Source organism: Lagopus leucura, unplaced genomic scaffold (assembly GCF_019238085.1).
Source record: "Lagopus leucura isolate 7727_CA_CO unplaced genomic scaffold, USGS_WTPT01 Super-Scaffold_100001, whole genome shotgun sequence".
In the NCBI taxonomy this organism is placed as follows: domain Eukaryota; kingdom Metazoa; phylum Chordata; class Aves; order Galliformes; family Phasianidae; genus Lagopus; species Lagopus leucura.
The window spans coordinates 93,476,788-93,618,552 of NW_024962262.1; the positions used below are offsets into that span (position 1 = coordinate 93,476,788).

Sequence of the window (141,765 nt, forward strand, 5' to 3'; positions counted from 1 at the left end):
TAGGAGAACTTGCTTTGAATGCTCTAAGAGATTTGATCAATTTTTGTCAGATATTTAATTGCAAGAACCTGTTCTCGAGCTTCCGTTTTCAGGGCACTTGAATCACCCTACAGAGGAGAGCATTTATGTTTTTTAAAGAGAGGCGACCAGATAAGCAAACAGTCAGGCGAGAAGAACAAGCACTTCATCTTGTATCTTTGAAGTCTCTTCCACCACACCCAACCTCTCTAAGAATGCACTTCCTGGACACGTTTTCTTTTTCTGATAAAAGTATAAAATGAGCAATGAATGTGGGAAATGTACTTTTTCCATCCCCAGAAGCAGAACGCATTTCTTGTAAATCATGAATTGCCACCTTCCACAGTTCCAGCCTGATGAATAGTCCACAGAAATCAAAAAGCAGCTCTTTCCTGAGGTTTGGCTTACTTAGACAAACAAATCAGAAACATCCTGGGAACAAAGCTCTCTACATCTTAAGATCCCTACTCAGACCAAAGCCAGTTTCTTTTGCCTCTATTGTAACTATAGAAATGAATGGCACGCCTGCATCCAAGTCAATAAAAGCGATTCTGTACTTTTCCAGCACCACAGGTTTTCAGGTAAACACTACTGGCCTGCTAAATATTTAACATCACTTACCTTTCAGTAAAAGAAAAAAGAAAAAAAAAAGGATCATTTCGAATAACTATTCATGTCACATCAGATACGTCAGAACTTAGCAATACTATAGGACAGATAAATGAGTCAGTTATACTTGAGGTGAGGAAGTTTTCTTATGAAATTACCTACTGACCTCAAGACAATGAATTAGACTGCGTGCAGATTAAATTTGTCCAAACACTTTTGTCCCACCTCAGGATTTTTTTCAGTTTTTTATATATTTATATATATATATGTATATATTTTTTTTAATGTGGAGTGCCTTCAAGAATACTTACAAATCAACAGCACAAATATCACTGAAAGAACAGCCCCTGCTTGTTAAAAGCCTCTCACCAACAGCACCTATTTTATACATAAGCACAGAGTACACACTCATGCTCTGTTACCTTCAGAAGCCCAAGGTGCTTCTATCCCTTTGTTAGATGACTCAGTTAACAACACCCAAAAAGGAGTGCCAGGCGGGCAGATTGGGCTGATGTGAAGGACCAAATCTCATCAGCACTTTTTCCCTTTGTAATCACCTTTTATAAAGAAGATGAAAATGCAGAAAGCTTTGCAGTTTGGCTCCTCATATTAAAAAAAAAAAAAGACAACTACACTAGCCGTAATAGATGCATTCAGATGGCATCATATCCAGTATAGTCTCAGCCTAATTAGTTGCTCACCTAAACAGATACCATTTCAACTTCCCATTGCCTAATAGAAATCCAATCCTATTTCCACTCTCCATCATCATTTCATACTCTTTATTACTACACAACACACAGCCTCCTCTTTCTGCCATTTCTCAGCACAATAAGCTATTTTGAGGCCTCCAGGGACCACTTTCTGCACAGAGCAGGAGCAGAGCAAACGATCTGCTGGCCCTCCCTTGAAGCGCTCTGTTAACCACAGGATGAATTTCCCAGATTTTCCTCCCACAAAGGTGCAACTGGAACCAACAGAGACAGACTGAAGCTGGGAACCAACCACTAAGACCCTATCTGCAATGACTTGGAGAGAGGATATAATCACCTACTCCAGCATCATACGTGCAAGAGTGACCATTAGAAAAATCGCAAGAGAGATTTAAGAGCAGGGCAAGCTTGCACGATACTACAGAACATTATCAACTACTCTCTCAGCGCCCTTCAACACAGGCAGGACTGACACGGTTCATCTGCTTACTAATCCTCCACAGAGGTTTGCCTTTGAAATATGTATACAGCCCCTCCCCACATCGTTGTATGTCCTGCTTCCATATTTCATCTGAAATAATCACATCCTTTTGTCTGTTGTGCTTGATTCCTTCATTACTAGCGTTTGGCTTTTGTACAGTGGAACACATGCTGAGCAGCTAATCCCAGCCCAGCTTCTCTGGCTGGACAACAGCACAGGTCTGTGCTATCTGCTGTCGGTCACCACTCCTGCAGTGGAAGAGTGTTCATGTACTCTGCTCTTCCCTGTAGGGAAGCTCTTCCACAGACCCACACCTCCTTCAATCCCAACACACTCTTACCTGAGCAGACACCCAAACTGCATGCAACAGTGAGGTGGGGGCACGCAGTGGGTTTATCCAAGCAGCACAGAAATGATCTAATTCCCCTCAGTTCCTCTCCTACTGAAAGGGACTACAGGGTTCATCTGCTTTCTGACTGCTGCTGCCTACAAGCTCAGTGCTCAGCCAGGACAGTCTGTCGTAACAGTTCTCTTCCTGAAAGATCAGTTGCAGTCAGCTCAGAGCTCATCTTTTCAATTGTGAAATGAGAACAGTCTTTCCCCAAGCGTGTAACTTGTATGGACTTTCATCAGTGCTTAAATTGACTATACCTGAGCTGCCAGAACAGAAGGCAGGCAAGAAAAATAACAGAAAACATGAGATTTTTTGGAGAATTGAAATTCTTTCATATAGGGACAACAGAAGAATAAAAGATCCTCTGTGTGAGAAATTGTTCAGGTAACGATATGGTCGCTAAGTCGTGCAAATTCTAACTCCTATTTGAGGCACAGCCACCAAATACAGGCAACCACATGGTGCATGACTCAAAACACGTTAGGATCACCCACAAAAAAAAAAAAACAGCATGGAAAGTGAGCATGAGCAGTGAAACAGAAGGGAGCCTCCATCTCATACCTCACAGAAGGACCTTCACCAGTCTCACGGTATTGCTGTGCTAAATCAGTTTTATCTCAAGCTTGGTTTTGCCATCAGTATTTGTACCACAGACAGTAACCACCAAAACGTGTAATTAACATGTTTATTCAAACAAGATACATTAAACCCTTCAAGAAACACATCACAGCTCGGCCTCAGCATATTAGATTTTCCCACTTAGCTTCCCTACAAGACACATTTTGTCACAACAGCACAATCAGACTAATGGCTATGGCAGAGAATCGTGTGTGATGCGAGAACAGGCTAAGAGCAAAGACCATTAGGAGAACATATTGCTGGGATTACAGCCCAGCATGGATTGTTATGAAATTGATGAGAGAAGGAAGCTTTCTCCAACAGAACACAAGTATACAGTATAATTAGTACACATTTTGCATTAATATTTATAATTATTAAAAATAGAAAAACATTAGTTTCAATTGGCTCTCTACAATACCTATAAGGTAAAGCCATAAATGGACTAACTCTGCTTAGGTGAAAAATGCTAGATCTCTAGAATCGACTAGAGCCCAATTCAGCAGACAACTTAGGCATGTGCTCAAGCTCTACTGACACTAGCGGGGCTTACAAACAGTTAAGTATCACAATCAACAAAGAGAGATTTCAACACACATCAAGAGCTAAGTACATGCTAATTATCTCCAGTGAATCAGGATCATAATCCTTAAAATACGACAAAGTTATATACACTATGTAAATCACAATATTTCTCCCTCAATCTACTGTCCAGACAAAAGAAAACCCCTCTGCTGGGTACAAAACCACCCAATACTGTCCCCTGAATAAGCATGGTTCTCAGGTTTTATTAACAGCTCCAAAAGTATGAACACATCAGTGCTAGGGACAATTCCTCTTAACTGTTCTTTTTTGCCCCAGTGTAGAATTAAAATTTCATATGTGATTTAGGAGTTCAAGCCAACTCATTTCTTCTTCAGTTCATTCCCAATCTACTCATAGATGCTCGGAACTATACAAGTGTACAACAATGCCAATGATTATATACAATCATGCACAGGATACTGGAAGGAAGCCACAAAGGTATATAAATAAAATTCCCATTTGAAAAAAAAATATATTTCTCTTACACTTAATATTGAAGTGTTATCACAGACAAAAAACTCTGCAGTGTTGTCACATATCAGCCATCTCCAAACAAGACTGACTGTAGAATCATCTTTGTCCAGAAGTTAGCTTGTCATAGCTATAAAATCCAGGTATCCAGGCAAAGGTTCCACATACTTGGGAATGAAACATTCCCATCTGCTCAGAGGAATTTAATTGTTGGTTTGTTAGATTGTTATGGCTTTTTTTTTTTGTTTGTTTTTGTTTTTTTTTTTCCCTAAACTTACATAACCCACTATATGATAGTGAACAAAATACTTTTGTTTCATAGAAACAACTAACATTTGCCAACACCAGGCAAATGGTCTATTTACAGATACATTAGGACTGCCTGACTGACAGTGAGTGTACGGTAACTCCAAGTAACATGGAGCTCAAAACAGCGACGCTCTCTGTTGAACTGTCTTCCCTTTTAGGATACGTCTTATCTAGACAAAAGAAAAAGACAAAACCATTAGCACACATCATCCTAAAGTAAACTAATCTAAAACAAACAAACAAAAAAAACAACGCTAGAAGTCCAGTTCAACTCTCTACTAGGATAGATAATGGCATGACAAAGGAAATGGCTTTTAAAAGTTGAAGGAAGGGAAGATTTAGGTTGGATGTCAGGGGGTAATTCTTTACTACGAGAGTGGTGAGGTGCTGGAACAGGCTGCCCAGAGAGGTTGTGGATGCCCCGTCCCTGAAGGTGTTCAAGGCCAGGTTGGATGGGGCCCTGGGCAGCCTGATCTAGTATTAAATGGGGAGGTTGGTGGCCCTGCCTTTGGGGAGAAGGGAAGAAGGTTGGAGCTTCATGATTCTTGAGGTCCCTTCCAACCCAGGCCATTCTGTGATTCTGTGAACTCTGTATTCCTCATTTATCTGAGTCTAGCTTCCAAGTTCAGCTATTTCAGAATGGATCCAATTTTACAAGATTTGAACCAACAGAATTACTCAGATTATTAGCTTCTTAGCTCAAGAGCCATCTTTTTTGGTCACATATTTGTACAACTGCTATTTCTTCATCTGTTTTTCAAGCCTAAGAACTGCCATTTTTACTGCTTGTTGTAATTACTAACATGACCTTACATCATACTGAGATCAATACAAGAAAGGAGATGACCTCCCATATGCTGCACATTTATGGAAAAAATACTTCTAAATATTATTTTCATGGGAAAAAAGCTTCTGAGATGGGGAAGAAGATACAAATTAAATTTGTAGTTTCAGGTCTCTGCATATTCTTCCTGATCCTAACATTAAAAGATACCTCAAGAAAACACCATCTGCAGGAACTTTTCCCTAGAAGTTACAAGAGCTCAAAACTTGGAAAATTTTGAGAAATACAGCTTCTGTGTTGGTGCAGGAGGACAGGGGCTAAAAGTTTGGGGATTTTTTGGGTGGGCTGTTGTGTTTATTTATTTTACCTGTTCTCCTACAAGGCCATCAGGAACCAAGTGAACTGGCTGTTCATTTTCCAAATTTCTGGCACTTGGATCAGCTCCCTTTCGCATTAGCAGGCGAACTGCATCCAGCTGACTCACCCGATACTGCAGGCTGGCAGCCACATGGAGTGCTGTGTTGCCATTGTAAGCCTGGAAAAGACAAAGTAAGACCATGAAAAAAAAAACCAGCAAGGGGCATGAGTTGCAGTTCAGTCACAGTGACAGGTGTACACATCCTGGATTATATCTACCTACCTTTGCATTAACGAAAGAGAGGCAGTTTGGCAGCTCCAAGAAGAGACGAATGAGCTCCAGATTCGCTTCCTCTGCTGCCAAATGTAAAGCGGAGCGGCCACTTTTGCGATCCTACCAAAAAAAACAAAACAACGTTGAGCAATAGCACTTATTTCACTGAAAGTCTGTCTGGACAGGAAGCAGTACTTGACAACAATTTACAGTTCAAAAGCAGTGTATCATCAGCACCCTATTACTGCAACGCTCCAAACGTATTCTTAAATTTAATGCACAACCAATTCCAACCGGCATAGTATCATTCTTAGTCCAGAAATTAGACTGTCACCTCCCTTTTCCCATGGTTCATTTGCATTGATAATGCCTTGTTTTTTTAATAAATGCAACATTCGTATTCCACTTAGGTAAATTAAGCTGTAGGCTGCTTAGGAAGCTTTCAAATGAATCTACTTCCTTCCTGTTAAGTGGGCTGAGATGTGGCATGGGAGAAAGGGGCACAATCCACTTCCATGCCTCCTTCGGATCTGGCATTTTACACAAAAATTGTTCTACTTACTTTTGCTTCAACAGAAGCTCCCATTTGTATCAGAGTCTTGATGGTTTCGACCAGGCTCTTGTTTCTCAGCAGAAGTTCCTGAACCTCAGGGGAGTGAGGTGGTTGACAGTTTTGTAGTTCATGCAGCACAGCATTATGGGCCAGAACAGCACAGTGCAGGGCTGTCAAACCTTAACATGAAAAATTCAACATTAATGAATGTAATACAAAATTCTTGACTGGCTGTTTGCTTCCACATTTCTAAGTAAGAATGACTACTACTCCTGAATGGCTCAGGATTTGAGCTGTTAGTCACTCTAAGTGACAAGCCACATAAGGATCTCTGTTAAAATACTTCTTTAGAGAATGTTCTTCAGGAAGATCTATCGCATGGAAAATAGGTTCAATTAAAACAACTCTCTGGTGCTAGAGATACTGCATTCTGTATCCAGCAATATACCACTGCCACTTACATTTTAAACAACAGCCTATTATCATCTATCCTTCCCATGCCAAACACATCAATCACATGCAAGAGAGAACAGGGAAAGATCTCAACAGGCACAGGTTAGCTGTGCTTTTATCTGACAGATGTGCCAACTGTAATGCAATTTCAATTCTAATTGTGAATTTGAACCTGGCAAAGATACAATCCATTTTATTGCTCTTTTCCCAGGATAACATTCACATCAGCAGCTATAAAACCCCGTACCACCCAGCAAACTGTAAGTTATAAATCCCAAACTACTCACCGTCATAGTTCGTTGCCTCAAGGTCCACATATTGATTGCTACCCATGGCCCCCTTTTGGATCGCCTACAAAAGTGGGAACAGATATGCATTTAGGTCTACCTAAACCACATACTGCTTCCTCAAGCTTGTATACAGTCTTCCTGCAACAAAGTTGCAGTCAAGAATGGTATTAAACATTTAAGACTTATTTATTGTTTTCATATACTACACTACCTAATTCCTCACTGGTGGGAATCTTAGAGCAAGAGCCATCCTCACTTTAAACCGTTAATGTAGAGTCTAAGACATATCGAAAAGGCTTACACAGGAAAATGATAAGCAGAGGTGCAGTTTTTTTGTAGCCCTCCAAAACTGCTAATACTGAGTTAGCACTACGGATACAGCAGAGCTGTATCTGCCTCATTCTCACCTGAAGGACCTGGGCATGCCCCTTCTCAGCACAAACATGCAATGGCGTTCTACCCCAGCAGTCTGTGGTGTTGACTTGAGCCCCCAGGCTAACCAAATCCTGCACAATGAGATGCTGGTTGGCAGCCACAGCAACCTGGAAAGCACTCTGCAAACATTGAGAAGAAAATTTCAACTATTAGTCATCTGATCTCTAACAGGAAAGAGCAACTAGAACAAATAAAAAGCCTAGCTACCCAGTATTATTTAAGCAGTGATTATGAATACCAGGAAGCCAGGACAAAAAGTCGAGTGTATAGTTTTACCAGCTCAAGGTGATCCCAAGAAGTATTAATAGCTCAAGGTTAATATTAGTATGCAGACTAAATCTCGGGGTTAATATTAAATAAGCATTTCACCACATTTTCCTCAGGGTCCAGACATCAGAGCACTCGGGTGCACAAAGCGGGTGGGAAGAGTTCAAGAACCTCACCTGGCCATTGTGCTCTTTAATATCCAACATATGCAGAGCAGCCATTTTCCTCGCAAGAACGTAGGAGAGAGCTCGTCGGCCCTGGGCAACAGCAATGTGAAGGAAGCTGCATAAAGAGGGAAAACAGTTAGACAGCCACACAGACTGGGGCTCAAGTCACTATGCAATTCCAAATGTACGTTGTGGGAATGGCTTCATAATGTCGGCTTCAAACTTCATTTGAGTGACTAAGATGGAAAATCAGGCACCTTCCTCCCAAGGCAATTTAAAGCATCTGAATTACAATCTTTTTTCTCTCAATTTACCAGATAAAAATCTAATAAGTACCTGACGTGAGATAATACAACTATCTTATCTACTACATATGCTGCAACTGCATGCATCACAGCCCATCAGCAAGACCACAGCTGGTGAAACTACTGCACTCATGGCACAAGCACCACTAAGAAACAACTTTCATTACAACTTAGTGGTCTGCCAAAACCTGAACAGAAGTGTTCTCCAACCTTCTACTTCAGAAACAGTGAGATAAGGGCTACTCACGTGTCTCCATCTGAGTCTTTTGCTAGGAACTGGTCTTGAGAGATGTTTGCCAATTTGTTTTCCTCCTGCTCCACTTGCCACTGGAAAAACGACTTGCCCAACTGCGTTGTGTTTCTGGCAACACTTTGGGGTGGTAGAGAGACATTTAAAGTGGCCAAAGAGACACTGCGTTCAAGACTACTGCAGACATTATTGGGAGCCAGGCTGAAGTTCTGGGCGTGGGGGCTGACAGTAGCCTGCGGGTGGGCACTGGTCAAGGACTGGAGGGGAGCAGAGATGTTCTCCGAGCCTTCAGAATCGTTCAGGAGGGAGGAGAAACTTTGCGACGGGCAATACTGCAGTTCATGGCCCTCGAAGGCGTGCTGGTGGTAGCCTGGAGACTGATCATTGGCAGAAAATGGCCTGTACTCCAGAGATGCATCCGAAGTGTAGTTCTGTGACAAATCCTGGTTCTGCGATGAAGGAAACTGGTAATGCTGCGGAGGATCAAGCATATTCTGGGAGGCGTGATCTTGGAATGGTTGGTACTTCTGGGGTGGGGAGAAAGCCTGTGCTCCCGGACTGTCGTGGTATTGTTCGCCAGGTGAGTTGTGGCTGGAGACACCGTGCAACCAGCTAACCTGCACGGTATTCAGGGAAACAGGGCTGGACTCGTTCTTAATGTTTATGATGTTCTGAAGCAGATCAGAACTGCTGTCATGCTTTGGTTCGTTTTTATGCGTCTCTTCCATGTTATCCATTGAAGTAGGGGTCTGGGGTGGTGTCTGTCAGAAAAAGCAGCAAAACAAGCCCCGCAAAGTCAGAGGTATTGTTTTAGGAGATACTTTCTGATTACAGAGAAACAGGCACAGAGAAAATACTACTTCAAGCTTACCAGGAGATGTGGGTGAACATTAACTTGGCGTTTGAAAGGAGGTCCATCAGAAAGGAGCTCAGGAGCCTTTCTTTTGCCACCCTGACCTAGAACGCTCTTCAACTCTGCTAAAATAAACAAATGTATCAATAAATAAACAATTATTCTTACAATCTATTTTTTTTTAAATATTATTGCAGGGTATTTAGAAATGTTCAGGTGTTTGTTTTCTCTTACCTGTATACGGTTCGTAATTCACCAATCCTCCTTGTGCCTTTTGAGGGGAAAAAAAAAACAACAAAAACAGATTATTCAATCATTATAACGCTATTCCAAACAAAACAAAACAAACAGAAGCAGAAGTCTGCTTCTATAAGCATAGAATATGTCTTCAGAATAATCCTAGCACAGGACAGTCAAGCCTTAATTTAATTGTTTCCAATTGAGGTTAGAAAACATCAAGAGTTTTATGCAACTTAAATGAAAACTGCCTTTTTTCTTAAGGCTTTTTTAATAAGCTATTTGTTGCAATACCACAGAACTCAAGAAAACGCAGAGGAAGACAATGTTCCCCAGTGAGGTCACAAGATTTTTCTTTTTTTTTCTTTTTTTCTTTTTTTTTTTTTTTTTTTTTCAAATGTGAATTAGCCTGCTCATCTTCTCTCTCTAATACCGTGAACTTTTCTATGCAAAAAGTTTCCAGTGGCAACACCAGTGTAGGAAACTCCAACACGCTGTCAAAAGGCAGACTGTGAGGAAAAACTCTCTCTAAGCCTCTCAGCGTTTCTCCCATCCTCCTATTTTCCAGACTGCGGTCTGTCTGCCCTTACACAGGAGAAATGCAATATGCTGCTATGTAATTCTCCTCAGAGAAGCCTCTCCGCTCCTGAAACGAATGACCTCATGTGGGCTAACAGGGGTTGTCTAAGCACAGAACACAAACCCATCTTTATCTGAACTCTCCTCAAAAAACAAGGCTCAGAGAGACGGTCAGGTGCCCCACACAGAAGCTGTCTTGCCCATCTCCTCCCAGCTCACTTCTTCCACAGAGCGTGTTGAAAAGGAAGAATTATGACTCCATCCCCATCAGATAACACCAGAAACTTTATCGCATGCCTTCCCTCACCAACCTCAATCACGGTTAAACCCCATTATGTCAGCCCTGAAAAACGCTCATTACCTTGCCTTCATCCGCAGCGGGGCCCGAGGACATCTGCTTGCTGCTCCTGAAGTGCAGCAGGAGCTCCTTCACCGAGTTCTTCACGCGGACCCCCTGGAACGGCCCTCTGTGCTGCTTTCCTCCCCCCATGTGCTGCTCCGCTGTAGAGAGAGCATACGGAAGACGGCGCTTAAGCCGCGGGGTCGGCATTCGCAGAAGCGGACGAGCCCGTGGAAGGCACCCAAAGTCGCTGCCGAGAGCCTCATCAGGCCCGTCCCGCTGCCCAAAGGGCCGGAAAGAACCCGAGCGCGGACCCGCGGCCGCCGCCACGTCCGCTCCCCACAGCCCCGGTCCCGCCGTACCTTGCAGCGCGGGGCGGGCGCCTCCCCGGCCGTCCCTCCGGCCGCCGCCGCCGCGGCTGCTCACCGAGAGGTCCGAGTCCGAGCCCGGCGAGCCCGGGGCGGAATGCGCCGGCGAGCAGCTGCCCTCGCTGGAGTGGGGCGAGGCGCCGTAGAAATAGGCGAGGTTAATGGGGCTGCTGAGAGCCCCGCCGTCGCCGTCGGGCGCTGCGTCCCGGCTGCTGTCCACGATCATGGCGGTGCCGCGGGGCGGCGGACGGCGGAGAACGGCGGGCTGCGGCGCGGCGACGGGCACGTCCAGGGCTGAGCGGGCGGCGCGGCGGGGACTGGCAGGCGGCGGCAACCGCGCCGCGCTTATAGCGGCTCCGCCCCGCCGGCAGAGGCGGGCCCGGGCACGGGCGGGGCCGCGCTTCCCGTAAGGGCGGCGGGGGAAGGCGGGACGCAGCCGCGCCCGGAACGGGGCTGGGGCACGCAGCCAGACCGAGTCACCCCGCAGCGGCTGCCCAGCGCGGAGCAGGCACCGAAGGTGGCTTGTTTTCGTGCTGCGGTGGAGGCGGAGCGGAGCAGAGCGGGGAGGCGAAGCTGTGCGGAGCCTGCATTAAGCACAATCTTTTGCTGGCTTTTGACATCAACCGCGCCGGTCGGTTAACTGTATTCACAGGGCGTACCTCTCCCTTTTCTACCTTTCGGAAAGATGTTTCTGCTGGCTCAGCTGCCACCGTACTCACCGTCACACGAGCCCGTGTTTGGCCGCAGCAGGTTGTGATTAGGATGTTGTTAGCGCTGCGGCTGCCCCAAAAATATGCAGTAAAACACCACTGTATTTCTGAAGGATATTATGCAAATTGGAGGTCTATAATTTAGGTTGTTATACATGTTCTAATTGTGCTAAAAAAACATGGGACAGGTGCAACGTGAAATTATATTAATCAGCTGTGAGGAGGCAGGAGGGAATTACTTTGTAGTATTCAAACATTTTGTCCCCTGTCGAGTGAGGAAAGGGTTTCACTTAGCAGTATCCTCAATTTCCTACTCCAAAAACATTGCTTTTAAGCCACAGATCAGATTTATGCAGTGACAGTAAAATTGGCAAATGCAGCATAGAAAATGAAGTCAAACACTACCAATGCCAGAAATAGCATAGTCTAATAAAGCAAGAAATTCATTTGCTCCCTTATCAGCAGCAGGTTTCAATGAACTGCATTATGCAAGCAAGGACTTCTGAAATCAGGCTATATGTTTTAAACATGTGAGTTTGCCCTCTTGTTCTCCAAACCTCAAGATCTCAGTCATGATACCTTAGCTTCAGGTAGGCACTTTGACTATTTGCTTGTTAAAATGCACTTGCTGAGATCCCTTACCTCTAGGACACGCTTTGCACATTGATGGGTGGATCCATAACATGGCTTTCTGGAAACAAATCTGACTGATCTGATTTTTGCATTGCTGCACTGTAGATTGGAAGCAAATGGTTTTAGTCTGGTCAGAAGGGTCTCCAACTGCTACAGTGAACGGATGTTATCTTTTAACAAACAATAACATGAATTGAAGAACTATGTAGATGAAAAAAAAAAATAGATTTAGTGTCATAGTGATCTGTAATTCCCTTAGAAAAGCCAAGGGTAAAAGTGGATGTCAAACCAGAAGTGGATTTCACTCCTCTTCATTCTACTAGGTCATGCAAGGTCCATAAAAACACATACAGGCAGAGGGAGCAACAGCTTTACCACTGCTATTCCGTAATCATTTTGGATCTGATTTAATTGAAGATTAGCCTCTACGTGTAAACAAAAACTATCCTACGAAACAATATAATGAGGTTTTTACCTTACTGCAAAGAGGTTGTGGAATTTCTATTCTATTTCAAAGTTGCAAGCCTACTGGAGGCTGAACTGTTGATCTGCTGTCATTGTACCACACAAAATCCACTTCAGGCAACACTCTGATACCTCATGATACCTCAGCTCTCAGGTGTTTCATCAGCAACGTCTCATTTATCAGGTCTCCTGACATAAATCTGCTCCCCATCAAAGCAGATTAAGACAGGTCTAATTCCACCAAACTCTGTAACAAAAGACTCTTTCAAAAATACACACACCCAACATTGCACAAGATGAGCCGGCTCCCAGCAACCTCTCAAAGCACTGCATGCAAGTTACTGGCAAATTATTGCTACATTTACAAATTGTAATTATTAATACTGCAGACCTTGAACGTTTCTCTTAGCCCAACCACCACGTAACATTTGTGGTGACCAAAGCTCCAGCAGATGTCTTCAGCCTAAGGAAATTCCTGCCAGGCAGGGTAGCAACCAGAAGGGCTCATCACCTCTTCTCCTGCCAGGAAAGCTGGCAGAGCCTGTATGGACAGCCACGAGCTGGGAGGAGGAGGTCAGTAGGGTAGGTATCTATGAAGGCACTCACCAGGCAGCTTCAGCCAGCTTTGACTGAACCCAGCAAAACCCATGGAGCTGTAGAGCCAAGAAGCCTGTATAGGGGTGGACACCTCAGCTCCCTTAAGCAATGGCCTCCAGGCTCTCATCACCCCTCCTCTTGTTCACTGCGATGTATCAATAATGCCAACTAGTGGCCAACATTAGCAACATTTGCCCTGAATCCTATCTTGAATACAGCAGCAAATAGTGAGATGTGCTTATATTCCTATCTCAGATTGCTGCTAAAATGAGACGCACTGCATCGGTTTTCAAATCAAAACCTCAGCTTCTTTCCTCGCTACCAATTAAACACGCAGATTAATCACTGCTGCCTGTCTCCGTATTGCTGTCTTATTCAGAGTCAGCACCGAGCAAAGACACACTGGAAATGCTATATTGGGCTTTCCCATGGACAAGGCCTGAAATAACTGTGTTCTGGACATGAGAAAATGGCTGACCTACTGCCCAAAATTGAAAGCAGATCAAGAAGCCTTGAAAGCTTCAGAGCTTTAGGGGGTTTCTGTTAAAACACATTTTCATTATTTTCATCACATTTTCTAATCGTAACCACGAGGTTTTCCCTCACTTCTGGGTCCTGGTGCTGAGAGTAGCACTTTAATCATGACAACATAACCTCAGACCAAGAGAGATTTTTTCCTGTCCAGCTTTCAACCATCTCTGGTTTATTCTTTCTCACAAAATGCCTATAGCCTGAGCTGGAAGGGGACTTCCAGACCATATTGCAGCATAATGTTAAAGAAACCAGAAGGAAATTTTTTGTGAAACTGCCTCAGTATTGGATGGGGACAACTGGTGCAATGAGTTCTGCCAGGCCCACAGCACAGGTAATGGAGGGGATCGAGCACTCCCAGCTCTGAAAAACCTGGGCTGCACAGCTCAGGTAGAGGTTTGCAAATGCTTGCAAATTACTTCCTCCTAACACCCTATATCATCCTCTTTAGCTTCATAGGTAAGTGATCACCAATCCAACCCCTACTTTTATATGGTCAAATGACGCAGCCCCACAGCGTACCCTCATATCCTGTTCCCAGGATTGGTAACAGGGAATGTCCATGAGCTCAGTTCTGGCATCACCAACTCCTGAGGATGAAACCTCAGCATGGTTTGCTCTAGGACTGCTCCCTGCAAGCAATTGTACAGGCAAGGCTGTGCCAGTTTACCTCCCGCTATTTTGAATGACTCTCCAAAAGGCATCCTTCCTCATCTTCCCCCTCTGAAAAATCCCCTAGAAGCTGTAGCTCCACGTCACATATGCAGCAACAACTTGCTTCAAAAGTAGCACTGTGTTGGCAGTGATGTGTTATTTCAGGCACTCAGTGTTGAAGAGGGGAAAAAAAAAAAAAACACACACACACAAAAAAAACCCCAAACCAACAACAAACCAAGCATGGAAAATATGTCCTGAGGAGGCCACACAGGGCTCAGAAGAGATCACAGCAAAGGATTATGCTTTATGAATACGGCCAGTCTGCTGTACGGAAATGGACAGCCTGTACAGCATCTGTGCCTGCACTGCCCGGTCCCTGGGGCACACACTGGGGTGAATGCAATAAGGGATATCGACTTCAAATAAATCAACCCCAGAAAGCAGAGCTTTGCTTTCACTTTACAGCAGTACACAGTTGTCTCTGCCAGATATACGGCCACTCCTAATGCACTGGGGAGTGCAAGGAGAGTGCCAGCCCCCAGAGCAGCTCACAGTTTGGTGGGAATGGGAGTGGTCTAAAGCCTCCTCAGGCTAAGTGGCAGCACAGAACAACACAGGACAGCCATTAGGTAAATTGGCAGGGACAAACTAATAGTAACAAGAATTTGGTTTTGCAACACATTTCTGGAATTGTATGACCTCTGTGGTATTTCTTATACTGAAAATAAAAATGGTAGTTTACTGTCCAGTTGCTTAATGCAAGTGAATATTTGCTGTGTGGATGTCAAATGTTGCTTATTCTGAAATAGGTATAATTAGACTCCTGCTACAGGCTTTGAGTCAAGGTGCGTGAATACAGCTGCCACACCTCTGTGTGCCAGAAGCATTTCTATGCAGCGTACAAATTCCAAACAGTCCAACATAACACTGAGTTGGCTTTCAGAACAGCACCAAGAAAACTGGAGATGAAAGCTTAGTAACAACTTCACCCCAGAGACTTGTTCTCCAGGATCAATAAGCATGTTTGCCCTAACAACTTAAGAGACCACGTGTTGGCAGGTTGGAAACAGGCCATGATGCTTTTTTTTTTTTTTCCTCCTCTAAAAGCTAGTACACAGGAGACTGTGTTCCTTCCCTCTGCTCTACTTGTATTGCTACATTTTTCCTAGACATTGGTCTCCATGACTGCCATTCTAGGATTAGCCTGAACTTCAAAAGGGAGCGTGTATAGTTCTTCATATTAGAGAAAAACCTCAGACTGTTTACCGTGTATCTTTTAGGGCTTACTCCTTTGATCAGAAGAATGCTCTCAATTCTGCTTTTCTGTTTGTTTGTTTGATATTTAAGAAAAAAAAAGTTGCTTGCTCCCAAGTAGATTCTTTCACACTGCGTATGTAAAGCAGCTGAAATCAGTACAGGGAAAAAGAAACTCTGAACCTGTAAGTGTTCAAAGCTGCCTAAGCTGATTTCTTTACAAGTAAACAGTCTCCTTTGTACATCTTGTATTTGTGGACATTCCTTTTGGCATACTCACTGCCCTGATTAGTCATGTTTTCTCATAAGCTGCTCTATCTCATTAGTACCTTGCAGTAGGAACTCATCACTAAGACACACATGCACCGCTGATGTCACAGCATGTAAATACAGAGCAAAATGTCGTTTCCCCATAGCAAAGGGCAACATCACATGTCAACTGGAAAACGTACTGCAGTATGCATACATGAAGTAAATAGTACATGTTCCTGTCTCAAAACACCATGCTTACAATATTCTGGTTTAGAAAGGGAGTTAATCAAGTTTCTCAGTGCTGTTGAGACCACTGTAGATTTAAAGATGTAAGCATGAGCTTTCCTTATGATTCATACCAAAGGCCTTTTTCCTCCTAACTCAGGTGGCCAACCTAGGACAAAAACCCATCAATCATTCTAAGCCCACATTCATTTTTGTTTTCTGTTGTCAGACATGGGAGCAGTGCTACAACCAAGGCAATGGGTTAGGCTCCAGCAGGCCTGGATTTCAGTCTCCTTACTTTCCACAAACAAGGACAACTTTAACTGCCAGGAAAACAGAATCACGTTCTCATAGGGGATAGAAAGTTGTCAGACAGAATGCAGTAGCATCATTCAGCTCTTCAATGCAGAAATACGAAGAAAAACTGCTTTATCTCAGAAAAGCTTTAAACCAGAAAAATAAATAGAGTTTTCAAACTGTACTTTGCCTAGGACCAAACAGTCTCTCAATTTACAGAGTACTGGATAGTACTGGATAGACTAACACTGAGATTACCGTACATTTAGGCTTCTCAAACATGTTTTTCTACTCAAAAACGTTGCCCAGACAGATTTTGAAAAATTACCCACTTCTTGGACTCAATAACTCAGTCACATCTACTTCACAGTAGTTCTCACTGGGCTGACACCTGGCCAGAAATCCCAGGCACAGTGGTAGCACACAAGTAGATCAACTACGCTGTAGCTGTGCAGCGAGATCAACACCTGCAGGGAGCTTCAGCACTGATTTCCACCGTCCTACACTGCTGATATGCAAGGATCTGCTCAGTCTGAGAGTGCACATCAGCATGCAGGAAGTCCCAGGCAGAAACAAGACAGTGCTGAGTGTCTCACACCATTGAGACTCGCACCACTTTAACAACTCAAAGCTTACTGCAGCAAAGCACTTGCTGTTCTGGCACGTCTTATGTCTTGACCTTATTTCACTATGATTTTCATACCATAGATTTTAAATACCTTTAGTTCAGACTTCCAGTTACTAAAGAAATCCCAGCTTTCAAATCACATGGCTATTTGACCCCAGGAAAGTCCCAAAACTCAGCTGTGGAACTGTCCTCCATTAGTCAGACAAAAATTCAATAAACAGGAAATATTCTCACTTTTCTAAAAAGCACCTAAACCAAGGCAGCCAAGTAAGATTTCGCTACTGTAGGGAAAATGTTGGTTTCATCCAAGCAGCAATATAAAAATTTTCCTGATGCTTGGGATGAATTTCAAATTCCAGGGCAGGATTTATCCACAGTTAAATGTGTTCAATCATCCTCAAGGAGGACAACATCACTATCAGAATTTGTTGGCACATATGTCTCAGCAGTGTAATTCCTTCACCTGCATGAAGGGTACTAATATCATGAAAAAGATACTAGCGTCATGTCTTCTTTTGACTCTGTAAGATTAACAGCCAGTTTCTACACACTTAGAAAGCAATCCATGACAATGGATAGTAACAACACATTACATTAATATGCACGTTGTGCAGCAGTTAGCAAAAAATAGCAAGAAACTTGAAAAGAAACCCTTCGGAATTAGTGGGGCATCATGGAAAACTCTGTTCTCACACCTTGGCTCTTTCCTTTAGTTCTCAGCTGGAAGGATGTATTGTCTAAAGCCAGACACATCCTGTCTCACAGGACACTGCTTTCCATGGAAGCTAGACCATGGATTTTTAAAGTCTCCTTTTCAGTTCTTGCCAATTTCTTGTAAAGAAAGCAAGGCTTAAGGCAGCGCTAGACTAGTCTTACACGTTTTGTCTCCTGGAGCTGGTAACTGGGGATGCAAAAACTGCACTCAGGTTTTCTGGCAGCATCGTCAGAACTGTGTTTTGCTGGGTTTGCACAAAACCCTGGGCTACAGCAGAAGGGTGGGCTGGGGCCACCCCTGGCATTCTACTGTTCTGGGAGGCTGGGGGTAGGAAGGACATGCCCAGGAAAACTGCATGCAGTCCCAGAGCTTTGCCAGCAACTAGCCATTGGCACTTGAAGGCAGAAGGTGTTTGGTCCCCACACACACACCCTCCTCCCATCAACCTCCATTAAATGCAAAGGGAAATATGGCTTTGTGTATTAAAAAAAAAAAAAAAAAAAAAAAAAAAAAAACAATAAAAATTGTCAGTAGCCAAAAATAAATTGATTGCTTCAGGAACAAAGGTGATACAAGAGTTTAATTTGGAGCAGAAATATGGCTTTGTTCCCAGTGTCCCTAGGTGACATTTTTCCCTCACTAGCTGGTCACACAGACCTGCTAACAAAGCATCCAGGGTTTGGGCCTTTCTCTAGGGGGTCCCTAGGGGCCTTGAGGGAAGCCAGGATGTCCCAACTGAAAATACCCAGCTTCTATCTCAAATAGTTGCATGCTCCCCATCCTCAGCCATACATCTGTCTCAGGTAGCGTGGCTACAATTGCATTTTGTTCTCTCCAAGAAGCTCAGTACTGAACTGCCTCCCAACCTGCAGATACAAGCACAGGTAGCAAATCAGGATGCTGCATAATCAACCTCATGTGGTAAGCCAGAGAAACCCTCACCAGGTGGTGAAAAGGAGTTTATGGCCTGGTTCATTAAACTTATAGCGTACTGGATTTTAAAGTGAAGTTTGGGTTCATTAAATGTACTTCTTTATATTCCCACAGGCTTTTGCTAAATCTCAAAAGCAAGCATAAATCCCTGCTCTTATACTTTTTGCTATGCTGTCAGCAGTCTAAATGCACCGTGACAAGTTTACTCCTGTCCTATTGAAACTGGCAAACTTGTATGCTGATTTTTTTGCTGATTACTCACTAGATTAAGCAAACAAACAACATGCTGTAATCAAGATACCCAAGACATTTGCACCCATTACCAATCTCTCTTCCTGATTGCCCTGATTCTAGCTGCTCACCTGTCCTAACTCTGGAAAGTGATTACACCCTCTCCTGAAAAAAAGATTATATTCATAGAGAATTGCCCAAAGCATCAAAGCTGTTTGGGGTGAAAAACTGCAGTTATTTCCATTTGTGTTTTGTCCCTAGACCCACTGCGAGCTTTCAAAATCCCAGTTTCTTGTGGTTTCTTCCTTCTTGATTATCACCCATTACCCATCCAAAACCCAACCCGTCTTCTACACCCAACCCCAATGCAGATGTGTGCATGTGCATATATGTAATATGTAAGTTCCAATCAATTACAGCTTTTAAAGAATAAAGCAAACAGAAATAGAGTACCTTCATGTCAGAAGAGCGAAGTTAGAGCTGTGTGGAATACAAGACATCTCCTTGTCCCCCACTGGCAAGCGATCGTCCCTTACGGCCACATCTGTGAGAATGACTGAAAAGTTCCTCTGAGGCTTAACAATACGAAACAGAAGCGACAGCAGGGAAACTACCACCAAACATCTCACTTACTCTGGCTTTTTAGTCACGTGAAGAAAAAAAAAAGTTTGTTTGTTTGTTTTTTTTTTTAAAAAAAAAAAGACTCCCTAAACACCTTCTCCCTAAGTTTTAGAGCTCCAGGCTGAGTGCCCACAGGGCTGTTTTTATTGCAGTGCCCAGGCACCATTTATCTTTTAGCTCTGGTTAATCGGGGAGGGCCAGAGGGGAATGTTATGACATGTGAGAGGAAGTGGGAGGGTGGAGGACGGCAGAGTGAGAGTGGCTCCCTGGACTTTTTCTGTATGGTGGAATTTCCCAGGCAGGGTGAGCCCCATCAGGGACATTCCCCTGCCAGGGAGGCTGGCAGGAAACCCCAAGCTGGTGTAATGCTGCCAAATATGGTCTAGAACATACTGACGTATGTTTTACAGCAAGAGCAACGAAAGAGGTCTGTTACAACAACGCAAGGGAACAGAAACCTGCAGCGTGCAACTGGGCAGGATTTCTTTCCTCATGCAGTTTGGTTCCACCTTCTATTTTCAGCACTGTGCCTGCAGCCCCAAGAAACTCAGAAGCATTTTGTAACCCTCTTCTGTCACTGTGCTACAGTGTAATCTGTACAAGCAGGTGCCTGCACAGCAGCCACAAAGAAAGCAAGCATCCCATGGATTTATAACAAAACAAAACAAAAAAACAAACAAGCAAAAACCGAACAGCTTGAGCCTTCACGATAAAGAGCAGGCAACAATACCTCTCTCCTTAGCGAGTGTCTGGATTTCAGGGCGGTTTTGCCTTCAGAAAGGCTGAAATGAATTTCACAGAAGCTACTATCACTTACATCGTGCAAACTCTACACAATCAGAAGCTTGATTTAAGAAAAAAAAAAAACAAAAAACAAAAAACAAACAAACAAAAAACCTTCCCCTTAGTCATAGATGCAATGGATGTAAAGCAGTCATCTCTTCAGTAGATAAACTAATATTCAAATCTTTGTCACGGGAGAAGTTCAAGATTTTCCTAAAAGGAGAAAGGCTCCTTACAAATCATTTTGCTTTTCTTCCCCTTTCACCAGGGCCACATGCCAGAACCCTCCTTGCTCAAAGAATGTAGCCAACAAGGAGAGGACACTCAGATCTTCTCAGAAGAAACATTTCCTGGCTTTGATGCATTTCATTAGACTTTCTTAAGCACAGTTAACACAGGTCTACTAACGAGGTAAGAACATTTAACGCCTAATCCCCTTGTATCCCTTGTGCTTCCCACAAGGGAAGGAGATGTTAAAAAAAAAAAAGAAAAAAAAAAAAAGAGAGTAAAATAAAAACCAGTCAGACTCTACCCCCACCTTCACCCTGCCTCAGCAAGCTGAAAGATGTAGGAAAGAACTTTTTCTTCCCAAAGGTGATAATTTTGAAACCTTCCGCCTGCAGGCAGGAAATGCTGTGTGGGCTCCATCTTCCTGTTCTCAGATCTATTATATCACTGGAACATGTTCAACTGATAATCTCAATGGGCTCAACACTTCTTCAAAATAAAGGTATTTTCTTCTAGCCGGGGCAAGAATTTGCTGGGCAGCTGTAGGCCCAGAGTGCCCTCAGCCTTGTGTAACACACGGCAAGGCAGTGCCACAGACCAGGCCCTCACCCAGCTCACTCCCATTGCAGCTTTGCAGCAGTGGGAGGCCTGAGTGACCTCTCAAGACCTCCCCAAGAGACGAAGATCTCTCTTTGCAAAGAAGGGATGTGGATGGACCATCATCACCAATACCTGGAGCAACTCTCAGCTCATCCAGCTCTTTCCTCATAGGTGTAAGCTGCCTCCCCAACCAGGGTAGCTGAAGTGCTCTGTGTCCTAAAGCCTTTATAAGATACTCACTATCAGCTGCAAACTCACCAGAGGTCAGCCCTGGGAGGAGGACCATCCACTCGTTCTAAGTGCTACTGCAAAAACAAAGACTGAATAGGACAAGCAGCAGGAACTGAGACACAGAAGGGCAAAGTAACAAAGTAAAGCATAAAACGTGCAGCAGAACAGGAAGAAGAGTCAATTTCAGTCTGAAATAAAAATATCTTCTTGTAGCAGCATTTGCTAGACAGACAAATTAGGACAATAACACATTAGGAATAAATCTGTTGCCACAAAACCTACATTGCAAATTGTGGATTTGAAGTCAGTGGGATTGGAAAATACTCATTTATTGGACACATTTTACAAGAACAAAAGTAATTGCTACTTGAGTTCTTGAATTTTTTTTAATTAAGTTGTAAAGACAGTATCTCTTTTCCTTTTTGTGTGTGTGTTACTTATGAAAGGTAAAAGACACAGCAGAAGCAACTAATAATACAAACACAAAGGGCAAAAATGTTAAAGACGAACCAGAATGGGAAGATTAGAAGGAAGAAACAGCAAAGACAGAAATATCTGCCTTGACCAGAGAGAATCTGATTCAGGTAGTGAAAAAGGGCAAGTGGTTCTGGAAAATCTGACTCACTTGTCCCAGGGAATAAGAGAGAGGAAGAAGGTTTGGAAAGAACTGAGTGCAGAATTGCAAGGGAAAAAACATCAGCGCGTTCTGCTTATTCTGCTTTTTACTCAGGTAACGTGAGTAAAAACCTGGTGAGCCCCAAACGGCAAGTCATACCTTGAAGCTATTCTGTGAGATCCTTCAGAGCAAGCTGCCATGGTGTGGTAGACTAGCACTCATGCCGTACCAAATCCCAATCATTGCAAACAAGCTGCAGCAGACATTCAGACAGAATGAGAAAGGAGAGCCCTGCATCAGGCTGAACCAAAAAGAAACCAGACTCAAAAATATGCCGAAGGCTCAAGCATGAAAACAGGAGGTAAAATATACTTGTCTACAAAGGCTGCTCTGAAAGTAATGCCTCCTATTTTATTATGTAATAATAAAATTACATCAGATGTTGGCAGTATGGCAGTCGAGGTTAAACCATCCCAAAATATTTCCTTACATTTTGTTGACACAGGACTGATGGCAGCAGATTGCAGTCTGACAAAGTGATGTATGATATGGAAGCACATTTGAAGCAAAGGTGTGTCACTGAATTGCTCTATGAGGGAAAAAAAAAAGACACTCACTGACATCCATCGATACTTGTTGAATGCTGAGAGAGACCAAACAGCAGATGTGAACACTGAGGCAGCAGAGAGTACATTTCAGCAGTGGCAACCAGTGGGTCACCTCCACTGGTGTAGATTTCAACAAGCATAGCATGCAGACTCCTGTTCATCACTGGAAAAAATTCAGAGCTAACGGTACTGACTGCTGAAAAACAGTGTTGCATAATTAAGAACTAAATCTATCAAGCAATGCTGTGCTCTTTGTATCTGTTGTAGTTTCCATGGAAATAAATTGGAGGCATTACTTTTGGAGTGACCTACATAGAGTATCACCTGGTGGTATTTGTGCCATTCATTTTTAAGCCTTAGGAATTAAAAGATGAATTACTATCAATGGCAGATTTGAGAGAGCTTTCATTTGAGAATCATCCCAGGCTCTTTTTCCATGCCTCAAAATCCCCTCCTAGGCACGTTCATTAATGATTCACTAATCTGTTAAGCCCATCCCAGCTGACACAGTTAAGATGCAGGGCAGAACGTACTGTACTTTCACTTGGGTTTAGTTACGCACTCACTCTGCATGTAGGGCTCACAGAAAGCTATTCAAATGCTGTTAACTTCCTAGCATCCTCCCATAAAATCCCTCAGCTCCACTCCAGACAGAGAAGTTCCTATGCAATTCACTCGGACAGAATCAGAACACAGACCAGTTTATTTTATTCCAAAAGACTAGATGTAGTAAAACAAACAGTAAAGAAGGATAACATTTGAGTTACGGCCCAGAAGTGGGCTAGGGAACCTAATATGAGAGCTCAGATGTGTGAAAGCAACAGAATAAACATTTCAGGAGAGACTCAAAGATCCAGATTTGGAGAGATAATAAAACATTTCCTTCATTTCAGAGCTTCCTGTACCATAAGGAGGACAGCTGATGTGTTGGAAATTATGCAGTACTTTGCTAACTAAGGATGCAGTGATAAACCACGGGATGAACACGACAAACCGGATCAAAAACCCTCAGGTCTCAACTCTTTGTTAGACCCAGTGTAGCACCACTGACCAGCGATGCAGATGTGTTTGGCTTCAGCCTTATTATCAGAAATGCTCCAGCCCTACTGTCAGAAACTCAGGTTCCAGTCCCCTCTGTGCCAAGCACTTGTTTCACTTCAGGAAAGTTAGAGACCTTCTCTGAGTCACCACCAGCTCTGAACAGCACCTGGCACATGATGAAAGTCTGCTTGTATACTGCTCCTTATTCTGTGTTTTGGGTTTGGTTTAAAAAGTTCTTCACCTCTGTTATCTATCATGTCTACAGACGTCTGACAACCCAGTACACATGGCTGTATAAACAAGTCATAAGCAAAAAGTTTTACAGCAGTGCCTAAGAAACAACTTGTATTGCATTACAGTCAGGAAGGGAGTTGAGAAAGAAGCGTCTGAACAGCCTGAGTGAGAAGAACTATTCCTTTTCAACATATTTGAAAAGCAATATATATCTTTCAGGGTGTTATGTCACAGAAGTGACTCCATCCCTCACAGTTACTATTATCACCTATGAAAACCTTGGCATGACCAAATAACTTCATTTCTCTCTTCGATGGAGAAGAACACATCTCCACAGAACCACAGAAGACCTTTGCACAACGTTCTTCCTTCCCCTCAATCCTGTTATTTTTGCTTCCCCTTTCCTATTCCTTATTCCCCCTTTCCTCTCTAAGCATGTCTGAGGCCTGATCTCACATCACACTGAAAAGCATCTTACACTTTGCAGCCCCCTACTCCTTTTTCAGTTGGATGAGCAGATGGGACACAATGGCAGCACAGAAGCTCACAGAAGAACAGCAACTTGGGTGACTCCACAGGACATTGCCTCAGATCCTGCTTCATTCTAGGGTCAGCATTAAATGAGAGGAGGGACAGAAGAACAGAAAACATTTTGCAGTTCTGCCTCGGTGTATACTCACTTCCATTTACCAGGAATTTATAGTTGAGGGATTTTTTCCAAGTCAAAGAGGGTACTGTTGGCAATACACCCTGCTTACTTGCTTCCCAGCTGTGAATCCTGGCTGCAGTGTAACCCCAGGGCAACCCAACAGCAGCCCCCACCTCCTCCAGCCTAGCTCTCAAGCCACCACAGAGCAAGCACAGCTTATGTCCTAACATGGCAGCGGGCACATACTCAAACTACACCATTGCATCCATTACTTAAAGTAATGAAGTGACTGAAGGATTTTCCATTGGCCAACTGGGTTTTCAAAGCCCTCTGAGAAAGAAGCCTACATTACGTACAAAGTTTTCTTATATGTCAGGACTGACACACTGACAACAGGAAACAATGTGTTTCAGTACCGGGTCTGGTGCCAAGCTTGAGCCACTTGCACAGATCACACCTCTCCAAATATACGTACATCATCTGAAAAAAAATAAATAAATAAAATGATTTTTATCTATAAATTGCTGTATAAAACTTCTACCCAACATGCAACACATAATATGGTAGTTAAGTAAAACTAAGGGAAGTGTGACACATTTCTAAAGGAACTATAAAAAGAAGAAAAGTTATGTGATGTTAGGGCAAACAAGATAAACTGATACCAAATCAGATCAAACATGCCTGGTGCACAAGCTTGCCCATTTTAATAGGAACTTTTTAATCTCTGAGCTTTTTGGCTATTTGAATGGCTTTTCCAATCTCATCAGGCAATAATATGTTACAGCCTTCTTTGTACTGTAAGCATCTCAGTATTATCCATACAATAGAAAAAAGACACCTGTAAAACACATTCTTTTTTCTAACATACAGAGACTTCCACTGCCACCAAGAGCCTTCTGAACAGTCTAAATGCGTAGCATGAACTAAGTACAAAGAAGTGATCTGGACTTAGTAAGTAACAGCTTTGTAAGTTAAATATGCATTTTGAGACAGACATTTTTTTACTATTACTTAACCATGAGCACAAAGAAGTTTTAACTCATGCTTCTGAAAAAAAAAAAAAAGTAAAAAAACCAATAGTCTTACCCTAACCAGCAGACAACTTAAGATGTTTGTGTTTGTCATGTATGCATGGAAGCATTATCTGCAGTACAGAAGAAATCATGCTGACCCTTCTAGTATGCAACATTCCTTTTTTTTTTTTAAAGGCTTACCTTTAACAATTAAGAATAATCAAAACTACTCATTTGAGTCTCAAAGTAAAGTTGCAGTGGTGTTGCAAACAGGAGAAATTAAACAACTGAAATTGAAAAAAAGTCATGACAACAACTGCCTTTTGTCTTCTCTTTTATCAAGAACTCAAATAACATTTCCACTAAGCATCTAGAATTAAGAAATCTGCCTAATGTGGATTTCGAAAAGCAATGTCATGAAAAGCAAGGTTAAACTATCAGTAGGAGAAAATCACTGAGTACCAGTCTAATTGTAAAATGAAGATTACTTGCTTTACAAATTGCTCTGATATCTTCTGTTGAACACCATAAAAAAATACACAGACTTTTTCACTGATACTTCAGTGAGCTGCACATGGAATAAATAAATTAAGGTAAAGAAAACTTATGATTAATAATCAAAAGGCTCAGGGTTAGGAATAAAAATATCCAAAATAGCATATTTTCTTCCATTCAACTGAAGGGAATGAAAAGAAAAACAGGGCTTTGAAAAATCTCATGAAAGAAATTTCTACATGTAAATGAAGATACTCCACTGACAACTGCAAAATTCCTTTTGAGTCCCATTTCATATTAAGTAACTCGAAAAACAACCAATCTTTTAAGTCCTCATTAAAGTCCATTTAGAACCCTAAAGGTTTACAGAAAGTGATTTAAAAATATTTTATTGCTTCTGATTATGTTACTATATACAGTATGTACACAACTGGTGAAACTGGTAGCAAAAGGAGAATAGAGATGAAAATAAGATTACAGTTCAACCGAATGACAAAAGCATTCTGCCCTCAGTCTTTGCCTTTTAACATCAGTAATTCTTCAGTATCTCCCTTTCTTCTTCGTGTCTATTCCAGAGTACAAAGGAATAAACCATCAGCCCTCAGCCCACATTAATGGTCAATTTTCCTCAAGTTCATGACTTGCACATTAATCTGTTATTAAAAAATTAATCTGAAAGGCAGAGGTTCTATCAGAAGGTGATTAGACATTTTTGCTAATAGAAATCTAGTTCTCTTGATTGTCATAACATTCAAGATTTCTTCCTCTCTGTTTTTGATGGCTGACAGTGATGAGAAGTTGCTGTTGAAGAGCACTAGCAAACAGAACATTCAGATAAGAAACATGCTGTCACAATGCTTTCACACGATAGACCATTTTGAGGAAAACCAAAAGGTTACTCTACAAATTAAGTAGTTTCCTTCAAAGTAAGAGTTTGAAGTCTTGTCATTAATTCATTAATTTTCATTAATGTTATTTGGATAGATTTCTTATTCAGGATGAAAGCTTTATACTCTACCCATTTTAAAAATGCACCTAGAGAAGATGAAAAGTCATTTTGCATTGTGGTGGCTGGTGGTTTACATTCCCAGGACTGAATTGGTGTGGTCTCTTACTGGCAGCAGATGCATTGCTATTAACATATTCAAGTAAGAAACACTTACCTAAAGCTAATATATTCACAGACACCAAGCAAGGCAGTTGTCAGTAGCAAATGACAAAGCGGACACCCTGAATTCTGGTCTGAAAAGGTAAGGTTAAATGCTATTTGGCTGTATGCAACTCCTACAGTGATTTTTAAACTTTTTCAATTTGTTAAGCTTATTGATGGATGCCATTGACTTCTACGTGCTAAAAGCACCTACATTTGTTTTTAAAACAGCGTTCCTGTAGCTAGCAGTATAAGCTCCCTTCAGTACCCAGTAACAAGAGCACAGTCTTCTCATACATGGCAACAGACCTGGCAGAGAGCAAAACACTTCTGATACAAAGGCATTTCAGTTACTGCACTCTGCAACCTGCCCATTTGTTCAATTTTTATCTTCTCAGTTCGCTCACAAATAATAGACTCATATTCTCTTTAAGCACTATGGACTTCTTCAGAAGCACTCTACTACATGTGTCTCAACACATTTCTCAGTACAGCCATTGATAAAGACCAACTTTGGCTTGAGTGGGACCAGAAGTAAGACAACACTGAACACGTTCCTACTCTGCAATTTCAGAGCTGAATTTAATCAAAATGTTCAAAGTGCTACTTCTTAAAACTATAGGCAGGCTCAGTCAAATTGGCAGCATTGAAAACAGTTCCAGAAGGCCCAAGAGCCACCTGCATTCACATGGGCAAAACAGCAAACATTTACCAAGCACCTGTGTGAAGGGCATTCCTGGATGTTTTATACAGGGGTGGGATTTTTATTATTTTTCTGTCACCTTTTATTCAACAGCTTCACCGTTGCCAGTGTAAGTAATAAAACTGCTCAACACAGAAGGAAAGGAGGACATCAGCACAAAGCCTTGATGCTAGTTTATGCCAGACTTATGCTACCCATTCACAAATTGTTAAGTGTATTCAAGTAACTTGGCTTCTCCTGACACAGTGTATTATGTATGTATAAAAGTACACAACAGAAGCCCAGCCTTGCAAGAGCATAAAGGAACAAGTTTATCTAACAGGGAAGTAAAATGATTTCATTAGGAAATGCCTCGAGCAGGCAAGCTTGCAGTTTTAACATGCACAAACTGCCTGAGACAGTGCCTTCACTGGGGTCAACATACACACTTTGCTTTGTTACAGATAAATCAAGAAGACAACAGTATCAAAACTCAGAAGAGATTCAGTAGTACAGGAAACCCAACTAAAATACTGGCCAGTTGCATTATTTAGCAGCTATCCGTAAACACCAAGAATGCCTAACTAGTGTGCTTTACTAAATTTTAGCCAACTCCTGATAACTTTATAGTATAGATATTATGATTAAGCTTCCTTGAATGACAATAGCAGCTTTAAGACACACTTCACATTTCTGATTAGGACTTTGAAAAAAGAATAGGCATTGTGCTTCTCTGACCAACGTAGGACTGCAGGGGATCCTCCTCCAACTCTGAGTTGACAGAGAGAGTGAGTGTGGGAGAAAGACTGCTCCCAAATAATTCTTTCACTAGATTCCACCCAGTTCAGAGCAGATTCCACGTTATGTGGACTAAACATACAGTGCAGATAACTAGTAAAGCTAATAACCCACATAATTCCCTATTGAATCTTGTCAATTTAAGGTGCTTGCTAATAATCTGAGATATAAATAAGATTCTAAGGAATCAACCGCACAAGGCATGGCCTGAACAGTTAACTCTTCTCCACTACCCCTCGCAGCTACTAGATTTATGGCCAGCCTGCTTATACTGAATGCAGATACAATAAGCAGAGTTCTCCCACACCATCCAGCATAAACTCAGTAGCTCTGGCAAAGACCAACTTTACCTCAGCTGCAGCAAAACATGACACAGGGATGCCTACTTGTGCTAAATTTGCAGAGGGCACACGTAAGATAGAAATGTATCTATCTGATTCCTAACAATTACTTCTTTTGGGTGCAAGTTATGTGGCAAATAGTGAGCCAGAGACATCTCCCAGGCATCCACAAAGTGCACAGCAATTCCTGAGAACATTTTCCTCATGACAGAATCAAGCTGAAGGGAATACCAGTCACTGTTAAAGAGGCTCACTTCTGGCCCAAGCTCCTGAACGTTTGCGGTTCTGATGACGATTAAAGTCTTGGGGCTGCGGTCCAGCAGTTGAATAACTGCCCTCCGAATGTTCCTCAGCCTCCTGATATACACTTCCACAGGGAAAGTGCTGAAGTGGGACCATATAGTTATGGCTATCACAGTGTTTCTCCCCCCAACGATGCCATTCAGTTCGTTAGCAATGTAGCGCAGTTCACTTGTAAAGACTGTCGTAAAGCGAATGGGTGGTCCGTGACAGCGGAACTTCAGTAGGATATTGTGCTTCAGATCCACAGACATAAAAGGGCCCACATTCTTAGGGCTCCCCAGATTAAACTCCACTAGATCTGAAAGCCCAAGAGCAAACATTAGTTCAAGGCAGAAAAAGACACAAAATGATTCATCAGGACAAAAGGATCACAGGGCAACAGTAGCAGTGAATACATACACAGTTCTAAGAACCCTAAAGTGAAGCAAAAGGTAAGCATTATCATAGAATGGCCCAGGTTGGAAGGGACCTCAAGACCACCAAGCTTCAACCCCCCTGCTGCAGGCATGGTTGCTATCCACTATATCAGGCTGCCCAGGCCCTATCTAACCAGGCCTTGAACACCTCCAAGGGATGAAGCACCAGCAATCTCTCTGGGCAGCCTGTATCCATGCCTCACCACAAATACACAAACAGGTTAATTCATACACAAATATCACAGAATTGCAGACCCTTCAAGTAAAAAACCTCCTCCTAATATCTAAGCTAAGCCTTCTCTCTTCCTGTTTAAAACCATTCCCCTCTTTCCTATCAATATCTGCCTATGTAAAAATTTGGTCTCGCTTCTGCTTATAAGCTCCACTTAGATACTGGCAGGCCAGAATGACATCTCCTGTTGCAGTCTTCTCTTCCCCAGGCTGTACAAACCCTGCTCCCTCTATCTTTCTTCACAGGAGAAGCGCACCAGCCCTCTAATAATTTTTTTGTCCTGCCTCTGGATCCACTGCAACAGCTCCACAGGCATATTGACTACATATTTCAAAACAGAGTTTATATGACTGTTGAAATTTGCAAGCCAGCACACTTTACCTTAAAAAGATAATAAGTATTAGTATTTTTTCCAAGTTCCCCAAACTGTTTTTTTCCCCAGATAAAAAAAAAAGTATTTCTAAACAGATCTCTTATTTTTTTTTTACCAACAGGCTTTTTCATTGTCACTCTATGAGCCCAAAGTTCACTGAAACTTTCACAGCAACTTCAGAACTCCATTAAATTTAAAGAAGAATTTAATTGGTAAACACAGAGTCTCAAGCCCAGTTTCAACACTACTGAACTACCTTAGAGTTGGGGTGAAAGAGAAATACCAAATTGGCTACTGAAATTGTGTTATTTAATGAAAAGTTAAAACTCAAAACCAAATCAACAGTAGTCATCTGCTTCTGGAAGTCATTTTGCTACTTCACTACACTCCAAAATATTACCTGCCAAGCCTCATCCAGGCAATCCTCAACAAGTTTTGGTATGCCACCTCGTGGCCACATAATAACTCACAGTATCAACAATGTTCTTAACTAGCAAAACATTTTATGACAGCTTCATAGATGCACAACTTGTGGCCCTTTCTATCCTAATGTCTAGAAGTTTTTAAAGTTTTCTCAAACTTTAGGATCTCAAAATTCAAATCTCAAAATTTGAATGATTGCCTTTCTATCAGCACTTATGACGTTTTGCCTTCCCTCTCCCTTTTGACATTACTATTCAATAAGATCAACTCTGCATCTGAAATGAGTAGAATAAAGAATTGCAAATGTCTTCAAGGTTAAAAAAAATCAATTAAAAAGAAAAATAACAACCTGGAACAGCTGCAGTCAGATACTCAAACCACTGCCTTATTGTAGAGTCTCCAAACAAGTGGATTACTTTTCCTTGCAAGCACTTGCTTATATCATCTGACTTGTTAAAATGATAAATCCAGTGTGTTCTTGGCCTCCAAAGATCTTCATAGTAATAACCAGAAGGAGAAACTGTGGGATCTTCAGCCCTGTCCATATTGCTTGAATCTGGAAGAAAAAAAAACCCAAAAAACTCTGAAATTACCATATAACAAACACACCTTCTATCACTTAAATGGATGTGTACATCCAACTACTTTGCTTTAGAATGCATATAATATACATTAGAAAGCTCAATGCATCTCAAGTCTGTAAGACCAAGTACTTTCCTCACTGGTTCTGCATCAAAACCTACTACATGTGACCACTTGTAGCTGTAAAGTTTTAAAAAAAAAAAAAAAAAAAACTTATTTTAAACTTAACTACTTTTTAACTTATTTTGAAGTACTTCTAAGTTAAACTATATCTGATGCTGATAAAGGAGGACAGTACGGACAGCATCACAGAATTTCCAAGCCTCACTATGCCTCCTCTGCCAGCACACATCTGCAATCTGCCGAAGTACAGCTCCCCCCTCTAGCGGCCAGTCTGCCAACAGGAAGGTATGGCAGCTGTTGTGCTCTACAGGAGCAGCACCTCCCGCTGCAGCAGCGGACACCAGCCCTGAGGTGACAACATGCAAGAGATAACCTGATAGGACTTGTATTTGCTTAGTGTAAATCCATCTGTGGAACAGTCCACACACTGACACTAATGTAGGCCACAGACGCTGTAAGTATGAAATCTGAATTATGAGGACTACAAAATCAGGAAGTGCCAGAATTAAAGCTACTGCCAATATTTACGTGCCTTTGGAATGTATGAATTGTGTTAAACTTTAATTCCATGGGTTTCATACTTTCTGCTGTCCAACTTCTTCCTATTTCAATGCTGGCAAAGGTTGCCCTCTGAGGAGTAATTTGACAACACTAGGGAAGCTCTGATTCTTTGGACTCCTCTTTGTCTTGCAGAAGTTGGATGTTATGTTGAAAACTGGGGCCAGCGATTACAGGAAGAGAAGCTGCAATCTCAAGGTTACATCAGTCAAACATTGCCTTATTTCTCATAGCAGCCAGTGCGCACATTGAACTTTCATGAGGTCATTAAGTACAGGTTCCTCCTTTTCCACATATCTGTTCTAACACTTAAGGGCCTGGAAATGAGCTGACTCACAGTTCCAAAGAAACCCAAAGCCACAGCTTGGATAGAAAAGCTGTCAATGAACAGTGAACTGAGAAGCACAGAGCTGCTCTCTGGCATTGAAGCCAACTAACCACACAGAAGAGCTGTGACCATCTATTAAAAAACATTTATACCCACCTTATACCTACCTACCCATGGAGAATACTGGTCCCTGCCCTGTCATAGCCTACAGTTGTTTGGGAGTGCACACCCACACATGGCCAAAGCCATGCCAGGGCCCATTCTAACCGTGCAAAAGTAGAGGCAATGGAGTTCTAGTGCCCAGAAACACCCTCTGCTAAATGTTTCATTATAACACAGCAGCAGCTAATTCCCTAAAGACTCACAGATTCAAACAACCCCCACAGGCATCTTTAAACACCCATCCCTGATAGTCATTTTTGGTCTTGCTATTCCTATACAATATTCTGTGTTTTACATCAGTAGATTTTAGCCCCCTTATACTTTACAGGAACATTCACAGAATACAAAGCCTATAATCTTGAGAACCATAGAAAAATCCATTAGAAAGTCTTATATTTGGATAATTTCTTAAATAACATGTAGCAACTGGCAATAGGGCCAACGAAAGAAGAGCAATCAACTAACAATGCTGAGTAATCTAAACCATATGAAAGAGGACTGCTACAAAGGAAGTGAAAAGGCTACCATGTGGTCATGTAACTAAAGACAAACTCAAATGAATTCACAACTTAAATTCTTTTGTTTTGTAAGTTTTAGTGTAAAGATTCATAGAATGGTCAGGGTTGGAAGGGGCCTCAAGCATTATGAACTTCCAACCCCCTGCCACAAGCAACCTCCCCATTTAACACTAGACCAGGCTGCCCAGGGCCCCATCCAATCTGGTCCTGAACACCTTTAGGGACAGGGCATCCACAACCTCTCTGGGCAGCCTGTTCCAGTACCTCACTACTCTTACAGTAAAGAACTCCCCCCGACATACAACCTAAATCTTCCCTTCCTCAACTTAAAACCATTTCCCATTCAAACCATTCAAACTTTTAAAGTGATTATTATACTAAGCATATAAATAGGATGCTCTGAAAGTAATGCCTATTTATTTCCATGGAAACTACAACAGATACAGCTACAAAACACTATTTTTCAGCATGGCGACCATCATTAGCTATATATTTTTGCTAGTGATGAATAAGAATGCATGCCATGCTTATCAAAATCTATACCAGATGAAGTGCTCCACTGCTGCTGCACTGTTACCCACACAGCCTGCCTGCATCCACATCCACTGCTCGGTCTCTAGAAATGTTCTGCAAGCACCAATGGATGTCAACGGGTGCCATCTTTTCCACACGGAAGAATTCAGTGACACAGCTTTGCTTCATCTGGACTGCCATGTCAGACATCATTCTCTCAGACTGCCCCTCTGCTGCCATCTGTCACACAGCAACAACATGTAAGTGAATACTGGCAGGAAAGTTCAGCCTTTACTGCCATCCCACCAACATCTGCCTCTGACATAATGAAATGGGAGGTATTACTCTCAGAGCAGCCCTTGTACATATGTGAAGTGAGATGTGAGAACAAGCTGTGAACTCACAGTACAACTAACACCAGGTTCTGAAACCTCTGTACAGCAGCATACCTGTTTCGCTCCAGAATTCAAAGACCATTACTTCTAGATTTTATGAAAGAAGGTAACAGTTACAAACCAAGAATAGAAATCGATTATAGCTCAGAAAAAAAAAGAAATTTCAAAAGTGAACTATATCTACATTTACCTCCCAAAGAAAAGATTGTACAAAATTAAAGACAATAAAATAAGGAATGTAAGTAGGCATTAATCCTAAGTCATACATCCATCATCCCTATTCCAGAGTATTAGATTTACTTGTTCAGAGACTGTTCCTGTTAGAAGGAATTTCCCCGAGGAAATTGTGCCACTCCTATCAACCCTTTCCAACCTATCATTAAACCTCAGGAAATAAAAACATACTTTGATCATCCACCCCCTGTAAAAAGGGTGATACAATCAAATCTCAAACAGTTTCTACAAGAAAATATTTTAAAAATTGAACAACAGAACACATCACATCTAAAGGGTCTGGAGACAGAAGGGGGAAAATGCTGCTGGCCTGACAGCATCTTTTTATTTTTTATTTTTTAAATCAAGAGAATGGCAGAACTAAAAAGCAGCAGCACTGCAGGCTGCTTTCTTTTATGATTTAATTGCTCAGGTCAGGAACTCTACCTTTAATATCTCCAACAGCTTATTAAAAAAACTGGAGAGCTTTCAATTAAAGAGTAATTCTCTATCATATTTTTATGCAGTGTATTTAGAGGCATTAAAAGCATGCAGGTGAATTTGAATTAGATAAATGTTCCACTTTAACCTAACACAGACTGTGTTTTCTGTGCTTAGACATGATACAGAAAAATTAGGTTCTAGTCCACAACTTTAGGTTATGACACTGCATGGTAACACAAGTGATACTAATAATTAAATGCAAGCTGATACCTATTACATAAATTTCTTAGAAAAATGAACACATAAAACTTGAAAAACACCTCACAGTTAGCTTTGCTAGATTAATCCATTTGCTAAGCAGTTAACTAAGACATTTTATATCTCTGAGTACATATCAGAAGTAAACACCAATTGTTTTTCCTAAAAGTTCAATTTACATGTCTTTTTAGATAAATTTGATGTTAGTCCTTAGTAACATTCAAAAGCTTCCACCTTCAACACAAAAAAGACTTAAGATTATTTCTATTTCACATTACAAAAACTAACAAACTCATTAGTATCTCATGCTTCTCACTCTTTTTATTTAAATATGAAATAAAAACAGGAATTTTATAAAATTCACTATACCTGTAAATGCCTTGGGCTTTACAATCACCGAGTCAGGTCCTCTGGAGAGTATGGGCATTTTGATGTTCACATCACTTGAACAAAGATTAAAACAGTTATGTGACATTACCTTCAAGTTTTACAGCCTTACAGATCACTTTTCTTAATCCACGTGTTGACAGCTGAATTGATTATTCAATTTCCTTAAGACCACTCTCACTGTTTTCAGTCAGAATTCAAGATTTAAGAGCATGAGGATAAAAATCCTGTGCACATTCTTACTTGCACAAGCCTGGATAAAACCATTAAGCTATGGGAAGCCTGTTATATGCTTTGAGGGATTAACCACAAAGATTGGAAGTTCCCGGCTTGGGGCACATGGACTTCTGCCAGGAGGCAATCTACTTGAGAGGGCACACTGGTGCATCAGCTCCCAGCTCTGCCCCATTTCAGTAACTGCTTACCTCAAGAGGAGGTGGCTGTTGTTTTCAGCCTCCACAATGCCACATGCTGTTTCACAGTACACATGGGATTTCAAGCAGCCCAGCATTATCACCACCTGCAATTTTAGCTCTATGCTATGCTGCCAGTGGTGACAGCAGCATCAGTCAACACCCAACCAGTCTCAGAGATCTTCAGCAAGACAGCAGTTTGCTCAATATGGAAGCAAAGCCTACACTCCTACACACAAAGAGCTCTCAGAAGTGCTTGTTTGTGGACAGCTGAATGAACCTAGTAGGGTTTTGTGATTGAACACTATTGGTGGAATACAAGAGATTCCCACCCTTAGAGAAGGTGTGCATCTTCAGGAGCAGGTGCTTGAATCAAGTAGTTGAGTATTTTCTTCCCCTCCATCCTAAAGTTTGTCTTAAAAAAAGCGCAAATATATATTTTAAAAAAATGACTAAGTACATATAAAGTCAGTGACATACATACCTTTGGAAAAAGAGGCTTTCTTCATGTGTCAGAAGGCCTTTTTGATATCCACCTTTGGCATGGCTGATTCGGCTGGAACAGGACAGTTTTCGTGGCTTGTAACAGAACCAGGGCTCACCAGTGTAGAGATCTGTGAAGTTACAGACTGGAAGATCTCCAGGCAAGCATACATTGCACTCAGTAGTTTCTGAAAACCTCCCAGACTTGAATGAGCTTTTGAAATAAACTCTGTCAGGCCTTTCTTCTCGTAAATGCAGGAGGACTTGGACTGCTTCACTTGGATGAACGAGAGTCACAGATACTTTGACCTCTCCTGGCCAAAGTAACGTAAAAAAGACTTTGTAAAGGCCATTATGGCAGTCTACAATCCTTCCTATTGCTCCAGCTTTCAGCACAGGAGAATGGATTCGTGCCTGTAGATAGTCTCCACCATATTGCTTGGGTTTTCCTTGGAAATCCCTCACACGAACAACCACCTCTAACTGGTCACCCACCTTGAAGAACCTGCTGGGCTTCACAATCACAAAGTCACTATGTACTGGATCAGTGCTTTGTAAAAAAGCAATTTTGCCGTCAGGGGGTTTCGGCCATTGTAGTGCAGCAAGCAATGATTCCTGTTCAGCTCGTTCTCTTTTGGACAAAGTCTGCTGCTCATAACCACAGTAAGGCTTCCTGGTAGTTTTAGTTGTCTGTGATAGAGAAGGCTGGTCATTGTTCTCCGTTATCCAATTTGATCCTGAAACTGTGTAGTCATCCAGGTGCTAGAGGGGGAAAAAAAAAAAAAAAGAGTACAAGAAACTGCTATTAAATGAAACACAACGAAGAACAGATACTGTCTAAGAACCAGGAGTTTGCTTCGCACAGCTTTGAGGCTGACCAAATGAAGCAACTTTAATAGAACATACAAATTGATTCCCTGGACTATGAGATGTCTAAAGAAGCAGTTGTACACCTTGTGCTTACCCAATGGCTACTTTATCCTGCCCCGGCAAAGTGTCTTTTACGTGAGGTATGCTCAGTATTTTCTGTGGTAGTATTTTGGCTATTAGCATATTCTGTATCAACAATATGAAACAAATACAGAAAGCCATACAATTAAATAGAAAAGTAACTCATTTAATATTCTTACCGTAATTAGAGTCCGGCTAAAGCATTATGCTGCTTTTTTAGCTGCCGTGTAGAAAATTACCTTTATCCCAGCCCAAAGTAGTGCTATACTTTGGATTTGTCATGAAAAGAGTGCTGGTAACACACCAATATTTAGTTGTTACCTAGCAGTGCTTACAGGGTGAAAAGACCTTGACACAAGTATTACCTAGCATATATACATATACTACGTAGCTCCCCTGCTTTATGTAGTATATTGATGTATTCAAATTAAATAAAAAGAAAGAAAACATTCTTTATATTTCTTTCTTTTCCAAAAAAAGTAAACCTAACAAGAAATACAAACTTACAGGTTTGAAGGCCATTATAAGAAGTTGGTTTTGATCAGCTTAGAATGAGAGAATAATGAATGCATTATCATGTAGAACAACGCAGTATAATGTAGAACATCAATTTCCTATTTGATATCCATGTTAACTATAAAATATGCAATCATGAGTTGTAACATTTTAACTAGAATGCAAAGTACCCATGGATCCTTTTTTTTTTTTTTTTATAAAAAAAAAAGATGATTTATAATAGAACCTTCTGTTTTACTTTTCCATCCAGGATTTTCAAGAATTTCCCCAAAGCCCATTAAGAGTAATTCAGGATTATTTCTGTTTTCCATTGGATCAGATAAAAACGTGAACATGTCTCCACACATTATTTTTTCTAATCCAGTACATTCCAGGCAAAGCTGAGAACGACTCTCAAGCACAGTTCATTCCTAAATCTTGCCCACATATTTCTAAATTACGCCAAGTTTCTACTTTTGAATGCCTCCACTACTTCCCTTCTTCTGCTCATACGTATAAGTGGCACAGAAAACATTGCATGGTATGATTATTATTATTATTATTTTTTAAGTTAGTTATACATTTGAACACATCCAACACGTTGGTAAGTATGCCTGGGTTTGCAAAAGCATTTAAGAAACTTCCTAAGGAGGAATGTGGGGGAGAATAGGGGTGTTTGTAAAACTCTCAAATTCAATGGAGATTCTCATGGGAAAATTTCTTCTTCTAGCTTGATCCATCAAGAGGATGTGGGCTAGGGGAGTGGGATGCGGAGGAAAAAAAAAGCATAGGCATCCTTTCAAATGAAGAGCTACCTTCAAATCCTTTCAAATGAAACACAGCTACCTAAGAAAGCCTTAAGAACAGGCCTATCATTGCTTTAATCTTCTGTAGACTTCGTCAAGAGTTTTATCCTATTCCTTCTGTCAGATTTATTTGTACAGAAGATGGCCATGAGGTAGCTAGCCTTTCTAAAGTATCTCCAAGGAAATATCTACTGAATTCAGTGGAAAAGGGCACAGAGAACACTAAACCAATTCAAGGTCACAAAACAAAATACAGAATATAACTCAATATTTCTAAAACAGTACACTTAAGCATCCTTTTTAGCACAGTGCCAAGCCAAAGCACTTCAGCTGCATGCAGCTAAGTTCCCAAACAAGACCTATCACATCAACCGAAGCATCTCCAGATTATGACAAAGCAGAATTGACCACACCACAAATACTTTCTCAATCAACCCTCAAGGAGAAGGGGAAAAAAAACCAAAACAAACTACACCCTCTCTACAAAGGTAAATGCAAAACTGTCTCCACATCACGGAAAGACCATTCTTCCTGTAACAACCTCGATCATCCTTACAGACTTCTTCCAAGCACAAATAAGACCATATATTATTGCAAAATTATAAGTTAAGGGCTGAAAGTGTGCTACAACACATGTGGCATTCGCAGGAAAAACCATCACAGAGATTAGCTTTTCCAGTTAAGGCAGGAAAAGCTTCAGAGTCAATTCGTATATGGAAGACCCTTGATTGGAATTTCCAAACCATCTTCCTTTCTGAAGAGGTTCCCTGACTCATTTCCAAACAAGCGTTCAAACTCCCCCATCCCTACAAATAGGCAAGCCTTGTCCTTTGGATTGATAGATTAGTTTGTCCCAACCATTCCTTATCCACCCTTTTTCTATAGTCTACAACTATCAGCAGAGAAAACAAAATAAAGTTTCTCAGAGCAGGCAAAAAACAAACAAACGAACAAACCCATCTTGAAACACATCTCAGGAATCCTCTCCCTAGATCTTACATTATTTTAGTTTCCAATGTAATGTCCATATAGAATAACGCTTGTCCTGCTTTATTTTCACATATACTCCACACAAAAATGCCTAGATTTTGAAGGCAATTCCTAGCATTTATTCGCTGCTTTCTAAAGATAATCAGAACCCCAATGTGATCGCAAAGTAATTTAATGGATATCTACCTAGTAAAGCAGGCAAGACAGAATGGATTACACATCAGTTGAGCTCAAACAAGTCTGTGAGCTGTTTCTGATGCATAAGCAAGTAAAAATGGATGCTATATTTTCAGTTTCTAGCATCCTTGCTACCAACTAAGTAAAAATAAGGTGTAATGTATAACATTACAACCCCAGAGAGGCAGTCACACTCTCAAAGATACATCCCTGCCCAGGGCAAAGGAGCAAGAATAGATGATCTTTAAAGATGACTTTCAAATTAAACCTGTGACATTCGAGACTTCATTAGATCTGCAGCAAACACTTGTTCTCAGTTAAATGCAACAACACAAGTGGTTGATAAACAAAAGAGGCTGAGTATTTCAGCTCCTGCTGAAAAGGTGGATCTTCATCTATATTTTGAAGTCCAGTACCATCTATGAGTTGTAACTGTTAGAGTTATGGCAATTGCTCCACATGTACTATGCCAAACTGTTTATGTTCCTACATTAGAGCAGAAAACATCCCAGGAAGACAATGACAAATGACAGGCATGGAAGTAAAAAAAGTAGTTCAAGTTCACCCAGAGTCTTAATTCATACAGCAGATAATATTTGAGACCAAATACCAGCTACTGAGAGGCCAGTCATCTTATTTTCAGTCATTTTACACTCCAAATACTTTAGCTCTCATATTCATCTACAACAGCCGTAAGATCAGCTGTTTTTACTGTCTCACAGCACTGAGTAGGTGCTAAATAAATCCAAAATGTCAAAGCCAGTTCTGAAAAGCCACCACCTGACACACAACTGTTCCAGCAATAAACTGAATGAGATGACAGTTTTCTTCTGCAAAGATCTGCAATTTAGCAGCAACGCCACCACAAGAAAAAAAGAAAAAGCAGCACTGTCATAGTTCATTTGTTCTTTTTGTCTGCTGGTGAGAGGTGGATGGTTGGACAACATGATCTTAGAGGTTTTTTCCAACCTTGGTGATTCTATGATTCATCCTGACTTTTGAATGTTTCCAAGCAGTTACTCAATCTTACTGCAAGGACTTTTGCTCTTTTGCATTGTTTGCCCTGAATCTGGCACCTGCAGTTTTCAATTTCATGTCTCCATTAGTAGCGGAACGAGGCAATGAAAGTCTGTTATTCTTCCCATGCTATATGCTATTATATATCTCAGACATTTTCCTTGCCCTTATCTGAACCTCCAACCCAACAGTGTCTTTTTAAGCGTAAGAAGGGATCACTTTACTTGGGCATCACTAGCCAGAAGATAAAGACTTTGCAAGTGGGTTTCATGCAACTTAAACATATAACACACTTATCAGCTAATACGCATCAAAAATAATCAGGATTTACTGTTAGGCTAAGCATTATGCTCACCTGCCAAATGCTGCAATGGAAAGTCTGGGCAAGCAGGCAGCCACAGGGAAGGGTCAGCCCCCAAGGCTCCCTGCAGTGGATCCTCAGTGATGTTATTTAGCTTGACTTCAGTGAGACTCCCATAATACCCTCATAGACAAACTGATGAAGTCCAGCTTCATCTGCATTTATGTAGCCTGTACTGAAAACTGACTAACTGATTTGTTGTTGTGATCAACAGCACAAAGTCCACCTGCAGAAACAGAATTAGGCATTCTGGTAGAGAGCAAACCAATCAGGTGAAAACTCATTTTCTTGTTGCAATGTGTTAACAAGAACATATCCAGTGAACTGAGGGCAGTGCTAATTTCCCTCAGCTCAGCCATGGTAAAGCCATATCTAAAGCACTATATCTGCTTTTTGTCCACCTACTACCACAGTTGAAGTGAAGAGACCAGCTGAGAATCCCTAAGATGACTAAGGGTTTGGAATACATGACATACTAGAAGACACTAATGGAAGCAGACTTTCAGAAGTCTGGAGAAGACCAAGAAGGGATCAAATTATGTTCAGGGCTTTTTTTACTACCCAAATTGAAGATAGAAATTGTAGTCCTTTTACTGTCTGTTTCTGACAAGAGGCAACTTCCACATGCACATAATGGTAATGCTCTTCTCTATGCACAGCAACGAAAGGCTGCCCAGACAGGCTGCAGAACGCCTCCTTGCTGAAGGGCATCAAAATTCAACTCAAGAACATAGTGAGCAACCCAAGATAACTTTGAAGTTATCCCTTTGAGAAGATGTCCATACACACTTTCTGCTCTGAATTTTTCTGTTATTCCAACCATCCAAACCATTTTCACTTACCTCTAACTGAAAAAAGTTATGGACCAGCACCACAACAGCCAGTACTGCCATAAGAAGGCAGAAGATTTGCAGTCTGAGTGAGTCACGCCACATTGTCCATTCATGTCTTTTCCTCCCATGTTAGATGCTGCCATGATTTCCATTCATCACAAACATGAATGTCATTTCGTCTCAGTAGCGTGCACATTAGTTCAGCTGACTTCCACTTCATTCCTGCAAATACATTTACAAGAGTTATATAAAGCCCCCCAACATGACTTGGAATTGAACACACAAAGTATTTAAATGGTAAAACTCTTCACTGCCACAACTGGTTTAACAGACCTGGTAAGTCTACAGACAGATTTTTGTGGCAATCTGAACTGCACTATCTATAATTCTAATGGGTATATCAAGGCAAAAATATCATAAAGGCAATTTCACCTGTATTTGACAGAAAAATAAAACGAAGAACACGAGATTTCCTTCTGGCAACTAAGAAAAACACCATCTTGTTTATCTATTAGGCAACACTGTCACCATCCAGCCATTGTAAGCCCAAGACTTTTAGCAGAAACTTGTGGTTTTAGGCATCCCCACGTTTACCTGATTGGAGACTTTAATAAGTTGTTATCAAGGATCCTCTAGATCTACAGAGAGGACTACATCCTCTCTGATCTTTATCATTCCTTTTATACAGTGCATATTTTTACAAAGATCTAATGGTTAAAAAAATTGCTTGAAGAACACAGGATTGTTTTTATGAAATTCAATACGTAATTGCCATGCTTTTATAAAGCTTAACTCTCAATGTTTCCTCAATACTCCTTGATAGCTGATGAACAACTGCGATACAGAACCACAGATTTAACTGCTGATAAACTGTTCTCGCAGCTTAATGCTTTTCAAGTTTGAATCTTTTGTCTTTCTTCTTTCTGAACGGGATAATTTCAAGGCAGTGATTTGCAAGCTAAATGTGTTTCATTCTTACAGAAAGAGAGGATCTGAACTTGGAAACACAACAGATGGCAAGCAGAGGCAGTCAAAAGAACGCAGTCCCCTCCAATCCAATATTCTCCACACAGTGTTACTCATACACACATCTACCAAGTGCAACAACATCAAATGATTAGAGAAACGTTGCACAACCTTCTATAAATAGTTTAGCTGAAGAGCAACAGTATTTTTTCAGACTGCATGAAGAACATTGCATGAACTTAAATGTAATGATGTTTTGAATATCACAATTACCTAATTAAATCTTTCACTAGATGAGCATAGATTAGAATCCTGAAATATACTACTGGATAACCAGGACAGCCTCAAAATAGACTGTATATGGAATTGCTTTATAAGGATTATATGGATTATAACTGCAGTTGCTTTGCAGAGAATTACGGAGAACATTTCTCTGACAAACAAGCATCAAAAGAGCAAAACATCCATTAAAATAAAAGTATCAAACTGAGCAAATGCGGGGAAAAAAAAAAAGAAAAAAAAAAAAAAAGCAGACTTATTGAAATGGCTCTGTGTTAATATAAAGTATTAAGTTCGGATAAAATACCAGATAGGTTTTTAAGCTATCCACCATGAATCTCTTAGACTGCTCCCTCTTTGTTGCATTGTATTTCCAGAAGACATCTGGGAAGCAGCAGTCCTCCACGAGAAGAAGGGCTAGGAGAGTGAGCTGCACACAGAATAGTTTACATATCTCTTCGTCCTCATTAGGTAACAGAACCCTACTTTAATATCAGCCATACTGGCCTTTTCCCTGACTGCTTTCTCACATTGTAAGCATTTGTGTAGAGGCATTCAAGCTGGGCCCCTAATTAAACCAATTTATTGCATGAAATAGCTGGAATTGCCCTGTGCTGCTCTCCAGGTGAACAGGTACCCTCCAGGATCAGCCCTCTGATCCCTTTCCTGCTACTGTAACCAGTAACACTTCAGTGGATTGAGGCCCCTCTCCTCTGGTAGTTTAAAAGCTCTCTCCATCAGTTTACCAAACCTATAACTGAAGACATTCTTCTCATACATGTTTCATAGCTCTCTCGTTAGAAATTTTTCTTAAAATACTGTATCTCTGTAAAAGTCACATGCTCCAAAACAAGCAATAGCATGCTTTTAAAGCTTTCTTTAGCAAAGGCCTCAAGTTACTTTCAGATTCATCATCTGTGAAGAACAGATCTAGCTCATCTGTTATATAACACAAGCTATCTAAGCAAGACAAAAAGCCTTCAATTCTTCCTGTATCCTTGAAGTGTTCTCTGCAGCCATCCATCTAAAAGGCAGAAAATACCCTTGGAAAAAATAAAGAGGAAAGAAAGATGAAGCAGTATTATATGCATACATAATATAGAACCATAGGGGATGGAAGTGACCTCATAGAGTCTAACCCTCTGCTAAAGCAGATTTCCTGCAGCAGGTCACTCAGGTAGACAGTCCAGGTGGGTCTTGAATGCCTCCAGAGAAGGAGACTCCACCACCTCTCCAGACAGCCTGTGCTAGTGGTCCATCACCCTGCCAATGAAGATCTGCCTCATATTTATATACAACATCCTGTTGCAACGCTGTAATGCAATGGAAAGTGCAGTAATAACAGCAGAGTAGCAAAGTCCTATGCTGCAGCAAGTAAGGGCTTGCTCAAATGCAGCAGCCATAGACATAAAGGAAAGAAACTGCTTACCTTGAGAAGGCCTCAGATACACAGAGATCTCCAAGAAGATACCCTTACCACCACTGCCAACTCTTTAATGAGATGTGAGAAGGGGTGGATCCTGGCTCCACTCCTTCCGGTCCCTCAGGTGGATTGCATGCACCTGAGCTCCCTTGAATTGGCTCTGCCTTCCTACCAGGTGCTCAATCACTGCTTCAAGCTGTGACTTAGTATTTCCTCTACACCTGTATTCCAGTTTATGCCCAGTGCTCCTTGTCCTGTCACTGCACAGCACTGGAGAGAGCCTGGACCCAATCATTTAACTCCCACACTTTAGATATTTATAAAGAGTGAGGAAATCACCTCTTTGCCTTCTATTCACCCGATTGAACAGTCCTAGTTTTTCTCAGCCTTTTCTCATTTAGGAAATAATTCAGGTCCCCGTTATATATATATGTATAAGGTGTGTGTGCATACACAGTATTTTCTTCCAGCAAAGTTTCTTATGCTGGTGGTTTGCATCCAAAAGTAAACAAAACATGACAGGCAGTTAAGATTTTTTTTATAAGATGCGATTATTTTTTTCTATAGCAAATCATGGGTTTTATTTATTTATTTATTACGTTTTTCAACTTCAGTCCTATACTTAATTTGCTGCTCATGAAGTATTACTCCTACCAGCTTTGCACCGTTTCGAGTTATTACATCCATCGCTTTGCCCACAGTTACAAAAGAAACACATGAAACTAATGACATCTTTATGATCAGCATTTCCTGTTCTCCGATGCCCATTTACAGATCTGCCTTTTAGTTTATATCACTCTCACCTCTACCCCCAAACACCTGTGAGCGAATAGTGCCGCCGAAGCACATACCGGCACAGCCACCTCAAAGAACTGTGATGCACATCCCTAAGATACGGATCTAATCCTGGTGATGGCTCTTGCATGCTAGGCACCCAGCTGTTGCAGTCACAGCAGAAGAGAAGAGCAGCCGCTTCTCCTTGCCGAGGCTCGCTCCCCAGACAGCCCTGACATTCAGAGGTCATCACAAGCCATTGGCGGGAGCTCGCTTTGCTGCAGCTTGCTGCAGCTCCTCCAGCCTGATAAACACGCGCCACCACAGCACGGGTCCAACGCTCCTCCACACGCAGGGAGGTGGGAGAAGAGAGCAAACAGGAGGTGCAATTCTGCAATTAAAACGCTTTTTAAAAAAGAAAAAAAAAGAAAAAAAAAAAAAAAAGAAAGAAAGAAAGAAAGAAAAACCTCCTTCTTCCGGCCCCCAGCACACCCACCCCTCGGCTAGGAACGGCCCGGGAGGCCGCGGGCAAAGCCGGACAGCCCTGCGCCTCCAGGGAGCGCCTGCCTGCTTTCCTGCCTTCCTGCCTGCCTTCCTTCCTTCAGCCGCCGAGACAAAAAGCGAGTGAGGCACGGGAAGCAGCGGGCGCTGCGGGATCCTCCTCCGCTACAGCGCTCCGAGCCGAGCCGGCCCCGCACCCACTTCCCCTGCCGGAGTTTCCCTCCCCCACACAACCCCACCGCTGCAGGCCTGACCGCGGTCCCGACTCCCCGCCACCCGCCCCTCACCATGATGCCGGCCGCTCCCCCGGGCCAGGAGACGACAGCTCCCTCTCTCCCGGCCCGGAGGCGGCACGCCGCGTATCTGCCGGCCCGGTCCGCTGCTGCCATGGCACCACCTCCCGGCACCTCCTCCTCCACCCCGGCCCCGCCCGCCGACATCGCGTGCCTCTCGACCAGGGCCGCCCACAGCCGTCGCGCCAAGAGGGTCGGTGCTGCGTCTGGTCTCGACCGGCGTCTTCATCGGCGACCTGCGTGAAGAGATGGAGTCCACCCTCTGCAAGTGTGCTGATGGTACCTGGGAGGAGTGGCTGACGCACCAAGAAGGCCGTGCTGCCATTCAATGAGACCTGGACAGGCTGGAGAGTTGGGCAGAGAGGAACCTGATGAGGTTCAACAAGAGCAAGTGTAGAGTCTTGCACCTGCGGAGGAATAACTGCATGCATCTGTACAAATTAGGGGCTGACATGCTGGAGAGAAACTCTGCAGAGAAGGACCTGTGTGTGATGATGGACAGCAGGATGGCCATGAGCCAGCAGTGTGCCCTTGTGGCCAAGAAGGCCAATGGTAACCTGGGGTGCATTAAAAAGAGCGCGGCCAGCAGGTTGAGGGAGGTGGTTCTGCCGCTTTGTGCAAGGCCACATCTGGAGTACTGTGTCCATTTCTAGGCACTCTAGTTCAAAAAAGGCAAAGATATCCTAGAGAGAGTCCAGAGAGAGCAACAGAGATGATGAGGGGCCAGGAGCATCCCTTATAAGCACCTCTTATACAAGGAAAGGCTGGAACAGATTGTGAAGTCTCCTTCTTTGGAAACTTCAAGACCTGCCTGGATGCCTACCTGTGTGACCTGCTTTAGGGAACCTACTTTAGCGGGTGAGTTGGGCTAGGTGATCTCTAGAGATCCCTTCCAACCCCTAAATTATGATTCTGTGATAAAGCTGGGGAGGTAGTAGGCCAGCTGCAGGAGTCTGCACTAGGAACATGGGTAACAGCACAGCAATTGGGCAATTGGGCGATAAGCCATGCTGAAGGCAGGAATTTCAAGAGCTTGGGGACACACACAGGCAGCACTGAGCCTAATGGTCTGCATCAGAGCTGTACAGCATGCTCAGGCTGGCAACAAGACATCTGCAGTTGGGTTTGCCATTGTAAGTAATCACAGTGCACGTGGAGGAATAACTGTCCAAAACGTTCACATGCTACCTAACTGCTTCTGTGAGTACAGTTAAAGCATGGGTGTCCAACCTTTTGGCTTGTCTGGGCTGCACTGAGTGAAGAGGAATTGTCTGGGGACATATATAAAGTATGTAACATAGTTAACGTATATAAGTCACAAAACATTTATAAAAAGAGAGCAACTAAAAGAAACTAGTGGGATATTTGACCTTGCAACCTGTGAGAAATTAACACATCAGTCTGTTTCAGTGGCAGTGGCTGCAGTTCTTAAAGAGCTCTCAAAGTGTTTGATGGATTTTTGATGAAATATTTCTCTTCTTGTGCGTCATCCTTGAAAACAGTTTTTCATCAATGTACATACTGCCAAAAGCGATGATGTGAATGAGGTCTGATTGTGAAGTGAGTGGCATTCTCTCTGTAAAGAGGTTATACAGGTCTGGTAAAGAGACATGATCAGATTTCTGAGTTGAATGTCTCATTGCAACTCTGTACATCCCATTTGAAAATTCACAGGTCATTTATGTTGACTGAAAATGGAGTTGCAAATACACACACACACGCAAAAAAATCTTTTCCACACTCTTGAAACATATTCTCAAATCTATGTGTCAACAACAGAAAGCACATCTGTGTGTTTTTCACTGTTCAGAGGGATTTGTTCAGCCAACATACCAAAACCAACATTATTTGCCATCATTTGGGTCAGCACTGCACTGTGCCCCATGTCCCAGTTTCAGCTCAGACAGTGCTGCTCACACAGTGCTGTGTGGTTGCTGGGAGTGATGGGTGTGTGTCCAGGGCTGGAATGGGCCATTCAGTGGGGCAGAGCCACTGCCATGATGGCATGGGGCAGGAGCAACTGCCGGGCAGGGGTGGCATGTGGCTGGGTTAAAGGCTCAATTATGTGTCTCCTGAAGAAAAGGTAGCATGCTCGCTTCTTCGCAGAGAAGCTGAAAACACACAGAGCAGCTGAAAAATTACTATGAAAATAGTATTTTAGCTATTATAAATGTTAACTGCTTGCTCATGTGATGATCCATCAGCCAAAGCTATTTATAATGAATTAAGTGACATTGCTTCTACTTCTCTTTTTCCACACATTAGTGCTGGCTACCTGATAGAGAAGAAAATCAGTCTCAACAGACACCGTCTTTTGTTAGTAATACGAAGACTGTTTCAAAAGTAATACCTCCTATGTTGTTATGTTGGCCCACAATGCCAGAGGCAGATGGTGGTGGGGTGGCAGTAGAGGCAGAATCTTCCCACCCATGTTCCATTACACATTGCTGTCATGTGACAATGGCAGCAGAGGGGCAGTCTGATATGGAAGTGCAGACAAAGCAAAGCTGTGTCACTGAATTCCTACATATGGAAAGAATAGCATCCATTCACATTCATTGATGCTTGTTGAACATTTCTGGAGATCAAACAGTGGATGCGAGCACAGTGAGATGATGGGGAGTGTATGTATATTCTACCAGTGATGGCAACAGTGGTATTAAAGACAAGCCACATTCTGGATGGCCATGCACAGTTGTCACAGCATGAAATGAAGAGCACCTTCATCCATGGTCATCCATGTGAATCAGCTAATGGTGGAGACAGTTGAAAAATACTGTTGTGTAACTGAGGGCTTGCTCTCTACAATAGCATTATTGTGCTCTTTGTGCCTGTAGTAGTTTCCATAGAAACAAATAGGAGGCATTACTTTCAGAGCAACCTGTGTATAAACTACCAGCCAAGACTTGAAAAGTTATCTGGCTACATAAACAAACTACAAATACAGGTACCTCGTATTGATTTTTTCCTCCTCTCTGTGTACTGCCAACCGACTTTTATAACAGGCTCATTACTCACCTCTTTCCCGAGCCTTGCAGTGCTTCAAAGCCTCTTACAGTTCAAAGTGAAGCCCCAGGCAAAACCATCTAATTAGCGTTAAATGTTGGGCATAAGCCCCTGTCTGTAACTAAGCTGGTGGTGGGCGTGAGGGGATGGAAAATGACATCACCACCAAAACCTGAGCTCTTGTCAGAGGAAATAAATACCACTGTGCTCTTTGTGATATTTTGCAGTTCACCGCCCACCTTCCCCATAAATTACTTGTTACTGAAGCTAGTCTTGATGATGGCCTAACTGAATCAGATGTGTTTTTCTAATCTCTGTCTGGTTAAGTCCTTGTGCCCAACAAGGCCGCATATTGATAACTGAACATCTGCCACATACTCTGTGGAAGGGATCTTCAAGAGGCAATTTGCATTTCAGTTATTTGAACATCAATGGCTCTGTAAGGACTGTTCCACCAGCACCATCTAGTCTTCATTAGCCTCCAAAACCTACATCTCCAGCAGCTGTTACTGCACTTTGCTATACCTTACACTCCTCCTGGTTTGTCACAGCAGAGGGATGTAACAAATATTTTCAGATGAGTACTGAAAGATAACTAATGCAAAATAACTAACCTTTCCCAGCTTCTTTTTTCCTAACTATATAAAGTATGGTGAAGTTACGCTGAGCCCTTGTCCTTATCACTTTTCTCTCACCAATAATATTCAGCACGTCAAGGTTTATTCAACTGATCCTTAATTCCAGGAAGCGTCAGGGAGTTGTTTGCTTAATCCCAAGGGCAAACAAAACACACATTTGTGCTCAAATATGATGGGACTTCCTGAGCAATGCATTGGACAGCCTTGAGCAGAATCTGCAAAGAACACAACCCAAAACTGGAACTAAGCAAGCTGCAATAAGGAGAGGACAAGTGAATGAACTCCACGCCAGAGAGATCAGCACAAGATACCTGCGGAGTGGATCTGGAAAATGTGTGCTGCTACAGCCCATATTTCTGCCTTCAACTTCAAGCTGAAGGAGCTAATGATCAAAGAAAAGACTTCAGGCCACAGAAGTTCTCAGTATCTCCTCTTTCTCTTCAGGTCCCACAGCCTCTTCACACTTCAGCAGTGATGTCCTGAGCTCCTTTTCCATGCATTTCGGACATCAGAAAATAAAGCAGCATGGAATTTGAGAACTTCACCTGATGTAACAGAAATTGATAGGCACAGACATCGGAAAGATTGATGCTTGAATGCAGTTAAGCACATTTGCAATTGTCTTCCTTTTGGTAAGTCTTAGGAGCAGAGTCCCCCCCATCTGGAGGTACTTAAGAGATGTGTAGATGCGGCACTAGAGACACAGTTTAGTGATGAGACTCAGTAGGTCAGGCTGGTGGTTGGACTTGATCCTGAAAGTCTTTTCTAATCCAGACAATCCTATGATTCTCCATTGGGAGAACTGTGTACAGAAGACTGCCACGTTATTTTACTTTAAACACAATATACAGTTAACAACATGGAAAGAAGGCCGGTGATTGAACCAAAGGACAGCAAGTAAGCAATCCCAATTTCAGCGACATCTGCTAGCAAGTTGAGTATGAATTCAGTACCTACTGCATACTGTCTTTAGCGCAGTGGGCTATTAGATGTTTCCATGTACCTAGTCATGAATGCTCATGCTTACTTTGTCATCGTTATTTTGCAACTCTGAGCAGTCTGTCTCTAAAAGAGCCCTCCATCTATAAGGCAATGTAGCTGTAAGAGCCATGATAAAGTACCAATTATCATTTTCAATAAACATACAAATCATTTATTTAAAATTCAAAATACAAACAAAATATATATAAGAAACAAATTCAGAAAATGTAAACACTTATAGAAAACATATGAACTGTACCAATTTAATGACCCACCATTCTTGACAGAAAATAGAAGTAGAAAGACAAATCAGCGTCCAATTGTTATTTTTCCAGATTCTAGTTTAGAGGTAGAGTACTATGTGAAAGACTTCACAAAATTTAGTTCAGTAGTTATGCTACAAGTGAATTTGGCCAATATATTTATAAATGCAATGAAGTCATAAAATAAGTTTGTTTTTTTTTTTTTTAAATCCAGAGCTCTTAATCTATACAATAAAATTTAGTTTGGCACTTTCCAAGAAATAAAGCACCTTTCCTCATAAATGCTGTTTTATGATTTTGCAAATTGAGGATCCTGTACTTCTTCCATTACTGAAGCAAAGAAAGCATTTAAAAACAGGCTGGAAAAAGTCCTGATTTTTTGGCAGGCTTACAGAAAGCAGGATTTTTCTTTTTCCCTCCAGCATTTTGTCCTAGAAAGCCAAGCAGGGGGAAGAAAAATCCTGTAACTGCAAAAGGAGATTTTGAGAACTCACAAACACTTCACATGTACTTATTTGGGTGGCACAGTCTTCAAGGTTAAAAAAAAAAAGATAACAAGGAAATAAGATTCTTTTACACTGGCTAAAAGCAGAACAGTTTTACATTTTATTATCATTCACTGAGTCTCCACTAACTGCTACAATTCTACCTTCTCAGGTAGAAAGACACACTATAACTTCAAATCCAGTAAAAAGTCCCCAAGTAGTCTTAAAGGAATGTACCTTCCATTTTTCTTCAAATGACCTGCTCCAAGTAGAAATTAAGCTTGGAATTCTTCAGACAATATTTACAAATCCATTAAAAAAAAAAAATCAAAAACAAAACAGGAATAAATTGCAAACTCAGTAACATACATTATTCAGGAAAACCGGATATATACAGACAGCCTGGCTGCTAAGTGCATTATTTAAATTGGTGCATGCAAGTACAGTCTGTGGTGGCTTAAAGAACTTAACTATAACCTGTTAAACTTCCATCATTTAGTGTAGCAAGGACTATCTCTAGTATTAGGTGAAATATACTTGTGTTCTAGAAGCAACAAAATCAGGTTTGGAGTTTTAATGCCTTCTTGCTTTGTGGTATAAGAACACTTTTGAAGATGTAGATAATGGTAAATCCCAACTTAAGCAGCCAGTTCACAAGCACTCAACTGAAGTATGACCCTGTTTCTTTTAAGTAAAAGAAAAGTCAGGTCGACGTTCAGAACCTTAAAAGGTACCCCACCTTTGCAGCACATGCTTATGATGTTTATAAAGTAGCACCACACAGTAACAGTCACCACAATAAAATGTTTGAGTCGCTGCATTCATTCAGCAGCTAAATATTCCATTAGAGTTTTAGGGATGGAGAACAGAGTTGTGACAATTAAGTACAGTTCATGGAAGAATGCAGAAAGACAAGCTCACCCGCTTTCGTTAATGATGCACTGCCTTGTGTTTTTCTTTGTAAAGTTACCTAACACATAGAGGAATCAATACAATCCAAATACCTTAAAAAAACAAACTTGAAATATAAAGCGTGAACATGCTTGCTTCGATAATATTCTACTTTTCAAACTATCATCTGAACAGCATCAAACATTATATACATTAGAAAACAGCATTCCTGATTACATGGAAGATTGCAGTATCTGTAAAATAAACGTACTTGGTAGAAAAGTGGAATAGCAATGAGCTGATGTTACTATCAATCAAACATTAAGCCAGAAGATACACTGAAATGCACTGCCATCTTTGTCCTTGTGCCCCTCTTGAGAAGAGCAAGAAAAGGAGCCACCTCTGTCAGACAAACTGAATGGTTTGTACAAGCCAATTACTTCACTGGGGGCAAAACTAGTTGCATCGGTTCATCATTCTAAATAGTTAATCTAAGCTCCATTTAGCCAATCTTGACAAACCAAATGAACAAAGTGCTTAAACCACACTCACAGCAGAGCAGACACTGCCTGACAGATAACCAGTAGTAATCTTTCATCAGCACTGGAGTGTCAGTCCATGCAAAAATGCCCCCTTTTCTCCTAGAAAGTACATTCTTCTGTTGAATACAAAAGCCTCGCGAAAGCAAACTACCAAAAGACGTACAGTACTAATACAGGAAAGTTTCAGATGTGGATTTTCATATATTCAGCCTTTTGATTCTTTTATGAGATCTCCATCATCTCCAAAGGGAGCTGTACATCCCTATCTATGGAAAAAAAATTAGACTTGGATGAAGAAAGCTTAAGTAGGCAAACAAGAGTAAGTGTTAAACTGTGTATTAAATGTGAACATTTCCATACACTGATTTTTTGAGAGCTCAGAATGGATTTAAAGAAGCCATTCTGAAGTAGGAATTTGTTTGACTCCTTATTTTGCTACTGTATCTCTTGCTATGTCTTTCCCTGTATATGTTTCAGTGGCCAGATTGAAAGTGTTCTGTGCATATAAACACTAATCCCTTTTAGCCCCATAAGGATGAATCCAAAGTTTCATCTGTATTTGATTTCTGTACCTTCCAATCTTATGCATATACAAGATACTTTTCAGAACATCAGAAAAAGACTATGGTACTTCAAAGCTCTCCACAAAAAATACGATACATATGATTATAGAACAGCACACATTTTGCTCTATCTTCATAAAACCAATTTTGGATATATAGATTACAAGTTTAAAAACAAAACCAAGCCAACAGTTGACCTAAGCATTAGGTAAAACAAGTCTTCTTGCATTTGTGTTTTGTAAGCTCTACTAATAACAAAAATGTTAAGAAAATCTAGGGCTTCCATGAAATATTTCTTTCGTCAACTTTGCATTCTTTGGCACATTTCCAAAATTAAAGCTGTCTCTTCTCAAACGTTGCCAAGAAAGTGACGCTAGTACAAAACAGAAATATTTATAGCATTTTGGTGTCTTCAGTGATGCATTTTTTATCCAGACAGCGGTCTAGTTTTTTGCAGATCTGGCACATGCTAATCAAGCACTCTGCTGCAAAAAAGGGCTTATGGTTTCTTATACCTAGCTGCTGCATTCAGATGCTACAATCGAATAACTGATTCAAAGACAAATAATTTCTCTTAAGAAGTCTCTTTAAAGGCTTACAAGATCTTGGTAACAGGCTGATGGTCCAGGAGGACTGCAGAGATCTCCAAGCATGAGCAACTCAAATACACATTAAGAAACTTCAGAGGACAAGAGTACAGCCAGATAGATACTGCGATACCTCAATGCACCTCTACCACTTTCAACACCCAAGCATGTAAGTTCTAAGATTGCTGATGAATCTGGTTACACCACAAATATGCTGTAAACTAGACTGAGTTAGTAAAATAGCATGAGAATATACCACCTTTCTTTTTTTAACGCTCTCATATATGCAAGGCACAGTCAGTTGTCAGGCAGGCTACAATGGCAGGTCTCTTGAGCATTCAGTGCCTTCGAATTCCAGAAAGAAAGACCAAATAGATAAACAAAAAGATGATGGCTACTCTATATACAGAGGTAAGCTTTATTCTTCCAAGGTGAACTCCACCACTGAGCAGAGGGTTGGTACAACTCCAATACACCACTGATGTTCTAAAGAAAGGATATTTTGAGGCCTCAGGCGGATGCTGGCCTCATGCCAAACACCTGAACTGTGATAAACTTCAGCTCAGAACCTAAAATAGACAAGCAACAGAAGCTTTTACAGCAATATTATTTTATATGGTAACATGGTCAGAAGAGTTACTTTAGGACAGCACTAGTTGATTTCTGTGACATGGTAGCACCAGAAGTTGACCAAATGTTCAGAGAGATGCAATAAGCATACATGTTTATGTCTTTGTAACTGGCAGTATTGTTCTTCGAGAAATTAGTGTAAGCAAACACTTAAACCACTGCTGAAACAGTGGCTTTTCACTGCATGTTGCAAAACGCAATAATAGCAAACCTAACTTACCCCTAAAAGTCATGTCAACTTTTCCTTTACTAACATCCATCTCAAATTGCTTGGCAAAACAATTTTCCCTTCCCACTTTTGTCATTTATTAAGTTACCTGATTTTTTTTCACTAAAAAAAATTAAAAAAAAAAAAATATTAAATGGCTTAGACAAAACACAAATGCAATTCCTTGCCTGGTGTTTAAGTGAAAAGCAGAGTTTAGGAAACTAAGCATATTTTCCAATAGGCAATTAATACAGTTTTTTTATCTACATGTAATTGGAATGTCAAATACCAAAAAGTAGAAAAAGGAAAAAATGACCCCCCCAAAAACAACCAAGAGAGATATCAATAGCTTTAAGCCATGACATTTGTTTTTAATATTCATACCTGTATATAGGGGTTGTGATCCAAACACACTCATGTCTAGAAAGCCATGAATCCCCAAATGACATTAGCAACCTCCTGGAGGCAAAATACGGATCATTAAGTCTGCTGCTGAAACCCAGCAGTGTATTCTTGGAAACTAAGCTCCCAGATCATATGCCCTTTTGAAACTTATTTAGTAAAGGCTGCTGTATGTTCCACTTGGAGTTTTTTCTTACCTGAGAAAAAACAGGAAAATTCAACCCCAGGGAAAACAAAGACCAAAGTTTGTTTCAAGTTCCCTAAGGTCTGACTCTTCTTTGTTTCAGAATCCATGTAACTGACCAAATTCCAAGCCAGCAGCTTCAAGTAAAAGACAAAAAGATGTCACTGGCTTGAACACAGGATTCATGGAACACATTTTTGAAACACTAGCTAACACTTGCTGTAGTCAAAAACTCTGAAAGGCAACTGCTTTCATCTTTTTTCATCAGATTTTTCTCTTTGAAGAATAAGGATTCAATTCTGCTCTCTAGAAGAAAAAAAATAAAATCACAAGACTAGCTAACACTTTCACTGCGGTGAATTTACAGCCAACACCACCCTGCGCCCCTTCAGAACTAATTTCAAGGAAGCCAGTTACTAGAATATCAGCTAAGTGTTAGAAAATAAAGCGCATAATGAAAGCCCCTGAAAACTTTGGTGATTTCAAGCTAGCAGTATGTGTCAGTCCTCAGCAACATGAGCAGAATGCTAATTAAAACAAACTGTTAACGTGAGTACAAAACATGAATAAATAAAATCCAGGCACACACGGAAATAAGTTTTATATAAATGCAGAAAAAGAACAAAGAAAACTGAAATGGAATCCCTAGTCCTTAGTGAAATAGAGCCTACTACACAGCTATTCCAACATGCAGCATCTGAAATGAAGAATCACAGTCTGTTTGCTTCCCTTCACCGATTCCTGAATTCAGTTTGCAGCTGTCAGGTGTCTGACTCATTTCACCTCGTGTCGGGGAAGATGTGCCTTGAGGGATACCTACAGAGAGAATGTCAGAAGAAGAATCTTGGCTCTCAGCTGAAATATCAATTTGTGGCCAGCCACCCTCTTCTCTTCCATCATTGCAGTTCGTCCCTTCATCTGCCTCTTCTAGTTGCTCAACAGATTCCAAATACTGCTGTAGAAGCCTGTTGTCCTGCTCATTATTAGAGCTCTCTCTGCTTTGTTCACATCCCCCATGGTCATCTTCTACATCTGAAGAATGTTCTGAAACAGAATTGCCACACTGTTTGACAGTTTCCACCGAAAGAGAGCCCTCAGTTCCTTCTGTTAGACTCTTTTCATAGCTACACGAGTCACCAGTATGAGTCTGGTCAGTCATGGCAGAATGAAAACCAGAATCTGGGAATTGTAACAAAGACTTCTCCTGAAGAACATCACTAGCTGGAGCTAACCAAGCAGAACTAACATCTGATGGGGTTTCTTGCTCAGGTGTAGATGTTTGAGCAGATGGTTCCAATAGACAAGAAGTACCAGCTGAAGGGATCCCAGGTTGACAAGCAGCACCTAAGTGTTGTGTCACCATAAGCTGCCACTGTTGAAGGGATTTAACCTGTAAAGTACAAAGCGCACTTAGGTTTCTGAGCTATTGTAATCGGCAACAAAACTCTAATATAACATTTCACCATACTTTTGGGGAAAATATTTTTTTCCCAATGTTAAATAATAGCTTTTAAACTAGACGCCCAACATCCACAGACCTCACAACCTTGATGCTTCAAGAAAAAAAGAATATCTTTCCCTGAAGAAAAAAGAAAAGGAAATCTTCTCTTCAAGGCAAAAAGATAAGAAACCTTTTAAAAATAGCCCATTGTTAAGAAAACAAACCTTAGCTTGGGAAGAAATAACAACTTATTGAAAGATATATTAATATATGTTTTTCCTAATCTAGAAATTATTTGTTTAGAGTAACACTGCTTGACAGTGTTTCATTTGCCCTAAGCATGTAGCAGTCACATCTTGTTTAGTGCCTACAATGCTTGTTTAGCTTTCCTTTCATTTTGTCCTTCTTCTCATATCAAGTTGTATTTTATCATTTAGTTACACAGTTTACTGTGTTAACACTTCTGAATATTACTTTTTCCCCAGTATAAAAGAACAGCCAAACCCATTGCAGTTAGATTCTAATAAGCCACCAAGTTTGTAATTGGAAGAATGAACCATATTCACCATCTCTTCATGCTCTATTGTATAAAATATCTTCTCAATTCATAAGCAAAATATAAGAGGACTAAAGCTATTTACCTGATTCCAAAGAAATCTGACAGCTTCCTCCTGTACAAGCCTCTGAATCTTATCTTCCTCTCTTTCTTTTCTTAGTCTGCAAGAACATCCAAAATTATGCAAATTAAATAATATTCTGGTAAAAAAACCAACAAGAATACATAAAAATGCCCGCTTACAAAAAAGAACTCTTGAAAACACCACAGAGCCCAACATTGAGACACTATTGCCATCTGGCTTGTTATCAATATCTAGTTGCTGGCTTTCAAGCATACATTTATTTCTCAAGGTTACAATTAGATTTTGCCTTCCTTTTGCTAAAAAGCACCTATGGCTTTGCTAATACTTCAGGGGTCTTTTTGCATACTGAACCTGACCTCTTTATTTTAAGTAGACGTGTCTGTTTCTCCTGAGACAGGAAGGAAATGATGGAAAAAAACAAAAAAAATAGTGCTTCTACGCTTCAAATTATGCCTTCCCCACCTGATACCAAGATAAACATGCAGTACAATGTGAAAGCATTAGGATTTTCTATAGGTTCACCAAGAGCTCAGCCTGATTCACAGAACTTTTGTCATTACGACAGTAAATGAAAGGGATCTGTCAAACTGTTCCCAGACTGATCCTGAATGGTATTAATGAATTCACAATTTCTGTCTCAGAACTCAAGAAACTCTGATAATAATCCCCTTAAAACATGGATTCACATGATCAAAAAAAATTGAATTGTATTTGAAAATTATATCATGAAAGACACTGTGAGAACTGTTCCTCTGACAGACTGTTAACAGAGGAACGACCCAATACTGACACTTAGAGATTCTGTAACTGCTAAGAGATTAAGTCAGAAACCTCATAATTCACAATTGCCATTTCGATTATGCAGCAAAACACACATGTCCAAATAACAAAGGAATTGAAAAAGTTAATTCCAATCCAACTCATTGAAGACATGAGAGGATGAGAAGTTACACGCATGCATAACAATTATATCTGACATGTATTCTTCCTCTAGTTTATCACTGCTTTGTATCATTAATGCTAGGTCCTACTGTGCACAGTTATATGAAGACCCATTTATACCTTTTCTGAACTATCTTGGAGCAAGCTATATTCAGACTTGGAAAATGCACAGCACAACCTCAACTTACTTTTGTATTTCATCAGTTAAACAAATTATGTGCTGCTGCATCCTGCTCAGTCGAATTTCATATCTCACTTCCTTGACTCGGGGGTGGTAATTCCTTGCATAAAACCCCCTCCAGCAGGCTTGAAGCTTGGTAGCTGCTTTAGTCATTCTGTGCAGTTCATCTGCACCTTGAGCAACAGCAGCTAAACGATCCGAATTTTCTCTTGTCACCTGCTCAGTACAGAGTGTTGTAACTTTCAATTCAGCACCTACTGAGTTGCCAGGCTGACTGTGCAAAACTTGGTCTTCAGAGGATGCTGAAGAATTGCTAGCATTAGCCTGGTTAGCCTTTACCAGATCAAGAGATGATAACTGCACCCTGTCTTTGATTTGCTCTCGAGTTTCTACACTTTCTGTCACTTTGTTGGAGTCCTCTTTCATAAGCCAAGAAGTTTCTTCTTGCTTGTTAGCTGTTTCTCCTCTATTTGCATCTTTTGCAAATTCAATTACAGTACTATCGTTATCTTCTAGGTCCAAACTGATTCCACATAACTTCGGGTCTGAAACAGGAGACACTGGAGACAATCCTGAAGCAACTGGCATGAAAGTAGACTCTGAAGATAACAGGCTGCTATTTAGTTTGTCTTCATCAGTCTGTATGTCTTCAAGGTACAGCTCCTTGTGACAATTTCGTTCATGAAGAAAAGTGTTCTTTACCGCATAGGAATGATCATCATTCACACTTGGTCCAACCCAGGAATTCTTCTGGATGACACGTTCTAGATAGGCAGAAAGACATTTTCAGAAGTCTCACAGTGTTTCAATAAAATACTTTAATTCACAGAAATTCATACTTTATTTGTGTTTAAAAAAAAAAAAGTCTGCATTTATTTTACTCCCACCAGTAAGATCACAGGTGCAAATTTACATCTTACCATTATCAAGAACTATCTGGGGTGGATGGGTTGGACTGCTGTGTTCAGAAGTAACAGGCAAAGTTCTGTTGGAAGCAGAAGATGTAGCTGGTCCTTCATTTTGGTTTTGATACATCAGCTGCCTTTGGTGGAGCCTGAGCAAAGTTTCAACAGAGTTTTATATATTTGTGTATATATATATATATATTTTGTTTTTTTTTGGTACATAAGCCATCTGAAATAAACTATCACTACTCTGAAGTAAACAAGAAATCAAACCGTTCTAAAACAAGATGCTAGCTACAGCTAGTAGGTGCTAGCCTACACCTAATAGAAGGACTACTCACAAAGTAAAGGACTGCATAGGCTGCTCCTGTTCCCCTTCCTTCTGCCTCTTTCTTTTCATTACATATATGTGTAACCAGAAAAATAAAAGAATAAGAAAAAAAATACAGCATGCAATTCTGAGTACAGACTGAAAACCATGGAGTATCTCTATACACAAGCAAGGTATACAGATACTTTAAGTGTCAACTGCAGGACATGCTACGCTTATACGTGTACAGAGTTTGAGGAATGGAGACTTTTAGGCTTGAAAATGACTTTATCCAAACACATGACCCTGCACCCTAATACAAAAATCAGGTAACAGCATTGCCACAAAGTCATTGTCTACAATCTGAGGAAAGAAAAAGGTTATTTCAACCTAGTGAAATTAAGGGATCATAAGGTAGATATTAGAAAATCCCTCTGCCTTAAAGATCACGTGTAAGTTTTTTCTTTGCGAACGAAATCTGGGAAGTTAAAGTTTATTTTAATTACAGTCCTTGTACAAATCACCTTCAATGTTCCACAGAGCACAGACTGCTTCTAGAATGCCCAGCAAACACTCCTGCTGCTCTCTTGCTCCTCATTCCCTTCATCCTGCATCTCCATTACTCTTCCCATCTTTTGCTCTTGCTGTTGCTTTAAAACACTTAAAAGCAAATATCTAATACATAATGAGACAATTACATTTTCTAACAACAGAGAAGCAAGAAGTTCTCACCTTTGCTTACTCAGTATTTTTTCCAGTTTGGCATCTTCTTCAGTCTGGAGACCGTATGTAGATATAAGAGGACAAACAGTAGCCAAGTACTGGACTAACTGAACATGCTGCCCAGGTCGATATGATCTTCCTTTACCTTGACTGTAGAGCCATTCTGCTTTCAAACTGTTGGGAAGACAGTTACTGTTAACATATGGCATAAACCTCATAACTTCGCTTTGAGTGCCGTTCCTCTAAGAGCTACCAAAACACTGAATGTGAACAGTGTCCAGACACCTCCACTGTCATACATGTAGCAGTGATATACACAGCAATACAGTAAATACTGATATTTGTAAACCAAACAAACCAATTTAAATGTAAATGAGACTCCTTACAAAAGGGCATGCTTGAGTTTCCCCCCAAGATAATAGCTTTAATATTTGCCTATTATCTCACTGCACAAAGTCAAAGAGGCTATGAACTTGAGAGAGATAAAAGACCACTGATCATTTGCTGCCACAGTTTGGCTTTGTACAAGTGCTGCTGTGATTTGAGTAAAAAAAAAAAAAAAAAAAAAAAGAACAAAAAAAAACCTTAATTCCTATTAAAATGATTTCATATAATACCACTATAACAGATGAAAACTCTTGCAAAAACAATGTAAATTGGCCAGTATCTCAAATGGACATTAGCTAGAAAAACAATTTCAGACCGTTAGCATTTTACCTATTTTTTATCATATAAAAATGAAATTTCAGCTTACACAAACTTTACTTGATAACTGCAGAAGTATCACATTACCTTTCCTTCTGAGAAACCATGTATCCATCAAGAACTTTAAGGTTGAGACACCAGCTGACTATGTATGGCCTGTAGTCAAAGCCAGGGATTGAAGGTGTGGCCATCACACAAGGATTGTTCATTATTGACAGCTGTTCCAGTTGAGGGAGGGAAGCCAGGAAAGAAACCTTGAGAAAATAAGATATATTTAAGTGAAGAGAACCATTAGCTGCTTACAGAACACAACAATTTGCCTAATTACAGCAATACATCTCCAGAAACAACAACATTACACTTACATTGAAAATCACACTTGCTTTTTAAACCTGAGTATCTTTTAAATGGTCTTCTACCAACTACCATCACGTGCCTGTTAATTTTCCTGTAAGTAGTATAGTTCTTGGAAAGTATTCATTTCTCTTAAAATTCAGGAGCTAGCCTGCACACATAGGAAAGTGTATCTGCTGCACTGAACTGAAGTTGACAAAAATGGCAATCTGAAAAGCTGAGAAACATTGCCCAAAACTGCAGAAGAAAGAAATGCATTACCAAATGAGGTTTTTCTTCCAATACTGATGTCCAACTAACATATTTTTTCCTCATATTGGAATAGATAAAGGAGGAAGTGACACACACAAACACTCGTTTATCTTGCATAGGGTTTGAATGGGAGATTAGAGACGATGTTCTGAACAGAACAGCTGAGCTGCAGCAATTTATCAGCTCAAGTTTCAACCTTTAGATAATCAGGAAAGTTCCTCTCTGAATCTAGTCCTCAAAATATAAGACATTCATAAATAATATAAAAGCATAAAATACAGTAAGAAGTCCTGTAAGGACAAATGTAAAAAGCTGTTACCTAGCTTGCACAGCTAGAGCAAACAGTTATTACACAGAGAATTAAAGTTTTCTTCTATTAACAAGGGTGATTTCAAAGAAGAGGGTCTATTTCACTTACATTCTCAAAAGAACAATCCAGCTATTTCTTTTCACTCTCCCTAAAGACAAAGTCATACATTTTCTACATCTTACCTCATTTAAGTCTCTGATTTCATTTTCTGCCAAAGAAAAGACAGTCAGATTCTGAGGTAGGCAAACAGGGGCAGTACGAAGTGAAGTTATAATATTTCCATGCAGCAACAAGGTCTGTAAAATAGAAATATGGTGATAAAATGCATGTTTGAACAACAAAAAAAAATAGCTTTTCTTCCTCACTGTTCCATCCAAACAATAACTTCAGAATACAAATGGAAAAAATGACCAACAATTAAGGCTTTCTGGTACAATCAAAATAATGTTTGCATATTCCAGGGAGGGAAAACTGAATTTTACATACTAAAGCAAAATGCTATTATTAGAAAATACAGAACTGACACCCAGCTGCGTTCACAAAAAGTGTATCTGAAACATCATACAGTGTATGTGATAAAAGACTTAACTCTATGCTTTGTCTTGATTCATAACCTGTTAAGAGAAACGAGTGCTATCTTACAGCATTACCTTAATCAAAATCATTAGTGATTGCATAAGAATCACTGCCCCAATTTGTGCAACCTGAAAGCAACACAAAACCTCTTATACTCTTCCTTCTAAAAGTCAGAGGGATTAATTAGAATGCTTTAAAATCTAGCATTTGAATAAACAATGCTTTAAAAGCTACCACTTTTCTGAACAAGAATGCTCAATGCAAAGGATGCAAGAAAAACAGCTAAAAGACCACCTACCTTCAGAGACATAAGTTTTGAGAGATCTCCTAGCTGAGATATGTTGTTGTCTGACAAATCAAGGTGCTGAAGAGATGTGCAGGAATTCATTTGTTCGATGGCCTACAAAAATGAAGGAGTTAATGTCAATATTTTTTTAGTCATTAAATTGAAAGAAGTGTCAATAACTGCAAATTATCTGGGAAGCTAACAACACTGCATAACAAGCCCAACATTAAAATCATGGTTTTTAATCAGTTTAATTTTCAAAATAATTCTTTTCCTGTTTTGTAGGCTTTCTCCCAGTTCTCATTACATGTCATTTTTCCCCAAGCCAATTCTTGTCCAAAAGTTGCCCTCTTCCACTTCATTACACTAGAGGACACAAAGGTTCAACATTTGTTCCCATTAAAACCAGAAGCAGAAATTGAGATTTCTTTGCAGTGGAACAGAATGAAACATTGTAAGGATCATTTTCAATGTGTTTTCCAAATTTCTACTATGGTAGATTGTGGAAAATGTATGAGACTCTATGTACTTACCTTAAGATTGTTTCCTGCCAAGTTGAGCCATTCCAGGTGCACCAACTCCTTCAGCCCTTCTACATACCCAATACTATTATGAGGCAAGTTTAGAACACGGAGCTGAGTCAGTTTTGCTACACCCATCATTCGTACCAAACGATTGTTGGCTACAGACAACTGCAGATGGACACACAAATAAAAGGAACAGTTTCAACGATTCAACTCTACTGATAGTATAGGCTGCCTGTCAAGCTACAAGTCCAATCCAACAGGAACTACTTCAGTATGTATGCAAATACTATAAATACAAAAAACTGCAAGAGATAAGAAATAAACTAATCATCAAAGTAGATTTCCACTAAGTCTGTAGAATTGTGAAGACTTTCTCATATCAATAGTTAGTTAAAGAAGGAGAATAAAGAAGGAATGGAATCATATGAAAATAAGCTTTTAAAATCAGAATTGCCAAATCACCATACAAATTTTTTTGCAACATTCCTGGTGCAAAACCATACTTCTTGTCATGTTATGGGATAAAATATATTCCATGATTCTCTGAGAAGTCTTGTGCCAAGAGAATACAAGAAATACCATTTAACACCACAACTGTGAAGCTGGCAGACTGGTGAGGGTTTGTTGTAGCAATTAAAAGAACCCTCTCCAACATCAGTTTAGCTTGTCTCTAGAGGCTGTGTAGGTGACTCCTCCAGACTATTTGCAGGCACTTTCAACATTTAACATGGACTTGTACAGCTTTGCTGCAGCGGAATTAACACTGATTTCTGCTAGCATCATGCACATGCTTACTATTGCTACTACTAATATCCTCATGAACCTAAATGAAATTTCAAAATTAAGTATATTAAGTTTCAAAATTAAGTATATTAAGCTAAACACTAACAACATCAGAGCCTATGTAACTCAATACGTTAACAAGAATCATGGAATCATAGAATTGCTCAGGTTGGAAAAGACCTTAAAGATCATCAAGTCCAACCACAACCTAGCCATACTACCCTAACTCTAACAACCCTCCACTAAATCATGTCCCTGAGCACCACATCCAAATGGTTTTTAAACACATCCAGGGATGGTGACTCAACCACCTCCCTGGGGAGCCTATTCCAGTGCTTAACAGCCCGTTCTGTAAAGAAATTTTTCCTGATATCCAACCTAAAGACAACAGATCTCTCCCACTTCACATGTTTGTAATTGCTAATTGCTGAGTTGTTTTCTTCTTCCCTTTTTTTTTTTTAAACCTAATCCATGTGGCTTATCTATTCATTTATTCCCGTAAATTAAGGCTACTAACACTTCTCTGTGAAGAGTTTTGAAACCCAACCAGGGAGAGTCCTATACGTATGTCTGCACATTCATCTTTACTCCATGTAAACTACACAGCTACTTTTAAGGTAATAGAGATCAAGTACTCAAAAACTCGAAAGTATCGAAATCAGGTCAGTGACCTTTCTAAATGTTCTTAGGTACATTACATTAATCTAATTTTACTTACCTAAGAAGCTAGCAAAATAGTTTCCTCCACCACCAACTGCAGAGCTATGCAGAAAATAGAGCTTTCTACTTTAGTTCACCACTGCTTAATTTTCTATCAAGACAGTAACTGCTGAATGACTTCTATTGTATAATGTGGCCTTATAGCAGAAATATTTCAGTTAGCACCACAGTACCATTACATCACAGCAAATACAACTCAAGTAACACTGACCTGCATCAGATTCCTGCATTTTTCCAAATGTTCCAATTTAATTATCTGGTTTTTGTCCAGAATCAGAGTGTGAGTATTGGGATCACAGGGTAATGTTGGACCCAGCTTTTGCAATCCTTGACCTGACCAGTTAACTACCAAACCTTAGAATAAGAAAAAAATACAACAGAAAATAATCAAACTCAATACTTGACATATGAAAACGCATACTGAAAATGCAGAGTAATACAAACCCATCTGCTTTTTTAATGCATACAGCTAATTCAGTGATAAAAATGAACTTTCTTTTCCACTTAATTCAGACTAAATACATTAGAAAAAAAAAGCATCCAGTTATTGGAAGATGGGGATGCCAGCCCCTGTTCAGAATTCGGCTGAATTTTGGCAGTAAAAGTAATAGAGAGATCCCCTGAAGTGGGAGGCTGAGTTGAGTGAAATTCAGGCAGCTAAATTTAAAGGTGTAATCCTCAAAACCCCAAATTTAAGAAAATCTGTATTTTTTAACTTCCTCAACGGTTTCAAATTTTAAGCACCCAATTAGAGTGGCTCCTATGTGTAGGAGCTCTCTATCTAAATTCCTGCTGGCAGCCATACCCAGAACATCCTGAACACACAGCTGTATGGTCACACTCCACACACACAGCAGCAGCCATACTTGTCACTACACAAACAACTGTAAAGGACAAAAAGGGAGAATGATACAGAGATGAGCAGCATCCAGACTTCAGTTGCTCAGAACACAGGAAAGCCGACCAAGATGCAAAACTACAAACTTGACCTCCCTCCATCACACACTCTGATACAGCATCGAAGATTAGGGCACCTAACTCCTATTTGTTAAATGTCCATTCGACAGTACTCAGCTGAAGGAAAAGAAACAGCCTTGTAAACAAGTCCGACAAAAGATAGGCCACTGAATAAATACCTGAAGTTTTCTCTTTTTTCTTTTTTCTGCTTCAAAGGATAACATTATTAGTCTAAACAAATTTTTTAAAGCACAGTCTGGTACAAACTCAAAGAGGAAACTTCCAACTGTGGAACCAAAACAGACACCTCTCTCTTAGAAGTCAGGTGCTTAGACCTAACAAAAGAAATAAACATTAAGATTCAGCCTACGCCCTTAAAATTGATTTAAATATTTAATATTTAGAGACACACTTCTTTTTAGCAGTTTGGCTGCTGTGAAGCCTAATCTTAGTATTAAACTTATTGGGTAGGGAGAATACCTAATTTGGGGCCAAAGGTTGCAGTCCAGGACTTCAGTGGCCAAATGGGTCAGCGCATCTCGCCTAAGGATTGTGGCAGTTGTACACGTGCTGATAGACTAAACGTTGTGTGCTTCAGTAAGGTACCCACTTTAAAGTCAAACAAATAACCTGTTCATATAGCAGTGCTACAGCACAGGTAAGATTTGAGCAAGAACAAATTGTAAATACAGTAGAATAGTATTTAATTAGTGGAACACCTGATTAAAATGTCCCATGAATGTTCCATGGCATAGAGGAAGAGGAACATAGAGTTAAGAGGAAATCACTTGATGTCTACAGGGAACTTGAACGGCTGGGTACCTACATTGTGTGGCAGCCACTAATCACTGCTTCCATATATTTACTCCCTGCTCTGCATTTTGCACGTGTGCACCATTACACCACTTGTCTCCTGGTCTGTAGATGGCACTCCATCAGCAGCACGGTCCATACAGAGCCGTTACCCCAGTGCAGTCTCAGTACTTGAAGAGCCTGCCTGCTCTACGGTTCAGCTGTGTGAAGGATGGGGAAGAGCACCGCCGGCACACCATTCTGCCAGCCAGACACCTGCTTCCCTAAGAAGCACCCCTGATGGCATTTACTGCCGCTGCCTCTCCAACCCACGGCCACCTGACCGCTCAGCGGAGCCGCAATGCTGAGCGCGCAGTGCCAGCAACCTGTCATACTACACCTCCCAGCACGCACCGCGCGCCCCAGCCCCTCGGCGCCGCACAACGGCAACCCAAACAAACGCCGGCCGCCGGCCGCCCGCCACGGAGGCCCCCTCACCCCCTGCAGCTGGAGAGGCGGGCTCGGTCCGCGCCGCCGCTCCTGTGCCCGCCGTTCCGGTGGCCGCCATGCTTCCCTCTCGCCGACGCCGCCAGGCAACCGGACGCCGGGCGCCGATTGGCTGCCTCGCTCCTCGACGAGAAAATTCCCGTTGTTACGATGATTAATTTATCTCCTCGTAGGCTGACTGCCCCGCTGGCAGGGCCGCGCGGCGAGACCTAAGAAGACCCAGAGACAGCCGGCAGAAGCTCCGGCAACCACCCCCGTTCTGCTCTCCGCGCCCTCCCGCCGGGCCCTGCGCAGGCGGAGCGCTCCCGGCACGCCCCGCGCCGCCGTCGCCACACCCACTTCCGGCCGGCTCCCATCCTTTCCGGCCCGCCCGCCGCCATCATGAAGTGAGTAAGATTGCGGTCTCGGCCGGTCCATCCGCCGCCATCCCCGGCGGGGAGGCCGCGGAATGACTGCAAAACCTTCTGCCGCCGGCCCGCGCTTTCTGCTAACTTATGTCTCCTTCGCAGGGTCGAGCTGTGCAGTTTCAGCGGGTATAAGATCTACCCGGGCCACGGCCGCCGCTACGCCCGCACTGATGGCAAGGTGAGGCCGCGGCGCGCCTGGCGGAGTGTCTGGGGAGTGAGGCCTCGCCTTGCCGAATAGGGAACTGGGTGCTGAGCGGGGCCTGCGGGTAGTGCCGGCTGGGAGCTGCCGGGAGCTGCGCGGTGCTGATGACGTCAGTGCGCGGCAGGCCCGACTCACGGGAACCGTGTGAGTCGGCAAGCCTGAGTTAGCGTGCGGACGTGGTGTGGGAGGGGGGGCTTAGGGCGTCTGGTGTAGAAAACGTTAGTTAAAGGGTCTGTTTCTAACGCTGAGCTCTGCTGAGCTGGTGGGGTGTGTCTGATGTGTTAGGTATGGATCACTGGGATCTGGTTTCCTTATTTCTTGTGGATAAGGCTGGAGATATGATGTTTGTGTCTATAAAGAGATGCTGCAGTTCTTGTCACTGGCACGGGCTGCCCGGATTCAGCTGTGGTGCCCTGTCCCTGTAGGCACTCAAGGCCAGGCTGGTTGGGGCCCTGAGCAGCCTGAGCTGGTGGGTAGCAGCCCTGCCCACAGCAGGGGGCTGGAACTGGCTTTGAGGTCCCTCTCAACCCAACTATTCCATGAGTCTGTATAGTTCCAGTGCTGTGGTCTTGCTGTGCAGCATGTCTTAGAAAATGACAGCTAAAGAACTGGACTGAGTGATTTTTGATCTCCTTAGAAACTGAGAAACTTAAAATTTACTAACTAGTAGGAAATCAGGCCCTTAATTCTGCCTTCAGTTTCCTCTAGGCAAGGAGGAGTTGAGCAGTGCTAGTCTCCCAAGTGTTGCTTGTGTCCACTTGTGACCCTCACGTACAAAAAGTACGTAGTTAATTGAGAACAAACACTTGTGCAATTCGAGATATGGCTGTTTATGCTGCACCTTGAGCACAGTACAGCATGTGGTGGGGATTAAAAAAAAAAAAAGCATTGTGAGCTTAACTCAGAAAAATAGCATCAGAGCATGTGGGAGTAGGCCCAAAGAAGGGCAACAAGGCTTGTGAAGGGCTTGGAGAATGTGCCCTCTGAGGAGTGACTGAAGGAACTGGGGCTGTGTAGGCACGGGAAGAGGAGGCTGAGGGGAGATCTTATTGCTCTTTTTCAATATCTGAAAGGTGCTTACAGTGAGAGCAGGGTTGGTCTCTTCTCACTGGTGACAGGACAAGGGGAAATGGCCTCAAGTTGCACCAGGGTGAGTTTAGGTTGGGTATTAGGAAAAACGTCTTTACAGAAAGGGTTGTTAAGCACTGGAATAGGCTGCCCAGGGAGGTGGGTGAGTCACAATCCCTGGATGTGTTTAAAATCCATTTGGATGTGGTGCTCAGGGACACGATTTAGTGGTGGGTTGTTAGAGTTGGGGTAATGTGGCTAGGTTGTGGATGGATTAGATGATCTTTAAAGTCTTCTCCAACCTTCAACTCTATGCAACTCTATGACTAATTCTGTGTAGAAAAACATTTTTAAGTGGATGCTTTTTAATGGAATGAGATAGTTTAAGCAAAGGAACAAAATTCTACACCTTAAAATCTGGGGACAGAAGCTGGATTCACAACTAATTGTCATCTGTGTAAAGAGCTACAAAAGCATCAGTGTTGAAAAACACTGAATCAAATAATTACTTGATATGTTGACATAAAGTGTGACAGTATCTTTCATAGAAATGAAGCTTACACAAACACTTCCTTTTCTTCCTAGGTTTTCCAGTTCTTGAATGCAAAATGTGAGTCTGCATTCCTTTCCAAGAGAAACCCCCGTCAAATCAATTGGACTGTTCTATATAGGCGTAAGCACAAGAAAGGACAGTCAGTAAGTATATACCAATGAAAGCTGCTCTCAAGTTTTCCATCAAAAAAAACTGTTAACTGGTCTGTTAGAATGGAGGTAACTGCAGTATAGTGATGGGTAGCAGAAGTATAACCCATATAACCAGAGCAAGGGGGTCAGTTTGGTGAAAGTGTGTGTGCAAGCTCAAGTTTGTATGTTGCTTTATATTTGGAATGTAACACTTCAGCAAAAGTGCTGTAACTATACATAATTATGCCTGAGGGTCCCCTCAGAACCACAGGGGATGCATCAGATTTTAACATTTGTCTGAATTACACATGTTAAACAATTTCATATGAAAAAGCTTTACAGAAAATGGGACAGCACTGGTTAATCTGTGGACTGCTTAATTATTTGGACTGTAAGATTCTAGAATTGTGTAATACAATTCTGATTATCAGATGACATGGGGGATGATGAGTGAGGGAAATGCTCATGTAACCTTCTTGAAAACTTATATATGTAGCTTTAGATGTCCCTGTTCCTGCAGGGGAGTTGGAGTAGATTATCTTTAAAGCTCCCTCCCAGCTGAAACAGTTCTATGATTCTAACTTAGTAGAATGTCATTGTTATGCAGTTGTCACTGCACTGAAAAAAATACAGTATGTTAGCATAGGTATTTCCAGTCTCTTGCTCAACACTGCACAGCAAAAGAGTAGTTAGAAAGGCTTACATGGAAACACTGACTCAACACTTGTGAGTTCATTTAGAGAAACAAAGTGGATGGCTTACTGGTCTGCTTTGGCAAATTAGTGAATTATGTCCAAAATGAGGAATAAAATTCCTCTGTACACAACTTGGTAATACCTTCAATCTTAATAGCAGCTTGTTTCTTAATTGTCTTTAGCCTTTTATTTAGTGCCTTATGTTGCTAATTGTCTTTGTATCCTGTCATTTTAGGAAGAGATACAAAAGAAGCGCACACGCCGTGCTGTTAAGTTTCAAAGAGCTATTACTGGTGCATCCTTAGCTGAGATCATGGCTAAGCGAAACCAGAAGCCTGAAGTCCGAAAAGCGCAGAGGGAACAAGCTATCAGGTGAGAAATCAGGTGTCTGGGCTATCCTTGGGTATTTAAAATACTGCCAACACATTTTCCTGCAAGATGCTGAGCTCTAGCTGAACTCAGTGTATTACAGGCATTTTTGGGGGGATCAGTTTATTTAGAGGCAACACTGAATAATCTTAGCAAGAATTACTATCAGCAGAGAAGGGTCTCTTCTTGCTCTCTTCCTTTGTGAAAATACTGCTTTTGTCACACACAGTTCTGTTGTCTCTGTAGCAGTCTTGCTAGAGGCATTGAATGTAGGGGATAAACCTGAGATAATGCATTTGTTTCCTGACCTTAGGGAGCTCTTACAGTGGTTGAGACAAAGAAACAGTGAGTGACAGAATAATGAATAACTGAATATGAATAATGAATGAATTATTAATATATATAATATATATATATTTATTATATAAATGAATAATTAGCTTTCTTTCTGTGAATTAACAGGGCTGCAAAAGAAGCCAAGAAGGCTAAGCAGGCCACCAAGAAAACGGCTGTTTCTGCTGCAAAGGTAAGATGCAGTGGGTATACTTGGAATATGCCATGTTGTAACACTACTGCAGCACTTCATTGGGAATTCGTGTCTTAATTTGTCTATTTTGATCTGGAAGCACACTGACCAAACTAATGCACTAGAGACAGAGATGTGAACTGCTGAACAGAACAAGCTACTTCTTAGAGGGAGAGTAGATGTAGCAAAACCACTTTCTGAGCAGATGCCAATGATGTTTAGATGTGACATTATTTAGAGACTTGGTAGCAGTGTGTTGGTGAGTCTTAGCATGCTTTTCAGTACTGCTGATGGTAATGCTGAAGGTTGGCATCATCCATATTTTAGGTTTACAGTCATACCTGTAGTAACAATCTGTTAACTCTGATCTGATTTTTAGATTGCTCATTTATCTAAAGAATTGTAAGTGTAGCATAGGGACGCTTTCAGTAATGTGGATAATTTGTTTCTCTTTGCTCATATGTTGTTTTTTCTCCGCAGGCTCCAACAAAGGCAGCACCTAAGCAGAAAATTGTGAAACCAGTCAAGGTTTCTGCTCCCCGTGTTGGTGGAAAGCGCTAGCTTTTTCATGTTAGCCATACTGAATAAACATCTAACTCGCTTTCACAACTTGTGTTATTTTCAACTGTGTGACACATGCTGAAGAGAATTAAAGACCAGTGAACACCCTTGTGCCATAAAATGCTCAGTTCCTTAAAGGATTTGCTATGTTAGAAGACATTTCATAAGTCTTAAAATGAATACAGTAGTCTAGGCACCAGGAAGGATTGAGCTGGTATGTACACAAGCAGAACAACCTACATGAATGTCAAATGCCATAGAGTTGTAAGTTTAGAATGCAAACTGAGGGGATGTGAAACAGTGCAGTCTGTGACATAAAGTACACTTTCTTGCATTATGAAACAGATGTTTGCAAGGTGTTGTACAGGATAAAAGGAAAAATAGTTTCTGAAATGAACATTTCATGAACCACATGGCTTTTAAACAGGAAATAACAAAGTCACTGAGTGCTGGAAGCCTTTGTCAGGCAAAACTTATGAAGGTCTTGCCTTGCACAACTTCCTTGAGCTTTTAGTATGCTAAATGGCACTATTTGACCTAATATGGCCCTTCTGCAATTGTGATCTAGTTAGCAGTGCTTAAAACCACTTATGATAGGCTGAATAAGCTTAAAATTGTTATCAGAAAGGTAGTGGGAATTAATCATATAGCTAGAACACTACAGTTGAGAGCTACAAGCTTTTTAGAAAGGATAGACAAGGTAGGAAATATGGTGGAGTTGCCCTGTTAAGAAGTGGATAGACTGAAGAGCTGCCTATAAGAAACAACCGTTACCAGGAGAAAAGCCTGTGGTTTAAAACTAGGGGCCAATAAAGGACATCTGGTTAGGTTCTGTTACAGGCCACCTGTAACAAGGGGAGCCTGTTGACAAGACTTTGCTTCAGCTGCAAGAGATGTCATGCTCAGAGGCTCTATTTCTATTTCTACTGTCCAGATACCTTCTGGAAAAACAATTTGAAACTCCTTAGAGACAAATAAATGGAACAGAGCTGGCAGCTCTTTAAGGATGTCTTTCTGAGAGCACAAAGGCTCTCCATCAGCAAAAGAGCAGAGAAGTTAGAAAACTGGCATTGGCTGAGCAAGGAGCTGCTGATGGATCAGAAGGAAAAATACAAAAATACAATTCCACAGGCTGTAGAAGTGGGAATGGGCAGCCTAGGAAGAATATAGGGATTTGCTGTACAGGTGTGCAGAGATGGGATCAGGAAAGCTGAGGTGCAGATGGAATGAAAGTTGGCGAGGGATATGGAAAATGATAAGCAATTCTACAGATACATTGGTCAGAAAAGAGGCAAAGGAGAGCATAACTTTCTTAGCTAAGTCAGTCTATGAAAATGAATTTGTTGGTACACATTTACTTCAAGCTCATTTAGGCTCATAAACAATGCAGACATGGGATCCCTTTAGTAATTCTCTCCCAGGGAGAATGGCTATCTAAACTGTTTATGTATGGTACACAGCTCTCTGGTTTAGGACTTCAGCCTTGTAGGCAGCGTGCCCAAACTTCCCCTTAGCTTTGGGTAGTAATAGCTTTGGGAAAGCAGTGTTTTTTAACTTACTAGAAGTATAGGAGAAAATGAACTTTTTTATCCTCTGGATTGATTCTCCATTTGTTGATGCTACATAGAATCTTCAAGGACCTCAATTGCTAGTTCTGACTGCCATCACCATCATGCTCACTAAACCTAAGTGTAACATCTACATGGTTCTTGAATGTCTCCAAGGACAGTGACTCCACCACTTCTCTGGGCAGCTTGTTCCAGTGCTTGACCACTTTACTATCTCTCAGCCTGACCCACACTAACAATGCAAAACAGTATTACATTTGGCAAACTCCTATAAGGAGTACACTTCTAGTACAGTCAGTTAAGTTCTCAAAGCTCTTGACAATTAAAATGCATTACTGTTTGCTTTTCAATCCATTTGTCACTTTACAGCTACTTTGAAGAGCTTTGAGGGCTTTCTTTGTTATGTTATTACATTAGCTAAGAAATAAACTCTTTTTCATAGATTTGCTTTCTCTGGATCTTTTAGACGTCAAAAATGCAACAACAGTAATGGATGCTTTGAGTGACAGGTATTATTTTGACTTATATTCAGGTTTCATTAATAAATTAGACTACAAATCACATCAAGTTTACAACTTATACAATAGATCCAGTTTGATTGCATTAGTGGAATTTGCACCAGAATATTCCTAGTAGTAGTGCTTTTTGCTATAAGACTATAGGAGCTACTCCTGTTTAGAACTCAGTTGAAGACCCTTTTTAAACTCACATCAAACTTTTTAAAGTGAAGAAGCCAGAAACTTAACAGGGAGGAGAATTTAAAACTATATAAACTATTGAGTTACTTATGCTAGCAGTAACTATTAAAACTTGATTTTATTTTGTCTTTTGGTATTGCTTGCACACTGCATACGACTGCCAAAGCTAGTCTTAAAAATTGCACATAAAGTTCATCAGCTGAAAAGCAGAGATAATCCATTAGAAACAATTTGCTTGTAATGCCACGAGTGGTGTGTAGGAATTGATTGTCAGATGTGAGGGTCCAAGTCTTGAAGTCTGCAGGTTTTGGATGCTTGAGGTTACTGTAGTGAAGCGTAAGAATGCTACAAGATTACTGTTTGTTGCTGTTTATTTATGAGCTCTGACTGATACAGGGAGACTGGATAAGAAAGAACAGCCCATCATGTTACTCCTTCTGTGAGATACGATGCTAATGAACAAGGCAGGCTGTAGTCAACTGCACATTATTCAGCTCAAACAGATATAATACAATGCATTTAACAAATAAATTCATAAATAAAAGTTACTGTGGTTACCTAATGCAACTTAATTGATCCTCTATTAAGTATTTATCACTAAAAATGGAATGCTTAATTTTTTTTTTAATAGACCCACGGAATAACTTAAATTGAAATGTGCCTCTAGAGGTCACCCCTTACTTAGAGAACATCTGATGGGATCAGGTTGCTGAGGGCTGTACCCAGTCTTGCTGTTTCATAAGAAAACCTAGTCTGGTGTTTTATAACTACCGTGGTTATAAAACAAATCAATAAAATATCATAACATAACGAGAGCTTTCTGTGTACGAACCTGTATTTGTTGCCTCCTGCTACACAACTTAGAGGAGCTTGCCTCCACCTTTCCTGCACCCTCTGATGGGACAGCTGAGGAACAGCAAGGCCGCAACGAAGCCATCTCTTTTTGAGGCCCGGCACACGAGCTCTCAGCCTCACCCCATACTTTGGTAGTCAGCTCTCCGGCCTCTCTGAGACACTTCTGCCAACCCCACACCACCCGGCGGATAACCAAATGCTCGGCCAGGGTACCGAAGCACACACTCAGAAGCCCGACTCAGGGCAGCTCCAGCCCGCCAAGCCTTCGCCCACACCTAAGATGGCCGCCGCCAGCCTTCCGCCCGACCCGCGCCGTGCCCGGCTCTAAGATGGCGGCCGCACTCTTTCTATCCCTTCCCTGCGCACGCTCACCCGGCCCCGCCGCAGCGCGCGGGCCGCTGACGTCGCTTCCTCTTGTGCAGCAGCCATTTTGTCTTTCCGTTGCTGCTGCTGCCCGAGCTTCTCCCTCCCTCCCGCCGCCGCTGGCCGCGAAACTCCAGTTCCCCCTCAGGCCCGGCTCCCGCCGCCTGCCCGTCCCCCCCCACCCCGCTACGCCCGGGGGCAGCCGGCGCCCACCGCGCCACACGCGGATCCCCGCAGCCCTTGGCACCCCTCTCCCGGGGTCCACCGCACGCGGCCGGCCCCGGGAGCGGGAGCCCGGCCCCGCAGCCCCCTCATCTCGCCATGTCCAGCGAGGAGAGCTACCTGGCCATCCTCCGCTACCTCACCAACGAGCGGGAGCCCTACGCGCCGGGCACGGAAGGCAACGCCAAGCGGAAGATCCGCAAAGCGGCCGCCTGCTACGTGGTCCGCGGCGGGACCCTCTACTACCAGCGGCGGCAGCGGGACCAGCAGCGCTTCACCGAGCTCGAGGTGGTGCTGCAGGCCGAGCGCCGCGCCCGCCTCATCCGCGCCGCCCACCTGGCGCCCGACGGCGCACACCGCACCCGCCTGCAGACCTGGCAGGGGCTGTCGCAGAAGTACTGGTGGCGAGGTGAGCGCGGGGGGCACCCGCGGGGACGGCGCTGCCGCGCGTAGCCGTGCTCGTCGCCGTGGGGACGCTGAGAGGCAGTGCCTGCGTGCTCCGCCGCCTCGCGGCTGGCGCTTTGGGAGCGGAAGACTTTGCCCTTCAGAAGGGGATGTGTCGTGAGAGGGCCCCAGCTTGGTGCTTCTCAAGGCTCCGTTGGCCTTAGGTCGGTCTTTAGGATGTCGGCCTCGCTGTCTTAGATGCGCCAGCAGCATCGCTGTTGAGTGTGGTTGTTGCACTCACTGTTACATTTGCCTGTTTCCTTCCAATGAGAAGCTGCATGCACAGAGCTAACCCCCAGCTGGGAGCAGAGTGATGTCACAGCAGTTAGAAACAGTGCTGCACTAACATCAATAATTCTCAGTCATAGCTTTCTTGCAGCTGAGCCAGCAGCTTGGGATCTGTGTTCCCTATGGAGCTGGTGTTCTACTTTCAATCTGAGGTATCCATTAAACAAATCTCTAGCTTCTCGGTTGCCCAGGGCCTGCTTTCTGTTCGTCCTGCTTCTCTCGTTTTGCTTTTTTTCAGCTGTCAGTAAGCAAATCATAGAATGGCTTAGCTCGGAAGACACAGATCATTGAGCTGTGGGCAGGGCTACGACTTACGAGATTAGGGCCCAGTGCCCCATCCATCTGGGCCTTGAATGGTTCCAGAGATGGGGAATCTACAGTTTTGCTGGGCAACCTGTACCAGTGCCTCACTACGCTCTGAATAGATAATTTTTCCCTAACATCTGCCCTTGCAACTTTAGTTTTCTGTGTCTTGATTTGTAGGCTTCATACTCTAGCTGCAGCCCATCCTTCCAGTCCAGATCTTTTTGAGTTGAAGGTCTTTAATGTGAAAAAGAATTTGGAGTCTCCAAGTTGATAGATGCATTCTGAATGATGGTCTCCTTGCCTTTGTGTAGGTTCTCATTGTCTGCCCAACATCAAACTGTTGTGGCATCTGCTGCTATCCTAGGCACCCATCCATCCATGCATTCTTAACGGACTTCAGTTTATCTTCTGTTTGTCGGAGTAGGGCATTCTGTAGCTTAATTTGTATAATTTATCTTATTTCTCTTAGAATGGTAAAGTTCACACCTAGCTTTAAATTTGTGCATTGTATTTTTTCTCTCTGTGAAGACAGTGCTTTCCCTGCTGTGATGATCCTCTCTTGGTGTTAGGGCACAGCAGCTTTCACTCATCCATCATTCCTAGGTTGACGCTGACCTACTGGGGCTGCAGCTGGGAACCAATGGGCTGGAATGTGGCCCGGGGTTGAGAATGGTATTAGAAGTGGGATCTGCAGATAGGAGACCTCATGTCCTGCCCAGGTTTTAGCTGGAATCAAGGAAACATAAACCATGTCTGAAATGTGTTTTCATGTCTTGTGTTGCTTGAGGTCTGCACTTTGCCAGTCCTTAACAGGAATGCGTATCTAACATGGCATATTCCACAACAGTATGAGCAGCATGAAGCTAATGCAGTGTCAGCCAAGGTTCTGGGATGTGATAGACTTTGAAGCATAAAGGAATGGGTTCTATGGGCTCTTATGCTGTCCTTGTGGAGAAAATGAATTTGGGTTCAAAACTGTACTCTAGAATGCCTTCATGTCTCAAAGGTGACACTGAGGTTAGGAACTGTTGAGTATCCAAAATTACTTGGTTACATCTCATAAAGTACTGGAGGGAAGAACTTCTTTAAACTTCTAGATTCTAAGCAGCTGACTTAAATGTGTGTTAATTATACATACCAATGTCATTGCCTGTAATTCAGTTGGTCCCAGTTTTGCAAGAGCCTTTACATAAGCTTTTAAATTCTTGTCCTCTTTAGTGAAGACAAAGGGAGATCTAATTTGCGTGGAACTAATTGCAGGATCCATTTACAGCTTTTGTTGTCTTGGGATTCTTATAATGAATATGTAAATAGAAGTATTTTTCCTAGCTTAAAAATAATACAGTAATGTTATAGACAGAACTGGTATAAAGAGAAAGGATAGAGAACTGACTTAATTTTTCTTAAAAAATCATTTCATATATTTTTGCTAATCACATTTTTAATTATGTTTTTAAGGTGAATTACATGAAGATTAGAAACCTAATTAACTTCTGTTAATTTTCCTTAGGTATTCTTAAGCAGGTTAAAGATTACATTAAAGAATGCAGCAAGTGCCAAGAAAAGCTAGATCGTTCTAGATCTCTGTCAGATCCTTCAGAAATGCTGGAAGAGCTCGGACTGGATGTAAAATCTCATGAAGACAGTAATGAAACAGATGATGAAGTGAGTAATGCGGCATCAATCCCAGCTGCGTCCCCAAAGCCTGTGAAGAAGAAGCCAATAGCAAAACATGAGCTTGTATTTGTAAGTACCATTGTTTACATCTGAATGTATTTAAGATATTAATGCATTTCTAGTTGTATATCGATTTTCTGTTGCTGTTATAATCTGGTCATGATAAGATGACATATGATTGGCAAAAATATTCAGTGTGTGGAAGCAGGTGACTGGTGTGTGTGACGTGAAACAAGTGATAGTAGGTGGCCTTTGGAAAATAAAATGACTTTAATTTCTGTATATACATGTGAGACTTGAGGGAAAATGAACTGCAGAAGTGAAGCATTCCATATAAGATTCTCATGATATTTGTATCTGTTACTTAATAAACTATGTTATATTTATATACAAAATTTTAGATGCTGGTAAGCAGGGGTTCACATGTGTAAAAGCTACTGAATCTAGAAGCAGTTTCGTGTTGCAGCTTTGAAAAATGCAGTAAAGGAATTGATTGGATACGTCTTCCTATGTTTCCTGTTTGTTTTAACTGTTTTGAAGGAGGGTGAGATTTGGTATGCCTAAAGAAAGAGAATGACAGTAAGATTATACAGTCTTGAACTACTTTTATGGTTGCAGCAAATAATTGTCTTTGTGTTTCAGTACGAATGCTTAAAGAATGTAATGCCTAAATGTAATGAAGTTCTCATAATGTTGTTTGTGGCAGGTTGACAGTAAGGGCCTTGTGAAGCAGTCATCTTCCAAACATTGTCTGTCAGTCTTAAACCAACTGAATCAACAGAGGCTTTCCAATCAGTTCTGTGATGTGACTCTGCTGATTGAAGGAGAGGAGTACAAAGCTCACAAATCTGTCTTGGCAGCCAACAGCGAGTACTTCCGAGAGCTCTTCATTGAGAAGGGAGCTGTCACTAGTCATGAAGCTGTAGTGGATCTGTCAGGTGAATTGTTGTGGGTTTCAAAGATAGGAATTGTAATGTATGAAGTAAGGTGTACAGTATTTGCTGTAATCTCTTCTGAGTGTTTGAGACAACCAAATACTGTATCTTGCCTTTTTTTTTCCTTCTCTTAATCTCCAAGTATTCTGTATGCATTTAATGCTTCAGCGATCGCTCTGGTTTTGCATATCTGATCTCCCATATTGAATTGACAATGGAATTCCATCTCCTAAACTCTTAGAATCTTTGGTTTCTTGTTTTTAGCTTGTTTACATGCATTTTCTTATGTTAGTCCCAGACTGTAAATGTTAGAAGACGTGAAGAAGGGATGTTCACTGGCTTCTCAACAAATTGAGAAGCAAATACTAAATTGTCTTGTGTCTGGAAAAAATAGCTACCCATATTTTTGCTTCTTTCTCAAATCTTTGTTTCTTTGAAGATGGGAGATGGTCCAAAAATAAATGTTCAAAAAATAGCTTTGTAGTGATGAAGAATATTGTACAGAACTTGCATGTGTTCCATTCTTTTCCTGGTGGTTTCTCAACCATCTCTGTCTTTGCATGAACAATAGACATGAATGAACATATATGATGTATTAGATGTATGATTTATTGAACTGTGGGAAGTTATACCAAATGCTTCTTTGCAAGCTTTTGTTTATCTTTTTTTTCCCCACTGGCCACTTTTTAGCCTTATTTTTCTGCAGCTTCAGTTGTTACTTAACTCTTAATTACTTAATTACTTTCTGAATGTAGCATCCAGAAAGACTTGTAGCATCCAGAAATACTTAAATTAGGATTAATTTGCTTCAAAGATATTCAAACAATCATCTTAAGAATTCTATTGTGAAACAACTTCTGTTCTGCTTATTGAAAAAGTTGTCTATCCATGAACAAAATATATAAGGAGGATGTTTTTGTTTAAGCGATGATGATTTGGGTTTGAGTAGAGGGGCTTCGTGTGGGTATGTTTCACTCTAAATTTCAGACTTAACTGTATCAAAGATGAACTGATGTATCTGTCATGGGGTATTTTGGTGTAACTGGGGGGTCATCAGTGTTTGCTCTAATCTTCTGTTTTGTTCTTGGTAGGGTTTTGCAAGTCAAGTTTCCTTCCACTACTGGAATTTGCTTATACTTCAGAATTAACTTTCGACTTCTGCAGTATGGCAGAACTGGCCATGCTTGCCCGGCATCTCCTCATGTCAGAGGTTCTTGAAATCTGTGAGAATGTTCACAAACAGATGGAGGAGAAACAAATTACAGTGTACCAAAAGGGAGATATTCAAACAGTAGAATCAACACAGAATTTAACAGAGCAAACTGCAGTTGAGATGGCTCCTGTGGACAGTGTTGAGCAGCCACTGCCAGTAGAGCTGGCGGCCAGTGAAGTAACAGCAACTGTGAATGGAGCTCCTTCTTCTGTTGAGCCAGAGGAAAAAGCAAAATCCCAGCCTGGCGTCCCACCCCCAGGGCCTGTGGAGGGCTGTCCTGATGATCTTTCAAAGCCTGTGGAGCAATCTGAAGCAATTGAAAATGGTGTCAAAATGCAGCTGGTAGAGAGGGTTTCAAATAGCCCTATGTCTGCCAGGCAGCCTGAGCCATCAGTTCTGGAAGCCATGGATACGGAAAGTCCATTGGAAAAGGAGACAGATGAAAATGAGAATTGTAAAGTAAACGCAGAGACTGTTTCTGAAGACTCCTCAGAAATGCTCAAGGAAAAGCACGGCAGGCAAAGTAGAGAACAGAGCCTTTCGGCCTCGCCACCGGAAAGCTTGGCTTCCAGCCAGGATGACACTTACAAGAGTAAGCTTCGGCAGCGGTCTGTTAGTGAAGGTGGATACATCAGGTTGCATAAAGGAATCGAGAAGAAACTGCAGAACAGAAAGACAAATCCTAAATCTGCAATACAGCAGGTATTCTTCTGTTTCGGCCTTTTTGTGGTCATTTGTTTCCAAATCAATTTGAAAAGACTGTTTCTCATTTCCAAGCACTGTCCAGCAAATGTTTTAAGTGGTTTTTTTTTTTTATTGAGAAATCAACATTACTGCAAACTGAAGTAACTTAATATGTGGCCGTTGTTGGGGGGGAGTATCAAAACTGTTTCCAGATTGGAGATTTTTTGAATGCTTGCTATTCTTAGCCTACCTTGAGTATCACCTTCATAGCTTCCTATGGTTGGACGGAAGGTGTATCTACTTCCTCAAACTCTTAATGACCTGCAAATTTATTTCTTAGGTGGCACATGTATATGTCAGTGATAGACAAATATGTAGATATATAGATCCATTACTGAAGTCAGGCCTACATCTTTTAAGACTCACATCCTAAGTAGGCAGTCGTAAATCACAATGATCCAGCGCTGCTACCTTTAGATTGGGACTGGTTATTGTAATGAAAAAAGGAGTAGTGATATTAATAAACAAGCACTCAGACACAGTAAATGCTTAGTAGCTGAATATATATATATTTTTTCTTTTAATGAAACAGGGGTCTTATTCTGTCCCGTTCAGGAGCCTTTACTGTTTTTGGTGTACATGGTTATATGACATTGATCTCAGTGAGTATTAGGCGTTTTTTGTTGTCGATTGTTTTTGTGAGAGAGTAGCCTAGAATCATAGAATGGTTTGGATTGGAAAGGACCTTTAGGATCATCTAGTTCCACCCTTCTACTATAGGCAGGGACACCTCCCACTAAACCATGTTGCTTAAAGCCCCATCCAGCACGGCCTTGAATACTTCCAGGAAGGGGGCATCCACAACCTCACCCTGCAACTTGTTTTGGTGTTTCACCACCCTCACAGCAAAGAATTTCTTCCTGATACCTAGTCTACCCTCTCCCAGTTTAAAACCATTTTCCTTCATCCTGTTGCTACCTGCCCTTATTAAAAGTCCCTCCCCAGCTTTCCTGTAGGCCCCCCTCATGTACTGGAAGGGTACTGTAAGTCCCCCCCAGAGCCTTCACTAGCTTGAAGAGCCTCAGTTCTCCTAGCCTGTCTTGCAGGGGAGGTGCTCCTGTCCTCTGATCATTTCCATGGCCCTACTTTGGACATACACTAACAGCTCAATGTCCTTCTTGTGCTGGGTGTCCCAGAACTGGATACAGAACTCCAGGTGGGGTCTCACAAGAACAGAGTAGAGGGGCAGTATCACCTCCTTCAAACTCCTCTTGATGCAGCCCAGGATACAGTTGGCTTTCTGGGCTGCAAGCACACATTGCTGGCTCGTGTTGAGTCGCTCATCAACTGACATCCCCAAATCCTTCTCAGGGCTGCTTTCAAGCCATTCCCCACCCAGTCTGTGTCTTTGGTTGTGATTGCCCTGACCCAGGTGCAGGACCTTCCACTTGGCCTTATTGAACTTCGCAAAGTTGGCATGAGCCCACTTCTCAAGCCTGTCCAGATTCCTCAGGATGGCATTCCTTCCCTCTGGTGTGTCAACTGCACCACTCAGCTTGGTGTTGTCTGCAAACTTGCCGAGGGTGCACTTGATCCCACTGTGCACATTGCCTACTAAGATGTTAAATCACACTGGTCCCAGTACTGATCCCTGAGGTACACCACTTGTCACTGGTCTCCAATTGGGCACTGAGCCATTGACTGCAACTTTGGAGTATGTCCATCCAGCCAATTCCTTATCCAGCGAATGATCCATCCATCAAATCCATTTTTCTCCAGTTTGGTTATGAGGATGTCAGGTATGTCAGTGTCAAATGCTTTGCACAAGTCCAGGTAGATGATGTCGGTTGCCCTTCCTTTATCCACTGGTGCTGTAAGTCCATCATAAAAGGCCACCAATTTAGTCAGGCATGACTTACCCTTGGTGAAGCCATGTTGGTTACCACCAATCACTTTGTCTTTATTTTCCGTGTGCCTTAGTAGGGCCTTCAGTAGGATCTGCTCCATGATCTTGCCAGGCATGGAGGTGAGATGACTGACCTAAAATTCCCTGAATCTTTTTTTTTTCCCTTCTTGAAAATGGGGGTTATGTTTCCCCTTTTTCAGTCAGTGGGAACTTCGCCAGACTGCCATGATCTTTCAAATATGATGGATAGTGGCTTAGCAACTTCATCTGTTGATTTCCTTAGAACCAATGGAAGGATCTCAGTAGGTCCTGTGAATTTCACAGAATCACAGAATTGTAGGGGTTGGAAGGGACCTCCAGAGATCATCGAGTCCAACTCCCCTGCCAAAGCACCTTCAGGTTCTTTAGATGGTCTCGAACCTGATGTTCACTTACACAAGCAGATCTTCCTTCTCCTAGTCCTTCCCTCTGCTTTCTGCAGCTTGGGTCGAATGGCTAGAGCCCTTGCTGGTGAAGACTGAGGCAAAAAAGTCTTTGAACACCTCAGTTTTCTCCATATCACCCATGACCAGGTCTCTAGTTTCCTTCTGGAGAGGGCCTGCATCTTCCCTGGGCTTCTTTTATCACTGATACATGTGATATGTAAATTTTTTCTTGTTCCTCTTTCTGCCCATGGCTAGATTTAATTCTATCTGGGCATTAGCTTTTCTAACCTGATCCCTGGACAAATTCTTTGTAGTCCTCCCAGGTAATTCATTCCTGCTTCGACTCCCTATAGGCTTTCTTTTTGTGCTTAATTAAGTCCAGGAGCTTTTTGTTGATGCGTGGAGGCCTTTTGGCATTCTTGCTTGCCTTCTTTTTTCTCAGGATGCACTGCTTCTGGGCTTGGAGGAGTTGGTCCTTAAATACTGGCCAGCTTTCTTGTGCCCCTCTTCCCTCCAGGGCTTTATCCCATGTCACCCTGCCAATCAGTTCCCTGAAGAGTTCAAAGTTTGCTCTCCTGAAGTCCAGAGTAGCAAGCTTGCTGCACATCACCTTTGTTGCTCTAAGGATCTTGAACTCTACCATTTCGTGGTCACTGCAGCCTAGGGCTGCCCTTGAGCTTAATGTTACTCACCAGCCCTTCCACATTGGTGAGGACAAGGTCCAGCATAGCACCTTTTCTTGTGGGTTCTTGTAGTATCACTTGGAAGAGGAAGTTATCAACACATTCCAGGAACCTCTTTGATGTCTGGTGCCCTGCTGTGTTGTCTTTCCAACAGATATTGAGGGTAGTTGAAGTCTCCCATGAGGACCATGTTTTGTGAATGTGAAGCTACTCCTATCTGTTTACAGGGGGCCTCATCCACTTTGGTCTTCCTCATCGAGTGGCCTGTAGCAGACCTCCACTACAATGTCTCTTTCCCCTGCCTTCCCTTTAACCCTAACCCTTAAGCTCTGTCAGCTCTTTGTCTGTCCCTAGGTGGAGTTCCATGGACTCCAGCTGGTTGTTGATGTGATAACACCCCTCCCCTTCTCCCCTGCTTGTCTTTCATGAAGAGTTTATACTGAGCAATTCCTCCCAGTCATGGGAGACATCCCACCATATCTCAGTGATGCCAATGACATCATAGCCCTGTAGGCACACACGTGTCTGCAGCTCTCTGCTTGTTCCCCATGCTTTGTGTATTAGTGTACAGGCTTTTGAGTTGGGCTCCTATTGAGGCTGATGTACCAATTGCAGTGCTATTCCCTTAGCATATGTGGAATGGCAGCAGTGGGTAGTAGTCTGTGGGATGTACAAGGTCTGGCAGCCTCTCTGTCCCACCCCTGATGAGTAAGCTTTGCTTTATTCATTCCACTTCACTGCATGTTACATCTTTCCAGTGTTCTGTGAAGTCCTTCCATGGTAGATCTACCAGTCCCAGGCTCAGATGTGTAATTTGTTATTGTTATCCTAGCAGATGGTAGCATTAGCATCTGTTAACAGGTTAAGAAGTTAAAGCCAAGGTACTGAAACTAGGACAGTCAAAATATACCGAGTGCTATATTTGTGACTTTGGGGTTTTTTCTGTTTTTGGAGGGGCGTTATCTTGAAGGTAATTTCAGGAGAAGCTTTGCGTAACTTACTTGGCAGATTTTACGTTCCTGCCCTTGACAGAGGAATGTTTTAAATAATTGTTCAAATTTATTTAATTTGAGTCAAAAATGGGTTTCTGCTTTCATAATCGATTTCATAGTTTTGCATTTTTGTTTTGTGCTTGACTCAACTCCCCACATGGTGCTGGATGTTTTATGAGGATTAGCAAAGAACCATTCCTTCCTGAGGTCCCAATTTTGATACTGGAAGAATAACATGGCAGAGAAATTACAGCAAAAAATACTTGTAATAATTGCAGTTGGCATGGAGATGTCAGGGATAAAGCATGAATTTTCGAAGCTCTTACTGATCATCTACCAGTACTGCCTAACGAGAAAGTTAGAACACCCTTAACTGGAAGTAACTTTGCTTAAATATTGTAAATTTATTTACAGGTTGTGACTAACTCTTCTCATTAGCTGGTAAGAATGATTGAAGCCAGTTTTTTTTTTCCTGTAATTTGATGACTTCTGAAATAAATCCTGAAAGGGGATGTTGGATTTAAAGAAATAGTTGGAAACGTTTGGTAGAAGTTATGATGGGAAGTATTCGTGGTTCCTCTCTGTGTGTCCCTTAGTTTGCACTTAGCCAAGCTAGGTTACTTAGTTACTCAGGGCTGAAGGATTAGTTGTCTCTGGAGTCAGTTAATTATAATCAGATCACAGTAGGGAAAAATGGTCCTGTTTTAAAACCCACAATAGCTGTAAACAGAAAACTACTGGAAAGTGATGCCCTATAAGCGTAAACTAAGCAAGACTGGTTGATGTTACAGTGACAAAAAAAAATAAGCTTTAGTGCTGACTTTCAGAGGAAGTATGAATTGTACTGTAATAAAGTTCATTCACAGGTTATGCTTTCCTGATGTAGGTTGCCATGAAGCTGGTTCAGAGAGGGAAAAAAATGAAACAGCCCAAAAGAGAGACCACAGAAAATAATGAAGTGGAAGCTCAGCACAAATGCACTGAGTGTGGAATGGTGTTCCAGCGACGCTATGCACTCATCATGCACACACTGAAGCATGAAAGGTCTAAAGACTACAAGTGCCCAGTAAGTTCTTTGTCCGTAACCTTGCTATTAAAAGTCATTCAGTAATAACATTCATAATTATTTTTCTTGTCTCTTTTAGTATGTGCTTTTATTTTCCTCATAGATGTTAGAGACAGATGGAGCCTTGATCTGAATAGGTAGAATTCAGTGCAGCCACATGGACATGCTCCCATGTCACATGATGCTCTCAGGCACACTGTTGTTCATAGTGCTGGGGTGGGTTTTCCTCCTTGCCATAGCAGTACATCTGCAACTATATTTAGAGTAGCTTGCAAGTTGGAGCATTATTGGGAAGCTATCAGCACTTCTTCACTTAGCTATGAAATTCACCATTTAATTAACCAGAGATAAAATGTCTATAGGAGTCAAGCTGTAGACCTACCTGATCAGATTACTACTCTTAAAATCCTCGCTCTAGCTTTTTTGAAATTAATTTTAAATGTTAAAGCAAAGTAAAGTTGTAATGTTTTCTTTTTCAGTTGTGTAAAAAAGAATTCCAGTATGGTGCCTCCCTGCGAGCCCATCTTGTCCGACACACGCGCAAGACTGAGGTGAATGCTGCAGCTGATGGTGTGGAAGAGACAGGCGTGTCCTCAGTGAAAGGGAGAACTAAGCGCGAGTTCATATGCGATATATGTGGGAGAACTCTGCCTAAGCTCTATTCTCTCAGGATACATATGCTCAAACATACTGGTGTAAAACCACATGCTTGCAAGGTAAAGAGAAAAATATTTTACTATTGACTCTCTGTTCTAAAAAAATAGATTAATCGTAGAATGGCCTGGGTTGAAAAGGACCACAATGATCATCTGGTTTCAACCCCCCTGCTGTGTGCAGGGTCGCCAACCAGCAGCCCAGGCTGCCCAGAGCCACATCCAGCCTGGCCTTGAATGCCTCCAGGGATGGGGCATCCACAGCCTCCTTGGGCAACCTGTTCAGTGCATCACCACCTCTGTGTGAAAAACTTCCTCCTGATAGCTAACCTAAACCTACCCTGTCTCAGTTTAAGACCATTCTGCCTTGTCCTTTCGATTCTTGCCCTTGTAAACAGTTGTTCCACCTCCTGCTTATACGCGCTTCCTTCAAGTACTGGAAGATCACAGTGAGGTCTCCCCAGAGCCTTCCCTTTTCCAAGCTAAACAATCCCAGTTCCCTCAACCTTTCCTCATAGGAGAGGTGCTCCAGCCCTCTGATCATTACAGAACGGAGAAAATACTGTAACATTCCTGATGATATTTCTTGTAGTCCAAAACTGAGAAGTAGAATTGAACTAGATATGGGATCTTGAAAATTAATGTTCTCAGTCTAGAATATGTATTCGCTTGAGCGTTCCTGTTTTTAACAGACTTGTTTTGCTACGTGTGAGATATTGCAAGCTTGGTCATTCTAGTTCCTAAGAAATCCAGGAGTTTTTTCTGTTTGAAGATAACAGCTTTTCAAATCAGCTGTGTTTTAAGTATTGAGTTTTATTTGTTTTTGGATCTGGATTTCTTTTCAGGTTTGTGGAAAGACCTTTACATATAAGCATGGATTAAAAATGCACTTAGCTCTTCACGAAGTACAGAAACAGTTCAAGTGTGATTTGTGTGAGAAGTCCTTTGTCACAAAAAGAAGCCTTCAAGAACATGTGAGCATTCATACTGGTAAGTGAGAAGGAAGAGGAGCCTTTTACTTTGGATGGCTTTTGTATGCTGGTGAACGCTAACATTGCTCTTCAGTGTGAAAGGTACTGTTGGAAATAATTAGTTCTTCCCTTTGGTCAGCCTGTTGACCTAGAGGTAATCAGTCATTTTGCATTCCCTCTCTGGGCATATTTCACTATAGCTGAAGGTTAATATGCAAATACTATATATGAGAACAAGGAGTCACGTTTAGTCTGTTGCTATGTTGTTGTTGTTTATGCCTATATTATATTGGTTCAACAGAGACAGACAAGGGGATGGAATATTTCAGAGCACTTTGTACACTTTTGGTCTGTACTTTCAGAGGACAACTTGCTAAGTTAAATTTCTTCAGAATCCGTGTATGTTTTACAATATTTTCTGTACTAATTAAACATTCATAAAGAAAGAAGATACTATCTGCTGCTCTTCTAAATTTTTTCAGTAAAAGACAGATATTTTTAGTCAGTATGAGAAATATGCTTCAGTTCTTATTCCTACTTTTAAATACCTTACATCTTATGCCATGAAAGTGGAAAACAATGTGTTATTTGTATAGTCTGCAACCTGTAGGTGTTCTCATCCCTTCAGATAAATTCCAGGAGAAGAAAATAATGCTTTCACAAAGCATTCCAGAGAGATGGAGGCTTGTCTTTGTAACATGCCTGGTTTTGTTTTTGTCAGGAGAATCCAAGTATCTTTGCACCATCTGTGGAAAATCTTTCCATAGGGCATCAGGACTCAGTAAACACATAAAGAAACACCAACCAAAGCCTGAAGTTCGTGGATATCAGTGTACTCAGTAAGTTGTTCCGTGGTGTTGTTTTTTTATTAAGATTAAAAGCAGTTCCTGTTTGAAACACAGCTGTTTGTTTGCCTGCAATAGGACTTGTAAAGTGCTAAATAATAATAATTTAAAAAGAAAAATTGAGAAAAAGGCTTTTGTTAATACATATTTTGGAGAGAGAAAACATTTTTTAACTAGTCTCCTGCAATCATGTTGTAATGTTGTTGTATACACCATACAGTACGTTGAGCAAATGTTGTATCAGTATTGATGACCCTACATTGGAATGCTAAGACCTTTACCTCTGCAGGTGTGAAAAGAGTTTCTATGAAGCTAGAGATCTCCGTCAGCATATGAATAAACATTTAGATGTGAAGCCATTTCAGTGCCAGTTCTGTGGAAAATGTTACAGTTGGAAGAAAGATTGGTATTCTCATGTGAAGTCTCACTCTGTCACAGACCCTTATAGGTAAGAGGAAATGTACTTAACTGAAATATACGAGATTATACAGTTCCACAGCCCTAAATTAGTCAGAAGGAACTGTCTAGTCTGTGGTAAAAATGCTAATTGTTTGTCCTTGACTGGAGCCTTGAGTTTTTGGGAATGGATGGATGATTTCAAATCAGCTGGTCAAACTGGTAATTTGCTGGCACAACCCTGGGGCTAATACATAAGAAGTCATAAGAGGATAAATGTGTTTAGTTTAGAAATGCTTTGTATGTGATCTTGCTGCTCTGGAGTGGGAAGTGGAAGCTTTGTGGCTGTGAATAGGAGAAAATATGGCTTTCACATTTTTAATTATGGAATTACCTGTCATAGGAAGCAGCATTCCCATTAAACTTTACCTACATTAATTAAAGTTCAGTTTTTGTTCAAGCAACTTAAGAGAAGCATAGGATAATGGCTCTGACAGATCTCCTATTTAACACGTTCTAGGTGTAATGTGTGTGGTAAAGAATTTTATGAGAAGGCTTTGTACAGAAGACATGTGAAGAAAGCCACGCATGGGAAAAAAGGAAGAGCAAAACAAAACCTGGAACGAGTTTGTGAGCATTGTGGAAGAAAATTCACACAGCTCCGGGAGTATAGGAGACACATGAACAATCATCAAGGTATGTAGAAAGCAGGCAGTCAGCACATTCCCCAGCCCCTAAAAATGTTGCAAAGAGATTATCGTGAGTTTTCACTGAATCTGTCTGTCCTGTGATGCAGGAGACACAGAAATTCTTATAGATTGGCCAGTTAGTTTTAGGCTTGTCCTAATTAGTTAACTTGCTTGCAGTGATTCCCAGAAGTGGCTGTTGGGATCTTTCTAAAACTACGGTAGCATGGGGACAGTACTAATTTGTCTTTCTGAAGCTTTAATGGAAAAGGAATCCTTTATTTCTTTTAGAAATGATAAAAAGCAGTGTATCTGGCAAAGGTTTGTATGTAGTAGTTTGGAATGGCACGCAGTTAACAAAACATTTCTAAGTCGAGAGAACTGTTGGCTTGAATTTAGAAAAGGAACCACTGGAAATTGGTCACCTTCCTGATTTATTACAAGGTTATAAAAACTTCACATCCCATGCAGTATTTCAATGTATGCAGAGTGAGGGAGGAGGAAAAAAGCTGTAGATGGCCTTAGAAGCTAACTAGAATAAGTGCTGATTTGATGAGAGGTGTGTTTAAAAAGATGTACAGAAACGGGGTGTAACTGGGAATATAAGTGACACTATTAAGAGAAACATCATTTCCAAAGAGCATCACAAAAACAGTCACATTTGCTTTAAATTAAGCAGCCACATGTAATAGGGAAACTGCGTGAAAAGGAATGTTATAAGGGAATTTCTGGGAAGTAACACTAGTTTGTGAAGAGCACCTGTGGAAAGGAAAATCTTAATGTCTGGTCCTTGCATTATACTGCATTACCGAAGGGGTAAGTGAGATCCTGTTCTTGTACGGAAAAAGTAAGCTTAAAAGAAAGCTTCTAAGATTTCTGTTGTCCCCCTGTCATTTCTCATTGTTTTACAAAGGCTGAGACAGCTTTGCTTTGCTTTTGAGAACAGGTGTGAAGCCATTTGAATGTCTCACTTGCGGAGTCGCCTGGGCTGATGCACGCTCCCTGAAGCGCCACGTGAGGACGCACACTGGAGAACGACCGTATGTCTGCCCGGTTTGCAACGAAGCTTACATCGATGCCCGGACGCTAAGAAAGCATATGACCAAGTTTCACAGGGACTATGTGCCCTGTAAAATAATGCTGGAAAAAGATACTCTTCAGTTCCATAACCAGGGAACGCAGGTGGAGCACGCCATCAGCATTTTAGCAGCAGACATGCAGGAACAAGAAACTGAGATTAGTGTTGGTGGTGAGGAGATCGAAACTGTGGTGGTGACTGGAGACACGCTTGAAGCAATCGAAGCAGTTGCAACTACTGAGCAATGCTCATCAGTCTCTACTCTTTCTGACCAAAGCATCATGCAGGTGGTAAATTATGTACTTGCACAGCAGCAAGGACAGAAAATGGCTGAACTTACTCAGGCCATGGAAACTGTAGAAGTAGAAGTAGCCCATGTTACGGAGACAGAGTGAATAGAGCCTGTAAGAGAGAGCGAGGGGGCCAAAGTCTTACCATGTGGGGCAGCCAGGCTTTAGCTGGGTATCCAAGACTTATGGTGATACCTGTTCTCAAACAGTTAATCCCCTATACTGAATTTCTGGGCTATGAAATATTGCACTGTGTGCTACAGAGAAAAAGTTTAAATGCTTCAGTTTAGGCCAGTACTTTGAAGGCAGAAATGTCTGTACTGGTCTGGTTTTGTTTTTTTTTTTTTTTTTTAAAAAAAAAAGGTTGGACTAATATTATTTCCTGGATAAGTATCGTGCTGTAAATTTAAACACATGTACAAAGAAGCTGCACTAAAACCTAGAAACATACAGTAATTGATAACTTTTGTTTAATGTGCATTTCATCAAGTTTGTCAGCAAATTGCCAGAGTTGGGTTCCATCTCTTGCCCGAAACAAGGCAATGATGAAATGCTTCAGCTGTGCTTTGTGTCTGACTTAAAGAGGCTTTTGTCTTTTGGCAGTTGTGACATCTGCAATCAGTGAATCCCAGTTTTGCAGGAGTTATTTATATTCCAAGTCAGTGGGCAGCAGGTCCAAGGTTCCAAAAAAACTAATGGGCACGACTGTTCTGATGTCTGAGGGTGTGGTACTCTGAGATGAGGAAAACAAATTCACTGGAAGACAGCCCATTTCAGAGATATTACTCTACGGTAAACTGCCTTTCATCTTTTAAGTGAGGAGCTTACACCTCATCCTCTATTATGTTTAGGTGAATAATGTTGAGATGTGTAAAGGAACTGTTATTCTGTGTATCCAAAGCGGGTAACTTAGTGACAGATATATTTCTGCATTAAATTTGATACAGAAAGTTGTAAGTGAAAGGGATGTAACGGCACATTTCTTTGAGAATGGGCATATTTTTGTACTGAAGGAGTCCTTCTACTTATGATCTGATTTGGTATCTTGCTGATGGGAGGAGCTCTGACAATTCCCAAATGGGGGACACAGCAGTATCAGGGTAGAGAATTACGAGTATCTCAGTATCATGTAATAAATTGGTCTTAATGTCTTCTGGAGACTGGTAATTTTATTGCTGCTGCTGTAACAAATGCTAGGGCAAGCTAATTACCTAGTGTTATACTATGTGGATTGAAAAATTCTTACTAGGTTTTCGTACTAGAAAGCTTGACTCACAGCAATGCTTGGCCCCTAGTTGAAATGTCTGTGATTTAGTACTATGTACTGTATGCATCTCAAGGTGTGGGTTCTTTCATTTTTTAAGTTCTTTTTAAACAACAAATGTGTCTGGTTGGAGATGATGGGATGTATTTGAACAGTCAGAACTGTGTTCTTTAAATTAGTCCCTCTAGCATTGTCAAATGCTTTCCAATTTTGGCCAGCAGCAGCAGCGTACCCATGGAAGCCTGGAACACTGTCGAGTACAATTGGTAAATGAAGTTAGATGTGTGTATCTCTGTATCCATGAAAAAGATCCACTGAGGAGCACTGCAGAATCCATGATAAAGTAACCACTTCATTTGAATGAGTATTTTTACCTCATCACACTTAACTATGAGCATCTGCTTACGAAGCTACAGCACACTGTTCATTTTCTATTTTACAAGCATGCAGATAAGCAGTGTTGACCTTTTTTTTCTTAAGTTAATCTAAGTTCCTGCCTTGGATTTGTGTTAATCTGTGGATGACCATTTCAGAGGTGTGAAGGTCATCCTGCAGAGAAGTAATGTCATCATTTATATATCCTGCAGCCTTTAGAAGTATGGGGTTTGTTTTTTCTTTTTTTTTTTTTTCTGGCTGCCCAATTGAGTAAAACTAAGAGGAATACTTTGGGGAAAAAGTACTGCTAGCTGTAACGCTTCAATTTTTGTATGGTAAAGGAATCTTGAGATAGCCATCCTGCTATAAATTATAAAGACATAGGTAAATTAACAGTTCTTACTGCCATTATGATGAGAAAAGAATAGACTGCTAGGTAATCTGTAAAACTTACTCCAGTGTTTGTATCTGACAAATAATTATGTATTAAGTGATGAAATGTCAAGGAAATACAGCTGTAAATAATGCTAGAACATGATTTGTATATTTAGTGTGTTATCTTACAAAGAATATTATTGGCACCTCAGTTTAATCTTTTAATCTTTGGTGCATTAATTTATTTGCCCAGCATATGGTAAAAACAGAAATTTCGGAGCCTGCTTTAACTGATGTGATGGCCTGCCATTAAAATAAATAATAATAAAAAAAATAAAAAACCACCTGAAAAGGTGGTTCATAAGGGAAACTCAGACAGGAATATCAAAGCTGAACATTGGGACATCCCTTTCCTGACGTACTGTGCCTTGCCTTTTCAGAATGGCATGAAGTTAGCAGGGGCTGTGGATGCCTGTTTTGCTGTTCCTGTGTTTGTACAGTTGCCTTATGTTTTTCTTTAGATTTCTTAAGCTCTTAATTTAAGATTCTCCCACAGCCTATTTGAAGACTGCTAATAATGCAGTTGATATTATTTAAGTTGATTTTTTTTAAAAAATAAAGCTCCTAAGATGTATCCATTTATATTCCTAGTAATAAATTCTTGTACATAATTTGATCTGTAAACTATACTGTTTTTATTTAGTGTTTGATGTATAAAGTTACGGTTTCTGTCATTAAATAAATCCAGTATTGTCAGAAATTATTCTCTTAAGCAACTTTTTTTCTGTGGAAAAGGTTTGACTTATTCCTTCTCTGTATTCTGCCATCTACATTGGTTCCTTCAAAAGTAATGCTTCCACAAACGCAGAAAGCAGGTAACGCTTTGGTGGAGCACATTCTCAGCTACCAAACATTTTTCAGCATAGTCACCACCACTAGCTATGCATTTTCACTAGCAGTGAACAAGAGCCACACTCATGAAAATCTGCACCAGCAGCGGTGCCCCACTGTGTTTCATGGCTGCTATGACTGCACTGTTGCTAGAAAATAGGAAAATGTTGCCCATGTGGTCCATCTTTCATTGCCCTGAACAGATGGAAGTCAGAAGTGCCAAATCTGACCTATACATTGCATGTGGTAGGACAAGCAATTTGCTCCACAGTCTTCTAACTGATATGGAAGCGTGGTGTTACTGTGTTGCAAGAGAAAGGTGGTCATCTTCTCTGACCTGACTGAGCTTAGTCAGCATTGATGGTTGTGGTTCCAGAAAATCCAGGACTCTTTCCTACCTCAAAAGGCAATGAATGACTGTACTCACTGACTGCTGCATATTGAACTTCTTTGATGGGGAATTCACTTGTTGCCACTCCACAATGCTTTCTTGAGTTTGATTTGTAGTGCTCATACCATGTCTCATTACCTGTAATGATGGGATCCAGGAAACGGTCATCTTCAGCTTTCTTTCTGTTCTTTATGTTCCTATGTGAGCATTTTTGGGACCTACCTGGCAGGGACTTTGTGACATTTCAACATTTTTCCAATGCACTGAAGCTGACGTTCAGCTCCATGCACAGTTCCCTGGTTGTAATCTGCTCGTTTGTGTGGAGATGACTGAAAATACTTTGTGGTATGACAGCTGTGCATGGCCATCCAGAACACGGCTCATCTTTCACGTTGCTGTTGCTACTGCTGAAATGTACCACGCACTGCCTCACTGTGCTCACATCCACTGTTTGGTTTCCATCAATGTCCAGCAAGTGTTGATGGATGTCCATGGGTGCTGTTTTTTCTGCATGGAGGAATTCAGTTTTACTTCAAACACACTCCCGTGTCAGCTGTCATTCTGTCAGACCCCCCTCTACTGCCATCTGTCACAGCAACATGGAAGAGAATATTGGTGGGAAGGTCCCACCCTACTGCCATACCACCATCTGCTTCTGACGTTGTGGGCCAACATAACAACATAGGAGGCATTACTTTTGGAGCAGCCCTCATCCGTACACCTAGGAAGCTGTTCCATATTGTTCATTTATCACCTATGTTCAACTTTTGCTGAAGTTAAATAAACTTGTACACGGATAGGAAAACCAGTGCATTCCTAAATGAAGTGTTAGGACATGGGCAGACTAGAGCACAACAAGCACTGTATAAATGTATACTGTGCCTGTGTTTAACACTGCTACCCAGGAGGAAGCATCGTGTGGCACTTATGGCTTTGCCCCTATTCTGGGCTGGGAAGCTCTCCAGCATCACTCCTGCCTGAAGGACATTAGTTGTACAGCTGCCTTCTCATTACTGCTAGCAACTTAAGGCAATGCTGGTGTTGCAGAAGAGCCAGCTTTGTTGTTGTTTTGTTCCTGGGGAGGTTGTTTTGTTGGGACTCATTTGTTGGTTTTGTTTATCCTGCTCCCTAATGGAAACACTAGGACTTGGGCACATCGACCCTTAGCATTTTGGCACATTAGGTAACTCCTCTGCGAGCCCACGCAGGAATCTAGACGACATCAGAAGTACACGTATCAAAACTGGGGTTTCAAAAGGCTGAGTACACAAGGACTAACATGGCCTAGCAATGAACAAATACTATTCAGTAAGGCTGCAACTGTAGATTTAAAAATTAAAAACCACAAGTGACGTGTGGAGAACTTTCCCTGCCCTTTCATTTGAACCAGAATCACATCACTCCTGGCTGTTAAACGAAGAGCTGTGAAGAGCTGTGCATACCTAAAGCATTGGAACTGTGTACCTACTTAGCAGGCTAACCATTAGGTTATGTCACAACTCTACTGTGACACTCATCAGCTATGAGAGCTTGCCAGAAAGCTCAGCAACGTATGTAAAATATGTCTGTCAGAGGGCCTTGTCTTATAAATGGTAGCATCAGCATTAACTTATTCAGTACCACTAAGTTCAGCAGCCCAGACTAATGCTAAACAAGCACTTAAGATATGCTTTATTTTTTTTTTTTTAATCTAAGATACACTAGCTTCATTATTAGTCTTCACACTATACTGCTCTATTTTGTGTCTGCAACACCAGAGTGCAGTTTTGCTTATGTATGAATATGAAAAACTACCAGATTTTTTGCACAAAAGCAAAGGCTGAATTACCATTTTATAACCACCTACCAAGCATCAGCCAACACTTAAAACATAATGATTACAAATTATGGAAAGCTAGGAAAAAAAAAAAAAAAAAAAAAAAGGAGAACTGTATTTTTATTATGACTTGCATTGCCTTAGATTAATATATTTGTACTTCAAGGAAAGTATTAACATAGGCTCACGGCCTGAAATTTCAGCATCTGTTTCACTATGAAATCCAAGGAACTGAATTTAAGAAATGGCATGAGGCATGAGCTCTGAGGTCAAAGATGAGCAAAGGTTTTCAAGATCTCACTGCACACAACTTTATCAGATAGTTTATATTGCAGTTGCTAGCTGTGGCAGTCACTGCCACCCTTACCTACTCTACCTACCCTGAAGGGAAGCTGGCACATATCTATTTATACTGCAGAATGAATGCACGCTAAATTTTAAAGGTTTACTTGGTTCCTAAATCTGCTCGGGCTCCTATCACTCTTTAATTTAGAAATGGAAATTCACAGACATTTAATAAGTTCTACATTAAGGTTAAAATGTAACCTGAAGCTCATGCTTCTAATTGTATAGATATCCATGCCTCCACCCAGAAGCAATGGCTTGTTATTTAACAAGTAGCTTTCCGAAGTAAACACAGTGTCGTTTTTAAGATTCAAACACGTATCAGAGTGAAAGAACTCTGTTAGGCAGTAAAAGCTTCTGGGCTTCCTCACAACCCAAGCTTTGACAAAAGCACTTGCAGCATACAGAACTCAGCACAGCCATGTCAGTTCTGACAAGGAGGTGCTCTAAGAATCACAGGCCTAGCAGAGATGAAGTACAACAGGCCTGAATGCAACTGTGTCTGCTGCCAGGGTGAGGATGCCATGACATAACATCTGCTTTTGCCAAAGTTGTCTGAGTGCCGTAGTTACGTAACCTACTACAAGGAAGTAAACAGACAAAATTAAAAGAGCATCATCTGTTACCTTACAGACAGACAGCTTCATACTTCCTTCTGCTTGATTAAATATAGATTCTGAGAATCTGGACAGTACGCTTCTCACATTTTCAAAGGAATGAAATCGAGACTGAGGGGCTGCACCAGCAACACTTGAAACGCTACCAGTAGCTGCCTACACTCATTATCTTTTGTATAATTAGTGTTAAATGAGCTTGGATACACCAACATCCCAGCCACAAAGCAGGTTCAAATGCGGTTTAGGCATGGAAAAGGTTACCGGATAATTATTTCTGCCTTCACCTTACATCTTAAATGTTTTACAAGCTTCTCAGGTGCTAAGTAAAGCTTTACTGCTAAGCAAGCATAAGCCTTCTGAGTTAAAAGTGTACGTTGTGTGGATAACACATTTCAACTACTGACAGTCAACCACATCTCCCTACAAGGCAGCTAAATTCTCTGCAAATGCCCTTGAAGAACTTCGGACAGCTAAATCAGGTAGTTCACAATTAATTTTAGAATTCTTTAATATTCTTACCAAAAAACAAACAGAATCCCTGAAATATATAGCCTTCCCCTTTATTACTACTATATTCAGACAATGAATATTGCAGAGGAAGCCCAGAACTCCAAGTGGAAGTTCCAGCTAACATTCTCCTCAACCATACTTCTCAGATCAGTTCTTCTTTGCATCAGACAACAGACACCTTTGTAACTACTAGATCGAGCCTGTCAGACATTCAGTCCCAAGTGGATTTAGGCAATCTTGATTTGATTTTCTTCCACACAGCACTGAGAAGGAACTTGAGAGACAGAATTTCGGCTTACCTTCAATTCAGATCTATTAGTTATTGCAGTCTCTCACACAGACTGGAATTACATTTACTGACCACGGAAGTAAATCAGACAAATATAAAACTGTTATCTGACTTCCACAAAAGCTACATCCTAGCAAGTGTGCTGCTCTGCCTCTAAGTACCAGGAAACTGTTGAAATCAATACCTGCTGCAGGCAAAGAAGTGGAAGACGTGGTAGACAGCAGGGTTAATTAAGAAAGAATAGGTCTTGCTGTTACCCTCTTATTCCAAATCCCCTTTAGCTTTCTCCTAAGAGAAGAAAACAAGAATGTATCCAGTAACTGCTAAGAAGCAAGATAAAACAGCCACTCACTAAAAATACCTACTATCTTCAAGGATTTCTTTGGACAAATACAACCACATGTAGTAAGTAAGTGAAACGCAAATGCTTCTTTTTGCCTTGCCAAGCTCCAATAGCACCCAGGTTGGGTTATCTGTTGTTGTTTTGTTTGTTTCTTTGTTTTAAATAAACCAAAGATTTCTGCTATGGAAAAAAAAATAATGTATACGTTTTTATGTTACGTTTATAACAAGGCCTTTAAAGAAAATAGTTACAGGTATTCAACTGCATCAGACTTCAAAAGAAAAAAGATTACACATACAATACAAAAATACAAAAAATATTTTTTTAGAACATACAAACTCAAAAGTCTAAGTGGTCAGAGCTTTCCTAAAATAAAATAAAAAAAATACAACTGAAGATGCACTTTCCTTTCTGCACTTGCAGGTTTAAATTTAACATGAAGAAAGGCTTTAGAGAGAGGATGAAAGCAATTAATATACCGAACTCTACCATCAGTTCCAGGTTAAAATGAAAGCAGTTGTTGATGCTGTCAGGAATTGGAGTTCAGAAAGAACCTTAAGTTTTTTCAAGCTTTTTTGTTATTGTTGCAGCTGTTACTTTGCCATTTTTCCAAATTACTGCAAAAGGCAGACAGACAGGAAGAGGATGAGTTTTATTTCTAGTTGATACTACACGCATTAGGACTGCAAAACCAGGATTTTTTTGAAACCAGATAGCATCCACTGAAGACACAGGCATCAAGGCATTTTTTTTTTTACATGGCAAGACAGGGAAAGTGCATCTTAAGATTTTTCATACTTAAGCAGTGAGTTACTGATTTTTGGTGTGGCTTTTATTCCTTCTAGGCATAGTAAAGAAAACTATTTCAACCAAACGGGCAGCTTAACGTACATTATCTTGTCCTTCTGGTGGTGGCCTTTGTGTACCACTCATTGTTGCATTTAATATTAGTCTCTATTTAATTCACAAGGAAATGCTAACAAGCACTACTGAAGGCTAATGACTTAAGAGGAGCACATTGAAAATACTGACTTATCCTTGTAGTGAATATTCTTTACAGACTGTATCTAATATACAGACAAGGCCCATTTCCTCAGCGTGAAACAGGCCACAGAATGTTACACATCCTACATGAAGTTTTAAACAAAATTAGAGCTAAGTTACCAGAGCCACTCAGAGCAACATAATTTCTAGTTTGCAAAGACTTAACAAAAAGTTAACTGCAGGGGAAAAAAAATAAACCCAGGTTCTTAATGTTTCCTGTTTAAGTTCTTATTCAAATGAATAGTCCAGTAACACTTCTAGCACAAGACAATGCTCACTCTTTAGCAGTATTCCCAAGAGCCAACTGTTTCTCCTGTTAGGAAGAGGGAGCCAGAAATAAGAATGCAAGAGCACTCTATGTTAACCTGATTAAAGAGACAGTAACCTTTTTCCTTCACCTTAATTAATCACTGACAAAAAAAAAAAAAAAAAAAAAAAAAAAATCTTAAAAAGGTACCACTCCAATTTCTTTATTATCTGTAACCTTTTGAAACTAATCACATGGAACTACAAAATTAGCAAACGCCTTGAGATCTGTATACAAAACATAAATTACCTCTAATTTCAAACTCAGTTATTAGTGTACCACTCAAAATCTTAAAAAAGTGGCTCCAAAGATAGTCTTACACCATTCTTAAAAAAGGAGACTGTTCCTTTAATGTTACACCCTCCCCTCCCCCCAGACACCCAAATCTCAATCCACATTGTTTAGTTATTCTCTTGGTCATGGATATTTCCAAGATGAGATTTTATATTTCGCTCCCATAGCTTCTGGTTGTCGGAAAACCCATGCTTTCCTTTATTGAAGGAATTTGGTCCTGCTGAGGTTGGTGTATCCCTGTGAAAAGCAAAACAGCATCAGTTGAGAAAGTCACTTTAACGACAGTAATTAGTGCAACAGGGCACTAAAAAAATCAGTTTGAAGTCCAACCTGCTGCCAGGAACTACCACACATTTCTTTATTTCAGTTATGTCAGGAGTCCTAGCTACTAGCAACTGTCAGTTGGTGAAAAAAACTCATCTGTCTGTGGCATGTCAAGATGAGATGGGGCAGCAGAGGGAGTGGAAATGGCAGTAACTGCTGCTAACTGGGAAGCATTTGTAGTACAGGCAAAGAAGCTGAGGATCCAAATCTACCGTTGGAGAAGAAAATTCACTGAGAAGCAGTAAGCCTGCATTAGCAGGAAGTCAACTCAGGGATCTGATTTTAAAAGCAATCTGTAATGATGAACATCTTCAAAATACATATGCTCAAGATTAATCTCTCTCTTAAGTAAAGCCTTCCCTATATTTAAGATTGACCCTAATGTGCCTCAAATCTGTGTCAAGCAAAAGAGCAATACGTATTTATTTTAAAAGTAAATCAGCTGTTTGTTTGTGTTTTTGTCTCTCCAGAAGACCATCTTCATCTTTCTCTAGCATGAGTTTAAAAATCCGAGCAGACTACAGACCTCAGGGCAACGTGTAAAATGGGGAACTACCAAGATATAAGACTGAGCAGCAAACAAAAACTTGCAGTTTGCAACTCTTGACTACTAATCTCCAAGAAGAAAACTAGTGACGTAGAACAAATTTCTTCCTCAGAAGAAGGCAGCAATTAGATCCAACACAAAAACGTATGCACACTACTCTTAAACTACAATAGAAACACATGATCTATAATTACTGTGCTTGTTTCTGAAGAAAAACTTTTTGAACCATCTTCCTGTATTTGTAAGCCATCTGCAAGACTTGAACTTGATATTCTTCCATGCTCACCCTTCTTCAAACCACAGTTCACAGCTGACTTACCTTCCAATGTTCTTCATACGCATCTTAGCTTCTGGAGGCATTTCCTCTGGTTCACTCTACAGTGGAAAAAGGAGTTCAGAGTGTGGCTGGCCATTATCTTATGAACATCTCAATGCTAAATTATGAATGCAGCCCAACAGGAAAGCAATGTGATTTAGAAAAAATAAATAAAAACAAACAATTCCTCTGATCATCTCTGTGCAAGAAGGAGCAGCAACACGACCATGAAATACTTAAGAAACCAAAAAGAGCAGAACTTCTCTTTGCCTGTCTTTTATGAAGCCCAGAGAAAGCAACCAGTAATTCCAATGATGTATATTTCGTTTTCAAGGAAAAGTTATCAGTATATTTAACAATTTTTGAACCAGTAGAGTACTACAGAATTGTACATACTTAAATGGAAAATCAGGAGATGCTTCTAAGCATAAAATCCCTGTCACTTATATTAAAAAAAAAAAAAAAATTAAATGACTTGCTGTCTCCTCCTAACTCTAACCTGCACCAATGGGACTCTAAGTTGTGTCAATCACCGGCTTACTACTCACATCTTCATCTTCATTGAAAGCCGCTGCTACAGAAAGGGTTTTTGGAGCAAGGGTTGGAACGGGCTCTTTAGGCTTCTGAAAGAGACCAAATACACGAGTAAAGTTAAATCTACTAACTCAAGAAAAGAAAAAAAAAAAAGAAAAAAAAAAAAGAAAGCTACCCTTTGCATTTTAAATAACACGGTAAAACAAAGTCAAACATTTTCACTGAAACTGAAGGGGGCAATGAGGAGGAAAAGTATTTTATTTTGAATCAGAACAGATGAAGGTTTCTTTTGAATCAGAACAGATGAAGGTTTCTCTGATGAAAAGGAAAATGGCTGCTCATCTGTGCAAAAAATTCTTCGAAAAGCTGGTTGAGCCTTCTCAGATTACAGCTCCCCATAAGTAAATCTCAACTTACCAGCACACTGCGGGGACACACAGCCACTGGTGCATGACTTGAACAATTAGATCAGAACCCAAATAAGCTGTTGTATTAAGAATTTTACTTCGCTACCATTTTCATTATTCTTTTTGGAGTACTCATTAATGCCAAGAAGTTGGATACATTTATTTTCTTGCTTTTTCACAGATAAACAGCTTTCTGTCACTCACGCTACAGAGGCCTGAACAGTATAAAGGTCCTCTGAAAAAGTACTTTTTAGACTTCTGGTAAATAACTTCCACTATTTCAAGCACATCAAGCTATTGAACTCATGATCGCCACATGTAATAGAGTCACTTCTGATGTCTTCTCTGCAAGACCACTAAGGAAGTGCTGAATCATCAGTAACAGCTTGCTTCAACAGCACTTTTATCTAAATCAATTATATGCACTGCTTCATCCATCACCACTTTACTGGTTATCGTTTTGTATACATTCATATTTTGGAAGCTGATACTGCGGAATAATCCTCAGACCACTGCCTACAGCTCATCCAATATCCTATAGTATATAAATATTGTGTCATCTCTTAAAAGCATCAGCTCCAGAGGAATGGGTAGCATAGTAAGAAAAAAGGAAAAAAACTAAACTAAAAGGAAACAGGCTGAGCTACAGCACTGTCATAAATGGTACAATGTCAATCACCCACTAAACTCAGTGAGCCAGAAATCCTGAGATAAATTTACTGCCATTGGAAATAGCTTCCTACATGAAAAATCTGAGTTTGCTAGTTGCTCAGAAGGCAGATCTGCCAATTTTTCAGTCTGATCTGACCTAATTGTGTTTATACCCTGGAATGCTGCTAGCCCAGGTTTCCTTCCCATGTGAAAATAACAGACAACTCTTTTCATCTTCTGCAGATCTGCACAATGCTGGCACTGCAGGTGCAAGTCTTTCATGATTACAGTCTGAACTTAATCCAGACAAGAATCTATAACCTAGCCATCGCAGTGGAATGTATAAGGGAAGTATAAATGAACCATTCAATACAAGGGGAGCATCTGGCTTCTCCTTGCTTGAGCTAGTACAGGTCTACTTTGTAGTAAGGAGAAGCATCAGGTTCACTTCAGAACAAGCACAAGGATAACCTTCACTGTTTATCGCAAAGCATAAGAATTCTTAGAGATCTGTGCAATGAGGTCTTATCTCTTGCACATTATTTCAATTGTCTTTTCAAACAAATCCTTCAAAAAGGTTACAAAACATGCAGCAGGAAATGAATCACACTGACCTTGCAAGTAACAAGCTGAGTTATGAAAAACAAACTACACTGCCCCATGCAAAGACAAGATCTTCAGAATGGAAGACTTACTAAGGCCACCTCAGAGAGCGCTTGCTTTCATGAAGCTTTAAGCATCCCATGCAACGAAGCTCCCAGCTCTCATTTCAAAGTGACTTGAACAGATTAATGAGTCTGCTCATTTCCCTCAGGAAATTATTCCAGACTATCAAATTTCATTACAAAATTACTGTGCGTATTCAGAGATCTATAGTTAATTTCCACCAGGTTTTATGCTTCCTAAGACAACTGACCTGGTATTAATCACCTTGAAGTACTTACATATGCATGACTAGGTGGCTCTGCAATGCTTTCTTAATCTTCATCCAAGTCACCCACATTTCATTCAAGATCTGCCTTCTGCAAGGAAGCCTCCCCACAGTACATCCCCTTTTCCTTAAAATTCAAAGCCCGCAGACAACTTACATTTGCTGCTAGTTTGATGGATATTGCAGATGCCTTCTTTGATGTCTGACTGCCTATGGAAAATCCAAACTTGGACATTTTGGCAGGGGCAGGCTTTGTGATAAAGTCTTCAGCTTCTTCATTAGCTGCCCGTTTCTCTGCGCTGCGACTCGAACTTTCCCCTCCATTACTGGAAGAAACAGTCTTAGTTTTCACAGGTTTTTCTGCCTCTTCTTCAGGTCCTGGTGAAGTCGAAACAACTTACCAAGATGAGCTATTTTTACTGAGCAGATTGATGGGAGCAGCAACCTCAAAAAGCATTATACTTTGAGTGCAATAGGTTAGGTGCTTTAAGTGACAGCAGTTGTCACCAATGTACATTTAGTGGACAGCAAAACACAAAGCAGAAGAAATCACAAGCACTCCACTATTAATACAGAACTTCCCATGTACGAGCCACGAAAAGAATCTTGAAGCACAATCTATTTATTTAGTATGGAAGTCAAAGTTCACGTAGTAAATTAAGTGCAGATGACTAAATCTCTTTAGGGTTTAAGTTGCAATAGATAAAGTTTCACAAACTAGAATCCCAATTCCAAACCTAGAGCAGATGACCTAAGTTAAAATTAATTCTACTAAATTTTTATAACAACGTGTCCATGCCAGTCTCTTGGCCTGTCTGGCACAACTCTAAGACCAGGGAAGTGCCTACAGTCAGGCCGGCTGTCTCAGTCATTTTTCAAGTCACTGCTTGTCCGCATCTCATCTGTAATAAATTTGCCAAGCTCTGCTTGAGAAAGGAATCAGCACTGAGAAAACATATATATAGATTTCATCTTTTCTATTTTTGCATAAAATCGTAGAAGAACACAGTAGTTGAACAGTGGTCCACAGAAGAAGGACTTGAATCACATTTTCATTTCCTACAGACGCGGTTGCCTCAGCTATGCCAAGGGACAAAGGTGCCCTTGGAACACTCACAGTGAACATAGCAAACACTTCAGCAAAAATACATTTCTCTGCTGCTGCAATAAGCAAATCACTGCAGTAGCAGATGGAAAAAAAAAAAAAAAAGAAAAGCATGCATTAGAGAAAAGACAGGCAAGTGCTCATACTATCAGTCTAAGAAAAACCAGCAGTGGTTTCTCATCAAGTTGAGAAGAAGACTCTCCGCAAACAGCAAATTCAGACTATGAGGGAAGAAAAGTTCTTGGTATTGCTCTCTAGCAACAAAAAGCAGACAAATAAAGCAGAGCAATGGGGGAGAAGCTAGTCTGAACTGGGGGTCACAAGATTGTACCTCTGGGATTAAAATTAAAAAAAAAAAAGAAGAAAAAAGCAAAGAGTGTCAGGAGAAAGGAAAATTAAGGACGTGAGGAAATCCTGAAAAGAAAAAATGAAAGACGTACGCTCCAATTTGGCAGGTCTGTTGGGTTGGGTTTTGGTAGCGGTACTTATTTGTTTTGTTTTTAATTGCCTTAATTTTCACTGCTGCTCAATATTGACATTTTTCAGGCATCCATTCAGTACACTTACTACCTATCTACCAACTCTGTGTTGCTACTTCCTAAATCAGAAGTGTTGTCTCAGTAACAGAACATATAGACTTTCTACCCTAATGTTCAAGTTGTCAAGATAGTGAGAGACAGGAACAAAAATTGATTTCTCATTCATCATTGGGAAAATGGTAGATAACAAATTTCTTTCTTACACAGATGTAAAAAATTCTAACTTCACTCTATTAAAAAATAGCACTAGTCTGCATCACTGGAAATCTGACTCAAATTATAAGCGTGAAAGCAACAAAGACAAAAGAGAAACAGGCACCATTTTCACTAGTGACCTTGGGTACCGGTTGCTCTCTTAAGACAGCTTTCAAACAGAACTTTCCAGGGCTATGAGAAGCTCTTTACAGCTTTTTCATGAAACAGAATATTCAATTACTATTCTAACCTAGGTACATCACAGCTTGCAAGGTGATGTGAGGGCAGGGATAAGATTCAATGGCCCGGAAAGCTTTGGAATGGTTGATCTAGAAGCCTGCCTCTAAGGCAACCACAACAGCTCAAACTTCAGGTCACACTGGACCATTCCAGGCTCCTAAACTCTCGCTGGCTTGAAGCTAAATCAAATTATGATACCCTACAGCTTAATAATTTGACTGCAAATTCTAGAACATCACTAAACAAACATGAAGCCTGAGACCATCTAGAGTTGGCTGTACCAACTCCCACACACTTTTTCTCACCCTTCTCCAGGAAATGTTAAATAGCCTCCCTCACAAAATTAGATCCTACTGCCATTGCTTTTGCCAGGCTCTACTTGGGACAGACTGCAGATTGCTGAAATAAATGGTTTCCTTACAAAAACTTGCTTGATGAAGGTGCTACAAATGGCTCAAGACAACCGGGGGGGAGGAACTGCTGTACTATTCTATTTCCAGAGGAAACAGTTAGAAACAAAGATGCAGATCATTCCTTAAGCAGGTCTCTGTTATTTCCCCAGCCAATGCAGACATATTTTTAAAGAATTTTTACTATTTCCTAGGGATTTCTAGATAGCCCTATTTCACCTATCACAAGCACCACTGCTATTTGGAAATCTACCTCTGACCAGTGCTTTTTTCATGGATCACAGTAACAACACTGTCTCTGGTGACAGCAATAGGATCCAAGTGATCAGCATGGAGCTGTGTCAGGGGAGGAGCAGCTGGGGGTTAGGGACAGGTTCCACACCAAAGGGCAGTGGGCATGGAATGAGCTGCCCAGGGCTGAGGGCACGGCCCCAAGTTGCTGGGTTCAAGAATCTTTTGGATAGTGCTCTCAGACATAGGCTTTGAATATTAGTTGGTTCTGTGTGGAACCAAGAGTTGGACTTGATGATCCTTCTGGGTCCTTTCCAACTCAGGATACTCTATAATTCTATGATAAGAAGCCACACTGCTTCATATTTGAGTTTTCCTCACAGGCATCAACAAGCTGTACGTGCACGTGGACATCTTTTCACTGCCTTGATGCTAGAAGTGACAAGAGCAACAATGCTGAATGCAGAGCATTTTGGGCTATCTTCCCCCAGGAGTGGGACTGAATTTCAACTACGTTAACTTCGAGAAGAAAAACATCGATTTTGGCAAAAAACAGAAGGCTCTAGATTGCTTTAAAAAGTCACTGGGGAATAACAGCCAGCATTAGGGCTAATGTAACATAACTCATTAACATCACATTCCAGCACACCAGAGAAGTAGGTGGTACAGTATGGACACTGGGCAGAGTAATACTGGCCAGTTATAATATTGCACACACAAAATGAGAAATAAAGTAGTAATAATAAAAACAGAACATGAATCCAGGAATCACCACTCATATTTGGTGATCAGACATACGATTCATTCTTAACACTATCCTATTTGGTTTACAAGCCAAATTTAATCTTCCAACAGATCAAAGAAGTGCCTTCTGTTTCTAGCAATATTTAATTCAAAACCAGGGAAGGGAAGCTTTAACAAGTCACCGTTTTCCCAATGTTAAGTCATACAAAAAGAAAGCAGGCAAGAAGGAAAGACACATGATAAAACATTCCAGGAGAACCAATGATAAGCAGTACATGAGGAGACAGAAATATCTAAATAATACAAAACTAAATAATAAACTTGTGGATTGCTGCCAAGCAAAAAAAAAAAAAAAACCAAAAAAAAAAACACCTTGTGATGCTCAAGATGGCACACAGGGGATATTCACTGTATCACTACTCCCCAGGCGCTTCAGTTGTTAAAGCCAACGTTGAGTGTTTCAATGGTAATCGTGAAATCTCTCTCAATACACGGCAGAATTATTCCGCGTATTTTTTCATTAAAATAAAGAAATAAGAGAACGCCTTAGCGCGGCAGGGCGAATTCGCCGGCCACAAGCGCTGCCATGAGGCCGAAGCGGCCCCAGGCGCCGTGCCCAGCCCGCGGCCTCCCCTTCCGCGCAGCCCCTCAGGCCCGGTCAGGCCCGGGCCGCCCCTCACCCCAGGGCCGGGCACACGACGCAGCGCAGCGCGGCCCGGCCCAGGCCAGTCTATCCGCCCCTGGGGCGGCACTCCCCGCGCCCCCCACCCCCGGGGGACGCCCCCGGTCCCACAGCACGCCCCACGGGCCCGCGGCGAGAGGCGCTGCACGTTCACCTCCTGCGGGCGGCGGCCGCCTCGCCTTCTCCCCCTCCGCTCTGCCGTCCGCCATTTTCCCCCGCCTCCGCCTCCCGCGCAGCGCATGCGCGCCGCGACGTCGCGGCTCCACCACCTCCCGCTCCTCCCACGGCCATGGAGAAGGCACAGCGGCCGTACCGGAAGCGGAAGCCGCGCATGGAGGGCGGAAAGAAGTTCAAGCGGCGCTCGTGTGGTACATTTCCGGCAGGCGGGGGCCAGAGCCGGCGCGAGCTGAGTGATGCTCTCCGGACTGCGGCAAAGTCATCCCGCTTCCCTCTCTCCCAGCCGTTTCCTCACTAGAAAAAAAAATAAATCAGAGGGCCCCGTTCTTCGTTTTCCTGGATACAAACCACTATATGCGATCGGTAATTTGAAGCACCAGCATACGCAATTGATGAAATCAAGACGCTTTAATTGCCTATGAACGAATCCAGATGCTTCTCGCATTCATACGGTGCCCATTGACGCCCTGCAGTCTGACCACCGGGTGTTGCAGACTGATCCATGTACACTGAGCTGTCATAAAAAATAAAAGGCACTCTGCACGTCTTTAAGTATTCACTGAGATGACTTTATCATCTCAGAACTTCCAGTAGTCTGGCAAATGTGCAGTACACAGACTGAAAACAGTCATTCGCAGGGAAAAGCCACTCAAAAGAGCGCGAGGTATTTTTTGGCAGGTTCAGGAAACTCTGGGATATTCTTTCCTAACTGTGAATTCCTTTGTCCCAGAACACTCAGAGACAAACCGCGCAACTTCCACAACTCCCCAAACTCACATTAAAAGAGCAGAGAAGCATTGGCATAGGCTGCCCAGGGAGGTGTTGCAATCACCATCCCTACAGGTGTTTCAGAACTGTGTGAATGTAGCACTGAGAAACATGGCTAGTGGGCATGGTGGGATGGGTTGGTGGTTGGATTAGATGATCTTAACGGTCTTTTCCAGCATTAACAATTTTGTGATTCCATGTCTAATGTCAGTTTATGCACCAAAAACAAGGAAAAGTGTCTTCTTTTTGGTCTCGCCTAATCTTTTAGAATAAGGCTGTGGATTTGCAAACCCACAGCACTCAGGTATTCCTTGGAGAACAAACTTCATATTTTTTAAGAATCACCCTTAGCCATTATGACTCCAGTGAACAGATTCATATACGGTGTAATCTAATTTCTATTGCATAATTTCAGAAGTGTGCAAGTAAATTCAAGCAGACCCAATAACACAGTCATTAAAAAAAAGAAACGCTCTAACGAAAGTCTTTTTGAACTAGTCCAATAAATTTTAGTGACAAACAGTAATTACAGAATACAGTCCCAGAAGTCTCAAGAAATTGGCACATTTAGGGTTATAGCTTGCCTGTGAAATAATTTTCTTCTCCATCACTCTATTTTTGTGTTAGCCTCTTGGAGTAGTTGTTTGCAAATCGCTTTTGTGATTCTTCTGGTCTCTTCCCAAGTTTAAGCACGTTGATCAAGTTTAAGGTTTTTTTCAGTTCATGCATAGGCTTGTTTACAAAGCCACAGTACTTTCTTTTGGGAACAAATTCCAGAGCCTTCTTCCAATCTCCAGTATCTTTCAAGGTTAATAAAATATGCATCATCTGATCCAGCGTGAGATTTTTAGCACCAGAATTCCACAGCAAGTATTTCTCCAATGGAAGGGCTGCAGTCTCTAGCCCCAGTCGTTTTGCCTGTGCTAAAGAAACTCCTGTTTTTATACTCTTGTCAACTATAGACCCGACAATGTAGATTTTGTTATGATCAAAAGTTTTCATTACTTTGGGAGAATCAGCAGTCAGATAGACAAGCTTATCCTTTGGAAAGATGTTTGTGTAGCACTGGTCTGTCACTGTGATAAGCAGTTTGTCCCACGCTCCTCTATAATGTTTGATAAATTCCTTATGATACAGACTATCATCTTTGAAATTACAGAAGTGAATGTGGAACGGATCCACAGATCTTCGATTACAGCCTTCACTTAATACTATTTGTCTCACTGTATTTGCTACTTCCCTGACAGACATGTACTTTTCATAAGACATATCAAACACTAGAGGTTGCCCAAAGATCATAGACTGAGCAACTCTCCAGTTGTATGCTTTATCCATAGAGCTGCTCCACAAACAAACAAATGGATTCTTCTTGGGCTCTTCAGTTTCTGAAGCTCCCTCTTGCGTTTCCAGCCTCCTTTCCCTTTTTTCATCCATCTTTCTTTTGTTGCTTTTCTTATACAGTTCTTTAAGATGCAAAAATTTTAAATACTTCTTTTGGGCTGATTTGGAAGGACATTCTATAAAAGCTTTTAGCTGTTCTTCACTGATTTTTTCAGGAACTGCTCTACCAACTAGCCTCCACAACTCCAAAGTCTCACGTGCCGCAGCCAAAGCAGAGATCTCCTTAGGCTCAGAGACTGTCTCACTGACATCCTGCAACCCAGACTTCATTACTTTCTTCCACGCATCCAAATCTACTTTTTCTGAGGAACTGCGTGAATTGTCCTCTTTCAGGCAAGGTGACAGAATCAGAGTTCTACTCAGTGGAAACAAATCTCGTTTCATCCCATGCTGTATTGAAAATGAGAAGGCAGAGCATCTTACAATTTTTTTCAGAAGCAAATTAGCAGCCCGCATACTTGAACATGTGCTGTGTTCAAACAATTATCTGCAAAAAAGCACAAGAGGGGGAAAAACTTCTCAGAAGTCATGAAGAAAACATAGATGTTCATCCTTATTACTGCTGACAGACAGCAAGTTACTTCCTGAGGAATACCAGGAATTCCTCCTTCCACTATTGCTTTTCTACTGTACTTAAAAACAACGTATATGGCACTGTTACGAACAGGTGTGTTTAGCTCTACTGCTTAAAACAGCTGTACCTAATGCAATTCAAAATGCAGTCAGTCTCTCAGTAGTGTTCATTTTCAGCTACCATTTGACAAATACGAACTTTGCAACAGAAGCAAGCAGAATGCTGCATGGAGACTGAAAATAACTTAAAACTACATCCAGACACCTACCTAATTTCTTTTTTATTTTAGTACCTGTTTTAATTCTTCTATACGCTTCCATATAATAGGACGCTGAGCTCCTACAACTACCACTGCTATAGTTTTGCAAAGCCAACAGTACTGCCAAGGAAGGAACGCTTATATACCTTGAGGTCCTTATTCCTGGCTCTCTTAGCAGCACAAATACTTCACTGTAAGAATGAAATTGAGGCTATGGAGAGTGTCCAAGGAGAAGCAATGAAGCTGCTGAAGGGTCTGAAGCACAAATGTTATGAGGAACAGCTGAGGGAACTGGGATTGCAGACCTTACTGCTTCCTAGGGCTACCTGGAAGGAGGTTGTAGTGAGGTGGGGGTTGGCCTCTTCTCCCGTGTGACAGGGATAGGATAAAAGGGAAAGGTCTCAAGTTGCACCAGGGGAGGTTCAGGTTGGATATTAGGAAAAGTTTCCTCTCAGTAGTGGTGAGGCATTGACACAGGCTGCCCAGGGAGGTGGTGGAGTCACTGTCCCTGGAGGATTTCAAGAGCCGTGTGGATGTGGCACTGAGGAATACAGTGGGCGCATGGTAGTGATGGGCTGATGGTTCGACTAAGATGATCTCAGCGGTCTTTTCCAACCTTAACAATTCTATGATTTCTGAGGCTGCACTATGAACCAAACCCAAACTGATCTTAAGGCCTACTGCTGGGGAGAGGAGGAATGCTAATGATCAACCCTACTAAAGGAGATTACATACCTGGGCGAGCGCGACTAACAGTTCCCGCACACGACCCCGATCCTCGCCGCCATCTCCTGCGCGTCGGGAAGGCGGGAGCGCGGCTCCGCGCGTGCGCGGGGAGGAGTCAGTCCGTTCGCTTTCTTGCCCGGGCCTGCTGGCCCATCTCTGCGTTCTGCGGGTTCTGAACAGTCGTTCCGGCGATCACCTGCCCGTTGCAACGGTCGGAGCCCCAGGGCTGTATCTCCGCGCGTTTGGGCTCCCGGCGCGGGCGGGCTGGCTCGCTGATTTCATTTTGTCATCCTTCATCTTTTTTTTTTTTTCTTTCTGTGATCGTCAGGAGAGGGGGGTCGGTAGAGGCTGCGCGCTGGCAGGATGAGTTTCCTGCTGCCCAAGCTGAGCTCTAAGAAGGAGGTGGATCAGGCCATAAAGAGCGTGGCAGAGAAGGTTTTGGTCCTCCGGTTCGGAAGAGATAACGATGCTGTCTGTCTGCAGCTCGATGATATTGTAAGAGGTCTTTTTTTTATCTTTTTCCTTTTTTTTTTTTTTTTTTTCTCCTTCAATATAAATGAAGACTCCAGATATACCTGTTGTTCACAGGACAGTGCCATAGGTTGTGTTTGGGTGATAGGGTGCCTGATAAAGATGGTGGTAGTGTTTGCGGCTGACACTTAAAAGTAACACGAATTCATACCCTCGACAGTTTGACACTTTAGCATGCATGCATGTATAAAGTGCTAGAGGTAGATGGGACATTCCAGCCCTGCTTAAACTGATAGGATCTAATGGAGATGGGCTTCATAAAGCTTGATGCCTTTATTACCACTTCTGTCTCAATCCATTTTCTCCCTGTCTGCCTCATTCTTGTCAGCTTGCCAAGACAGCTCATGACCTGAGTAAGATGGCAGTCATCTACCTGGTGGATGTGAACAAGGTTCCTGTGTACACCCAGTATTTTGACATCAGCTATATTCCATCCACCGTATTTTTCTTCAATGGACAGCACATGAAGGTTGATTATGGGTATGTCATCCCACCTGACATTGTCTGTTACATTTATAGTAATTTAACAGTCTCTGTGTTACCTTGTCTACAACAGGTAATGCTTGAAAACTGTATTGCTGTTGATAGAATCTGCACTGATATGTGAGAAGGTGGAAGTACATAGCATTAAAAAGTAGTTTGAAACACTCTGACATTGTAAGTAGGTACCAGCTGTGAAATATGCTGGACTCTGTAAAACAGGGCATGATTAAAACCCTAGACACAACACTGCACCTTCTTGGACTTCGGATATCAGGTCATAGTATATTCCTGACTTGGTTGATGTGGTTCTTTCAGAATCAACAAGTCAAAATCCTTAATTTCATTATACAACTTTTCTTGTCTATGTTTTTGTTTTGAATGTTTCAATGTTTCAATACTACTTTTATTCTATGCTTATCTTTAGGTCTCCAGATCACACCAAATTTGTAGGAAGCTTCAAAACAAAGCAAGACTTCATAGATCTGATTGAAGTGATTTACCGTGGTGCCATGCGCGGAAAGCTTATTGTGAGAAGTCCTATTGATCCCAGCAATATTCCTAAATATGACCTTCTTTACCAAGGAATTTAGTGGCTGACCTGAGTTAAAGAGTTATGGGAATGGCAGATATTCTAGATATGTTTTTCCTCAGCATTTTTATCCACTGCTGACACCATGGCACACTGAGCATTTATAGTGAAGGATCATATTGGTCTCTTTCTGAAGACAGACATTCTGTCACTTAGTACTTCTGTCACAAATAAAGCTACTTGTTAACATCTACAATTCACGTAAGTGACTGTACTTGAGTGTCATGCTGACCAGCAGCTGTAGAACAGATATGCTGCTTGTATGCATAATGATGGCATCAGCACAATGTTCATAAGTGAACTAAACAGTAGTGTACTCTATTAATTCAATACTACTTTCATTCAAATATGATATTAGCCAAGCTGTATTTAAAAAGCTGCAGTTGTTACTGAAAGTACTTACCTCTCTGTGCCTTTCCAATGGAATTTTATATTTCTACCCATTACTACGTAACGGTATGAAAGCTTTTTCAGACAGCATCAGAAATTACTAAAATCAGAAACAGATGAACATAATAATAACATAAAGGGAATTTGACACTGTTTTTTGTTCCAAATCTTACTGTTCAGCAATTATTTTTTTCTTAATAAGATGGGATCTGAAGATGTAGGGCAAGGCACCATCAGCCTTCAGAGCTCTTTTGCAGACATGGGGTGCTTTTAATTCCCACACAATTAAACTGGAAATTCAGAATAGCTTTTTCTTTTACATATTTAAAAACTATTTGGCTTTTTCCTTTAGTAATTTGCAAGCCTTTCATGTGGACACTTAAACTGTTTCCCACTTCTATAAAAGATAAAACAGCTGAGAGGAAACAGCTACATCATTCTCTTGTATCAGTTTGATAACTGTAGGTTGCTAACATTTTATAACCCCAGCAAGTCACTCTGTGTAGCCTCACTGATTTCGTTGGATTTAAAATTGCACATTTGCATACTTTGTGTATTCCAGAATTGTCCTTTTATGCACTTAAGAAATTAGAGTTTTGTTGATCATTTAGTCCAACTACAAAGCTGTCACCATAGAAAGTACAATTTAAAAGATTGTACAGACAAGTGTTGATATAAGTTAACATCTTTATTTTGTGCAGCTTTATATGTCACAGCTAGCTGAAGGGATATGACCTAAAGCTTTCAAGAAGGCATTTTTTTCCTCACGGTTAACTTCATTTTTGAGAAACACAAAAATACAAGTGTCTTCAAACTTAAAACTGTAAGTCTCTCCATAGTGAAGGATCTTAGTTGTAGGGATGGTTATGGAAAAAAGAGATTACTATCAAAACCCAAGTCAGTGTACCTTGATTTACCAACTTTTGCTGCTTCGAGTTGCAATAGGTGAACGTGTAAAGGCCGTGGTGGTCTTGGCTTTCAGGGTGCTGTTCAGGTACTTAAAGATGGAACGCAAGCAGTAGGAAGGTGCTAAGCTGTACTTTTCAGTTCCAGCAGAGACAGTTGGACAATTCACTTTGACAAGGGAGCCTACAGCTTTACCTAAAGGCTTATTGTTTGATACCCATTCACGGCAGTGGTTCTGTATCCACCATTGTATCTGCAGGTCATTTCTAGCCTGATGCTGTATATTGTGCATGGAATCAATGAATGCCACAGAAAACACTTTATTCATCACTTCCCATTTTCTCTGCACGAGCAGATCAATGAACACCAAACCACCATAGCCATGGGCAATGAAAGCCACATACTTGGCTGCACTTTTAGAAATGAAATGATCCCATACATATATGGTATGCTCCTCTGGGCTACTGCTGCATCGCTTGGTGATCCACTGGCAGGAATGCATACAAGTCAGTGATTCTTCTCTGGTAGAATAGCTTAGCTTCTCCCTTTCAGTCTTCAAGTCAATGAGATTGTCATTGGGATTCAGTACAATCACTCCCCCGTGGCTTTGAAGGGCCATTTTGATGAACGGTATTTGTGTTCCATGGTACAGCCCCTCACTGATGATTGTCTTGTGTCCCCACTGGCCAGCACGAAAAACTCCACGGTCCTGAAGAAGGACAATTATGCTAGAAGAACTTGTTAGTGCTTTCTCACTCATAAAAAAGAAACTTCTTGGTTCATCCTCTGTAGCATCAGAAGGAATGTAAACTTTTTGCAGTGCGCAGACTCTTTGCAGGAGCTCATAAACATACTGGGTAATCATATGTCCTAAAACTTGATAGCGTTTATGATTCTTCTCATGGGTGTTTTTGTAGTAATTGAAAACAAAGAATTCATTCGTATCCAGATGCCTCAGTTCCCCTTTTTCATTAAAATCATACTTCAGTTCCTCTTGATAATCTGAACCCTCTACTAGTGTCCTCAAGCTTAGTTCATGTCCTGTTTGTAACCACTGCAAATTAAGAAAATTACGCTAATGTAATAATAGACCACCATACAACAGTTACATAAAGCATGCTGTAGTGTAATCAATATTTACATGTGGTTACACACAAAGCATTCACTGCTTTTGGTAAGCCTGCTCAAAAGCCAGATTCCTTTTGCAACAGCAGTACACTGATACAAACCTTTCCTTTGTAAGCACTTGTTCTATAATTTCTTGAACAATTGAATTTCTAGAACAATTACTTGTTCTATAATTTCCACAATGTGGAATGACAGAATTAACTAGTGTTATCTGGGAATAAGGAGAAAGGAGTCCATGCCTCAATTTTCCCCACAAGGTTACTACAACTGAAAATGGAGACCATCATATGATTTTTCAAATTGTGTGATCAGTTGACAACAATTATGCTAGGAACAGCATGCCCATTTTCCCTTTGAGTAAAGTGCAGAGAAAGCATTCTACAACAAACAGGAAAAGGTAAGTGCAGTTTCCTCACAGACTATCATGCTATCCAACAATTCTGTCTTTTTCTCATCCTTAAAAAAATGAGTCTGCAGTTTTCCAGCACATTATGATTAGCAAGTTAGTACCAACTAGTAGTAGCAAGGAGTAAGTATTAATGAACAGCACTTCAGAGCATAAACTAGCTTGGAGGACAGATTTTATACCTGCATTGCCACGTGTAAAATTAAAAATCAGCAGTTGTTATTTTTGAAACAGTTGCATAATATATTTCTTTCTTTTTTATAAGTCTGTATCCTAAATCAGTTTGAACTGCTTGTGCTACATTTCTATATACAAACAGTATTCAAGGGTGTGTATTCTAGCTGACTTTACAAGCACTGTTTTGATTAAAAAAAAAAAAAAAATACTGTTGGGGAGAAACAGACATAACAAACACACCCATTCCCCTTCCTTCCCTTACTTTTTTTCTGCTCATATTGAAAGATAAGGAATGGGCTGCCCAGGGAGGTGGTTGAGTCACTGGCCCTGGAGGTGTTCAAGAAACACTTACATGTGGTACTAAGGGACATGGTGTAACTGAATATTTGTGGTAGATGGATGGTCATCTGATTGGATGATCATCTTTTCCAATCTTGGTGATTGTGTGATTTTAACATATTTCACCTGTAAACTTAGTTAGCATTTACACATCACTTACCACATTATAAACATCACTGAAGTATAAATCACATAAGCATTACTCTTCAGGAGATTTGCCATTTAACAATTTATTCTAGCAAGACCCAACATTACCTACCGTATGTTCTCCTGTAAAGTCTGCCATCATCACAGATGAAAATCTTTCTGACTCTGGGACCGTAGGCAATTTCTCTGTGCAAAGAAAACAAGTTCCACATTAGTTCAGGTTCCATTACTTTATGTATATTAGTCTTAAATACATTTATGAAATCTATCCTGCCAGCTAAGGTCACCTCTAGTTTCAGGTAGTTCCAATCTAACATCTTGTGTTTGTATTTTACACCTGAACAGAAGTTTCTTTTACATGTGGCAGTTATTAAAACAAGCTCTGCAGAGCTTTCTACTACTTGATATAAAAGTATTATGCTAATAAGTAGAGAAAACAGTTGTTATTACTTCAGAAAACCACACATCAAACTTACAGTTCTAAAGCCACCTTAGGAAAAAGAAAAAGATCTTTGTCTTTATAAGGATTTCCAAGGCCACCAGCTGGAAACCATTGCATCAGCTGAGCTTGTTACTCCACTGCATGCTGAGCTGGAGCCAGCCTACTCAGCTGCAGGAGTTTTTAAATTTCAGCACAAAGGTGTGGCCAGCAGGGAGAGGATTGTTCCCCTTCTGCTTGGCTCTTGTGAGGTACCATCTGGAGTACTGCGTCCAGGCCTGGGGTCCCCAGCACAAGGGTATGAAGCTCTTATAGAGGGACCAGAGGAGGGCCGCTAAGATGATCAAAGTGCTGAAGTACTTCTCCTGTGAGGAAAGGTTGAGGGAACTGAGCTTGTTTAGCTTGGAGAAAGCCCTGGGAAGACCTCATTGTGGCCTTCCAGTACTTGAATGCAGCATATAAACAGTAAATGGAACGGCTATTTACGAAGGTGGGTAGTGATAGGACAAGAGGAAATGGTTTTAAACTGAGACAAGGGAGGTTTAGGTTAGATATTAGGAGGAAGTTTTTCACACAGAGGTGGTGACGCACTGAACAGGTTGCCCAAGGAGGCTGTGGATGCCCCATCCCTGGAGGCATTCAAGGCCAGGCTGGATGTGGCTCTGGGCAGCCTGGTCTGCTGGTTGGTGACTCTGCACATAACAGGGGGGTTGAAACCAGATGATCATTGTGGTCCTTTTCAACCCAGGCCATTCTGTGACATGGTATGATATGGGGCTGTGGAAGTTCTGGCAGTATACATGTGATGCATGAGGGTGGGGCAGTGCAAATTGAGTTGTAATTAAACTATGAATCCACCTTCAGGATTCTGACTGAAATGGAGGTGAAAGTCTCAGTAGTAAAATGGGGTCGACGAGGAGCAATATAAACTTCATTTCGTTTGGTTAGAAATTACTGGAAAACAACCAAACAGCAACAAGCCGTTTTCCGTAGCGTTCCCTCAGAGATCACAATTTCCCCTCCTTTAGCACTAGCTTCCTCGACAGCCCCGCTGTTCTGTGGCTCATCAATTCGCCAGACGCGAGCTGGCCGCCACTAAGAGTCACACCCGCTTTGCCCTCTAGGTCCCAGTCGGGCTGTGGGAGAAAGTTAAAGCCGAGCGCCGCCACAGCTCCCAATGGCGTAGCCTTGCTGCAGGCGGGCAGGCCTGCGAGGGGCCGCCTGCGGGGTCGGCGCTGGGGCAGCCGTTGTTGAGCAGGCGGGGCCGGTTCCCCCGGCTCGGGCGGGGCTCTACCCGGAAGTAACCGGCGGAGTTGCGCAGGGGGCGGTGGCGGGGCCTTAGCGAACGGCAGTAGCGGCGACAGCAATAACAACAACAACAACGGTGGCGGCACAGCGGTTGGTGCTGGGGAGGGGCTGCAGCGTGCGCTTGGTGCTGCTCTGTAGGCGGGGCTCCGGGAACCCTTTAACCGCTAAGGGGTGAGGGGGGGGGGGTTCAGAGGGGGTATATAACGGAACCCGGCAGCGAGCCGCAGTCCTGGTGGGCGGGTGTCTGCGTCACCTCCTAGTTCAATGTTCGCGAAACCGCCAGGGAGGATGGCGGAGCGGCCACTCGCTCTTTGTGAGTGGCCGTTCATCAGCCCCGCAGGAGGCCGGCCGGGAGTTGTGGGTATGGCGTTGGGTTTGGCGATGGCCGGGCCCTCTTATGTAGCCTACACACACTGCTCTTGTCCAACTTAGGGCTGAAAAATTGCTGACGGAAACAAAACTATTCAGGCTTAAATGGTGAGCTAGGCTTCTTGAGTTAGGTTGTGAGGTTTGAAGAGCTTACGACCTCTCTGTGTCTCATGCAGAGTATGTGTAAACAGAAGAAATGGTTTGGAACACTTGTGGTTCTGAAGCTCTGTTCTTCCAGTGACAAAGAAGGTTATCTGTTAACAAATTGAATTATATTACTTTATTATTACAAGTGTTCCAGTGTTACAAATATCTTTCTGTGGCACTTTTTACGATCAAAGACCTGCTTATGCTCTAGTGAGCAGGAAACATAATTCTATACATGCTTCAGGGTAAATACCTTCCTTCGAGACAAGTTCTGGTGGAAACTTTGTTAACGAGTCCATATGCACACACTGATAATGCAGAGCCCTGCTGAAGCACATCTCTTGCATTGTGGCTACTCATGAACTTATGTTGTGCTAACTGCCTGAAAAAGGGTGTTTTTTGTTTGTTTTTTTGCTTGCTGCCTACTGCTGCAACCTTAATTACTTCCAAATAAATGAAATGTAAATTGCTAAGCTTATTTTTTGTATGTGTATGAATATAGTTATGTTTTTCTTTTCTAGTGGAAAAAGTCATGGAAAGAAGACCATCACCTTCAAGTCATGTCAGTGTAAGTCTTTTACAATTTATAACAGGTAGCTTTCAGGATGTGGGTGTCCTGAGATGCTGTGGCTGTACTTATGTAACCAGTCACTCTCCAGGGGTCCTGTTTTCAAGTTGTTGGAACAGCTTTCTTGAGAACTAGCTTAAGCTAGCAGCAGTCAGTTGCAATGTATTCTGCTGAACATGTTAATACAATGTAGGGTTAATGTTTAACATGAACTGAATACTTTTCAAGGCCATATTAAAACTTAAGCAATTCTTAAACAATAATAATAATACTCAAGTGAATGAGCTGTGTAACTGATTAATCTTTGGTTATCTACTGAGATGTGTGTAAGAATCCATATGCTAGTGTCCTTTCTCTTAAAATATCCATGTTAGTTGTAGTTTCTAGCAATGGAGCACAAGTGAAAACAAACTGTAGGCACACCAGCTGGTTTGATCCAGGTAAGGTCTGTCTGGTGTTTTAGAAATAAAATGTTTCCAGCACACTGTTTATATGCGTTCTCTGACTTGCTTCTGTGGGTGTAGCAGATAAATGCTACTGATTTAGATGGTGAATCTACAAAGTGCATATATGTGCTGATTCATTTGCTTTCTGTTAAGGGAAAGCTGAAGCAGTTTACATACATTGCACTTAATGTAAATTCAGACTTCTGTTGGTTACCTCTTTACTCTGTGTTTGTCCTGTATGTTAACTGCAGCTATTCCTAACTGACATCTTAATGAGTACAAACGTTTTGAGGATGTGGTGCACTGAGGTGGGAATCTTGCTGATGAATATATCTTATGCTTTTTGTCCCCCTGTCGGGTCATCTGTTTCTGTTCTGTGTCTGACCTTATCTTTTTCTCAATGTTACATTATTACAGAAGTTGTCTGAAGCTCTGTAACGCAAAACGCAAATTTTATACAGTTCTGTGCTGTCAGGAATCTTATAGCCTGCTGCTTTCCTTCCTGATGGATTCTATGTTGTTTTTTTTAAAGAAATTGATACCTCACCATTAATGCATGGATTTGAAAAAAAACATCCTGACATATTAAAGTTTATTAGCCATTTCTCCATACAACAAAATACCTCTTATTGCAGAATTTCTTAATAAAAAATGGGACATACTTCTATTAAAAGCATTGCCTATGTGTGCCTATATTATTACCTTTATGATTAGGTGATCTTGTAGGTCCTTTCCAACCTTGTGATTCTATGATGTGATATTGTATTTGGCACTACTGTTTGAATATCAAAAGGAGCTTGAGGTTCTGTATAGAAATTCAGATCTGATAATTAAAACAGTAATTCAAAGAAGGATAGAGAAGGATAAGAGTAATTATGATTTAAGTGGAAAAATGGAAGAATTATCTCATTGGCAATGCAATATGCTTCAGTTATTATCTAAAGGACTGCATACAGAGCTAATGAATGAAGCTTCTGTGTTAACAAAGTTGCTGGCCTCACACTTTTCTAGAATACTGACTTGTAATTTCATCTTGCAAAGTAGGATGTCAGATAGCCTGCAAATAAAGTTCACAATGCACTTCGCAGTAGCTGTCATGTGGAATAGCTTTTGCTTTTTTTTGGGGGGAGGGGCTAATGTATTTAATTAACTGAAAGGTTAGCACTACATTCCATATCTAATGTGTTTGAATCTAGTCCTGTTTGCAGCCTGTAATTTTGCACATCAAGGTGCCAGGAGAAGTGTCTAGGTTTCTATTTCTATGTTTAGTTGAGTTTGTTTAATGTGTTTAATCAACTTGAGAGTAACTTACCTCTCTTACTATTATTTCTTGTATTGGCAAATTGCTGAGAATTACTAATGGCCCAGAGAGGCAGTGAATGCCCCATCCCTAGAGACATTGAAGGTCAGGATGGAAGGGCTCTAAGCAACCTGATCTAGCTGTACATGTCCCTGTTCATTGCAGGGCTGTTGGACTAGATGACCTTCAAAGTTCCTTTCCAACTCAAACAACTGTATGATTCTTTATTTTCAATACTTAATTTTGATAAGGATGGTAATGATGACAGGTAATAGTATTTTGAGGACATTGGAGAATGCTATTGCTAAATAGTCATATTAAAACATTAGTACTATGACAGGATAAATGATGTTCTTTATTTTCTGAGAGCAAACATACGTAATTCAGCTGTCTTGTTTTCTCTTGATCACTCTTCAAGCTGTGATGCGAAGATTAAATTAGAGCATTAGCAAGTTAGAGGGAACCAAGAAAGTGGAGTAACATTGGATTGGTTTTGGTCTCACCTTTTGGGCACGTGTTTGAGGTTGTTGTGAAATTAATGAAATAAGATCAGTTTTTTTTCTTGGTGTTAAAACCAGCTCCTGATAGAATGGCAGCGATTTATGATGAAACATCAATGGGAATACTTCTAAGTTAAAGTAACAGGTCAGTGCTTTGTTTGCGACTTTATTTTACCTGATGATTATAAAAACTTTGTATCTGGCAGTATGTCAGCTCCTAGCACCAGTGGATAATTTAGTTTTATCATGTAACATCCTCTATTTTCAGTTTCGTATACCAAAGAAGAAACCAAACAACAAGTCAGAGGATGTTCAAGTTCAGTCCCCTTTGGCAAGGCTCCCAGGCTCTCAGCATTGGGACTACCCTTTAAGAGAGGTAAAGAGAAGTTCTCTGCAGTGTAAAGTGCATAGGAGAGTTGTGTGGGTTTTTTTGTTCTGCTCTTTTAAGTACCAAGTGCTGCCTTGTACCTATGTGATCAGTACCTGACCCATGTTTCATGGAAGGGTCAAGCGTGTAGATCTGAAACGTGTCTGCACGTATTAGAGCTACAGAAAGGGAAATCTGTACTGTATCACCAACCTAAATCATTAAAAAGCAGAGTTGGTTCTCAGATATAGTTCAACAGGTTTCCTTAGTAATCTCAGGTCCTGAAGTTAACTTTTAACTCAAGAGTTTAAAGGCAAGTGTGTTTATGTGCAATTTTTCTTTAGTTCATTGCTTTTTGATTCCTGGACTTGGAGGTAATATTCAGGTTGCTTATCCAGGTTGTTCTCACAATGCTATGGAAGTAACTTTTACATTGGATTTTGGTGATTATTTTGGAATAGGTGAAATACAGCATGGCTTCATAGAATAATAATAATAGAATAACTCATTTTAGTAGTAAGAATAAAAAACTATACATGTGCTTAAACTGCATTAGCATAAATGATCATCTTGATCATTTTACTCATGTATAGAAGCAATTGTTTAGGGAATTTCCAACAGATTTGTATGCTAAATATTTTTAAAATGCCAAATCTTGGAAATGTATTTTACTGCTTTAGTGCAGCTTTAAGTTTATTGCCAGTTTTGTTGCTTTCAGAACTGTAGGACTGGTCAAACAGGCTCCACTACAGAGAAGGCTAGTGAGGGAAATTAGGGATTCTTTTGACTTACAAGAGTGCTGACAGTGTGACCCATTTCTTATGGTAGGCCTGGACATGTGATTGCTCTGCAATATAGACTTGCTGTATTATGTTCTATACTAATAAACCAAGTAGAACATCCAGTTGCATTCCTGCTTTGAAGCAGGAAGCAATGTAACCTTCAGTCACAAGCAGCAGCCTCTTTTGCTGAGCCAGGTAATGTGTGTATAACTCTGTCTTTCTCTCTGCCTCTGTAAAAGTAATGATTGGACTAGATGTATTGAAGAATTACTTCTTACTTCTTGAATATTGTCTTACTTTCCATTTCTTGTTTTTCTTACCTGTCTATATATAACAGACTTTTCCATGCAGTTGAGGCCTTTTTAAATGCTGCCTGGTCTTCATACTTTCTTGCAAAAGAGATAATTCTTAAGGTGTGGACATGAATCTTTCAGATGGCCTTTCACAGCATGCTTACACAGCATTGCTGATATCTTTATGTGATTTCAGACTGCCTGGCATCATTTTCAAGCCTCAGTTTGGTTTTAATGTGAGGCGAGAGTAGAAGGTAGTGACAAGAGATAGATTTCTGGAATTGCAGAAACAGCTGTGTGTTTTGGTGGGGCTTTTGTTTATTTAAATGGAAAACTATAATTGCATTCTATAAGGTAAGAGAACTGAGAGGGGGAAAAAGGAATTACTGTTTTTGTGAGTTTTGCCATACTATGCCAGTGTGAAGCCTTCAGATTCCTGTTGTTTCTCAGAATTGTGCATTTTTTTTTTTTAATGGAATATTGTTTGATTAAATTCATGGAGTTAAATAAGAAGATATCTAACATAACTGTTGTTATCTGGAGCAGACCTACTATTTAAGTATTCATTTGGAGCAGTGATAGCTTAAATACAAAAGTAATTGAATTGTACTGTATTATTTTGGATGAAAAATGAAGCAAGATAAGCCCAGTAGTACACAGATGCTTTATAGTAAACAAACCCATATGTTACAAAATTATTGTGTATATTCTTTGTGTCTCTGCTCCATCTGATCAATTGCACTGTTCCAATGCCTGGCCTCGTTCCATTTTTCTTATGTAATGTCCAGTGTGACACTGAAGTGTGTTGGAGTGTTCCACTTTTGTTTGTTTTATTTCAGTGGCGATTAAGTGCCAGCAACAGAGACACTTCTACAAAAGGAAGAAGGCAAAGGGACTGTGATAGATGCAGCTCTAATGATGAAGAATCAATTGGGTATGAAGTCATCTCAAAATTATTGTTTGTATGTTCTGCAATTAATAACCTTTGTTGAATATGGGTAGCTTTGGTTTTTAGTTAATTGGGTCACGTGAAATGGTTTTTAAGGTTTTGACAGATCTTCAGACACTCGTGTTTCAGTGATTTATTGATGCTGAATTATGAAACAGCCATGTTTTTTTGTCTGCTTAAATACAAGGCTGCAAAATCAGAATGAAAATGCAATGTTGACTAGAGAAATTATTTCATGGAATCTTGAAAGGTGCTTGTTACTCTTTGTAAACTATCATTTTAGCCCTAGGTATTTTAGTTATTTAAGGTTTCCAGACTGTCTTTGGAATGTCATTCTCTGCTCTGCAGCCCACATTCATTAAGGAGACTTCATCAACTGTTAAAACAAACAAACAAAAACCCAACAGGTATAATGATAAGTAGGGAAAGGCTGCTATTCAAAACAAAACAACAAAAAAATCCCAACCAAAATTAGAGGCATCTCACATCTGTTTTCAGGTGTTCAAGACACCTAAATGAATAAAGAACTGCTGAATGTGCTGCTGCTTAATGCTCTGTTGCCAAAAACAAATGTGTTGATTTCTTTGAGATTATTTAAAACTACCTTCTGTGAAGCATCAGCTAGATAACTGTTTACCCAAGAAAGTTTAAAACTTCATTGCCTACGTAGGCTTATATATGTAAGCTAGGAAGTATGTTGACTTCATGGTAAAATTAATTGTATTCATGGTAATTAAGCAACCATTATTCCACAGATAAGGCAAGCATAAGCAAATAATGCCCACTCTCTGACTTGTTTTCTGACTAGAACTTAACTAGATCATAACTGATTTATTGTCAATAGAGGCTGCTAGAAATGAAGTTTCCAGATTAGGAGAATGCTTAGTGACCGTGAATGCTTGAAACACTCATTTCAGGGTTTAGTGACCTATGAAGCATCATCAGTTGGCCCTGTCTTTACATCTAGGATGCTTCAAATGTTGCAGGCAAAAACTGTGTTTGATGTAAATCTTGAATTTATTTTTCCTGTTTATTCAGAGAGGTAGCTGTTTAACTTATTTTGTTACCTCAGGATGCTTCACTGTAACTTCAGCAGAAGAAGTGACTCACATTGAAGTACAAGAACTTAAAAGCTACGTTAATTGCAGTTTCCTGAGTTTTGACTGCTATGAATGGTTGATGTTTGACATCAGTGATGGAGTAAGAATGAGTGGGAGTGCTTGTCCAGGGGTTGAAGTCTCCAACAGGCAAAAAGCAGACAGCAAAAACAAACAAACAAAAACCCCATAAAACAAACAAAAAACCAGCTGAGCTTCTCTCAGACATTATACATATATACATGCATATGTAGTAAAAACTTCCCTGCAGGAAAATAGGCTTTTTTTCTTTTTTTATAAAACAGGACTGTCCTGTTATTTCAGAGGATTGTGTTTCACAGCTTTGATTTGTTGTCATGGCTGTGACCTTGTCTTGCACGTGTTTGAGACATACCAAGCATACTACACAAATTCAGAAAATGTTTTTCATTGATCTGTTACAAATATCCAACCTGAATTGAGGACATTCCTTCTGGCCCTGTCCCTAGTTATGTGGGATGTATGGGAACTGCTGAGTCACAGCCTGAACCTCTGATTGATCACCTGAGGCGAGCAGTGAGTCAGCCAGAGGAGCACAGGTGAAGGCAATTCTCCTGTGCTGCCAGAATGGGTGAAGGCTGGCTCCACCTCTCCTAGACCTATTTAAGAGCTGGCTACCAGTGGGGAAGGATCTCTTCTGGAGGTTGCCTCTACTGGTGTTTTGTGAGTGAGCCCAGGATAGGGGTAAGCCTTCTATTTATTCTCTTTTGTTATCGTAGTCTGCTTTGCCGAACTCTCTTGTTTATTTTGTGATTATAACATCCTAATATTCTTTGATTATACAGTGGGAGAAGAGGTTGGCCCCTGCCTTACCACAACCTCCTTTCAGGTAGTTGTTGAGAGTAATAAGGTCTCCTCTGAGCCTCCTCCAGACTAAGCAATCCCACTTTCCTTAGCCATTCCCTGTAAGAGTTTTGATCCAGATCCTTCACCTACTTTGCCCTTCTCTGGATGTGCTCCAGGGCCTCAATGTCTTTTTATAGTGGGGTGCCCAAAACTGATCACAGAACTTGAGCTGCAGCCTCACCAGTGCTGTGTACCCTCCTGGTTCTGCTGGCTACACTATTTCTGATATGAGTTGGAATGCTCTTAGCCTTCTTGGCCACGTGGTCACGCTGCTGGCTCACATTCAGCTGGCTGACAAGTGATACCCTGTGAAGACATGTGGCAGCAGGTACAGTTGCTTTTAACCAGCTTCAGATCATTCAAGAAAGGTAGTGGTCACAATCCAGTAATAAAGAAAAAATAGTTCACCCTTTTCCAAGGATCTGGGCTCACTGGAAACTCTCAGATAAGGCAGTCTCCAAGTAGAGATGCTTCCCTTTTGGTTGCCAGCCCTTAAATAGGGTTAAGGTTGCACAGGTGAATTACTTGCACTTGTGCTCCCAGGGCTGGCCATGCCCCTTCACCAGGTGCTCAATCATTGGTTCAGACCATGACCTAACAGTTCCCATACATGCCCTCTGATACTTCCCTTCTGTGTAGCTTTCCAGCCACTCTCCTGCCCCAACCCTGTAGTGTTGCATGGGGGGATGCTGTGACCAAAGAGTAGGACCTGGCACTTGGTCTTTCCAGTCTTTCCAGTTCCTTCTGTGTGGCTTCCCTACAGGCAGATCAGTGCTTCCTTCCAACTTGGTGTAGTATGTAAACTTGGTGGGGGTGTACTCAGTCCCTTCACCCACATTATCAATGAAGATATTAAACAGAACCAGCTCCAATACTGTCCCTTAGAGAATAGCACTTGTGACTAGTTGCTAGCTGGATTTAACTCCATTCACCACCACTGTCCAGCCGTGTTTTTTTGGTGTTTTTTTTTTTTTTTTTTTACCCAGACTCTTGTTTAAGCCATGAGCTGCCAGTTTCTCTGGGAGAATACTGTGGGAGACAGTGTTAAAGGCTTTACTGAAGGCTGGGTAGACTACATCTGCAGCCTTTCCCTCATCCACTGGACAAGTCACTTGTTCATAAAAGGAAATGAGATCGATCGAGCAGAACTTGCCTTTCATGAATCTGTGCTGGTTAGGCCTGGTACCCTAGCTGTCCAGCACATGCTGTGCGATTGCACTCAATGTGATACCTGCTCCATGACCTCCCCTCATAGTGAGGGTCAAGCATGCGAAGAAATCTTCCTAATGCAAAAGTTTCTCTCTTCTTCCTAATGAGGACTCTCATTTATGTTGAAGAGTAGGAAATAAGTCTTAATAACAAAATCTTAACTCTTTTTTTTTTTTTTTTTTTTAAAAAAAAAAAAAAAAGTATTATCTTCCTCATTGATGGGAGCTAATATTAAATATTTAAGGAGTTGTATTTCCTCTGAGGTGTTACTTGGGCATTGTTAGTGACTCTCTAATTTTAGTCAGAAAGGACTAGGTGAGTGCATTAGCACAAACTCACATTTGCTCATGGCCTAACAAAAATTCTGAGTTGCAAAATTTGGTAGCTTGTTGCTTCTATCCCTCCTACTGTGAGAAAGGGCCATGAGGGTTGGAAGCCGTGTTGTAAACCACAATTTCCTACATTTGAACACCTCAGCTCAGGACTTTGTGAAAAGTTACTCTCAGGTGATTTGTTCATGATACCTGAACAGGGTTTGGGGGGAGGTTAGTTCATTAGTCCTCTTCATATTCTGTTGGTCTCTTACATGTTGCTGCAATTGTGTTAGAGCAGATTAGGACTGTCACTTGATATTAGCATCTTGCAAAAAGGTAGTAATCATACTTATGTATCTGGTCTGTTCATGTGTTGCATTCCACTTTTTTTTTTTTTTTTTTTTTTTTCAGGAAGGGGATAACCTGGTTTTCAGGGTAACCATCACTGCCTAGAAATGGAGCTTAGAGGCATCCATTTGTCTCAGCTGTATTACTCTTGTGTTGTCCTAGAGGAAAATAAAAACTAATTTAAAAATCTAACAACAAAAGACTAAACAGAATGCTGTTTTGAAGTTCTAGTTTCTGGTTCTGGTCTGTTAAGTTTTCTACAGGGGAAGGGTAGGAGCAGTACTTTCATAAGGTATGATTCTTTCAACTTGGTGTTTTAAACATCAATTATAATATAAATCACAGCTGAATCAATACAGATACAGAATTGTAGGGGGTGGAAGGGACCTCCAGAGATCATCGAGTCCAACCGCCCTGCCAAAGCAGGTTCCCTACAGCAGGTCGCACAGGTAGGCATCCAGGCAGGTCTTGAACATCTCCAGAGAAGGAGACTCCACCACCTCCCTGGGCAGCCTGTTCCAGTGCTCCGTCACCTCACTGTAAAGAAGTTCTTGCGCATGTTTGTGCGGAACTTCCTATGCTGCAGTTTCCAGCCATTTCCCCTTGTCCTGTCTCCACTCACCACTGAAAAGAGTCCGGCCTCGCCATTCTGCCCCCCACACCTTAGATATTTATAGACTTGGATCAGGTCTCCTCTCAGCCTTCTTTTCTCAAGGCTGAACAGACCCAGTTCACTCAGCCTTTCTTCGTAGGAGAGATGCTCCAGGCCCTTCACCATCTTTGTGGCCCTCCGCTGGACTCCTTCCAAGAGATCCCTGTCTTTTTTTGTACTGAAATCAAGTACGACCCTGAGACAGTCATTTACATACTGTTTCCCCCTTGCCTTGATGTAATCATCCAAGTGGTTGTAACTTTCAGGACCAGCAAAGCAACATACGCTTTTGCTGTTAAAACATTGACTTGTAAAGAAGTGATGAAATGTCAAGGCTCTGAAGTAGGAGGACAAGGGCAACACACAGAAGTTTTCTTTGAATAATGTAGTAGTTGAACGTGGCAGTGAATTTCCCATTAATGGTTGATATTTGATGTATTCTTTGAGGCTTTTTAAGGCCGAGGACCATGTGGGCTGGGTACATGCTGCAGAAGCTCAGATGGATGAATACACAGCAAGGTTGTCAAGTGGCTTTGTTCTGTAAACTTGGCTATTACAGGACTTGAAGGGGAACCTTCAGATGGCATGTGGCAAGCCACTGTTAAAATATTTATTCGTACAAAATTTGGGCTTACGAGTAGAAGAATGTAGACATTGAAGAGAATTGTCTAGACAATTGCCATTAACTTACTCAAAAAAGAAGTCAGTAACTTCCAGGTCTGATTTTGATCTCTCTCTAATACAAATTTGGACAAACTAGAACCAGTGGTACATACTGATTATATACATACATAATCATTGAGATAGGAGCTGATCCTAGGAGCCCAATTCCCTAGCGCAGTAGAGGTCAGACATTTTCTGTCAGTTGATACAAATAATAGCTTTTGATCTTGTGCTTAGTAAGGTAGAATAATGTTGTGGGGCCTTTTTCTTTGCCTGTGAAATGATTTAGGACTCAAGAGGAGCAACTAGTAGCATTTTTCATATTGCCCTTTTCTTTTTCATTATCTTTTAATGTATTCCTTTCTCTTCTGTTGAAGTAGACAAGAGGGGTTAGGATAGGTGTTTGCATTAGAAACAAAAAATACACTGCTTTGGTTTTCCTTCACAAGATGCCTCCAGTCTTATGTTGCACATGTTCCTTTCTCTATCTGCCAGCAGAACTTGGCTTTGGTGCATATTTTGCTTGCTTTTTTTCTGCTTCACATCTTTTTCTTTTGCAATTTCTTTTGCATGGTTTGCTTGCATTATGCTTTGGACAGCTTAGCAGATAATTTATGAATCTGTGCTAATTTTTGTATACAGAGATGCAAGCTGGCTTAAGTGCTGGCTTAATTTTTCTTCAATTTGTTTTATGTTCAATCTTAATGACATGGTTTTTCAAGAAATATGATCAGGTGCTGTTTCGCCTTTAGAAAGAAAAGCTATTGAACATGTTTAGCACTGTACAGCTCTGAAGATAAGTCACAACCTGCCTGTAGTCAGAAACTGATGCTATATAAGAAGTGATGCTTTAGCCTGGCACTATCTTTTTTATAAAGTTTTTTTTTTTTTTTTTGGCCCATTAAATGAAGGGAACAGTGACCATGAGTGACTCTATACCTAATAACAATCACTGAACCAAATTGCTGAGAGCCTATCTAATCTGATAGGACTACGAGCAAACAGAGTCTGTGACATCAGATCTTGGTTTCCAAGATGTCCAAGTTCCTGAGAGCTGGAATCTTTTCAGTTATCTTTACGAGTCCTGATCATACGATTAAACTGAAGATTTGGAGTTCATGTATGGACTAATCATCTTGCTGACTCAGGATAAATTTAGGAAAAAAATCATCAGGGTATGTTGTGATCAACAGACACAAATGCAAATCCTGTCATTTTTACAATGTGAAAAAAGTTTAGGTCTGTGAAAATACCCTGTTATCATGATTGTAGCCAGGAGGACAGAGGGATGTTCCATAGAGTAACGCTTATATTGTTTTATGGAGCTCTACAGTAATAATTAAAAAATGCTTTTTATTTTTTATATTGGAAAAATGATTTCAGAATCAGGTGTTCAGATTGCTGAGGCCTTGCTGACTGTTTCTTTGTTGTATTTGAAGGAAAGATGCTGTTTAGGTAATCCAGGGTATTATTTGTAGTTTCAAGTCCTCTTAGAGGAATAGAAGAACTGTCTGGCTTAGTTTTCCATTGCTTATTCTCTTCTGGGACACCAGACTTATTTTCTCAGATTTCTTAGACATATGTATTTCTCATTTCCTTATATATCTATTATTTCAAGTATATCTTACAGTTGGACAAAAAAAAAAAAAGACGTATAGATCTGAATACCAAGGTTAACATATCAGCTCTGAGCATCTGAGAAGCCCAGAAAAAAAGCTATAACTTCTGATTTGGAATAGATTTCCATAGGAAGTGTCTCCTGCTTCCTATGCTGAAGACTACTTTGCAGGTTTGGTTTGCTAGGCTGCTACGGTTGGGTTCTATGTTGTTAAACACTGGTGTTCTTAAACCTCCTGTAGTCTGGGGAAACTGCAGCATTTCACCCTTCCAAAGATAACTGAATATCAGTTATGTTGTTTGCTCCTTGGAAACAGAACAGTGTGGGAGCAGCCATGTATCTTGGTTGCCTTAAGTTGCTCAGACCTGTATTTACTTTCCAAGTTTGTCAGTAGGATAAACATGTCTGTAAAGAAAATTTTGAGCCTCAGAGTATAAAAGAAATCTTTTTTAGATCTACAATACTTGAAGTAGGTGCTCAGACTCTGCAAAAGGTTCTTAAAACCAACAATTCTTTGTCTTATTACACAGAGTATGCACAAGTGTATGTAAAATAGCAGATGCCTACCTGATTTTTCCTGACTGCCTAAAATATTCAGGAGCACTCCTGTGGTTTGGATCAGTCTTTTGATGAGTCCAAAGATTACGCACGTATGACTTCTCTTTGCCATCAAAGAGCTTATCTCTTGCTTCAGAAACCCTGGATTGTTTTTCCTACAGTAGTTAGGAGTCATCCTGTACAAAACGAAACACTTCTTTGTTCAGATTCTTAGTATCTGAGTGCTTTAACTTTTCCTTTTTTTAAATTCTTTAGGTTGAGTCATTAGTATTATTTGAGCAAGTTAAACAACAAGCAAAATATTGGTGCGTTACCAACGGTTTTTAATCAAAAATCTGAAACGCAGCATCATAAGAGCTGCTGAATAAAATTAATTATATCTCAGTCAAAGCCACAATACTTTTTGGCCATTTAGTTTTCCTCTGGGAAAGTTCTAAGGGAATCCTAGAGAGTGGAAGAAGCTGCCTTCATTTGAGCTGAAATTGCTTAGCTTTGAATTGGAACTATTTAAGTTCTGTGTCTGTTGTGTAGGGCAGTTGTCTCCAAAGTGGTTTTCATGCCCCACACTGCAATCTGTTGGCATGCAGAGGGAAGTACTGTTTGTACCATTAATAAATTTTTTAAAAAGTTGCTTATTTCATTTTAAAATTTCTATTACTAACATACTAGTACAGTAGTACATCTATGTAATTCACAGTTAAATAAACACTGTGGTTTCCATATGCTCAAAATACTCTTACTGATGGAGTGTGTGATTGTAAAAACGTTGTACTACTAGTTCAGGAAGTCCATTGGAAGAGCTCTTGATGACAGCAGCTCATTGTGCACTTGCATTATGGCATTCAGTGATGCAGAGATCTGGCTAAAATTGATCAGCAGTTGTAGTTTACATGCAGGTTTTTCAGGCTGTGTATAGGAAGCTTATTGACCTTTTTGTTTGCTGAGAGGTTGTGTGTTCACATGACAAATAACAAGGGAAAAGAAATCTCAACATGCAGCAACTCATGCAAGAGTGAAACAGAAGGATTTTGTGAAACACTTCCCTGTTCACATTTTATCAGTGTAGCAGTTCCATATATATAAAACATTCAAGCATACCTGTTCTTCTGTAATTTTCTTGCCAGTTGATCTATTTACCACCTGGCACAATATAACTGTTCTGTTGTGAGAATGCAGCTCATCACTGACGCAACAGTTGTTAACCCACTGAACAATAGCAGCCTTTTGCTGAAGAATTATTGCTGTAGCATGAAAAAGCTGTGTGAACAGTAAAATACTTTCTATAGCTGTAAAAGAAGGTGAACAATTTAGAATAGGCAAGAAATTGCAAGAGAGAAGGGAGTTCTTACATTGGTAGTCTTATGAGCCTGAGCTTGTATGTGTGCTCTTATAAATGGCCCTGATAAAACAGATCCAATTCTCACTTGCTTGAAATTGTAGTCAGCAATCTAGAATGAGTGCTGATATATCATCCATGGTATGTAATACTTGTCAGCTTAAAGAAAACTGTTCAAGTTGCTGGCCTTGATACATATTTAATTCTTGTTTAAAAGAACCTTAACAGGGAGTTTTCATTAACTTAGTAGTTCATAATTGTATGTTATTTCTGAAGTGATAATTGAAGAAACATCATCAGTTGAAGCTTCAAAGCTGCCAACTATATCTTATTTGATTTTATTTTACAGCTATATTGTATTCTGAATTTTGATATGGAAAGCAATAGTATTTATGGTTTTAAAACAGGATGCCACAATATGAGTGGTTAATGTTGTACCCTGAAAATACTCAAGTGTATACTTTCAGAATAGTTTATAAGGCCATTATGACACCACTTCTGACATTTTGCAATAAGAAATACTGAAATTTCCTTGCCCCTGCATGGGAGTTTTACCACTTCAGAATCACATATGGATCAATCAGTCATTGATAATAGAAGAAACCCTGAAAGAATATGCTGATAAGAGTTGCAGTTATGATTCCTTTCCTGCATAGAGAATTACTTTGTAAATTGCTGGGAAAATGGTGTCAATACTACTAAAGATATAAGACATGATGCAGAGACAGGAAACTCATGGAAAAGCTTTGTTGCATTCATGTGACTTAACAAGCTCTCCACACCCTATTATTAATTTATTATTGTATGCATGGCAGGCAACCCAAAGTTATCTTGACGAACGTCCTGAGGACGAAAATAGGAAGAAAATACACACAAGCACAACCTAAAACTGATGCTAATTTTTCTGATGCTGGCAAGCTGCAGTCAAATCAACCACCCTCATCATCTGTTGCCAGCCTAAAGATATGGCAAATTTTAAACCCTGCTCTCCACAGCCCTTTTCTGTCTAAAAGGTATGTTGTATTTGCCTTTATATCACTAAACAAAATAATTTTCCTTGCAGTTTTTCATGAGAAAGTATTCTATGTTGTATCACAGCTGTCTTGTTCATTTTTATTCGCATTCTTATGTCATCTGACTTCATTGAATTCCATTGCATCTACTTCCTTTTGATAATCTATGAGAGAGATGGTGCCAGGTGCACTGTAATGAGATTTCTGATCAGTTGGCTTGTTGGTGATCCTGTACTGGCAAGATCAGTTCATTCTGTTTCAGTCATTAGACTCTCAAAAAATAGGTTTTTTTTAACTTATTGGGAAAAGAACACATTTCCATTTAATTATCTTCTTTATCAGGCAAGGGTGGGAATGTATTGTCACTGTTTCAGACTAGTTATGAAAATATGAGAACAGGCAGAAAGATCAGAAGAGAGGCATATCAAGTCTAGTATCTCTTTTCCTTAGACAGTGGTCAGTTGCAGATGTCTAGGAAACACATGGCTAAAGTTAATGTCTTTTTCACTGACGTTTCTCTCTGAGCTTCGGATAATGAACAGTTTAGGGACTTCCTTTATTGGAGTTTGCATCCAGATTGTGATATTCTTTTGCATCAGACTTCCGTTATATCATATTTATAATAATAAATTGTTGCATATCACCTGTAGGCCACTGCAACAGCTTGTCCTTAATATAGCCTCTGATTAAAATTAGGTTTACATCTCAGTAAAGGAAGAGATCTTATTTTTGTGATTGTCTCTTTAACACTTAGAAGATTTTTTTTCTGAGCCTTGCTTTTGCTGTATTGTACAGTGTCACCTGGAAGTTGAGGAAGGGAACAAACTCTAATGCTAACTTCTTGTGTATGTGCTACTTTTAACCTACTGAATGGTTGCTTGGGAAAGTTCAGTCTGTTTTACTGGAGGCTTCTTGTTCACAGGAAAATCAAGATTGCTTGCTCCAGAATTGAGAGAAATGTATACAGCTACTGCTTGAAAGCTCCTTAGAGATAGACACGAATTATTAAACTTTATTTTACTTTACTGATGTATTAGGAGCAATGTAGTGTGAGTTGTATCTGGTTAAGTTGAAATGATCTCACTGGCCTTTTGCCATTTGGATTCTTACTTGTATATTTTTTTGTTTATCTGCTTACTCTGGATTTTAAGTTCCATAATGGGATTTTGTTTTATGCCTCTAACTGACATAAGATTGAGAAAAGAGTAATGATGTTTGCTGATTTTGGGGATCGTCCACCTTCTAAAATGCATTAATTTAACATGAAACTTCTTTCTCTAGATCTCAGTGTGGTATTTGTGATTTACTGTTATGTATATATGGCAGGCAACCTCAAGTTATCTTGACGAATGTCCTGAGGACGAGAATTGGAAGGAAATACGTGGACAGTCATATATTAATTGATTCTAATTTATCTGATGCTGAGAAATTACAGTTGGGTCAACTAGCTTCATCATCTGTTGCCAGCGCACAAACATGTCAAATATTAAGTTCTCCTCATGAAAGTTCTTTTCTGTCTGAAAGGTATGTTACTCCATACTGATTTTTTCACTCCTCCTGAAATGATACAGCTTCACAATGGAGAAGAACTGCCCTGAAAAAGTTTTTATGATATTCCTGCCTTGAAGCATTTCAGTGTTCTTGAATGAAAACTAACATCTCTGACAAACCATTTTAACTTTGCGTTTATTCTTATTTGTGCTGTACCAGATATTAATGGACTAGTTTTCTCTTGTGGAAAGAATTTCCATTTTTGATAGATCAATGTTTCTGATTTCTGAGGGTTGCCATCTAATTCAAACATATTTCACTCTTGCTTTGCTGCTGCTCTTAATATGTTCTTCCACAGTTTCAATTAACTTTGCCAAGTTTTGGCAAATTTCTCTTTGTTCATTTCTTTTCTCATTAATCCACCAGGGGTCGCAGTCTCATCAACAGACTGGCATAGTTTAAGGACTGTGTGTGTATCTTGTTGCTTAGCTTGTGCTTTTTTTTCTTTCTGATGTTTACGTTGACTATCATAGGAAAGTTGAAGTGCTATACTAGCAGATAGTTGAATTACGCAGTGTTTGTTCCAGTCCACGATGACATTTGAACTTGGAGTAAGCTCCTGCCTTTTATGACCGTCTCTTCCTTTACGGTCTTTGCTCAGTAGCAAAGTATTCACAGAAATAAATAGCAAGAAATCTATGGGGAAAAAAAAAAATAGAATGAGAAGGGAAAAGAAGAACAACTGGTGACTGCAGGAATAATCGCCAACTTCTAGCTATAAGAAATCCTATGCATTCTTGAGAAAATTAATTCTTACTCCTCATTCTGATAGATGAGCTTGATAGAGAACCTTAATTAGTAGGAATTGCTTTCTCTTTTACTGTTGGAATCTCAGTTACTATTTAAATTAATCTGACAAAGTTGCAACTTAAATAAGAGAGCACTTCATTAAACTGTTGGTTAAGTGTCACTCTAGAAGTATGTCATTTGTTGCTAGGACATCTTTTCGTAACTTGGGACAGACTAAGTGTTGATGAGTTTGGAATTCTCAGTTGTTGTCACTTTGCTTTACAAAATATTTAAAATCTATAATTTTTAGAATTCTATTTTTCTTCTTGGTATTCTTTTGGACGAAAGGAGTCAGTGCATTCAGAGAGAGAAAAGCATAAACTTTTAAATACAATTTTCCAAACCCAAGCAAGCATCTCGTGTGTTTTTCATGCTCATAATTGAAGGCTGGCTGTTCAGTTTTATCATAAGTACAAAAATGGCTTTGAACTCTTCAGGACTGAAATAACTGATAATTGTTCTGCTCTATGTAACCCTGTGAAGAGAATAATGCCCGATGACAGAAATGCATTAGAGATATGCCATTAAAGTTCAGACTTTTTAGCTAATTATGGAACTGGATATATATTTATATAGATTAATAAAATCTGTACTTTTAGTTAACATCTTTTTGACTAAAAAGGGTCTAACGTGTGAAGTGAAAAACTTACTACTAGAAAACAGTAATGTTAGGAGGATTTTGCACCTCTTCCACCCCTCTCCCCCTCCAGCCCTCCCTGTGACCTCAGGGTATTAGTGCAAGTTTTAGTAGCTACCACATGGGAAATGGAGAATTTATGATTATTTCCAACAAGGAGAGAGTTTGATCCTTGTCACCTTTCAGTAGTTAATGTCTGCGTTTAGAATACACTTATTGATTCTGTAGTGGCCTTTTCTCTCAGAGCAGATTAAAAGCTCCCCCCTTATGAATATACATATGTGGCCATATTGACATTCTCTGGTACCATCAAAATAGCTAGAATAAGGGCTCATCCTTACTGAAAATTGTTCCTTTGTACTGTGGAAATCACAGATTAACTCAAAGAATTGTGTGCTATCAAAACAGGGTGGTAATAAGTTAACCTTTTTCTGTCAGCTAGAATTTGATGTGAGTTCCCCGCTTCCTTTCTTCCTTTTGATGTTAAAGAATTAGTGGATTTTGCATTGCGTTTTCACTGCAGCTAGTGTGAAATGCATTTGTTTAAGTCATGGTCAGTATAATGAATTTAAGGTGGGTGTTAAATATAAAGAAACTTAGGGTAGTTGATAGATTTATTTCATACTTAGTTCTCACAGATGTTGAAAACAACTCAAGTATCGTCATTTAAAGCAGTCAGATTAAATAATAGTTATATGTTTATACAAACATATAAATTGAGAGATACGTTGGTTCCAAAATAAGTTTTCTGCAGTAAGGCAGCTATTCCATAACTAGAGCTGCCTCACCCATGGAAGACTTTGTCTTCTTCAATATACAGAGAGAATAATATTGCTTCTATGCATTTACTTTTTGTGCATATGGACACATTTGTGGTTCATCATGAATGAAAAAAGAATTAGTGATTTCTTCATGGTGATTATGTAGTGTTCAGCACTGTAATATCAGAGCAGTCCAGACATCTTTATGTATCTTTACAGCATTCCCATAGAGATGTGGTAATGCAGTTTACACATATGGCACTGAAGATTAGGCACCTGTTCAGAAATGATTTTGACTGCCTAGTTAAAGATGTCAAGAGTATTTTCTCCTGTGTTTCATGATGTTCTTGTCTGAACTCAGCTGTTTGGGATTTCAGTTGTTACGATCATCAGCTCTTTGCAAATTGCACTGCAAAATTCCAAGTTCAGCACATTATAAAATTATTAACCCCAAATCATTTTCTACTAAAGGAAATGACAAAAGGAGAAATTGAGTGAGTTTTCCAGAGCAGCATTAAACTGATTTGTATATGAAATCTTACATTATTTTCTTACCTTCCAACACTCACTGCAAATAAAGGAGAGGTCACAAAGGTCAGTTTGCTATTAAATTTTCAGAAGAGAAGTCTTGTATACTGAATGTAATTAAGTTTCTCTAAGAAAATATCATGTGAACATATAGTTAAATATAGTATCGTAGTGCATATGCTAGAAACCAAAGTATGGCTATGTAGACTTTTTAAATCTGTGACTATAGGTATATTATAAAGGCATATTTACAAGGTCCAGACTCAAATGTAGGGATGTCATAATGTTCAGGCTACCACTGCACCCTGAGTAAATTGTCCAGTTTATTAAAAGCAAACACAATCAACAGCAAAAAACACCAACTGATTACTTTCTTGGATGTTTTTCTTTTTAGAAGGAGATTACAAACTCAGATGAACTGCTGTAGGTTTTCTAATTTTCCATACTGTAGGTCCTGTCTCTTTCTTTTCTGTTTCTTTCTCTTTTACATCCTTTGACCTCCCCTTACTCCCTTTCAACATTACTGTTTCAGGCTCTTTTGAGTAGGAATTTCTATTTCAAGTCTCTTCTCGTTGCAGGAACTTATCCAGTGGACTCTATTATCAGTTCTAAACCTAAATAAAAAATATACTACTTAGCCTCATTCCTACTGCATTCATGACAAAGGCATAACAGTCATGCTTTGCTGCACAGTAATATTTCAGTGTCTGGTATCAGGCATGTCAGATCTTCATTCCTTGCATCCATTTCGTTAGTTATGTCAGAGTATCTTAATATTTTCATAATGGGATCTGGATTAGTTTGCATCTCATTTGCCAAGCTCCATGTGCTTGTCAGAGAGGTAAAAGTTTGTCCAGCTAACTTGCTTCTGCTGAGATTCTTATTCAGTATTCTTCCAAAATTAAGGTAAGTTTTCTTAAATTAAAGATAAGTTTGTAAGTTTTAAGAACATAATTTCATTAATGTTCTTCACAGATCAGAACATTGCTTGACAAAGTCAGATGGCAATCTTTCTAAGGAACCAGAAAGAGGTAACGTTGTCTTGACTTTTAGAAGACAAAAGCTGGAGAAGAAAGGTTTGTAGTGAGCAATAATGTAGCATTTAAATATGAATTGCTGGGAGTTTGTTGGGGGTCTTTAGTCTAGTATTATGAGGAGAGCAGAGAAATAAACAAATTGGTTTTTGCATGAAGTATATGTTTTCTCATAGCCAAGTTTTTACAAGTGTGTTAAAATGTATCAAGTAACAATGTTTTTAAATAAGAATTAAGCAATGATGAATCAGATCTGTGAACAAAAGGAAACTGAGAGAAGCCAAAGTACACCATTAAATAATGATTTTATATATTAAAAAAAACCTTTTATACTCAAGAATAGAATATATTAATTCTCAAATTGCGATTCCCACTGGAATTTGTTAAATATTTGTTTTTTTCTTGTTGAAAATAATGAGTTCTCTGCTGATTCTCTAGGGGGAATATGCAGTCTTTTGAACACTGTTTAGTAGTATTTGCTGACTCGAGCAAGAATTGCAGAATGTTGCATTCAACAGAAACGAGAAGAAAATCTGTGGAATATAGAGTGCTAATCTATATGTGGGAATTCTAAATTTGGCTACATCCTCATCAATTCTTGTGGTAACAATCTTTACCATATTATGTTAGGGGACATATTCTGGCAACCACACGCAATTGTGAAAGAGAAGAACTCTCTTGTGGAAGGTGTCTACTTCCATGCATTTTATATAAAACAACAAATATGAAGAAATACAGAAGTTTTTGAGGATAACTCTTAAATTACTTATTTTCTGACACAGAAAACAAGAGCTCTGATGAACTAGATAAGAAGAGAAAAAACATGAACACTACCTCTCCTAGTTGGAAGGGATCAAGCCCTTTGGATTCTGAGAAAAGGAAAAGAAGATTTAGTGGCCATATTTCTGATGATTGTAAAGAACACGTTCCAGAAAAATTGCTTCTACAGTCTGTAAGTTGTGTTTAATTTTAGTGTTCATGCTTGTGTGCATGTGTGTCCACGCTAAATGCACACGAGTGCTTCTGTAGCCGCAGTAGCAAGATCCAAAATATGAGAGTTGTACCAACCAATATTGTTACATTTTGGAGGGAAAGGAGTTCAGTGGTGCATCGAGAAGTGTAAATGTAGGTTCTTCTGTTCACAATATCAGAATATGCTTGTTGTAGCAGAAAGGTCACAAAGGATGAAAGATAACATTTCCTTCAGACTGGAGCATGGAGGAAAACAAAATTGGAAATAAGAAATCTAGGTACTTATGTTTCTTTTATGGATGGTATGGAACTGATTAGGTAATTTTGGTACAAGACTTGCAAAGTATACCTGGGGTTACTGAAATTTTGTGGATGCCACGTTCCTTCCTCCTCCTCTGTTTATCATACCCTTCCCTAAAGTTTTATTCTTTTCAGTTTTTATTTTTTTCAATCAATAAGATTTGGAGGGGAAAAAAAAAAAAAAAAGGAAGAAAGGAAAGGCTGACAGAATCAGTCAAGTAAATGTTACGGTTTCTATTTAAGCTTTTGAATATGATAAAGGTAGATCTGTGATTTTCTGATTAAAAGCTCACAGAAGTAGGTAGTTGACCAAACCACACATTTGCGAAGTAACAAATGTTGCTGTTGCTTGGTCATTCATTGTCAAATACTGGGAGAGCAACTGAAAATCGGAAATAATTTCTTGTTCAGCTTGAAGTGGTTTTAGGAAGGCTTTGAACAGGTTGTCTCCCCAATTTATAGTAAGATTTGTTGTCTCCCCTGTGTAGTAAGAAATACAGGGCGAAAAAAATTACGTCTGCAACTTTGACGGTTATGCTATATAAGCTATATAAGCTATGATTATGTATTTTATGTAGAATGTAGCAAATTATTGTATAATATAAATATTGTATATATATATGTATATATATATATACAATGTAAATATTGTATAATATATATATATTATATACATAATATAGCTCAATTGTTACTAATCTGAACCATTGTAAGAAAGATTAAGGAATAAATAAATACCCTTTGATTCTTGTTTTCTAGAAAGAGCAAAGATTAAGTTCAACTTGCTCTTCTGGCTGCAGAATTCCTTGTGAGGATGAGCAAGATCGCAGATCTAACTTGGTGCAAGATTGCGTTGCTCAGACATTGGAGAGAAACTGTAAAGGCACTCCTACCAGTAAGCAATTAAGACCTGTTCACTGCTGTTCAGAGGAGGCAGGCTCAGAGTCTGCTTCCAGTAATTTGTCAGAAAAACAGCTTGCCACTAGTGTTTCACCTCGAGTTAGTACCATCAGGAAGATAAAGATGGACACATCACAGTACCTAAACAAGCTGAGGAACAGAATCTGCGGGAGTAATCAGCCACTTGTTTCAGCTGATCCAAGTATGTACTGTATCTGTGTTGCTGGGATTTATTATTGGCATGCTTAGGGACTCATTCATGACTGACTAGTTGAAATACATACAACCTAAGATTGAGGACACGTGTTGTTCACAATGCATTATGCAGGTCAGAGAACAGTGCCCAGTTCAGTCTCGCAGAGTGCAGAGCATTTTGTACTTGATAAACAGAGCAGAGAGCAGGATTTTCAAATTCCAGTCTGTATTCTGCAGCTGACTTTGAACATTT

At 40.7% G+C, this 141,765-nt stretch overlaps 9 protein-coding genes across 22 annotated transcripts in view; 4 read left to right on the plus strand and 5 right to left on the minus strand.

Annotated features, from left to right (window-relative positions):
- Positions 1 to 2,886: 2,886 nt before the first annotated feature.
- LOC122177509 (NF-kappa-B inhibitor zeta-like) lies at positions 2,887 to 46,022 on the minus strand. 3 transcript variants are annotated; one of them, XM_042866945.1, is made up of 18 exons: positions 45,913 to 46,022; positions 41,692 to 41,904; positions 36,054 to 36,814; positions 35,139 to 35,212; positions 31,025 to 31,231; positions 29,183 to 29,529; positions 24,866 to 24,929; positions 10,364 to 10,503; positions 9,421 to 9,457; positions 9,205 to 9,308; positions 8,331 to 9,094; positions 7,788 to 7,893; positions 7,317 to 7,463; positions 6,907 to 6,970; positions 6,176 to 6,345; positions 5,623 to 5,733; positions 5,350 to 5,517; positions 2,887 to 4,368 (listed from the first exon to the last, which is right to left on the minus strand). In XM_042866945.1, exons 2-18 carry the CDS (start codon positions 41,782 to 41,784, stop codon positions 4,315 to 4,317), a joined length of 3,411 nt encoding a protein of 1,136 aa, XP_042722879.1. In that variant the 5' UTR covers positions 41,785 to 41,904; positions 45,913 to 46,022; the 3' UTR covers positions 2,887 to 4,314. The 3 variants fall into 3 exon arrangements, with proteins under 3 accessions (XP_042722879.1, XP_042722878.1, XP_042722881.1); XM_042866944.1 differs by having other exon boundaries at positions 9,205 to 9,311; XM_042866947.1 differs by lacking the exons at positions 24,866 to 24,929; positions 29,183 to 29,529; positions 31,025 to 31,231; ... (2 more) ...; positions 41,692 to 41,904; positions 45,913 to 46,022 and adding an exon at positions 10,705 to 10,747 and having other exon boundaries at positions 9,205 to 9,311.
- A 9,860-nt stretch (positions 46,023 to 55,882) lies between these two features.
- Positions 55,883 to 67,483, minus strand: CEP97 (centrosomal protein 97). Its single transcript, XM_042868017.1, has 11 exons — positions 67,202 to 67,483; positions 65,166 to 65,308; positions 63,458 to 63,616; positions 62,937 to 63,038; positions 62,245 to 62,358; positions 61,234 to 61,400; positions 60,451 to 60,615; positions 59,424 to 59,557; positions 58,511 to 59,267; positions 57,381 to 57,456; positions 55,883 to 56,688 (listed from the first exon to the last, which is right to left on the minus strand). Exons 1-11 carry the CDS (start codon positions 67,269 to 67,271, stop codon positions 55,969 to 55,971), a joined length of 2,607 nt encoding a protein of 868 aa, XP_042723951.1. The 5' UTR covers positions 67,272 to 67,483; the 3' UTR covers positions 55,883 to 55,968.
- Positions 67,484 to 67,534: 51 nt separating this feature from the next.
- On the plus strand, positions 67,535 to 71,767 carry RPL24 (ribosomal protein L24). The gene is made up of 6 exons (XM_042868260.1): positions 67,535 to 67,596; positions 67,720 to 67,795; positions 69,473 to 69,583; positions 70,502 to 70,638; positions 71,098 to 71,161; positions 71,642 to 71,767. Exons 1-6 carry the CDS (start codon positions 67,592 to 67,594, stop codon positions 71,720 to 71,722), a joined length of 474 nt encoding a protein of 157 aa, XP_042724194.1. The 5' UTR covers positions 67,535 to 67,591; the 3' UTR covers positions 71,723 to 71,767.
- Positions 71,768 to 75,527: 3,760 nt separating this feature from the next.
- ZBTB11 (zinc finger and BTB domain containing 11) lies at positions 75,528 to 93,740 on the plus strand. Its single transcript, XM_042868065.1, has 11 exons — positions 75,528 to 75,837; positions 77,977 to 78,212; positions 78,850 to 79,081; positions 80,170 to 80,993; positions 85,868 to 86,047; positions 86,527 to 86,763; positions 87,546 to 87,690; positions 88,393 to 88,510; positions 88,806 to 88,964; positions 89,433 to 89,608; positions 90,545 to 93,740. The coding sequence occupies exons 1-11, from the start codon at positions 75,528 to 75,530 to the stop codon at positions 91,069 to 91,071; spliced, it is 3,144 nt and encodes a 1,047-aa protein (XP_042723999.1). The 3' UTR covers positions 91,072 to 93,740.
- A 2,441-nt stretch (positions 93,741 to 96,181) lies between these two features.
- Positions 96,182 to 107,918, minus strand: LOC122177833 (PEST proteolytic signal containing nuclear protein). Its single transcript, XM_042867573.1, has 5 exons — positions 107,838 to 107,918; positions 103,695 to 103,915; positions 101,563 to 101,637; positions 101,018 to 101,073; positions 96,182 to 100,064 (listed from the first exon to the last, which is right to left on the minus strand). The coding sequence occupies exons 1-5, from the start codon at positions 107,890 to 107,892 to the stop codon at positions 99,935 to 99,937; spliced, it is 537 nt and encodes a 178-aa protein (XP_042723507.1). The 5' UTR covers positions 107,893 to 107,918; the 3' UTR covers positions 96,182 to 99,934.
- A 1,196-nt stretch (positions 107,919 to 109,114) lies between these two features.
- TRMT10C (tRNA methyltransferase 10C, mitochondrial RNase P subunit) lies at positions 109,115 to 111,683 on the minus strand. The gene is made up of 2 exons (XM_042867572.1): positions 111,598 to 111,683; positions 109,115 to 110,516 (listed from the first exon to the last, which is right to left on the minus strand). Exon 2 carries the CDS (start codon positions 110,483 to 110,485, stop codon positions 109,241 to 109,243), a length of 1,245 nt encoding a protein of 414 aa, XP_042723506.1. The 5' UTR covers positions 110,486 to 110,516; positions 111,598 to 111,683; the 3' UTR covers positions 109,115 to 109,240.
- Positions 111,684 to 111,715: 32 nt separating this feature from the next.
- Positions 111,716 to 113,387, plus strand: TXNL4B (thioredoxin like 4B). Its single transcript, XM_042867589.1, has 4 exons — positions 111,716 to 111,799; positions 111,917 to 112,083; positions 112,448 to 112,599; positions 113,027 to 113,387. Exons 2-4 carry the CDS (start codon positions 111,952 to 111,954, stop codon positions 113,190 to 113,192), a joined length of 450 nt encoding a protein of 149 aa, XP_042723523.1. The 5' UTR covers positions 111,716 to 111,799; positions 111,917 to 111,951; the 3' UTR covers positions 113,193 to 113,387.
- Positions 113,388 to 113,851: 464 nt separating this feature from the next.
- Positions 113,852 to 141,765, plus strand: part of SENP7 (SUMO specific peptidase 7) — a 47,413-nt gene continuing 19,499 nt past the window's right edge. For 2 of the 12 annotated variants that reach the window (XM_042867575.1, XM_042867581.1), the window contains exons 1-9: positions 118,684 to 118,792; positions 119,469 to 119,515; positions 122,030 to 122,137; positions 124,043 to 124,137; positions 133,648 to 133,845; positions 135,172 to 135,369; positions 139,087 to 139,187; positions 139,928 to 140,097; positions 141,177 to 141,519. In XM_042867575.1, the coding sequence (XP_042723509.1) occupies positions 118,696 to 118,792; positions 119,469 to 119,515; positions 122,030 to 122,137; positions 124,043 to 124,137; positions 133,648 to 133,845; positions 135,172 to 135,369; positions 139,087 to 139,187; positions 139,928 to 140,097; positions 141,177 to 141,519 (1,357 nt within the window). In that variant the 5' untranslated portion in view covers positions 118,684 to 118,695. Of the gene's footprint in view, positions 116,013 to 118,434; positions 118,522 to 118,683; positions 118,793 to 118,844; positions 118,909 to 119,468; positions 119,516 to 122,029; positions 122,138 to 124,042; positions 124,138 to 133,647; positions 133,846 to 135,171; positions 135,370 to 139,086; positions 139,188 to 139,927; positions 140,098 to 141,176; positions 141,520 to 141,765 lie in introns of those variants that run through there. The other 10 variants (XM_042867578.1, XM_042867577.1, XM_042867583.1 and 7 more) reach the window with 10 other exon arrangements.
- On the minus strand, positions 113,958 to 117,253 carry LOC122177836 (putative protein FAM172B). The gene is made up of 3 exons (XM_042867588.1): positions 117,161 to 117,253; positions 116,797 to 116,870; positions 113,958 to 115,541 (listed from the first exon to the last, which is right to left on the minus strand). The coding sequence occupies exons 2-3, from the start codon at positions 116,824 to 116,826 to the stop codon at positions 114,495 to 114,497; spliced, it is 1,077 nt and encodes a 358-aa protein (XP_042723522.1). The 5' UTR covers positions 116,827 to 116,870; positions 117,161 to 117,253; the 3' UTR covers positions 113,958 to 114,494.

Coding starts and splice junctions, on each gene's coding strand:
- LOC122177509 (XM_042866944.1), bottom strand. CDS start 41,784: ATGTGGCGTGACTCACTCAGACTGCAAATCTTCTGCCTTCTTATGGCA. Junction 24,930..29,182: donor TTCAGGAGCTTGGGCCAGAA/GTGAGCCTCTTT, acceptor ATTTTTTTTCAG/ATGATGTACGTATATTTGGA. Junction 7,464..7,787: donor TTAAAGAGCACAATGGCCAG/GTGAGGTTCTTG, acceptor CAATGTTTGCAG/AGTGCTTTCCAGGTTGCTGT.
- CEP97 (XM_042868017.1), bottom strand. CDS start 67,271: ATGGCGGCCACCGGAACGGCGGGCACAGGAGCGGCGGCGCGGACCGAG. Junction 63,039..63,457: donor TGGCAGGAAACAATCTTAAG/GTAAGTACATAG, acceptor TCATTTTTGTAG/GCCATCGAACAAATGAATTC. Junction 62,359..62,936: donor CAAAACTTATGTCTCTGAAG/GTAGGTGGTCTT, acceptor TCTATTTTACAG/ACCTTGTTGCTGCATGGAAA.
- RPL24 (XM_042868260.1), top strand. Junction 70,639..71,097: donor CAGAGGGAACAAGCTATCAG/GTGAGAAATCAG, acceptor GTGAATTAACAG/GGCTGCAAAAGAAGCCAAGA. Junction 71,162..71,641: donor CGGCTGTTTCTGCTGCAAAG/GTAAGATGCAGT, acceptor TTTTCTCCGCAG/GCTCCAACAAAGGCAGCACC.
- ZBTB11 (XM_042868065.1), top strand. CDS start 75,528: ATGTCCAGCGAGGAGAGCTACCTGGCCATCCTCCGCTACCTCACCAAC. Junction 79,082..80,169: donor AGCTGTAGTGGATCTGTCAG/GTGAATTGTTGT, acceptor TGTTCTTGGTAG/GGTTTTGCAAGTCAAGTTTC. Junction 86,048..86,526: donor CTAAAGACTACAAGTGCCCA/GTAAGTTCTTTG, acceptor TTTCTTTTTCAG/TTGTGTAAAAAAGAATTCCA.
- LOC122177833 (XM_042867573.1), bottom strand. CDS start 107,892: ATGGCGGACGGCAGAGCGGAGGGGGAGAAGGCGAGGCGGCCGCCGCCC. Junction 101,638..103,694: donor CCATCAAACTAGCAGCAAAT/GTAAGTTGTCTG, acceptor GGTCTCTTTCAG/AAGCCTAAAGAGCCCGTTCC. Junction 100,065..101,017: donor CGTATGAAGAACATTGGAAG/GTAAGTCAGCTG, acceptor TGCTTTTCACAG/GGATACACCAACCTCAGCAG.
- TRMT10C (XM_042867572.1), bottom strand. CDS start 110,485: ATGCGGGCTGCTAATTTGCTTCTGAAAAAAATTGTAAGATGCTCTGCC.
- TXNL4B (XM_042867589.1), top strand. CDS start 111,952: ATGAGTTTCCTGCTGCCCAAGCTGAGCTCTAAGAAGGAGGTGGATCAG. Junction 112,084..112,447: donor GTCTGCAGCTCGATGATATT/GTAAGAGGTCTT, acceptor CATTCTTGTCAG/CTTGCCAAGACAGCTCATGA. Junction 112,600..113,026: donor CACATGAAGGTTGATTATGG/GTATGTCATCCC, acceptor GCTTATCTTTAG/GTCTCCAGATCACACCAAAT.
- LOC122177836 (XM_042867588.1), bottom strand. CDS start 116,826: ATGATGGCAGACTTTACAGGAGAACATACG. Junction 115,542..116,796: donor ACTTTACAGGAGAACATACG/GTAGGTAATGTT, acceptor CTTAATTTGCAG/TGGTTACAAACAGGACATGA.